General features: G+C 50.2%; 2 protein-coding genes across 12 annotated transcripts in view; both read right to left on the bottom strand.

Annotated features, from left to right (window-relative positions):
• Positions 1 to 30,363: 30,363 nt before the first annotated feature.
• Positions 30,364 to 110,148, bottom strand: LOC105745314 (uncharacterized). Of its 11 annotated transcripts, XM_058286939.2 has the most exons (11): positions 109,942 to 110,148; positions 109,158 to 109,410; positions 104,409 to 104,473; positions 102,892 to 103,093; positions 49,739 to 51,301; positions 35,180 to 35,625; positions 34,744 to 34,854; positions 32,602 to 32,744; positions 31,927 to 31,986; positions 30,999 to 31,120; positions 30,364 to 30,720 (listed from the first exon to the last, which is right to left on the bottom strand). In XM_058286939.2, the coding sequence occupies exons 6-11, from the start codon at positions 35,336 to 35,338 to the stop codon at positions 30,380 to 30,382; spliced, it is 936 nt and encodes a 311-aa protein (XP_058142922.1). In that variant the 5' UTR covers positions 35,339 to 35,625; positions 49,739 to 51,301; positions 102,892 to 103,093; positions 104,409 to 104,473; positions 109,158 to 109,410; positions 109,942 to 110,148; the 3' UTR covers positions 30,364 to 30,379. The 11 variants fall into 11 exon arrangements, 8 of the variants coding, with proteins under 8 accessions (XP_058142922.1, XP_071067751.1, XP_071067752.1 ...); XM_071211650.1 differs by lacking the exon at positions 104,409 to 104,473 and having other exon boundaries at positions 35,180 to 49,221; XM_071211651.1 differs by lacking the exon at positions 104,409 to 104,473 and having other exon boundaries at positions 35,180 to 38,860.
• Positions 110,149 to 133,424: 23,276 nt separating this feature from the next.
• Positions 133,425 to 142,432, bottom strand: part of LOC131275819 (ral guanine nucleotide dissociation stimulator-like) — an 11,464-nt gene continuing 2,456 nt past the window's right edge. Inside the window, exons 5-17 of the mRNA XM_058287356.2 lie at positions 141,740 to 141,933; positions 140,624 to 141,492; positions 140,102 to 140,317; positions 139,757 to 139,860; positions 139,192 to 139,276; positions 137,928 to 138,014; positions 137,494 to 137,526; positions 137,036 to 137,157; positions 136,783 to 136,881; positions 136,269 to 136,464; positions 135,858 to 136,073; positions 134,428 to 134,542; positions 133,425 to 133,946 (exon numbers count right to left, since the gene is read on the bottom strand). Coding sequence (XP_058143339.1) covers positions 133,771 to 133,946; positions 134,428 to 134,542; positions 135,858 to 136,073; positions 136,269 to 136,464; positions 136,783 to 136,881; positions 137,036 to 137,157; positions 137,494 to 137,526; positions 137,928 to 138,014; positions 139,192 to 139,276; positions 139,757 to 139,860; positions 140,102 to 140,317; positions 140,624 to 141,492; positions 141,740 to 141,933 — 2,512 coding nt within the window. The 3' untranslated portion in view covers positions 133,425 to 133,770. The remainder of the gene's footprint in view (positions 133,947 to 134,427; positions 134,543 to 135,857; positions 136,074 to 136,268; positions 136,465 to 136,782; positions 136,882 to 137,035; positions 137,158 to 137,493; positions 137,527 to 137,927; positions 138,015 to 139,191; positions 139,277 to 139,756; positions 139,861 to 140,101; positions 140,318 to 140,623; positions 141,493 to 141,739; positions 141,934 to 142,432) is intronic.

The raw sequence follows: 142,432 nt of genomic DNA, 5'->3' as shown, positions 1-142,432 counted from the left end.
GGGGGAGAAAAGAATTATATTAACGATCTTGCAAGAACAGGCGCTGGACCTGGATAAAATGGCCAAGGCGCCAAACAAGACACTGTGATATTTATACCCTAAACCTAAAACGCGGGTCCCTCCCCTGTTCCCCATAGATTGGGTACTTCAGGGGTCACAGCCTATCTGAGAGAGCTAACTATCTTAAGGGGTTCCTGCTCTGATTCCAGGCTCCCGCGTTCCCTACACTCCGGCGGGCTGGGTAGGCTCAGTGGCACTTTCACCGCTGGCACGCTTTTCAAATTTGGTGCCACTTTCCCTACTGGCCCCACCCCCAGCATTGGCTCTCCCAGCTCTGGCCCCCCCAGCACTCACCATTGGCTCTCCCAGCTCTGGCCCTCGCCCCAGCACTCACCATTGGCTCTCCCCACTCTGGCCCCGCCCCCAGCATTGGCTCTCCCCACTCTGGCCCCACCCCAGCACTCACCATTGGCCCTCCCTCATTTCTGTGCCACTTTTCAAATTCTTGGTGCCCAAAGCTGCTAGAGCCCCTACCCTCTGTCCTCCAACAGCAGAGCCGCCTCCAGTTGCCCCTTTGTGATAATTAAACTTAACCTTTTCCCACAGTGGGGGGGGGCGAGGAATGATGCGTGGCATGTAGTATGTGCTTAATAAACACTAGCCTCTATTATGAATCATGGTACTACGACTAGTTATCCCTCTACTGAAAATACCCACGGCCGATGTGCTCACAGCAGTGCACTTGACTGTGCTGCACTCGTGCTGGAATTTCAGCTTCCCAGCAACCCCGCCGGGACCCTGATCACCTGCCCCGGAAAGTGAGCCTCAGGAGGATGAGGTGCTGGCGCTGGGCCTGCTGGGCTCTGCATCATGTAGGAGCGGATGCAGGGGTGACACAGCCCACTTCCTTAGCGGAGGCTCAAGGACCTTGGGCCCTTCTGCTCTGTCTACCCAGAAATGGCCTCCCCGGGGACTAGCCAGAGCTGGTTCCTGCTCCCCCGTGCCAGGCCCCACTGCTCTTTCTCGCGGCGCGCTCTGCCCTCTCTAGCGCCAGCGTGTCCTCGGAGATGCTCTCGTCTGTGTCTGTGCTTAGCTTCTATCCTCTATCTCCCTCCACCCCCTCACCCATGAGAATAGGGACGGTGAATAAAAACGCTGTCGCTTCAGGACATAGAAGCATCTTTGGCACATAGTAGGTGCTTTCTAAATCGCTTCAGCAGCTGCCTGACTCAGTCGCTGGTAACCTCTGTGAGCTGCAGTGGGAGGAAATGTGGGGGGGGGGAGTGAAGCCAGGAAGGCTTCCTGGAGGAAAGGAGAAGCCCCTTGTCTGTCCTCCAGACCCGCTCTCCCTGCTGCCTCATCCTGCCTTCTGCCCTGGAGGGGGCTGGCCTGTGCAGAACCCCCCAGCAGGCTCTCTTGAGTCCGTTGTACCTCCAGGTGGGTTTGGCTGTTTGGGGTGGGAGTGGGGGTCAGGCAAAAAAAGGAGGGAGGGAGGAGAGGCGGGGCTGTCTCCAGGCTCCACCTGCAGGGTCACGCCTCGGCTCCGCTCCAGGTGACACCCCGCCCCCATGACCCTGTCTCCAGGTTCTGGTAAAGGTTCCCGCCCTCCCCATTCCCCCTGAGGGCTGTGACCACTCCCTGAGGGTTCTCAGGGCCCTTTGTAAATAGCCCCTGCATTAGTGTCCTAGGGACCGCAAATGGGGTGATTTTAAAGAACAGAAACAGCTCTGGAGGCTGCACGTGCCAACTCCAGGTGTCAGCAGGGCAGCTTCCTGCCGGAGGCTCGGGGGGAAATCGTCCAGGCCCCCTCCTAGCTCATCTCGACCCTTAACTAACCACATCTGCCAAGACCCTGTTTCCAAACCAGGGCACATTCAGAGGCTCCAGGAGACATGACTTTTGGGGGACATTATCCAACCCCATAAGTCCCTCTATTGCACTTTCTTCCGATTGTCCCAAGTCGAGGGTGCTGTTTGTTGATGGGACTGAAACGGCGCTGAAACGATGAGTTGGCTGGGAAACACGCCCTCAACAGAGAAGGCACGGGCATGGCGCTGGGGCGGGAAAATCACGCTTCTCCTTTGGGAACCGGCCCTTTGCGCAGGTTCTGCCTCCCCTCTGGGGGTGTAAACTCCACAAGAAAGGCCCCACATCTGTCCCCAGGGCCTGGCACATAGCAGGTGCAACAGATGTTTATAATCAGCACTCCAAATTATGGGACACATGACATTGGGCAGGGACAAGGGGAAATAACTTGTGCTCACAGAACAAGAAAGGTTCCTTGCCAGTCCTCTCGAATCTTTCCAGTGACCCGAGGAGAAAGTCTTGGTTCATCCTGGCATGCAATTCGTATTTGCTTTCCACTTGCTGATCTTCTCCTTTAGCAAAGAACGAGCAGACTTCCGGGGGAAGCGCTTTCTGCAAGTCCCCTTGTTGCTAGGATCCAAGAGCATGTTTGGTTTACATGGCACTTATTGCATTTCTTTTCATATTTACTTCAATTTATTACAAGTGACATTCTTACGGTGCTCATGTCAAGTTTCTTTTAAAAATAAATTCTCTGCCACTTTATTGTAATACCCAAACTGGGGAGAACCCAGAGGTCCTTCAAAGGGTGCGTGGATACCCATGCCATTGGCCACTACTCAGCAACAAAAAAGAACCTGCTATCAAATACCACAGCAGCCTGGAATAATCTCCAGAGTCAGCGTGAGTGAAGAAAGCAGGTCTCAAGAGGTTGCAGGTGTAAGGGAACCTTCTTGGAATAACACAATTATAGATGGAGAACAGACGAGTGGTGCCCGGGAGTTGGAGGGGGGTGGGAGGCGACTGGGAGTTTCTTATTGTGACAGTGGAGGTGGACACAGACCTCCATCTGTGATGAAACTGCAGAGACCTGAATGCACACCCGCCAGTGAGTACCGGTCACACTGGGAACTCTGACTCTGGGCCATAGAATGTAGCAACGCCGGTTTCCTGCGTGAGACTGAACTCTAGTTTTGCAAGGTGGTCCTTGGGGGAACTGGGCGAGGCTGCACAGGAGCTCTCTGTGTTACTCATTTTCAACTGCATGCCGATCCACAATGATCTTAACATGAAAGTTTAATTCAAAATAAATTTATGTAGGTGAAAAAAAGTGAGTCAATTTACATAAAAATATTAAATAGCCATATAGGTCAAAAGCTGGCAGGCATTTTCTGTAAAGGGTCAGATAGCAAATATTTTGGGCTTTTAAAGTCATAACGCCTCTGCTGTGACTACTGTAATGTAAATGTTATGAGATTTATTCTAGAAATCTACTCATGCAATTGCGGGGATGGCCAAGTCTGGATTCTGTAGGGTGGGCCCCGAGCCGGGAACTCCAGCGGTGGTTTCGATGACTTCTCCAGGAGAAGACAGGGGGAAATTCGTTCTCCTGACTGCGGAAACCCTCAGTTCGCCCATTAACGCCTTCAACTGATCGGAGGAGTCTTCCCTCGTTGTTGAAGGCCGTCTCCTTAGTTGCTTGCAGATGTCTTCTGTCCCAGATGCAACCAGCTGATGATTAAACCCACAAAATGGCCTCACCCTCACAATCAGCCTGCGCCTGCCTGGCCACACACTGGACACCATCGCCCGGCCAAGGCGACACGTGAACTAACCACACACTACTGTGAACATTTGCGTTCAGGCTTCCGTGTAAGCGTAGGTCTTCGATTCTTTGGGAAAGTGCCCAGGAGAGCAATTGCTGCATCATATAAAGGTTGCAGGTTTAGGTTTCTTAAGGAAGTGCCAAACTGCTTCCCAGCCCAGCTCTACATTCTCACGAGCAATGTATGAACAACACAGTTTCCCCACATTCTCGGCAGCACTTGGGGTTGTTGCTATTTTTTAGCTGTTCTGATACGTGCGTGATGATATCTTATTGTGGATTTAATGTGCATTTCCCTAACGGCTACTGGTGTTAAACATTGTTTCACGTGCTTCTTTGCCATACGTATTCTTCAGTGAAATGTCTGTTCATCTTTTCCTTGTGTTCCAGTTGGATTTTTTACCGTTGAGTTTTGAGAGTTCTTTATATATTCTAGATGCGAGTTCTTTGTCAGATATGTGGTTTATAAACACCTGCTCCCAGCCCATAGCTTGTCTTTTTTTTCATCCACTTAACATGGTCTTTTGCAGAGCAAAACTTTTAAATTTTGATAAAGTTCCACTTATCAGTTTTTCTTTTAGTGGATCATGCTTTTGGTGTTAGGTCTAAGAACTCTGCTTAGCCCTAGATCCCAAAGTTTATCTCCTATACTTTTTCCAAATATTATATCGTTGCGCATCTCACATTTAAATCTGAGATCTATTTTCAATTAATTTTGCTTCTTAGGTGGTAAGCTTTAGATCAAGGCTCACATTTGCCTATGCATGTCCAATTGTGCACCTTTCATACTTTCCTCTTCTCAATTGCTTTGTTCCTTTGTTAAAAATCAGTTGAGCATGATTTTGTGGGTCTATTTTTGGGTCTGTAATCTGTTGCATTGATCTATGTATCTATCCTTCTGCCAATAACAGCTATGTAATAAATCTTGAAATAGGGTAAACTAATTCTTTCTTCTTTCTTCTACTTTTTTGTTCAAAAATTTTAAGCTCTTCTAGCACATTTTTCTTTCTATATAAATTTTAGAATGATTTTTCTCTATCTACAAACATCTTGCTGGGAGTTTGGTACAAATTAGAGTAAACCTGTATGTCAGTTTGGGGGAGAACTGACATTTTTACAATATCTTCCGACTCACAATCATGGTAAGTCTCTCCATTTGTTTAGATGCTCTTTGATTTCTTCCATCAGTGTTATGTAGTTTTCAGATACAAGTTTCATACATGTTTTGTTAGATTTACGCTTAAGTATATCATTTTTTGGAGAAATTTTAAGTGGCATTGTACTTTTAATGTCAGTGTCCATGTATTCATTGCTAGTCTACTTAAGACAGCTGATTTTTGTATATTTATCTTGTATACTGTGACCTTGAACTCACTGCTCAGTTTTAGGAGTATTTTTTGTAGATTACTTGGAATCTTCTCTATAGATAATTGTGTTATCTGCAAATAGGGAGAGTTTTCTTTCTTTCTTTTTGGGCTGTATGCCTTTTCTTCCCTTTCCTCGCTGTACTGCACTGGCTGAAACATCCACGTTATGTTAGTAAGAGTGGAGGAAACCGACACCCTTGCCTTGTTCTTGATCTAAGGGAAAAGCAGCGAGTCTTTCCTCATTGGGTATAATGTTGGTTTTGAGGTTTTGAAGATGGTTTTTAGCAAGTTGAGGAAGTTTTTCTCTGTTCCTGTCTTTCCTGATAAATATTTTATCATGAATGGGTGTTGAATTTTGACAAAGACTTTTTCTGCCTTAATTGCTATGATCATGTAGTTTTTCTTTAGTCTCTTAATAGTGAATTACATTGATTGATTTTTGAATATTGAACCTGCTTGGCATCCTTGGAATAAACTCCACCATTGACCAATGCAGCAGGCAAGTCTCTTCACTATTGCCATCAGTGAACGCAGTAAACGCACGCTGGGACGGCTCAGTCGGAAAAGATCTTGGGCATGCTGTGTGACCTCAGACTAGGCTCCGGCCCTCTCTGAGCCACCACTCCTCACCTTCCTGAACTTCATTTGTCTCCCGTAAAATGGGAGCCCTAACTGTCCTTTCTGAAGGGCCGCGGAGAACCAAACAGATGCTCTGTAAATGGGCCGGCCTAAGACCCTGTTGTTTTCATGTGTCACCTGGCCCATACTCCGCACCAGTCACAGTGCCATGACCAATTTTTCCCCCGTCCTCACTCAGGTCATTTTCCCACATGGAGCAGAGCTCCCTCTGCCCCTCAAGGTCCACAGGGCAGCGAGAGCACTTCCCGCCAGCAGGTGCCCCTCCCCACCTCCTCCCCGCACCCCCCCTCCCAAGTCTGCCTGATGAATGTTGCAATCAGCCACCGAGGGCGAAGCTGGCGCCAGACCCGCTGCAGGGACTGATCCCGCCTCTGCCTTCGCCGATGCTTCTTCCTTGCTGCTTGTGGGCCTCATGAGTCCCTGAGGGTTGGAAAAATAAATGACACATGCTGCGCTGTCCCCGGCACGCCAGCTCGAGCAAACATTCCCATGCGAATCTGTGGCGAGGCCACCCCTGGGACCGGCGTGTGAGGCGCTCACTCACCCAGGTGCGGGGGCGCAGCTGGGCTGGCGCTGGCGCTCTGGGGGGCACCGCAGCCCCCGCCTTGGCTCTGCGCAGCCCCACCCACGCTGGGAGGGACGGCGGCTTCCTGTGGCCCGCGTGGCCACCCCGGGCTTAAAACACATCCCTCGCCCCGCAGTTTTCTAGAAGAAACACCAAACCCCTTGCTTGTGCCCTCAGGCCCCATGTGGCCCCCGCCGCCTTCCCCAGCATCACCGCACACGCCTCGGGGTCCCCTGGGCTCCCGCAAATCCAGCCCTGCCTGGAGGCCCGAGCCCTGCCTGCGGAGCCCCTGCCACCCCTCCCACCCCTCCGGCTCAGCTGGCCGCTTCCCGCCCGATGTCACCCGGGACCCACTCCTGGCCCCTGGCCAGGCCCCATCTCCCTGGACGCCCCTCAGGGTGCGGGCAGTTTGTCCTGGCGGCAGTGGTCGCGTTTGCGATGTTTAACAGAATCCCTTAATTCCTGCACTGAGGTCCATCTTCCCAGCCAGACCCAGAGGGCTAAAGAGATGCAGAGATAGACTTTGGGGTCCAGCCTGTTCCCGTGATTGACGCCTGTCACAGGAGGAAGTGGGGTGTGGCCCTGGAGAAGAAGTCGGGCTGGAGGGCCCGCCAGGCCTCCGCCAGCGCAGCCGGGAGCCCAGGGCGGCGCTGCCCCGCGTGGAGCCGAAACGGCCAGGCTCTCATGCCCCGGCCCCTGGGGCAGCCTGGGAAGGGGCCGCCTCAGGAAGGAAGCACTGCAGTGGGACGCCCACCCTTCCTTGAAGGGGAGCTGTGGGCTCAGCTCCCCCTGCCACACTCAGGCATCCCCTGGCTCAGCCCGTGCCCCCCGTGCCAGCCTGGAGCCACAGCCTCCAGAGGGCTGCGCTCTGCTCTTGCGCAGGCTCGGCCTTCAGCTCCGGGACCGCGGAGCCCACCACGTCCAGCAGCCCCGGCCTGGCTCGCGCTTGCCGCAGAGGTGACACCAGCAGGTTTGGTGAAAAGCGCGGGCACGCTCTTCTTTTTCAAATCCACGCGCTGCTACGCTTGCTTTGTCTTCAACCCCCACCCAGAATCCATCTGGCAGGCGGAGCCTGGCCCCGTTCCTCCGCCAACAGGAAAGGTTGTGCTGGCCTTTCGAGACCTGGAAACAGAGCTCCCAGGAGGGCCTGTTTCACCACGCAGGCGCTCGCCTCGCAGGAGGACCTGCGTGGTGAGTCAGGGCCCACGCAAGCTGGTCACGCAGCAAGATGATGGCCCAACACAAAGAGACGTGAAGAGGAGAGTCGAAGGGAAGCGCAGTGGAGACCAGGAACTGAGGTGGCGCAATTGACAGGGAACCTCTCTCCACATCAGAGGTCCCCAGGATCGAATCCCAGTGAACCCTAGAGGAGAAAGATGAGAAGAGAAGACAAAACAGAGAAATAGATGCAGAAGATCACACAGCGAATGGACACAGACAGCAGAAACACCAGCGTGGGGAAAAGAAATAAATCTTTAAAAAAAAAAAGTGTCTGTTTCATTCATGACCCCTCGGAGGAGAAGAGCAGAGACACCAAGGAGCCGGGTCCTCACGTTATCCTTTCAATTTTAACTTGCATCATAGCCATTTAAGGACTTTTTTCCTTCTCAGGGACATTTCTTTTAGTGGCATTATCGTGGCCACCCAGGCAGGAAAAGAGATTTTTCTAAGCCAAGACCCAATAACATCTGTGTGCTGTTCCTCGTCCTCTCTGCTGCCCGCCGCAGAGATCCAAACGTGATACATGCCAGGGTTGTTTATTTGCAAAGTGACCTTCGTGCTGGACATACCCCCTAACACTTCACATGGTTAGGTAATAACATTTACAAAAATGTGTAACGGGACAATAAAGAACCCCTGGATGCAATGATGACAAGTCATTGAATGGAGCCGAGGAGAGCAGCATGGGTTGTGAAACTTACCAGGGGGAACACCAAATAATGTGGTTGAGTTTCTAATTAATTAGAGATGACGTTTAAAAATTCATTCATTTAAAAAATATTTTCAGAAGCCATCTGATTCACTTGAAAGCCCAGAGGAACCCGTTGTCGGCATCAGTGAAGCCCCCTTGACAAACTGAGGCACCTCAAACACCCAAGGAGGCCGGGGACAACATCCCCGCCGACAGCCTCGTTTCAGCACTGATTGAGCACTTACTCTGCACTGGGCTCTTCACACAAGGTACAATCCTCCAACGGCTCTGCGGAGCTGGCTCTTCAAGCTCAAGTTTAAAGACAAGTAAACTGAGACAGAGACAGGTTAGTCCCTGCCCAAGGTCAGCACGGTTTCTGTCCACCCACCTCCATCTGCTCACCCATCTGCTACTTGCCGGGCCCTGGAAGAACCTGCCCGGGGCTCATTCCTGATCCGCAGTCCTGGCTCGATCCTGGGTCTGGGTCCTGGTTCTGGATGGATGCTTTGTGGGTACAAAGCAGAGGCCTGGGTGGGCGCCAGACCCCAGTTCAAATCCCAGTTCCGGTACTTGCGTGTTGCGTGACCTTGGACAAGTAACTTCCAGCCTAGAAAACGAGACAAGCCTCTTGTTGGCTGTTGTTAGTAATAGATGAGAGACTATTATGTGAGCAGCCGCGCCTGGCACACAGTTGACACTGAATCATCTTTACTTATATGACTCTTCACTCATTATGAAATGCTTTTGAGTTCTAAGAAAGGCGAGCTAGATCACGACACGGAGCCCAAGCACCTCGCAGGGGCCCAGCAGGCGCTCCACCTCCGGGAGAAGATGCCGCGGGCTCCGCAGCCTGCCGGGCCCATCCACGGCTTCCTGGATCAAACATCAGGGCGAGGCCCGGGAGTCAGCATTCCTAGGAAGCCGCCCGCCTGGGGATTCGCACGCCCACAAGCCTGAGAACCTGCAGCCTCCCCAGGCAGGGGGCGAGGGCAGCACGGGGTCGATGGCTACGCTGGGAAGGGAAAGGTAAGTCAGGAGCCCTGGGCTGCACCATCTCCTTCAGCTCTGCGGCCACTGGGAGGAGAGGCGGCGGGCGGGCAGCCGTGGGATGGGGCTTGGTCCAAAGGAGGGAGCGCGGGGGGCAGGCAGGACCGGCGACAGCTCCCCTCGGGCCCGGGCTTCGGCCGCCGAGCACACCCTGGGATGCGGAGCTGGAGTCCCGCGCCCACCCAGTCACCAGGCCTGGGCGCCCACCCAGTTACAGGGCCTCCCTCCCGAGCCCGCCCCGGCCCTCTGCACCCTCCTCTCTTCACTTCCAAATGGTCACCGCCGCCGTCTTAGAAGGAAAAGAAATCAAGCCGTCGGGGCCCTGTCTTGAGAAGGCTGCGGGGCACTGAGGATGGAGCGAGAGCTCTAGAAGCCTCCATCACTGAATCATCGCCAACATGCTTGGGCCACGGGCTACTGTGCGGGCCCCTTGGGGTGGAGTGATGGGCCTGAAAGACGTGGGTGGCCTGTGCCTTCCCCGTGGCATTTATCTCATGCGTGAGTGAGCCTGAGGGAGTGCAAGATGCTGGCAGGTTCCAAAGCCCTCCCTAGCTGCTCAGGGAAGTGCTGGGATGGGAGGAAGACAGCGCCACAGAAACCAGGGCGAAGGGTCTCCGGGGGTGGGGGGTGGAGAGAACACAGACGGATGAAAACAGGATGCCATTCGGTCCTTTGAGGGAATGTGTCCTTCCCCCAAGAGCACAGGGGAGCCATAGCAGATACTAAGCGAGGCAGGGGCGGGGCCCGATTCGCACTGCAGGAAGCCCGTGGGTGGCAGGTGGATGGGAAGGAGGCGTGGCACGGGCAGCTGCTGGAGGAGGGCGGGCGTTCCCTCTGCCAGCGGGGCCGCCTCGGCTGCAGCCTGCAGACCCCCCAAGCGTCGCGTTGCCCACGGCACAAAGGTCCCCTGTGCAGGGTTTGGGGCGGGGGGCCTGGCCCAGGAGACGGCCCAGCTTGGGCGTCAGAGAGGAGCGACTCCCCGGGGGCTACCTGGGCTCCCTCGGCCCGGCCACCCAGGTGACCTCGCGAGCGGCACGTCCCCGCCCACGCTGGCCACGGAATTGCCAGTTGTTCGGCTCTCTCTAATTTCCCCTGACGTCGGCCTTTCTTGGCAGGGTGGCGGGAGCTGGCCCTGGCTGTTCTCACAGAAATATGTCCTTAATAGCTACTTGTAATCCTGGGCTCAGGACGGCCGTGAACTTGCCGCAGCCCAGGGGCAGAGCCGATGAGACAAAGGGGGCCTTTAGGGGTGGCCTGCTGTCCCCTTCCCAGACCCTCCGTGGGACTCACCTGCTGTTTAGGGTGCAGGACCACGGGCTGCCAAGTCTCTGCCGGGACCTCTGGCTGTGGCTGTCGGGCAGCATCTTAATGCCTCAATGAGCTGAAAAAGATGGAAGTGGGGAGGGCGGCAGGGGGGCAGAGAGCACAATTCACCTCACCCAGCAGCCTCGGGGCAGAGGGCTGGGCTGGAATTCAGGGCCTGGAAAGAGAGGGTTGGAGGAACAGCTAGTGCCGGGCTGCCCCAGGCCTGGAAGAGGGGGACCTCGCTGGGGCGAATCTCGCCAGCCTTCAGGCACCTCCTGGGGACTGGAAAATTCAGATCATGCTGGCCAAGGGGGGAAATCCACCCCTTCAGGAAACAATGTGAATGATAATTTAACTTGCAGAGCCACTTTTCTCCATCCCTCATTCCTTCCCTGACTCATTTCCAAGTGCCCTGCAGGGGTGGGGGTGCGGGCAGGGGTGGGGGTGCGGGCAGGGGTGGGGTTCAGGGCAGGACATTGCTCAGCCAGCCCCGAGGTCCGGTTCCAGTTCTGGCTGTGCACTTCCATGTGAGGGACCCCGGGAAAGTGGCCTGGCTCCCTGGGCCTCCTACTGCCCTGTAGGAGTCCAGCAGCCGGTGGTGAGGATGCAACGAGCTAAGGCAGGAGGCGAGAGCTGGGTGACAACGATGAGAAAATGAAGCGGTAATTAGAGGGTTAGTACAGGTTTCCGGATGGAAACAAATATGTCATGGGCACCAGCCCCTGAGCTGGGAGAGAAGCAGCGATGAGGCACAGAGGTCCTCATGGGGCCGTGTTCCAGTGGGGTAGACGCTGGCATGGCGGGCCAGGAGGTGGCAGTGCTATGAAGAAGCATGAAGTGGGGTGCAGGGGTCGGGGGCTCAGGCAGGTGGTCAGGGACTGCAGCTCAGGCCTGCAGGCAGGGGAAGAGGAGGCCTCTGGGGAGTGCATTCTGGGCAGGAGATACAGCAAGCGCAAAGGCCCTGCGGCAGGATTGGGAGGGGTGCATCTGAGGATGAGTGAGAGGTCAGGAGGGGCATGAGTGTGGTCAGGGTGGGGGTGGGGGTGGAGTCGGGATAAGGTCTTCAGCTCTCAATGAGACGGGAAGCTGAGCCAGGTCCTGGGACCCCAGAATGAGCAGGCAGGCATGGGAGCCCAGGGGGCTGTCCTGGTTTCAATCTTTTGTGGACACCAGGAAATTGTGCTCTAAACAAGCCCGTTGTGCTTGCCAGCTTATTGCACGTGGGATCTTTTGGTTAGATGTGGCTAAGGGACCTTTTGATTAGATCGTTTTTATTAGAGGGTTTCAGTAAAGGGCCTTTCATTAGATCGCAGGACCGAGGTGGGTCCTGATCCTTTCACTGGGGTCTTTTATAAACGGAGGAGAGGGCAGAGAAAGAGAGCTGCCGTCTCTACCCTGCCATGTGGGAGAGGACGCCAGGATCGCCCACAGCTGCAGAAAGACAGAGAAGCCAAGAGGGGCTGAGAGAGAGGTCAGAGGCTGGGGTCACGGCGCAGCCCGGAGCTGAAGAGAAGATGCTGGAGAGAAGCACATATACCTGCTTGCCCACACCTGAGCTCAGGGAGGAAGCCAGCCTGGAGGGGGAGGCAGAGATGCACCGCTTTGCCTGGCCACACAGCAGGATCCAGGATCGCCAGCAGCTGACTTTCAGCGAGACGGCGTCTCTGATGAGGCCTTGATTTGGACATTTTCGTGGCCTCAGAACTGTGAGCTTTTAACCAACGCCCGTTGGGAAAGCCACTCACTTGCGGCATCTTGGGCCGGCAGCGGGCAGCACGCTGAAACGGGTGCTGTGCTGGGAGGAGCGCGGCCTCGTGCGTGAGCACGGCCTCCTCGCGGCCTCCCAGCCGCCTGGCAGCGCTCCTGCAGGTGCGCACACCTGTTTGGCAGGTGGAGAAAGGAAGCTAGTGGCGGGTGGCTACGTTCCGCCCGGGGACTTCACTGCCCAGGTGGCCCTGGCCTGGTGCTGCGGGCCTTGCCGGGTGCCAGCGGCCCCTCTTGGGGGAGGAGCACAGCGTCCCGCGGCTGTGGGGCTGGGCAGGCGCCTCCTCTCCCTGTGGGCCCCGCACCTTTGTGGCCTACATTAACCGCTCCTCATTCACCCCTTCTGACCTCGTCCCACGGCTCGCCAGGGAGCTCATCCCCTCGTCATTCCCATCCGTACTGCACGGAGGAGCTGTGCCGGGAGAGAGCCCCGGCCCCAGGTGGCCACCCCAGCTCTGCCGGCTTTGCCAGGCACCAAGGAGCAGGGAACCTTGTTCGGGACAATGCGATGTGAGGAGAGGATTGCTGGAAGCTTCCAGAACATTCTTCCCATCTTTTAAGAGAGACGCAAGGGGATGGGGAAGCATGGAGCCACTGCTGCTTCCGGAGCAATGCGGTAATCACCAGTTTTCGGATGAACGGCCGCGAGCTGCCAACGCCCTCCCCTCCTCTGGATTTCCTGTGACATGACCCAGCAATGGTCCTCATGCCTAAACCACTTTGAGATGGATCTTCTGTTACGTCCAGCAGGTACGAGCAGTGGGGTGTCGCCCCCACCCCCTGCCTGCCAGCCCCCAGCCTTGGGTTAAGAATACTGGCCCCAGGTTAGTGTGGTCAAATCCCAGCCTGGCCACCTGAGGGCTGTGTGACCTCGGGCAGGTTACTAACCTTTCTGAGCATCAGTGTTCCTTCCTCTCCCCTGGGGATAATAATCGCTCCTCCTCACAGGGTGAAGGTGGCGAGGGTCAATGGATACTTCCCAACGCCTGGCACGAGGTAAACTCTCCAAACAGCTTGTTCAGGGCTGATCTTCCCTCGTTGTCTTGGCCCGCGGAGCACAGTGTGGCTGCATTTCCCTCGCTGACCTGATGCAACGGTGCTCACGACTGTTCTCTGCCTGAACGTACCTGCGCTAGGCACGTGGCCGTCGGGCGTTTTCCTCGAGGGGAGGAGAGCTGGTGACGACTCCGTGGGCTCCGTCTCCCAGTCTAGCGCCACCTGCTGCCGCTGCTGGGACTCGCCGCGCCCGCTGCGGGCCTGGCGGGGGGTGTTTGTAACTGCGAGGCAGGTCCCGGGGGCTCGGCAAGGGGAGCAGGTGCACCTTCCGTGTTTCATCCCAGCCCCGTAGCTGGGCGCACTCGGCGCGGGGCGTGTACCCTGCAGGGTCTCTGCAGCCAGCTGGCTGCCGCCCGAGTTGACCAGCCCTGACGAACCTCAAAGTCAAGGGCAGGAAGGAGACCACAGTGCTGCTGGCTGAGCTCAGTGTTTGCTGAAAGGGCTGCGGTGAGCGGATTTAAACCTTGTGGGCCCATCTGTTCATTTTCTCAGTGAATATGGACCATCTGCCCTGTATATTCCTGCAACCGTTCTAGGGGCTGGGACAGTAATACTGAACAAGACAGAAAATCCCAATACAGACTCTCTGCCCCTCTGGGACATCCAATTAAAAACTTTAAGAGTGAACAACCAGGAAGCAGACTTGGCCCAAAGGATAGGGTGTCCTCCTACCACATGGGAGGTCTGCGGTTCAAACCCCCGGCCTCCTTGACCCGTGTGGAGCTGGCCATGCGCAGTGCTGATGCACGCAAGGAGGGCCGTGCCACGCAGGGGTGTCCCCCACATAGGGGAGCCCCACGTGCAAGGAGTGCTCCCTGGAAGGAGAGCCGCCCAGCGAGAGAGAAAGTGCAGCCTGTCCAAGAATGGTGCCGCACACACAGAGAGCTGACACAAGAAGATGACGCAACAGAAAGGAACAGTTTCCTGTGCCGCCGACAACAACAGAAGTGGACAAAAGAACATGCAGCAAATGGACACAGAGAACAGACAACTCGGGAGGGGAGAGGAGATAAACAAACAAACAAACAAATAATTAAATCTTGAGGAAAAAAAAAAGAGTGAACAAGCAGAAAATAGTCCTGAAATTGTCCCCTATTAAAAAGGCCACAGTGGAAAGTATGGACTAGCACAAGGAAAGCGACTGAAAGCCATCCAGAACCCGGTGCCCAGAGGTGCCCGCAGGTGCTGTCAGCACATTTTCATCTCCTCTTCCAACGCAGGCACTTCAAAGTACAGCCAAGATGATTCTGTTTATGCCGGTTTTTAACCCTTTTACTGTAAAATGGAACAGGTTCAGGAAACCACGTTAAGCAGTTTTAAGGACAGTGGAATGAGTTACTGTAAGCTGAGCACCTGTAGCCCCACCTGGATCAAGAGACGGAGCTTCGCCGTCTATCCCCCCAAAGACTCTCCGTGTACCCCAACCCAACCTCAAACACCCTCCTCCAAAAGAAGCCATTTATCCTGACTTTTAAAAATTAATTTTTTAATTGCCTTTTTTAAAAAAGATACATAGATCATAAAAAAAAGTTACATTAAAAATATAAAAGGTTCCCACATACCCCGCATGCCCCCTCACCCCACGCCTCCCACATCAGCAACCTCTTTCATCGTTGTGGCACATTCACTGCATTTGGTGAGTACACGCTGGAGCACGGCTGCCCCGCATGGGTTATAGTTCACATTGTAGTTCACACTCTCCCCCAGTCCTTTCAGTGGGTTATGGCAGGATATATAATGTCCTGCATCTGTCCCTGCAATATCATTTAGGACAACTCCAAGTCCTGAAAATGCCCCACATCACACCTCTTCTTCTTGACTTTTACAGCAGTCATGGCTGGGATTTGCACGCGTGTTGCCTGGGCAGCCCGGGGCAGGGTGGGGGCTCTGGGCCTGGGCCTCCAGCGCTTGGGGTGGGAGGTTTGGGCCCCAAGGGGCCCTCGGCTGGACAGAGGCAGGTCCTCGGGGTAGGGCCCGGGGCCGGGTCCTCACGCGCAGGCCTTGCCCGGGTGTCCTCTCAGCCACGCAGCTGCCGGGAGGGGCGGGGGGGGGGAGCATCGGGCGCCGTGGGCGGCAGGACGGGTTCTTCAGGCTTCTGAGCCGGCGGCCTCCGCGCCTACCAGAACCTTCCGAAACGGGGCCCGGGGAGGCCGAAGAACCGGCCGGGGCCCCCAGGGGGGCACAGGGAAGCCAAGGCCACAACCGAGGGAGCCCTGACGGGGGAGCAGAAGCTTTGGGGGGCCTTTCGCCCACCCCCCAAAGAGGAGCCTGGAGGAGTGGGGGGCCGGGTCCCCCCTATGTTCCTGTCCTAGGCTACGTGGATATTGTCCTCGATGTCCCCTCCCTCGCCCCCACACCCAAATGCCACAGCGCTGTTGGTTTTATGCCCTAAATATCTCTCAAGGCCAAGCACACGTCCTCACCTCCACAGCCGCCGCCCGGCGCCGGGCCACCGCCCCTTCCCACTCAGGCGGGGGCAGTGGCCTCTTCCTGCTAACTGCCTCCACCCTCCCCCGTGACGGTCTCCTTTCCATCTGCAGCCAGAGGGAGCCTAACAGAACCTAAGGCAGATCATGCGCCTCCTCTGCCTATAACCATCGATGGCTCCCCAGTCACTCAGGAAAAGGACAGACTCCGCACTGCGGCCACGAGCCCCCTGCAAGCTCTCCCATCCCATCACCCACCGTCCACGGCCGACACCTGCTCCCACCAACCTGCTGCTGCAGCCAGATAAAACACCTTGCAGCTTCTCCCAGCTCTGAGCGGTCTCCAGACTCTTGACATGCACCTCCCTCTGCCTGGAAGCCTCTCCCACCCCTTTTGCTGATTGTCCTTTCGAGCCTCAGCTTAGATGTCACCTCCCCTGGGAAACTCCTCTTGACACGCCCCTTCTTTGGGGTTAAATGCCTCTTTGAAATGCTCAAAGCCCCCTGAGTCTCCCCCACTTTAGCACTGACCCCCAAGGGTTGTGGTTTTGCTTGTGTTTTTTTTAAGATTTTTTTTCTCTCCCCTTTCCCCCCACCCATTGTCCGCTCTCTGTGTCCATTCGCTGTGTGTTCTTCTGTGTGCGCTTGCATTCTTGCCCTGGGAAAATGTGTGGCTTTTTGTTGTTGTTGTCACCTTGCTGCATCAGCTCTCCGTGTGTGCGGCACCACTCGTGGGCGGGCTGCACTTTTCTCACGCAGGGCAGCTCTCCTTGAGGGGCGCACTCCTTGTGTGTGGGGCTCCCGTATATGAGGGACACCCCTGGGTGGCAGGACACTCCTTGTGCACATCAGCACTGCACGTGGGCCAGCTCCACATGGATCAGGAGGCCCTGGGTATCGAACCCTGGACCATAGGCGGATGCTCTATCAGTTGAGCCACAACCGCTTCCTGCCGAAGTGTTGTATTTACCTCTTTATGTGACTCTCTCTCTCACCGGGCAGGGACCATGTCTGATTGTTTTCTGTCTCTCTGGCACCTGCACATTATGTGGACTTGGGCAATGTTTGTTGAATGACTGACTGACTGTGAGGGTGAATGAGGACAGAAAGGGAGAGAAGGGGTGAGGGACTGGGAAATGGTGACTGAGCACCTGCTGTATGCCAGGCCCTGGGCTGGGTGACGGGAGCACGGAGGAGGATGAAGCAGACGCGCTGCCCACCTTTGTGAGCTGATGTCCCCCTGGGGGAGCAAATAAGCACCGTGACAGTTACAATAGCAGGGCATTGTGGGAGCAGCAGGGAAACTCCTGCCCCAGCCCGGGCTGGGACGCTCCTCCTCGGTGGCTCTAGAGCAGGGGTTCTTGACCTTTTTTGCTCCACAGACCCCTTTGCCAGGCGGGTGGAAGCCACAGGCCCTTCCTAAGCGCGCACTGTACCCCGTATTGCTTAATAGACGTATCACCCCCGCACCAGCACCTGCCCACAGGAATAACATTCTTTTCAATTTCAAGTCAAGCTCACGGAGCCCTGGTCAATGGGGGACCAGAAGCAGAGAGGGCGTGAGCAGGCGAGGGCTGCCGAGCGCCCCCCAAGAGGGAGCAGCCCAGGAAAGCCTCGCCAGGCGGTTCTCACCTGGGGGAGACTGTGCCCCGCAGGAGACATTTGGCAACGTCTGGAGGTGTCGGTTGTCAAAAAGTGAGGGGGGGAAGCGGCTGTGGCCCAATCAGTTGGGCCCCCGCCTACCACACGGGAGGCCCTGGGTTCGCGTCCCGGGGCCTCCCCGTGAAGGCAGGCTCGCCCGCACGCCACTCAGCCCGCGAGCGCCTCGGAGAGCCGACTCAGCAAGGTGATGCAACAAAAATGGGAGACAAGCAAGAAACCACAGAAGGGCATGCAGCAAATGGACACGAGAGCAGACAGCAAGCAAGCCGCGGGGGGTGGGGTGGGGGAGGAAGAGAAATAAATAAATTAATTAATTAAAAAATAAAAACAAAGCAAGAAAACTGGGGGGGACGGGCAGGGGAGGAGAATGAGGCACAGAGGTAGGTTAGAGCAATGGGCAGCTCTTGAGGGGGTTTCACCGGGGGAGAGGTATAAGCCGACTTAGGTTCTTCAACCTCTGGCTGAGTGTAACAAACGGATCACAACAGAGAGGGCAGAAGCAGAGACGCCTGGGAGGAGGATACTGCAATGGTCCGAGCAAGTGGCCATGGCGACTGGGGCCAGGCAGGGGGATAGAGCAAACGGCTTCTCAGGGGTGTGGTGGCCGGCCTAGCCCAACGGTTTGATGGGGAGGGAATGAGAGGTAGACAAATAGAGAGCCGCCCCGAAGCTTCTAGCTGGTTCCAGCGCCTGGACACAGATTCCTGTGACTGTTTCCTTTCCTGACCCAGCTCCCAAGGGCCGAGGGCCCTGACGTCAGGACCTCCCACCCCTTCCCAGGTTATTCCGCCCTCTCTATGGATGTTCATCAGCACCTGCCAGCAGCCAGCCCAGGACACTGCTGTTGGGATTTTTCCCAACACTCCGTCTCCAGAATACACTGCACCTAAAAGTAGCCTCCAGCTGCTCCCACTGGCCTCTTAATAGAGGTCAGAAGAGGACACTGCGGGGAAAAGTCAGCTCTCAGAAGCAGGACGGCTGCGTCCGGCGGGCCTGGGTTTGAATCCTGGCTCTGCCGCTGCCTGGCTGCCCCCGCAGGGTGGCTCACCTCTCCCTGGCCGTGGGCTCCTCCCCCATGGAGTGGGGAGCACGGAGCCCCCCTCACAAGGTGGGGGTGAATTTTAACCTGAGCTGGTGCCTGGAAAGTACCTGGCACACGGTGGCTGGTAATCAGCTAACATTATCATTACTGTTACGCTGTTAGTATTCAAGCACACGGAAACACGCGCTCCCCTCCCCAGCCGAACTCGCCGGGGCCCGGAGCCAGCCCGGGCCTGCAAGGGGAGCCGGACGCGGAGCCCCCGCGGGGTGAAGCCGGGGTGTTCCCAGCACCGCCTGCAGGACAGGGGCAGCTCAGCATGGAAGGGGGTCTCCAGGGCTGCCAAGCCCGCGTCCCGAGCCCGCTCAGGCGCAGGGGGACGGGGGCCGCAGCCCACCCGGGGGCGCTGACCCTGCCTCCCAGCCGGGCCCTTCCTGGTGCTCCCCGCCAGACCCTCGTGCCCACCCTTAGCTGCCTCCCTCGCGCTGCAGAGTGCCGGGGTTGAGGCCACCCTGAGCAGTCCCTGGACCCCGTCACCCTGCACTGGACAGTGGTGGCAGGTCCAGCGGGCGTCTGTCGGATGATTAAGTGAGGGCGACAAGCGCTGTCTGTGATTGAACAAGCGAGCGGGGACAGCAGCCACCCGGCCCCAGCTGGGACGGCTCTGCCAGGGGAGCTGCCCCTCGAGCAGCCGGGAAGAGTCTGGCTTTGGGGGACCGGGGGCCAAGCCTGCAGACGTCGTGGCCCCTCTGGGCCTTCTCCACGCATTCGTGGCTCCACCACTCTCCGGCTATGTATCCCCTTCTCTCTGTGCCTCGGTTTCCCCGCTGGCGGGGAGAGCAGGGTTTGGCCCAGTTTGGGCTCACCAGTTCCCAGCTCAAGGACTTTGCACCTCAGGTTTGCCCTCCTGGAGGGGGTGTCCCGGCTCTTCACTGGAGGGTCCGCCTCCACCTGAGGTCACAGCCCAGATGCCCCCTCTTCCTCGAGGCCTCCAGGACCCCCGTTTTCTACTTTCTCCCCAGCACATATCACCCCAGATGACCTCACTCATCCACCTGCTGACTCGTCTGTTGCCGGCCGGGGGCACTAGGACCTCAGCTCCCCAGCACCTGACTCAATGCCCAGCACGTAGTAGGTACTCAAGAAGTATCTGTTAAAAAAATGATGCTCCCAGTTTCTTCTTTGACCCTTTTTACCTGTCCCCATCTATGTCCCACAGTTATGATGCAATTTCACAGGTGAGAAAGACCAAGGCAGGTTAAGAGGGGACATACCTTACCTGGGACAGCCTCCACATATAAAGCACCTACTATGTGGGCAGATGCTGAGCCTCATCTCAGAATCCACAGGGCTGGGAACCATACAATCAGACTTCCTGGGTTCAAATCCCAGTTCCATCATTCCCTGGCTGGGTGACCTTAGGTGACTGCCTCTACCTCTCTGTGCTTCAGTTTCCTCATCTGTAAAAACAGGATGGTTATACTTAGCTCCCAGGGCTATTGAGAGGGTCACATGGGCTAATACATATGAAGCATTTAGGCCGGTGGCTCCCAATAAATATCAGATACAATGTTTAATAAGATATTGACTTGATGGGGTGACTCCTGTCTCACAGATGGGGAGACTGAGGCACAGGGAGAAGCTAACTGAGCGTGGGACTGGGCAGCAAGCCCAAGTGTGGTCAACTCCAGAGGCCTCCTCTGAGCGAAGCAGGTGGTGCTGGGGTGGGGGGTGGAGTCTAGGCCTCGGGGCTCCCGCTGAGGGGGGAGCTGGGACCCCCGAGCCTCAGGCCTCTCCCCCAGGCAGCAGGGACGACCCAGCACTAGCCTCAGAGGGGACGGCTGTGCCTGGCCAGGCCAGTCTCCCACTCTCTGATCGGCCCCCGAGGAGCCCCTCTCACCACCCCCGGTCCGTAGAGTTTGAGAGCCGCGGACCCAGCCCCAGCTGCAAGGCTGTTCACGTGACCGAGATCTGGGCACGGGCCACGGAGGCTGGTTCAGAGATGGACTCACGACCCAGCCTAGCCGAGGGGAGACTGTCCGGGACTTGTATGAAGTAGCCGAGAAGGAGCACTTTTTGGGGGGTTGCTGAGCTGATAGGCTGATAATAGTAGCAGGAGTCTTCGTAGCAATAAAAAAAACAGCCAATACTTAGAGAGCACTAGGAGTGTTAGGTGCTGCTTAGTGCCTGACTTATATTAATTAACTCAGTCCTCCAGAGGGCCCTAGGGTGTTGCTAAGTCTAGAGAAGCTACATGAGAAAAACCCGCCTGCGACACGGAAAACTGATGGTATCGTTCAAGCACCTGGATCCAGCTGTGGCTGCAGCTCAAGATCCCTGGATTTTTTTTAAGTGACCCAATAAATTCCCTTTTGCTTAAACCAGTTTGAGTTGGGTTTCTATTCCTCGCAAGTGACAGAGAGCCCTGACTAATCCACCTGCCTTCCTGACATTATCTAAGCTTCTATCTCCCCATTATTGCTGTAGCTGAGGCGGCGCGCTCATTAACTGTTTTACGCCTGTCGCTGACTCACAGGTTTCCACTGTAGCTCTTGGTCCATCCTTCCCAGAGGGAGGCTGTGGGTCTGCCCCTGTTCCCATGGACCCTGAGCAGGAGAGTGGGTGTGCAGGTATCATCACACCCTTGTTCCAGGAAGAGCTCCACGGGGCTGGCTTGACCCAATCCAGACCTCGTTATTAGCGTGGTGACTGGTAATAAACAGTCCCGGCTCCCCGATCCAGCTCCTCGGCCGGGCCAGCCGCTTTGCATACGTGGTGATCTCATTGAGTCCTTCCCACAACTCTGCAGGCAGGTATTGGCACCCCCATCTCAGAGACGAGGAAAATGAGGTTCAGATGCGCAGAGCCGGAGTCGTGCAGCGACCGAGCGGCAGGGCCTGCCCCCCGACTCCAGGGCTCGGCCACTTCCAGGACGGGGACCCCACTGGGAGCAGGGACTCAGGGTCAGCTTGTCTGACAACGTACAAGTCAGACCTACTTATGTATGTAAGGTCTGTCTAGCCATCCGTCCATCCGTCCACCCATCTGTCCATCCATCCATCACCTGCCTATCCATCCATATCTATCTCTCTATCATCTAATATCTATGTATAGAATTTACATCTATGTAGAATATGCATGTGTGTAGAATATATGAGAAGAATCTATATAAACGTAGGATGTGTATATGCATAAAATGTATATGTAGAATATGTATATATAGAATCTAAACGTATGTCAAATCTAATATGCATATATAATACGTATGTGCTATTGGAATCTGTCTCTGTAGAACGTGTACATGGCAGGTAAAGGATTTGTACAACGTCCTGGTCAGCAGGCTCGTTGTGCAACAGAGAGAATACACCGAGCACTTGTCCCCTCCTCTCCCACCACCACCACCAGCCACTGCCACCTCCCACCTGGCCTGCTGCAGTCGCCTCCTCGTGGCTTTTCTGGCTTCCTTTTTCCTTGCCCCACCCCCACCCCCACCCTCCACCTTGGGCCAGGGAGGTCCTGTTAGGACCTTGGTCGATCAGGGCCGCCTCTGCCCAGAGCTCTCCACGGCTCCCACCTCCCTCGGAGGGAAGTCGACGTCCTGCCCGGCCTGGCCCCGGGGCCCCGCCTGACCTCACCGACCTCCACTCACTCCTGCCCTCCCTTGGCCCCAGCCACCTGCCCCTGTCACTCCAGGCCCTTGGCCCTCAGCTGATGATACCTGTGCAGTTCTACTGTCCCAAACGTGTCTCAGGGGAAGCGTCACCCCCCGAGAGGCCAGACCTGAGCCCCCATCTGAATACCATCCTTGACTAGCCACGGCTTCCCAGCTTGCCTTGATTTCCCTGAGAGTGTCCCCTCGTGACGTGGTGCTGACGGGCCCATCGTGGGTCTCTCCACGAGGGCAGGCCGAGCCTGTCTCTCAGCACCGGGCACGGTGCTGGCGCAGAGTAGGCCCTCAGCCGGCGTTTGATGACTGAAGGAGTGGTAACCAGTCACAGCGCGCCAGGATGCAGGGCCAGCGGGAAGGCTGTCTTGCCTTTGTCTTTTTGACTTCTCAGGCCACACAGGATTTTCACGGCCTTGACTGATTTCTCCCAACCCCCTGCCTTCTCTCCACAGACCCCGTCTGACTCTGAGGGCCCCTACCCTGCCCCCAGAAAAGCCCACACTTCCTCTCGGCGCCTTTTCCAGGCCCTCCATCCTGGGCTGCCCATCAAGGGGTTTTTTCCTTCAGGTGCTCCGGGCAGAGGTTCCACAGGACAAGAGGCCCGCCAGGACCACGGCGGTTGTTCTGAGGCTCACAAAGCTTCCATCCCTTTCCTCCCTTCACGCCACAGAGGTGCAGCCCCACTGGCCATGCATACACGAGATTCTGGAAACTTCCACAGCCCGGGCCGCAGGGCCCTGGCGCTGACCTGAACCCAGGCTCCCCTGGTCTATTTCCTTCTCGACTGGGGCTACAAATGACGAAGAGGGCCTTTCTTTGCTTGCGTGTAATTGTTTCTTTTTAAAAGAACCTGCAGCCCAGAGGCATTTCTCCATCGCCACCGGCCCCACGGGGGAATTCTGCTTTCCGGGACAGTCCCTCGTGGTCTGCAGGAACCGGATGTTCCCGGGAGCTCAATGTTCTGGGCGACTGAGAACAACCTCCGGGGACCGAGAAATGTGGCCTGCGGTTGACACTGACCCACGGGAGCGCTCTGTCAGCCGACGCCTTTAGTTTTTGTTTCTAATGGCTTTCCTGAGGTAGAACCCATCACAGACAGTTCATCCTTTGAAAGCACATGTCAATGGTTTTGGGAGAGTTGTGCAAGCGTCACCACAGCCCGTTTTAGAACGTTTTCCTCTCCCCTTCCCCAAAACCCGGACCCAGGAGCAATCACGCCTCACCGTCCAGCCCCCAGGCCCCGGCAGCGACGCTCTGTCTCCCCATTTTTGCTTCTTCTGGGCTTTTCAGACAAATGGAATCATACGCAGCCTTTGCGACTGGCCTCTCTCACGGAGCGTCGTGTGTCTGAGCCTCACCCAGTGGTGGCAGGGCTCAGCCTTTCCCTTCTGTGGCTGAACACTGTTCCCTGCGGGGACAGAGCACTCGTGGCCGTTCCCCGGTGGGCCCCGTTGGCGTGTTTCCACTCTGGGCTGTTGTGAGCGATGCTGCTGGGAACAATCGCAGACAAGGATATTTGTGGTCCCAGGTTTTCCTTTCTCTTGGGGCGCGAGGCGGGAGTGGAGCCGCTGGCTGGGCCGGGAGCTGCTGTTCCAGCTCGGGAGGCGCCGCCAGCCTGTTCCCCACAGCGCGGCGCCTTCCACTCCCCGCAGCGCGAGGATCCCATCCTCCCCGTCCTCGCCGGCTCTTGGGCTCTTGCTGCTGCTTCTCCTTTTGAGCGAAGTCTCCTGGTGGGCGAGTAGCGGTAGGCTGATGCTTGCTTTTTTTTTTTTTTAGTTGGACACATTAACAAATTGGGGGAAAGGGGCTGGGGCGAGGCAGGGACATGCTCCCACGGAGCGGCGCTGCGGCCAGGCCCTCTGCCCCACGGCCCTCGCCCGCCCCTGCCCTCGTGGAAAGGGCCCCTCCTCCTTGCTCCTTGGCCATTTAGGTCTGTGAGACTCGTGAGAGCCGGATGAGCTTTTCAGACAAGGACATTTCACCTTCACGGCCTTCCTGAAATTCCCCCCTCCCACCCCCGTGAGGAGACGAAGCTCTGATAAGATGAACTCCCATCATTCCCTATCGACGCGCATCCTCTCGAGACCCTGGGAAGGATTCCTTGTCCCCATTTTCCAGAAAAGGACACTGAGGCTTCCAGAGGAGAGGGACGCAACCGAGGGTCCACACGGCCGGGGGGCGGGGTGGGAGGGTCTTACCCCCAGTCCCGTGTCGCCCCTGGTGTCCCATTTTCAGTTAAAGTCCCCTCCTCGGGCCCTGCCTCTGCAGGGGGAGCCCCAGGGCCCAGGCCTCTGTCCTGCGGGGGCTGCATCTGACCAGAGGCCACGAGGCGCCCGCCTCTGGCTCAGAGCTCAGACAGTTGTTAATTTTTTGTTGTTGTTCATTTTCTTTTTTGTCATACTGTTCTGATAATTATAGGCCTAAGGCAAGCTCAAGTTCAAATGTGCAAATCCTCGACGAGACGGGCACCTTCACCAGCTCACGCGCTCCGGGAGGGCAGGGATCTTCTGTTTGGGCTTCTGTGTCCCTGGGGAGAGCACCTGCCTGCACACAGTGTCTACCACGGAAGGATTTGTTTGATGAATTAATGAACTGACTACTTCAAACAGGATTTCCCACTTTTCCTTCATAATTTTTTCCCCCACAAAGGTGATTTGTTAAATGTCTAACTAAACATGATTGAAGTTCTAGACCTTGCAACAGCCAGGGCTGTGCTCAGCTAAAAGTGATGAATAAATAATCCAATCCAATCTAGCTTTTGCAGAAATGAAAAAAGAATTTATTGTTTCACGTCAGCTGGGTGGCCCGAGGGTTTCAGGTGTGGTTGGATCCAGGGCTTGCTTTCTCCTTCTCTCCATCTGTCACCTCCCCTTGCCTCTGCCGGACTTTATTCCCAGGCACATTTTCTCCTTGTGGTGACAAGAAGGCCGCCAGGGGCTCTAGGCTCACCAGGACAAATTTCAGGACGGATTCTGATGGGCCTGGCTTGGGTCCTGTGCTATCCCTGAACCGTTAACAATGGCTTGGGGTGCTCTGTGACCGTCGGGCTTTAGCCACAGTGTGGAGCCTGGAAGGGAGCAGGCTGAGTCCCTCAGGCACGTAGCATAGTTTCTACGGGGTTGGGTGGCAGAGCTGCGCAAAGAAAAGGTTTTTGGCAAGCAAACATGCCCACTGCAAAGCAGAGGCTTTTCACGGGAAGAATTCCCAAAGGAGACCAGGAGTCCTGCGTGACCTCACCTATCTCCATAGCTGCACCATCCCAGGATGGCCGGGCTCCTGCACTACAGGCAAGTCCCCAGCCCCCCCGGCCTCGTTTCCCTCCCCTAGGAAACGGGGAGGAGCGGCCCCTGCCTGGAAGCTCTGCGTGCAAAGCAGTCACTGGAAGGCGCTGGAAGCCAGCACCATCGCTCGTGTTTCAGTTTCAGTCTGAGCACCAGGCCCGGCTTCTGGGACAAAGGTGAGGGGGAGGTGAGCCGTGCTGTGCTCTCAGGGTGACTCCGGTTCTGCGCTGCAGCATGACAAGTTCAAAGGCAGGGTCACGGTGTCCGCTGCGAAATGACGAGGCGGCGCGTGCGGGAGGAACGTGAGGGGACGTGGATGAATGGTGCTTGGCAGGCGCTGGAAGATGCTCGCCCGCCCGCTGGCATTGCTCCATCCACCCGGTGGCAGCGGGGACGCGGGGACCCGGGGCTGGGGGAGGAAGGCGTTCAGGGCGCGTCGGCTGGATGAGGCGGGGGGCCAGCCCTGAGCCCCCGGGGAGCTGCTGAGTGGGGAAGGGATCCCTGAGGCTCGAGGTGGAGGACCCCCAGTCTTGGAGACCCCAGGGGCTCCGGACGGAGGAGGAGGGAACGCTGCCTCGGCCACTTCTGGCTGGACGCCTGGGTGACCCTGAGCCTCCTGCCTTCCTGGGACCCCTCTCCATTCCCCTCTAAGGAGAAGGGTGCTCCCCCCAGGATGGGGACCCTGGCGCCTCCCCCCAACTCTCAGGAGGTTCTCAGGGGCTGGCAATTCTCCTCGCCGCTTCTTTACTTGTTTCATCTGGATTCCTTATTTCCACCCTTATCCCGCCTCCTGAGACGGCCAGGCTCGTCCTGCACCCACCACCCACACGGGGCCCGGCCAGTGCCCTCAGACCTCTCCCTGCAGTCACGGCAGCAGCCGCAATAACCACACGCGCTCAGGTGGATTTCGCACTCACCGCGAGCCTGGCGCTGAGCACACGGCTTTACATGGGATCACACAGCTCGTCCTCACGACACCTGCGACACAGGTGCCCCATTACCTCCCCGAGGTAGCAGAGGCCCAGAGAGGCCAAGTCACTTGCCCAGGGTCACATAGCCAGGAAGTTGTCCCAGACGTGTATTATAGCCTGTCAAACTCACACAGCTCGGGCAGAACAGTCCATTCAACAAATGGTGCTAAAAGAACTGGATATCCATAGCCAAAAGAAGGAAGGAGGGCCCCTATGACACACCTTATCTAAAAGCTAACTCAAAATGCATCAAAAACATAAACATCAAAGCAAGAACCATAAAGCTTCTAGAAAGAATTGTTGGAAAATACCTTCAAGTCCCGTGATAGGTGGTGGATTCTTACAGAGATAAGAGGAGGACTGAGATGGACTACTGATGTTTAATGTATAAAGAAGTTTTCACTAGCCTTAATGTAAAAGTGTGGAGATGTATAGACTGGATGGTAACAAATAGTGAGTGACAGCTAGTTTATAAATGGGGATGTGGCTGAAAATGGTAGTCTAGGGATATAAATGCCAATTGACAAAATGCTAGAGAATAATCTAGGAAGTGAATAGCACAGTAAACTCCAAAGCGGATGAGAATTGTGGTTGATGTTACAGATGCAAAAGTGTCCTTTGTGAACTACAGCAAATGTACACCACTACTGCAGGGTGGTGGGAATGGGGCAAAGCATGGGAAAATACAACTGGAGTGACCTCTGGAAGTGTGGTTAGCAGTGTTAATGTAATATGTTTGCATCTATGCCAAAGATGTATTGTGTTGATAATGGGGCAGTGCGGAGAATCTGTGCCACACACTGTGGATGTGGTAACAAACCGATGATATTATTTTATCTGTAATGAATGTTCCACCACAGTGAGGTGTGTTAATAGATGTATGTCGTTTGGGAATTCTGCACACGTGCATGATGGTTGTATAAGTTTACAACTTCTGTCATAAAAAATATTAAAAAATACTAATAGGGTGGGGGGAAAATACACCAAATGTGAGATAAGGACTATAGTTACTAGTAAGATTTTGACAATATTCCTTCATAATCTATAGCAAGTGTCTCAGCACACTGCGAGGTGTCGGTGGGGGCTGATGAAGGGATCTCTGTATAGTATTAGGCATGTTTGCTTTGTGAGTCCATAAGTTTACTCTACACTTACTGTTTATGTATGTTCATGTATAAATGATATAAAGATAATAATAATAGGGTGGGTTGGGGGAACATACTGTTCTTTAGTAGAAATATATTGACATTGTTCTTTACTCATTAGTGAAAAATGTTTAACAACAATGCAAGCTATTGGTGGTAGGTGAGTTATGAGAGACCTGTACGATGCTATGTGTGTTTGTTTTGTAAGTTCACAACTATCACTATACACTTATGGTTTATGTATGTTTATGTGTGAGTGATATACTCCAATAAATTTTTTAATGGAAAAACTATATAAAGGACTCCCTGAATTTTCACTTCTCACAATGATAAGCAGGTTTTATGCCAATTTATTTGCATTATGATTATCACAAGGATCATTTAATAGCTGCATTTTTTCCATTATATTATACCATTGGTTATTTTGCCATTCCCTTATTGAGCAATACTTATTTCAAATTTTTCACTATTACCAATAACACTGAGATGAAGTTATCTGTGCCTTAATTTCTTCCCTTACAATTTGAACTGTTACTTTTATCTTTCACTCTAGTTATTTTACTCAGCTATTGTGACCCTACTCCCTACACATCTCATTAACTTAATCTGAACTCAAAGTTCCATAAGAGACACTTTCTGCTCAGAATCACTGGCCACGTGTTGGAGCAGGAGAGTGGGCAGCACCTACAAGGGCCAGTCTTCCTTCTCCTTAGGCGTTGTGGTCTCAGCTCCTTTCAATCTAAGTTGTCAGCTGCATAAGGCTCGCGTCTCTCCCAAGGGCTCATTTCTCCTCACTGTCAGCTGCAACCACAGGCTATTAGGCTCATCTCTTTCCCCAGGGCCTCTGCGGTGTCTACAGAGCTGTCTGCATTCCCCTGTGCTCTTCTCCTGTGCACTTACTTTCTCAGGCTACAGTTCAACAACTCCAAACTGCCTTCTCCACAGTGCTTTTTTCTGAGTCCTCACCCCCTTGGTGGTTGGGGACACAGCAACCTGCCTATGTGGCCCCATCAAAGCCTAATCATTATTAATTCAAGTGAAAGTGAAACAACGGAGTCCAGTATAATATAATATGCCCAGAGGAAAAGACCAGTTCACAAATATAATGAAATATCTCTTTTTGGAATTCATGAACAATATTAAACTGCTACACACCCCAAACTTTGCATTCCTTGACCCCACAAGGACCACGAAATGCCCGGCTCATCAGCAGGTTTGTGGTTAGAGTCCATTGAAATGGACCAGGCAGACCTAGCACATCCGGATGTATCTAGGAGGGACCAGGATCTGGGATTCATTCCTACCTAGAGCAGTTTGCAGCAGATGGTCCCTGACAAGGTGTTTTCCTGGAGTTGCTGCAGCTTTTCCTGTCCCGCCAACCACCCACCACCTCTGGGTGCCGGCAGGTAGCTTAGGGCCAGAAGGCAAGGAGCAGGGAACCCCTGGCCCCCTCCCACTCACCCCCACCACCCTCCCACATTCCAGCTGGTATAACAGGGGAAGAGACGGCCACGGCAAGAGGCAATCCCCATGGCTTGTGTGGAGTGCAGAGGCAATTCTTGTTGTCAGAGAGCCCTGCCTGGTCCACTGCTTTTCCCCGTTCTGTAGATGAGCAGTAATCTCAGCCCTCAAGTCCCCCAGCTTTGGGCAATAGAATCCAGCTCAAGGGTGGGACTCAGAATCACTGCTCGGAGCCAAGTGCTCCATCTTCATCCCTTACTATAGAGTTTAAGCCCCTAAAACTTTAAACACCTCTAGAAACGAATGGTCAAGTAAAATAAAATATAGGTTGGGAATTCTTAAAAGAAATGAAGATAAAATAAATATTCCAAGAAATGTAGGGAGGAACTTTTTAGCAAGAACAGAGAAAATGTATCTTTGAGCTTCCTTTCAGTCTAGGCCAAAGTGAAAGTGTGCAGGACACGTAACTTCTCCAATTAAATGAAGAATAAAAATCATTTGTAGAGAAAAATATATTTTGATGAAACTGAATATGAGGAGGAAGATGTCTTAAAGTGTCAAGAGGAGGTGAGGATATACTCAATTAGAATTGTAGAAGCTCTCATAAGGCCATGGTTTGACCTTGCCCAGGCATGGGAATCCCAGTTTCCTTTTGAGTCCTGAGCAATTCCCTATATCCTTCCACACTCCTCTTACAGCCTCCCTCCAGCATCCTTTTCTGTGATGTTCATGCCCAGGGAATGCCTTGAAATACAGGGTATTCTCCTCTGTCATTCTCAGAATTTCCAAGACCTCTCCCTACCTGTCCCTCCATTTTCATGGATGACAAGTGCCCCACACGGTGGGGTGGATCATGTGGACAATTTCCAGTAGGCCACAAGGCTGCGCTTCTCCATGCGTTCAATTCTAACCATATCCTGTAGAACAAGCCAAAAGCATCTCCTGGATAGAAGTGGCCAGAACTCGAAAAGGTATGTGGGGCTGAGACACTGGCAGGGGCAGAAGAACAGAGGGTCGAGGCACAAAATGGGTGACTCAGACTTCAGACCCCTGCTCTGCTGTGAGTCCTGTTCTGGGTTCTGTCCTTGCTGCCTGATGTTTCAGGGGGGGCAATTTGGGCAAGTCCCTTAACATGCCTGAGCTGCGCCGCACCCGTATGTCAAAAGTGGGTAACGTTCCCCTGGTCAAGCCTGACTCTGGGCCAGGAGCTGAGATTGTCCACCTGCTCATGCCAGAGCCCAGGAAACAGTGACACAGCAGCAGTGTATCCGTGGCTCCCGTGGTCTGAAGGATGTAAGAAAGGAGTGTGGCTGCCAGGTAGGGAGGGGTTCATGTTTGGCGTAAAGAGAATTTCTCAAAGACAGTGACGGATGTTGGAGCAGCAGTAAATCTGCCTAAGACACTGATGAACACACTACAAAGGAGTAATGATAACAAATATTTAATATTTATAACAAACTAGGAAATAAAAATATCCATAAAATAAATACACAATCAAAAAAGTTAAGAGAAAAACCCCGGAGGCAGTCTCGAGGGAAGGAAGAGAAGCCTCCTGTCCTCCCTCGGGCCCACACTGCGGAAGTGGAGCTTCAGCCTCCTGTGCTGCCTGGGCAGGCGCGACCTCCTCAGGTGACCGTTCTGTGCCGGGTGACGATGGAGCCGGTGCGGGCACTGAGCCCAGCCTCACATGTGGCCCTGCGGTTTTTCCTTCAAACATCTCAAGAGTGGAATGAGCAGGAGGGAGAGCTGGCCAGGCTGTGGCCGCTGGACCTGACCTTGGAGCTGGAAGAGAAGCAGTGTTCAGCATCATGACTGCCATGCCGGGTGCCGAATGGCACAAACTGTCCCCAAGCCTTTCAGAGGGAAAGGCCCCCACCCCCAGAGGAAACTCTCCCTTACAGAGGACGACTAGGTGACTCTTCTGAGGTTCTTCTTTCCCCTCAGCAGCCCTGAAGCCTCCCGCCCAGGTGCCCCCCAGGTCCTCAATCACCCTCACAAGCAATGACCCTGATACACAGTCTCAAGCTGCACGTGTGAAATTTGGGCCTGGCACTGCCCACCTGACCCCACGATGTTCACGTCTATTCTGCAAACCACAGCGCTGAGGATGGTAGAGACCGCGATGGGAAAGGTGTCTGCTGTGCAGCGTTCCAGCCAGGCGCCCCGGAAGCAGGAGATTTCACTGCAGAGATAATGGTGGGCAGCAGATCAGAAGTCGGGCCTTTTTCAACACTGTCCCTTTCAAAAGCACTCCTGTATGTGTGGGTGGACAGCTCCTGTGACAGTCCCTGCCTGCCCTCTTGTCCCCACCCCACAGCCCATTCCTCCCTCATTGTCCTTTCAGTGCATGAATGTTAAGAGAGAGGGGACTTGAGAAAAGATTAAACCACTGGGTGTTCGTGCCCCATCATCTTCACAAGTCTCTCCTTCTTCAGGGGTCCTTTACACCTATCTGCCTCTCTCCCTACATGAACCACAGGAATCTCGGTTCCAGCTGGGTAGCGATGGCCTGCGTCTCCTCTGCTGAGTGGGCTGAGCATTCACGAGTAGGCGCTCCCTAAAGACCTGGTGGCTTGTGGACCTTCTACGGAGACTTCCCAGGGCCCTCACTGCCCCTCAAGCTGAGGCTCATGCAAGTGCGGGTGCGTCGTTCCCTGTGTGCGTGTGAGGCTCTCACCCCTACACTGTCCTCCTGGAGGCACGGGCACAGCCGAGCCACCCCTGCCTGTAGGGGAGTATCCTTGACTGATGACGCAGCCCAATGGGGAACAGGCTGCTCCCCACGTCTCCTGTCCTGGACCAGGTATCCTGGGTTAATTCAGGAATGGGGCAAGTTGAACCATGACGGGGTGAGGCAGGGAAGGTGGGAAGCATTAGATATGGGGGCCTAGTGACCTGAAGTGCCACTCCCACCACTACCCACACCCCACCGTTTTCATTCCAATGAAGCTTGAGGAACCTTTTCTTTGTAACCTAGTGTCCACTCACATTTTTACTTGTGTCAGGCCTCTTCTATTCCCATCCACGACACGGATGTTTCTTTCACACCTACGGGGTGACATGAGGATGTCATTTCCCTCTGAACCCTTCCTGCTCATGAGGTCTAGAGTCACTGTCTGATTTTCTGAGTGGAATGGAAGCCCGATAGCCAGAGATTTTTCTTCTTTATTCCTGCAACTAGGCTAAATACAGAAATAGACCTGCACACAAAGACACCTGGGTATATTTTGTTGAGTCCCACCAGCACCTTCCTAGAAGTCAGAGTGGGCATGGAGCACTCCTGCCAGCCCGCTGCAAAATCTGCTCTGACTAGACTTCAGATCTTGACAGTGGATGACATCTCCAACATCTGGACAGAAAGAACATACGACAGTTCACGGACAAAGCGTCTGTGAGGGCCGAGTCCTGTGCTTCCCCATGAGGGAGGAAAAGTGAGAAGATGTCTCCAGATCTCCAGTCCCCCAGCAGCACATTGCACTGGTTAGCACCGTGTCCGCACTTCTCATGGCATATCTCGTTTATTCCACACAATAACCCTGTTAGCTGGGTCCTCTCAAGCCCTAGTCTCCCAGTGAGCCACTTGAGGTTCAGGGCGTTGAAGTGACACCCCAAGAAACATGCTAAAGTCTGGTGGAGTAGGGCCTGGTGGGGCAGGGTGCTCACCTGGTGACAGACAAGGCCTGCGGCCTGCAGGGGAAACATCCAAATTTCCCCAGAAGCTGGCCACGCTCCTCCTGCCTTCTCTCCCTGGGCAACATCAGTTCTGGGCTGGTCTCCTCCATGGTCTCTGGAGGCTCATTTTCCCACTGGTATGTAGACGTCAGGGACAAAATAGGAACACGCAGTCAGAGTTTCTCTGTCTACCAGGAGGGTTGGGGATGGAGGTCAGATAAGGAAACCTCAAGATCTCAGGGAGTCCCACCCTGGGTGCGTGCATTCGATTACAAAGCAGGAAACCTTCTCTTCTTCCTTTTGCTTTTAGAGAGTTTTTTTCTAGGATGTTTATTTTTTAAAAATGTTACATTAAAAAAAATATAAGAGGTTCTCCTATAACCCCTACCCCCCTTAACCCACTCTTCCCACGTCAACAACCTCTTTCATCACTGTGGCACAGCCATTGCATTTGATGGATACATTTTTTTTCTTTTATTTTTAAAAAAAATATTACATTAAAAAAATATGAGGTCCCATTCAACCCCACCACCCCCACCCCCCCACTCCCCCCACAGCAACACTCTCTCCCATCATCATGACACATCCATTGCACCTGGTAAGTACATCTCTGAGCATCCCTACACCCCATAGTCAATGGTCCACATCATAGCCCACACTCTCCCACGTTCCATCCAGTGGGCCCTGGGGGGATCTACAATGCCCCATAGTTGTCCGTGAAGCACCACCCAGGACAACTCCATGTCCCAAAAATGCCTCCCCATGTCATCTCTTCCTCCCATTCCCCGCACCCAGCAGCCACCATGGTCACCCTTCCCAAACCAATGCCACATTTTCTCTGTGGACATTGGATTGGTTGTGTCCATTGCACATCTATGTCAAGTGGGGGCTTAGATTCCACATGGATACTGGATGCACTCCTCCTGCTTTCAGTTGGATACATTTTTGAGCACTGCTGCACCACGTGGATCAGTTTACATTGTAGTTCACACTTTCTGCCAGTCTGTTCAATGGGTTATGGCAGGATATATAATGTCCAGCATCTGTCCCTGCAGTATCACATGTGACTACTCCAAGTCCCAAATATGCTCCCACATCACATCTCTTCTTCCCTCTCCCTGCCCTTAGCAACTACCAGCTCATTCTATGGTGATCCCTCATTCTGCATATGGGTAAACACCTGAAAATTTCTGAATGGGAAAAAAGACCCTGGCTTGACCAAGGATAAGAGCTGATGCCGCAGTGAAGAGAAATTGTAAATGGCCTTGAAATGTTCATGGTAGATCCCCTTTTCACTGGAGAAATTGCACATACGACTTCATATCCCAGACAAGAGTTTCAAACCTTGTCACACACAAGGTTGTCAGATGGCAGGGAAGCAGCCTGGTTTTTGGTCTTTAACTCCTTCAAGTATTCTGGCCCCAGCCATTTAAACTTTATACATGCGTAACCTTTGCCCAGGCTGTCCCATTCCCAGGAGTCTATTCTGGGTGAGCTGGAAACATTAGGATATTCAGGGATGTTCCCTTCAATCCTGTTGAAATGGAAAGAGGAAGGATTCCCACCAAGGCCCGAGGGAGTAAGAGGCTGAACCCCTGTCCCTGTCCTATCCTATGAAGTGACGCAGCCCTGTCACCTGACCTGGAGGGTACTAGTGATGAGCTCTGTGAGATGGCAGGATGCTGAGAAACATGCATCACAGTCTCATCCCCTCACCCTTTCTATGTAAAAACAACCCAGGAAACCTGATGATGAGTAAGGACAGAGATGGTGCGGAGGCACAATCTAGCTGACCTCAGGTGGGACTCCTGGCATTGGGAAGCACCTGATGGCAGGTAGAGTAAACAAACACACACATAACAAAAGCAAAGACCACCATGAAAGAACGTGAAGGGGAATCATGACAAAGTCTCTTTTCTGCTATTCTGTCAAACACTGCGCCTGGTCAGGGCTGGGGCTGGGTGGTGGGCGTCGTGGCTGGGGCTGGGGCCTGGACACCTCTGCTGGGACTGAGCACCAACAGCACGAGTTCCCAGGAGGGCACCTGGTGTGCAGCTCAGGCAGCTTCTGTGTCCTGGAGCCCCCATGACTGCCTAGAGCCTTGGGTGTGGGGACTGTCTGCTCCCATCTCACCTCCAGCCTGCTCTGGTCAATGTTGGTGGCATGATGCCCAGACTCCCAGGTCTGGGGCGAGAGGTCGATGACCTCCATGTCCTTTTCTGTTCTGGTCTCGTGGGTAGAAACCTGCAAAGACAGGTCTGTCAACCAGGCCTGGAGGCAGCAGGGCCCAGCCTTACAGTCAATGGCAAGGGACAGCTCCATGGGTCAGGATCAACATTTGGGCAGAGGGATGCCAACCTACGTCCCCCATCATGCCCTGGTTGCCGTGGCCTGGAAGTGAACATGACAAGCCACCTGGCCTCCTCCCCCAACCCCCTGCTCCTGCCCAGGGACGTCCTCACTCATGATCCTCCCCTGCACACACCAGGCCAGAGTGGACGATCTGAGGCTGCCCAGGCAGGCCACAGGCTAGGCCTGGCCTCATCTCCTGTCCAGCCCCACGGCTTACCTCATGGCTCCTCCTAGGAAACGGCCATAGCCGGCGAGGCTGCGGGGTGAGCCGTCGATACTGTGGGGTGAGCCAATGCCGACAGCATCTGAGAAGCCTCTCACGACAGGGACTCCTGGCGCGGGAGTCTCGGGAAGCTCGGAGGCAGCAGGAGAACATGTTGCTCCCTCGAGTTTCTCTGCCCGAGTGAGCAGCTAGCGGCTGTCTCTAGAATGTGGGTGCCTGGTTACCAGGTTCCAAGTTCTGCTGGGCTCCAGCTTCAAGGAGGTGAGGTCACTTCCTGTGTCCCCTTCCCTGGGCCTCTTTCCTGGATAACAGCTCCTCAAGGGCCTCTGTGGGCTGCTGACTGCTCGCCATCCTCTCCCATGTCCTTTCCCAAGTGTGCTCAATGTCACCAGCACAGCATCCAGGCTGCACTGCGGAGGCCTGGGGGCATCAGGAACCATCTGGGGGGAAGGAGCTGGGCTCACACCCACTCCTCCTGCCAGTTCTGTGACCCTGGATAAGTCAGCGTGACCCTCAGGGTCCCCTGGTCTCCCCTCCTCCACAAGAAGCCCAAGCTAGCTCCTCTTTCCCAGGGAAGGCCGCAGGTGAAGGGGAGCTGATGCCAAGAACCCCGAGGGCTGGTGTCACGTGCAGCCACTTCCAGAAGGGAGACAAGGGAGATGCACAAGAAGAGGGGAAGCAGCCTGGGTCATAACTCAGATCAGGGCAGAGTTCAGGGTTTATGATCATGGAAAGTCAGTTATTACTTTGTCCTCGTTTCTAAGTCCACAGCAGGAGAGTTTTGAAATTCAGTGAATATCAGAATTTGTCATCACTTGGGTATAAAATCCTCCAAAGTTTCTTATTCTATATTGTATACTATCGATTGCTCCCACAAAATTTGTCTTTCCCAAGATCCCGGACTTGTGGTCTGGTGCCGTTTCCTGCTTTGTGCACCCCAGGTCCACACAGCCCGGACCCTTCAAGCCTGTATCTGCTTAGAAGGACCCCAGCGTGTGGAAAGTATTTCCCAGGGTCTCAGGGAACTGCACTTCATTGATGGAGAACCACAGCCAAGCATAGTTCTTGGGGTCCCCTACTCTAAGTATTCCAATTTATAGAGGAGGAAACTGAGGCTTCCTCTCCAACAGCCCCTGTAACAGGCAGGTTTCTCTAGGGAAACAGAATCAACAGGAGCTGTCTGTCGATAGTAAGAGATTTTATAAGAGTCTTTTAACTGACTGTGCGGATACACATGTCGAGGTTCCACAGGCAGGTTGCAGACCAGGGGCTCTCATGAAAGTCCAATGAAGGTCCTTGAGGAATTTCCTGGGGACACTGGCTGTCCACAGATGAGCTGGGAAATTCTCTCTGAATGCTGAAATCACTTCCCCTTTTAAGGCATTCAACCGAGTGGTAAAAGCTTCACTCACTGCTGACAGCAATCCCCCTGATTGATGTTGACGTAATCAGCTATCTGTGCAGTAAAGTCACTCACGACTAAAGGCCATAGATGTCCCTGTAGTACAATTAACGCAGTGCTCATTTGACCAAACAACTGGGCACAATCACCTGGCTGCGTGCATACATTAGCCTAACCATCACAGCCTCCATCCACACAGAGGCTCATCCTAGGTACAGGTGCCCATGGTGGGGCAGGCAGGACACCAGCTGTCCTCTTCTGGTTGTCCTGGAGCTGACCAGGCCCAGCAGATCCCTGGGAATATCAGGCATCTCCCTACCCATCAACCTGGCATCTCTGCCGCCCTGTGCTGTGGGCAGTGGGCATGTTGTCAGGAGAATGATGGTACTGCCCCATGCAGAGCTGTCTCAACCTCCTACCGCTGTCCCCTTCTCACCTCTCTGATGCCAGCTCCTGCCCTGCCTCCCCCTTCATCGTCCCCACTGGTTACTTCCTGTGTGTGCACGTATGTATTTGTACTTGTGAATGAAATTTAGGATTTTCAGAAGAAAATCGCTTCAGTGGGCAGGAGCAGGTAGGGGTTCCACAGGATTAGGGACTCTCACTTCCAAAGCAAACCCCACGGAAATGGCTGAGCCCGGCTGAGGCGGTCAGTTGATTCCAAGTCTTCTAGACTATGCCTAATTTTTCTAACTGCGCACAGGCATTTGGGCCTGGACTGTTTTAGGGGTGCTCGAGGAGGACAGTCAGGCTCCCCTGCCTGGGTATGGATGGGGATGCTGTGCTAGGGGTACACTGGCACGGGGCTAACCTAACAGGCAAATGCGGAAGGCACTGCACGGGACACATGGGTCATGCTGAAAGCTGGGCACCCACACGGGCCCCACAAGGGACAGAGGACAGTCCATGGAGTGGGCCCCCTTTGCCAGGCATAGTCAGTGCCCAGTGGCTCTGCCCCAACACTTGCCTTGCTAACCTGCACTGTAGGCGCCTGTTCTTTTTCTTCCACTCAGGACTGAACCCATGCCAGTCTATACTCATCTTAATTCATTTACTTTCATCTGCAATGACTCTATTTCCAAATACTTCCACATTCTGGTAAACCAGCGTTAGGACTTCAACATATCTTTGTGGGGACAGATTTCAACCCATAACAGCTGATGATATGCAGGAGGAGGGAAGTTTAAATCTTGCCATGTGCTGCCCTTTGAAAATGGGTCCTGAATTAATGCTGATATTTCCAGTTTGGCTATGTTTTAACCTTCCTCTAATATTGGAGTGCTGAGGTCTCTGGCTGTGACGTGCCACATGATGTGTGATCACACGCCATCATGTTTAGAGGAAAGACCTAAGGCATTAGAGTTGTGATGAACTCCGCCCTGTCACCTCTGCCATCTCCTTCTCCCTCCTGCTGTTGCAGCCCAGGGGCCTCCCTCTCCTTCCTTGCAAACAGCAGGCATTCTCCTATTGAAAGTTGTGACTCATGCTGACGGGAATGCTCTCCCTTCAAATAGGTACTTGGCTCCCTCCTTCCCCACTTTGGAACAAATGCTACCTTCTGAAAATAACTGGAGTGAGAGATAAAAGCAACAATTCAAAATGAAATGGAAGAAACTAAGGCACAAAGCAGGCCCCTGCTCTTAGTAGCCATTCACGAGAGGTGGGTATCCAGAAAGGATGCACCCAGGGCCAAGGGGACATGACCCCCCCACTGTCCCGATACTCATGTACCTGTCATCTTTGTCAACTACGCAAATGTAGTGCAGATCACAGCAGGACCCACATGAAACAAAGGCACTTAAGGAGTCAGTGGAGAGATACTACTAGGACATTCAGGAAGGCAACTTCAGAAAGTGAAGGTCAGCTCTTAAGGCCAGTGTGCGCCCTGACTGGCAACCACTTCCACAGAAAACATTCCCTCTGAGAATGTCCCGCCTCTGACTTGTGGCAGATAGGCTTCTGGGTATGTCAGCCATAACCATCCAAAATGGGTGATCTGACGTCAGCTGGTGAACAGATGCCCAGCGGGGAGAAGCCATTGCTGGTTTCTGAGTGATTTGTGCCCCCCGCGTAGGGGAGCCCCACGCGCAAGGAGTGCGCCTGTAAGGAGAGTCGCCCAGCGCGAAAGAAAGCGCAGCCTGCCCAGGAATGGCGCCGCTCGCACGGAGAGCTGACACAGCAAGATGTAGCAACAAAACGAGACACAGATTCCGGGTGCTGCTGACACAAGCGGGCACTGAAGAACACAGCGAGTGGAGGGAGAGAGCAGACAACTGGTGGGGGGGGCGGGGAAGGGGAGAAAAATAAATAAAAATAAATCTTAAAAAAAAATACACCCGTGGGTTATCTTAGAGCTCTAGAGATCAGAAGTGCAAAATGGGCTGGCAGGGCTGCCTTCCCTTTGGAAGTCCTGAAAGAGAATCCACGTGCTGCCCTTTCCATCTTCCAGAGGCCGCCCATCTGCCTGGACTCGTGGCCCCTTCCTCATCTTCCAGCGCCGCAGCCCCCCTCGGCGTCCCACCTCCCAGCTCCTCCCCTCACTCTCCTCCTGCTTCCCTCTCACGACTCCTGTGGCGAGGACCCACCCGGGTAATTCAGGAGAAGCTCCTTGACTCACCATCTTTAATGTAACCTGCAGACTCCCTTTTGCCAGGCAGGGTGACGGTCCCAGGTCCCAGGGACTAGGAAGTGGACACCTTCGCAGGGCCATGATTCTGTCCACCACACCCCCTCTCCCACCACGCCAGCACCCCAGCTCCACAGCTCTACCTTCCCCACTGCGCTTTGGCCAGGGATCGTCCAGTTTCCATGGCTGTGGCGGGTGTGCCCAGCAGCCCACTAACCTAAGCCTATACAGAAGAACCCGTTTTATTTAAAGCAACATCCGATGCACGTTGGCAAATGAAAGACTCTAAGTCCTGCAACAAAGGATTTTCCTGGGGTGTGGAGGTACCACTCCTGTGAACGTTCTCTAAAGTGGCGTCCTGCAAAATTCTTTGTAAGAATAATTTACTCCAAAATGCCCACAGCAGCTATCTACAAGTAGTGACATATTACAGACTTCTAATAGCTTTCATTTGCTTATCAGTATTTTCTAATTCTTTGACAATAATAAACTTTTTTAAAAACCATAGTTGTGAAGTGTCATCTTCTCTCTTTTTTTTATTTCTCTCCCCTCCCCCCCGCCACCCCAGTTGTCTGTTCTCTTTGTCCATTCACTGTGTGTTCTTCCGTGTCCACTTCTATTGTCAGTGGCACCGGGAAACTATGTCTCTTATTGCTGCATCATCTGGCTGTGCCAGCTCTCCGTGTGTGCAGCCCCATTCCTGGCCAGGCTGCACTTTCTTTCACACTGGGTGGTCTCCTTATGGAGCACACTCCTTGCACGTGGGGCTCCCCTACAGGGGACACCCCTGCGTGGCACGGCACTCCTAGTGTGCATCAGCACTGCGCAAGGGCCAGCTCATCACGCGGGTCAGGAGGCCCGGGGTTTGAACCCTGGACCTCCCACGTGGTAGGCAGAAGCTCTATCCATTGAGCTAAGTCTGCTTCCCCATAATAACCTTTTAAACTTTTTAAAAATTAAGCAAAGAACCGCCTTTCTAATAGCTGTTGTTAACATGTTAAATCAAGCCCTAGGTGAGGGGGATGAAATGCTTACTTAAGTAGTAAGAAATAATATCTGGGGAAGTTCAAAAAAGAAGTAGCACCAGCTAATTGGAGAAACATTGGATATGCAGAAAGAAAGGGAAATCAGGAGGATGCCAATCACCAGGGAAGGACAATTCGATCTTGAGACATGAACTTGCACAGGAGCCTCGTTCAGAGGGAGAGTGGCTGAACGTCACTGAGCTTGGCACAGGAAGCGGCTGGCAGGAGGCCTCCGGGCTGCTCTCCTGCGTGAGCCCCACGTACACCTTCAGGCAGCAGGGCGCCTCTACTGAGCAGATGAGGACCGGGGAGGCCGGACCTCACGGGCATGGAGGTGAGCGTGAGCCCCTCTGCGTTACTCGGAGGGCAGGGAGGGCTGCGAGGACAGTTTCAGAATATCAGAGCCGCCAACGGGCCACGGGGAATGTCAAGCATTTTGAAAGCAACGATTTACCCATGGGATTTGGCCTTTCAGTACATTGTTCTCAGCTGCAAGGAATAGAAACCCAACTTACAGAAGCTTTAAAACTAAGGGAACTTATTTTCTCACAGACAGAAGTTTGGAGGCTAGGGGAAATCAGCTTCAGAACACCAGCAAGGATGCAGGTCCTGGGACGTGGGCTTTGCCCTCCAGTTGGCGCGCCTCATTGACTCAAGATGGCTACTGCTGCTCCGAGCATCAAGACTGTCCTCAACAAAACCAGAAAGAAAAGAGCTTCTTTCTCTTTCAAAGAGCAGGGAAATCATTCCCGGAAGTTCCCGGTAGACTTCCTACCATGGCTCATTGACCGCAATTGCCTGCCATGCAAACCTAAGCAAGGATGGGTGAGGGCCCAGGTCACTGTGACGGGCTTAAGGCCATTGGCACCCATCCTTTGGGGCTGGGCTGAGGCTCGTTTCCCCTGAGCCCGTGTGAACGAGGGAGATTTCTGAGGAAAATGGAATTTTAGGAAGGAGGAAATGGGAGGAAGGGCTGAAACGGGGAGGAGCTCGTTACCCCATCACTGCAGTCACATACCAAATTCTTACCCCCAGGACCCTCTGAACTGCCTCCATTTCTGCGCTTTTCCTCATCTGTTCTGTGAGTTTGCATGTGTCCTTTCAATAAATTCTCTCCCCGCTCTGGTTAGCCAGACCTGGCTCTCACTGAGACGCTCGAAGCTCGTCTTTATTGAGCACTTGTGAGGGGCCCGGCCCTGTGCAAAGCACTTCACTAACGCCTGAGCTTCTCAGCAGGGGACATCGGGCAATGTCTGGAGATACTTTTGGTTGTCACGGCTGGGGAAGATGGAGCTATGGCGTCTAGCGGGTGGCCTTACCCAGCCTGGAATGCTCCTACGGGCAGGGTGAGAAGTCCCGTCTACCGCTGTTGAAGGGAGCATGGCCGAGGAGCGTGCGCAGTGCTCCCAGGACCGTGCTGAGCAGCTGAGCCCTGCGGGGGCTGGAGCACACTTCCCATCCTGAGGCCATTGTGTTTGACCCCTGCCTTGTTCCAGAAGGATCTCAAGGCAGCTAGAACTAGTGATCGTTCCTTGTATCCTCCACGAATCAGAAAAGAATAAACACCCCAGTTCTGTGGAGCAAGTAACGCTTTCCCCAGCGCTGGATATTCAATGCAGGTCTTTACACGGAGATTTCACATGGGGCCACGGGGGCCTGAAATGGGCAATAGATGGCAAGAAGTTGTACAGTCAGGAGAAAGCTTACGTATTTGTTAGGACTTCTTGTGGCTGCAAGCAATGGGACCCCAATGCGAACTAGCTTTTAAAAAGACAGAGCAAGAGAGAAAGCTTGTTGCCTTGTATAACTGAGAAGTTCAAGGCTGTTGGTTTCAGGCACGGCTGAATCCAGGGGCCCCAGTCGTGTTTTTAGGCCTTGGGCTATCTCCGTCTCTGGGCTCTGCTTTGCCCCGTGTTGGCTGCATCCTCGGGCCGCCTCTCTTCTCACAGGGACAAAGCGGCCGTGGCTGCTCCTGGCCGACATGCGAGCTCAGCCACCCCAGGGCTACAACATCTCCCTCTTCCCGCCAAAACTCAGAATTGAATTCCACTGGCTCTGATCAGACTCGTCAATGTAGCCAGGGCCTGGAATGTTCTGAGTGGCCAGCCCCAGGTCAGAGGTCCAGCCTGGGGGTGGAGTCAGGCCCCCTGACCCACATGGACCAAGGGGCTAGCTGCCTCCCAGGGGTAAAACTGGAGTGTGGTCTCCAGGAGAAGGGGGACTGGGGCCCGGGGACCCAGGCGACTGCCAGTGCAGCCGCTTCAGCAGCTCACCCACCAAACCCGACAGGGAACCACGGCGAGCCTGGCGCCAGGCCCAGACACGACCTGGCGCCTTTCCCCCTCTGGGAGGAGGGGAAGGGAGAAGTAAGTGGAAGTGGAATTCAAAGCGCCGCGCAAGGTGCCCTGGGAGAAGGAAACAAACAGGAGGCCACAGGCTGTAGAGACCAGGCTCCGGGGCCGAGGGGCCTTTAGCCGCATCCCTGAAGTGCGGGGAGGAAGGACAGTCCCGCTGGCGGGAAGGGCGTGAGCGAGGGCAGGGAGGCGGGCAGGGGCTGGGCGCTCGAGAGCCAGGGCCGCCCGCTTGGTTTGCCCGCCTGGGCCCGAGGCTTCACTGGGAGCGCAGGCAGATGGGGTGACCCGGGGGAGGCGTTTGCACTTTACTCAGGTGGCAGTGGGGAGCCACCGATGGGTTTAGAGTAAGGCAAAGACAGGGCCTAGAGAGTTGTACTTTCTGAAGATGACCGCGGCAGGGGAGAAGAAGGACAGGAGAGGAACTGCAGAGGCGGGGAGGACCATGGGGTGGCTGTCGCAACTGTCCAGTAACGGGTACCGGCGTTGGGACCAGGTAGAGGCAGTGAGGAGGCGGCAGGGGGCGGCTGTCCTGTTCCCCTGCCTCCCAGGTGCCTCAGAGCAGCGGGTCCAGAGCTGAACTCAGGATGTGCCCCAGCCCCGCTCCGCCCTCCACACCCCCATTTCAGAACGGGGCCCCACCGGCCTCCCGGGTGCTGGGAGCAGGAGCCTGGAGTCGTCCTGAGCCCTCCCCACCCCCGACGCCTCATCCGTCATCAGGTCATCCTGTTGGCTGCACCTTCAAAACAAGCCAGGACCCCACCACTTCCCAGCCCCCCCGCGGCCACCACTCTGACCAGGTCGCCCCCTGCCATCTGGCTCCTGGACGGGCACAGGGGCCTCCCCCCTGATTTCGTGTCCACCCTCGCTCGCCACCCCCCACACCTGTCCTCCCCAGAGCAGTCAGAGGGATCCTATAAGAAGGCAACGCTTCTTTTGGGGTATGGATTTAAAAGATAGTTCAGGGGGGCAGACGTGGCTCCAGGGATTGAGTACCCCGGTTTGGTCCCCGGTGCCTCTAAAAAAAGAAAGGAAAACAAATGAGAAAACCAGGGGGTGGGCTTGGCCCAGTGGTTAGGGCGTCCGTCTACCACATGGGAGGTCCGCAGTTCAAACCCCGGGCCTCCTTGACCCGTGTGGAGTGGCCCATGCGCAGTGCTGATGCACACAAGGAGTGCCCTGCCACACAGGGGTGTCCCCTGTGTAGGGGAGCCCCACGCGCAAGGAGTGCACCCGTAAGGAGAGCCGCCCAGCGTGAAAGAAAGTGCAGCCTGCCCAGGAATGGCGCTGCACACGGAGAGCTGATGCAGCAAGATGACGCAACAAAAAGAAACACAGATTCCAGTGCCGCTGACAACAACAGAGGCAGACGAGGAAAACGCAGCAAATAGACACAGAGAACAGACAACTGGCGCGGTGGGGAAGGGGAGAGAAATAAGTAAATCTAAAAAAAAAAAAAAAACCAACTCAGGGGAGCTAAAAATGTGGCTGTCACAAAGTACCCGGGCCTGGGTTCAAATCCCACTCTGCTGGGGCCTGGCCCCTCCCCTTGATACTCAGGATCTCCATTTCTTTGTCTGTACAACGGGCACGAGAACCTTACTTCTAGCCCACCTGTGCGGACATGGGGCCATCTGACCAGCTCCTCTTCAAGCCACCTCAGAGTGACATGTCAGGCCACTGCCACCCACACCGTCTGCCAGCCCAGCCTCTGTGTCCCACAGGAACCAGTGGAGGACTTGTGCAGAAATGCATACATGGTTTAAGACCGCGTGTGGGGGTGTCGATCAGGCCTCCTGTTACCCCTCTCCTTTGGACCCCAGAAGCAGTCTCCACCTCTCCTGGCCCAGGCCCCCTGGCAGCCCACCCCTCCCTATTTCCCTCTCTCATGGCCTCTGGACCTTGACCTTCTCACCCCCCCCCACAGCTGCCCCACGTCCAAGCTCATGAGCCAGCTGTGGACATGCACCTGGTCCCCAGGGCCCCCTGAATCGTTAACCTCTCCCAGCGGTCAGCCTAAGAGTGGGGTGACTGCTGCAGCCAGAGCCCCGTCCTCCTCCCGTCACCCACACACAGGTAAGAGCCCTGGGGTTCTGGGAAGCCAATGCCGACACCCCGAGCTGTGGAGAACAGAAGGCGGGGGTCCCAGGGAGGGCCCCCCCAGCTCCGCCTGGCCCAGCCCGCACCCCCATCACCGGCCCCACCAGCTCCCCCCTAACACCCCCACCCCTGCTTTACCTCCTTGGAGCCCTGACCCCTCCCTGACGTCATCTCGGATTTCCGCCCCCCCAAGAACGAGGCTCCACCAGGGCAGAGCTGTTTTCTGTTGTGTTCACTGTCGTGTCCCCGGCACTCCACGGAGCGCCCAGAGTCCCTGGCGCCCAATAAAAGCTTGTTGAATGAAGACATTTTTAAAAGACAATAGCTTGAACCATGAGGGTGGAGGTTCAATGTCTGGGTGGCTCCCCGGGGTCTGTGGGCGCCAGGAGCCTCCCCCAGCTGTGTGCCGCTGGCTGGGCCCCGCCCCGTGCACACGTGTCCTCGTGCCACCCCTGCAGTGGCCCCGCAAGGTCGGGCCTGCCATGAGCCCCATTTCCAGAGAGGTGGAGCGACTTGAACCTCAGGCCACACCAGCCCCCAAACCCTCCCCGACACCAGCCCTTCAGCGACGATCCTGCTCCCCGATTCCGGGCACAGGTCCCCAGCGGCACGTGCTGCAGGCCGGCCCCGGCCCCGCACCCTGGCGGCCACCCGGGCGTCGGGCGGGAGGGCAGGCGGCGCTGCCTCGTCCCGGGTGGCAGGGAGTTTCTCCCCCTGGACTTACTGCACATGATTCAGCGCCAGCCCCGCTCGTGAAATCTGGGAATCTTGTGGGCAAGGCCGGGCCCGGGGGCTGGCTGTCTGGGAAAGGAAGCCAGGGAAGGGTTAAGGGGGTGGCAGGAGGCGCCGGGCCAGCTGCCTGGGGCTTGCTCCTGACACCACAGCTGCCTCAGCCCAGCCTGCCCAGGCCCCCACTTCCTTCCCTCTCTGGGCCCCGCACCCCCAGCCAGCTCCCCAGCCTCACAGTCCTCTCCTGAGAAACACGCAGCACCGCCCCCCCTCCCAGCAGGGAGGAGAGCGGCCAGATGTGTACATGTTTCTTTCCTTCCCGGAGGCACTTAATAAAAGGGAGCCTCGATGGGTTGAAGCCAAACCATGATCCTCTGAGCTAAACAGCGAGGGAGAAAATTATTACATCCACCTTAGAGAAGAAGAGACCGAGGGTCTGAGAAGAGAAGAGACTTGACCAAAGTCACCCAGCCGCAAAATCCTAATTACTTGAAGGGTTAATAATGATCACATAGATCATTAGCAGGAAATACAGTTTTCATTGCCCTGTAGAGGTGCAGGGATTGCCCTGAGGTCAGCAATTTTCTTCCTCACCTTGTCTTTGTTAAGTTGCATGAAGTCACATGGGCTACCTGGGCATTTGTTTGACAAGAGGGACACATGATTTCATAGGGACTGTTTATAAATCAGTCTTCGATTAAATAAATTCTGCCTCTTGAAATCTTGAAAACAAATCTGTGTGTATGCTCTGTACCAGTCACTGCTTACCCGTGTCAGACTCACTCAATCCTCGCAGCAACTCTGTGAGCGTGGCAAAACAATCACTCCATCTCCCAGACAGAAAGTAGCAGAACTGGTAAGAGCGGCTGCTCTGATAAGCCAGGTATTCCAGGCACTGAGGGTATTATTTACCCAAGAGGTGAATACTGCTCTTCTCCCCATGTCACTGATGGGGAAAGTGAGGCCCCACGGGGGTAAGTAATTTGCAGGCTCCAGGGATGAGCGAATGGCGGCACTGGAATTTGAACCCAGGCCGCCTGGCTCTGAAGCCCACACTCAGCCCTGCACTCACCGCCTCTGTCCCCGGCCAGGCGCAGAGCCGGGGCTGGACACCCCGCAGGTTCTGGGGTAACTCCAGAAGGTCTGAGAGGAGAGGCGGGGGCTGCTGCGGGCACCCCAGCCACGAGCCGCCCCCGGCTTCAGCTCACGCCCGGAGAGCATCACCTCTGCAGGCACGAGAGCCTTCGGGTTGCAGCTGCCACTGCCCGAACCACCTGAGAGGAGGTTCACGGTCCTCCCCATTCTGCAGCGCAGAAAAGCCAGGGCCCAGAGAGGGCCTGGGACCTGCCCAAGGTCACACAGCAGGCACGTGTAGGCTACAGCCTCCTGGGTCAGGCTTTTCTGTCTCCCTTTCACTCTCCCAACTCCAAGATCCAGGCCAAGTGACACGTGAGCTGGGTCACAAAAAAAGGAAGGACAGGAAGGTGGAAGGAGGGGCAGCACAGGGAGCAGTGGGGGGAGCAGACACAGTCAGGCTGGGGGAGGGGGAGGGGCTGAGGCTGGGGGGACAGGTGAGCGCCAGTGATCAGGACCTTGAAGTCACGCTGAGGACTTGTCCCAGGGAGGCTTTAAAGGGGGAAGGAATGTGGTCCCTCAACAGAGGGTCAACTACTGCGGCCGCCGCCCCTCCGTGCCCTCCACTGCCATCCTGGCATCTACAGCGCAGTTTCCGCTGGCAGCCAGAGGGACCCCAGGGAAGCGCAAGTCAGATCCTACCCATCCTCGGCACATAACCCTCTATGGCTCCCACCTCCCGCAGAACTAGAGCCCTCACCTGCCCCCTCCGTCCCCCTCGCTCACCCCCTCCGGCCACCCGGGCCTGTGCTCTTCCTCCAACACACCAGCCGCCCCTCCACCTCAGGGCCTTTGCACCTGCTGTTCCTGCTGCCTGGAGCGCTCTCGGCAGCCCATGGCTGCCTCCTCCTCCTGAGCTCTGCTCAGCTGTCACCTGCGCAGGGAGGCTGCCCCCAGCTCCCGCTTGAATCCGCGCCCCTCCCCGGCTCTCCCGCTCCCGCCTGCAGGCGCAGATCCCTTCAGCTGTAACATGCTCCTTCTCTTCTTCGTTTCTTGCCTCCTTGCCCACAAAAGTGCAAACTTCGTGGGGACAGAGATCTTAGGCTGCCCCGAGTCCCGCCATGTACCCCGCGCCTGACATGGGAAGTGCTTGATAAATACTTGAGTGAATAAATTCTTTTCTCAGAAAAACTTGGTGAGGTAGTTGCCCCCCTCCCCCCCCCACCTTAGAATGACCTTTGTTCCAGGGCCAGATGGAGAAGTGACCCGCCCGGGACCTCACCGGCACAAGTAGCAGGTGAGCCTGGCCCCAATGGCTGTGGCTTTTCCTCTGTCTCTCAGCCTCTGGGGTCTGGTCTCCACATCAGCTGCGTTCCCAGATTCTGCCCAGGAGACTGTGCACTGGGGTGCCCACCTGGCTCCATCTGAAGCTGGAGGAAACTCAGGCTCAGAGGGGTGAGGTGACTTGCCCAAGGCCACACAGCAACAAAGGGTGTGAATGCGGGTCTTTTTGCCTTTCTGGGGTACTTCCTGCCAGAGCATCTGTTTCTCTCTCTCTCCTCCTTTCTTCTCTGCAGTCAGTGTGTTTGCAGCCCACGAAAGCCATTTGTGTGATTTCTAGACTAGCGGGCCTCTCCGCCCAGCTGCCCCATCTGGGAGCAGATGCCGGGCTGTCTCCCTCGGGCCATCCCCCACCCCCGGGGCATGGTGCTGGGCCTGCGGGGTGGGGGGAGGCCAGCAGTGACCCTGAGGAGCCCACACTGAGCAGAGGTGGCAGGGAAGGGGTAGGCCCAGGGCAGGAATCAGCCTCCAGGTCTTGGTAGTCCGGGAGGAAAGAGACAGGCTGGGGCTCGGGGTGGAACAGGCAGCCCCACCCCCACCCCGGGAGCCAGGCAGGAATTTTAAAAGAGTGAAGTTGGCCGGGCAAGAAGATACATAGTTCTTATTCCTCGGGCTCAGGTTCAGAGAAACAAGAGGGAGTGGTGGGGACTGGGGCACCTGCCCTGCCTGAACAGCAGCTGCTCCTCAGCTCTAGCTGAGTGAGGCCCCTGGGGAATGGGGGCCCAGCACAGCAAGATCTTCTGGGGTTTCAAGGGGAACGGGGAACACAGATGTCTATGTAATGTCTTCAGATTTTTAAATATTGGCTCCATTCGTTTCAAAACTTGTTGCGGGCTGAACAAAACCCGCCAGAGCGCCAGGTTCAGCCAATTCCCAGCCTCTGTTGAGGACAGCCCAGCCAGGTCCCAAGTCAGGATCTGCTGGACGGGACGGGGGCAGGACCCAGCAGCGGGGCCTGTGGGGAAGGTTCTAGCGGGTGGGTGCCCCTCCCCCGCCCGGGGCTGAGCCCTTCCCGGCCCTCCCCCGCCCTCCCACTGCCTCTGGGGATCTTCCCTCCTGCAAGGACACAGCAGAGCGTGCATTTCTAGGCAGGTCCAAATTCTCCTCTCCCCTCCCAGGTTCCTGCAGCGTCACAAGTGGGTGACCCCTCGGCGCCCCGGGTCACCCCCAAAGCCCCGCCCTCAGCAGCCCGTTCTCACCCTTTCCCATCACCCCAGGCCCCAGGCCACGGGCTTCCATAAACGCCACTTTGAATCTTCACCCGGTCGCCTCCGGACCCTGCTTGAGATGAGCAAACCTGCGCTCAGTGCGGGAAATGCTCCGGCCCCACAAGCCCCCAGGGCAGCTGGACCTCGGGCCTCGGCCCCTCTCTCGCTGGGGACTCAGACCTAAAGAGGTAAGAGCCATCTCAGGCGCGACTGCAGTGTTTGTTGAATGAATATTCCACTCACTCCCTGGGCATCTCCACCTTCCCAGGGTCCCCCTGGCCCACCCACTTTGTTAGCTCAGCCCTGGCACTTCATCTTCTCAACCTCAGGTCCACGAGCTTCCCAGACACCTCCCCCTGGATGGCCCCCAGGATCCCACTCCGCCGCTTACCCCAGCCCCCCACAAACTGCTCCTCTGCCCCAATTTCCCCATAAACCTCATGACCAAAGCCAGAAGCCTGAGTTTCATCCTTAACAGCCCCCGTGCAGCCCACCTGGCCACCCGGGCCTGGCAGCCATCCTCCTCAACGTCCCTGCCCCCCCTTGCCTCTGCCTCTTATCCACCCCCCCCCACTGCACGGCATCCTTCCCATCACGTCTCGCCCAGTGCCCACCGCCGCCGCCTCCCTGGCCTCTCTGCAGTGATACTCCCTCGCCCTGACCTCCAGCTTCCCACAGCAGCCTGAGTGACACTTACTGTCCCTGCCGCTCTCAGAATGAAGCTTCCTGGGCCCTGGCTATGTGGCCAGCCCGAACCACTCTCGCCTCTCCAGCGAGATGCTCTCCTCATCCCTGGGCCTGGCACCGGGTGCCGCCGCGCCGGAACTGCGTCCCCCTCGCCCACCCCCACCTCTTTGGCTCTTCCACGTGTGCCCTTCGGGCTCGGCTTGGATGTCACGGGCTTCAAAAGCCTGCCCTGAATCCTTAGTCCATTTGGGTCCTCCCTGAGATTCCGGATGGGAGTCAGGTGACAGTGGCAGGGATCAGAAATCCAGAGAGCTTCAGCAATTTGTCCAAGGTCACACAGCAAGTCCGCGCAGACCCAGAGCAACGGCCCAGGGGAGGGCCCTGAGCACATCCCCCCAGAAGCTCCACTGGCCCCACCGCACACCTCCAGGAGCCGCGGAGCCTGGCCCGAGGCCCCGAGCCCAGGGCGGCGCCTGGGAGGCCCGGCAGTGGGCCACTTGGAAGGCCCCGTCCTGTTTCGGTTTTGTGGTCTCGTGAGTAATGATGAAATTAAATCAGATCAGGCCCATGACTCACTTATGGAGCGGTCAAAACAGAAAACAAAAACAAGCTGGTTCTGGAGAAGTGAGGCCAGGATGAGGAGCGGAGCAGGGAAAAGGCAAGCAGCCGCTGCTGCCGCCCGGGACCGACTGTGGAAACTGCTCTTGGGGACGAGGCAGCGGTGCCAATCTGGGAGCGCTGAGACCCCGGGGTTTCGGGAGCCCGAAGACCCGGGCCCCAGAGGGAGGCCCTGAGACCCTCCATGCTGCTAGATGGCTGCTCTTGTCCTCATGAAAACCCCCAAAAGGCGGGTGCCGTTGGAATGCCATTCTACAGAAGAGGAGGAAACTGAGGGTCAGAGCAGCCCAAGGGACAGGTCTCAGGTCACAAGGCCAGGAAGTGGGAGGCCTGGGATTGCCCCCTGGCCCCAAAACCTGTAACAGGACTCAGTCTTGCCATCCGGGAATCGGCCCCAGGGCCCAGCCCTGATCCTGGGACAACACAGGAGCCAGAGGTCTAGAGAGCCAGGAGGCCCAGGGGTTGGACTTCAGACACGGCGGCCCCTCTCTGAGTCACTCTCTCCATTTATGCAGCGTTGGAGTCATGCCAGGCAACGACTAAGGCAGGCCCTGGAGCTCAGGGGGTCTAACCCAACAGAGCTTCGAAGCCCTGCTCTGTCCACTTTGCAGAAGCCTCTGCCCCCAGGAGAGGAGCTGGAGGTAAAGCCCGTGGTAGGGACCCTGTAGGCCTGCGTCTCCCCAAGAGGTCGCCCTGAGCCAGCGTGAGACGGTGCAGGGAGCTGGGCTGGGCAGGAAAAGTAGGGACATCCAGCCGGAGAGGGTCAGATTTAAGGCGGTGCTAGAAATACCACCATCCCGCCGCGCTGGGCCTCCAGGGCTTGCTGTGGGTGGAGCACGGTGCTGGACACTTCTTTCGTTCATTCTCCAAATCTTAATTGAGGTCCTTCTTGTGCCAGGCATTGTGTTGGGCAGTGGGGACAAAGTGGTGACCAAGACATCCAGGAGATCCCAGCCTGGAGAGAGGTGGACAGATAAGCAAAAGTCATGATGTGTCAGGCAGTGGTAAGAGCTGCGGAGACCAAGCAAGGAAGGGCGCGCCAGGGTCCGAGGAGGCCCCACTGAGCTGTGCCGCTGAGCAGCGGCCTGAAGCAAAGCATCTCCAGCAAAGGGGCTCCTGGCAGAGGGAACAGAGAGTGCAAAGGCCCTGGGGCGGGAGCGGCTGGGCGGCCAGTGGGGCTGGGGCAGAGCCAGCCTCCCAACAAGCTGCTGCAGAAGAGGAGCTGCAGGCTCAGCGAGGGGAAGCCACCTGCCCGAAGACCCCCCGACAGGGAACGGCAGCGCAGGGAGCACGTCAGGCCGCGTGAAGCTTGTCCAGGCTGCCGGGAGCCCCGTGTGCGACCAGGCCGCAGGACGCTGGGTGGCTCCCGGAGAGCCTGTGTCACCCGCCCTGTCACACCATGGATGTGGTATTGCACAACGAGAGCCCGGCAGGGAGCCAGCGCCGGCCTCAGCCCTGCCCTCACCCTGGCCTCCCGGGTCCTCCTGGGTCTGGGGGTCACTGGGGGCGGGGGCAGGAATCCGGAGCCTTCCTTGGCCTAGGCGTGAGTGACCGCACGCGGCCGCGTCTGACCCCTGTCCCCGGGCGACCTTTTGAACCTAGGCCTAGAAGCAGTTGTGCAACCTCAGTTTCCCCACTTCGGTGGGCTCCAGCAAGCAGGTAAGGATTCTTGGGTCCTGAGAGCAGGGAGGGCTGCTGACTCCTAGCCCAGGGCTCTTCCTCCTTGGCTGCTTTTCACCCACCCCCTGCTCCACCCGTCCCCACAGCCACCTCCCGCACCTCCCCCAGCCACGGGGTTTCTGGCCCTTCCCGCCCCCAGGCCTTGGCCCAGTTTCCTGCTCTGGGCAACGCCCTCCCTGCACCATCTCTTCCAACCCTTGAAGGAAAACTGAGGCAGGATGCGGGGCATAGAGGGGGGCACTCCAGGGGGAGGGGAAGTCAGAGAAGGCCGCTCCGAGGGGACCACCTGGCGACAGATGGTAGATGGTCCAGGCAGAGCTGCTGGCACCTGCAGAGGCCCTGAGGGTGACACACCTGTGCCTCGAGGGAGGGTGCTGTGAGGGGGACAGCGGGAGGAGCCGAGGGCCAGGGAGCTGGGGGGCGGGCTGGGGGAGAGGGGGGAGGAGCCACCAGGTCCCTGTGGGTTAGGGGAGGGCCCCCCTGCAGGGACAATGTCAACCTGGGGACCCTGCTCTGGTGGCGGTCCAGCTGGCAGGGCCAGGCCATCGGGGTGAAGGTGCCTCTGCTCTCAGCAGCCCTGGGGCTGCCCTGACCACTAGGCCAGAGGCCTGGAACCAGAGCCAGAGGTTCTGGAGCCCCCGGATGCCTCCTCCTCCAGGGAGCCAGAAGGATTGTCTCTTGGCGATTCTGGGACCCCTGAGAAAGAACTGGGGGCACGCCCGCAGCTCCCCAAGGCCAGCGGGAAAGGAGACTGGGAGGAGAGCTGGGAGGGAAATTTGGGTGTCAAAACCAGGAAGAGGCCTCAAGCAGCCGGGCTCCTCCAGACTTCAGGCATGGCCAGGAGAGACGGAGACTTGGGGGCAGGCTCGGAGCCACCCCCCACCCACTCCAGCCCACCCCAGCCTGCTCACATGGACTTTAGGAAGCCACCCCGAGCCCAGAGGCCTCTCCCGCTGCTGCCTCCTGCTCAGCCCCGTCCACGCCCCCCTCCACGCTGGAAGGCCGGAGGGCAGCCCTTGGTGAAACATCTTCCTCACAACTTAGACAGAGTCGGAAAGAAAGGCCCACAGCAGGGGTGTGGCCTTTCACTGTTTGTTCAGCAGCTACTTAGTGAGCACCTATTAAGTGCTGGACCCCACTTCCAATGTCACCAGCAAGGGAGGGGTGGAATTCAAATTCAGTACCTCCCTGGCCCTCCCATAGGAGTCTTCCCACCCTGGGGTTCAATTGCTCACTCGGCTCTCTGTGCAGGAGGAGGGCGGAGTGTACATGAGGGGGTGGGGGGGGATGGGGGGGTGGGGGGTGGGGGGGGTGCGCCTATATGGAGCCCCACCTTGTGACAGTCCCCGGGCTAAGACCTCACATCCTAATCCATAAAAACCGGGGCTGACGCCTCCTTCCTCCCAGGGAGGAAACCATTTCAGTCCCAGCAACTCACCTCTGCCCCTGCAGCACGGAAGCAGCCCTAGACGGTGCCTAAACCAAGGCGCATGCAAGATGCCAATGAAACATTATTTGCTGGGGAATCGGACTTGGCACAATGGATAGAGCGTCCGCCTACCACATGGGAGGTCCACAGTTCAAACCCCGGACCACTTGACCAGTGTGGAGCTGGCCCATGCGCAGTGCTGATGCGCGCAAGGAGTGCCCTGCCATGCACGGGTGTCCCCACATAGGGGAGCCCCACGCGCAAGGAGTGCGCCCCCTAAGGAGAGACGCCCAGCGAGAAAGAAAGTGCAGCCTGCCCAGGAATGGCACCGCCCACACCGAGAGCTGACACAAGATGATGCAACAAAAAGAGACACAGATTCCCGGTGCTGCTGATAAGAATAGAAGTGGTCACAGAAGAACACACAGCGAATGCACACAGAGAGCAGACATCTGGGGGGAAGGGGGGTGGAGAAGGGGCAAGAAATAAATGAAAAATAAATAAAGCTTAAACAAAACCAAACAACTTTTGCAAAAGCAGAAAAGCAAGCGGCGGGCTAGATTTGGCCCATGGGCTGTGGTTTGCTGATCCCCAGATTAGTGAATGCAAAGCAGCATACCTGGCAAACAGCAGGTGCTCAATAATGGTTGATGAATGAGCAAATGAAATGATTCCAATGGCGGGATTCTGAGTCCCAGTCTCACTTCCTCCCCCTGCTACAATTAGTTCCTTATGGGGCACTTCCTGTGGCCGTCAGGGCTTCGCGCAGGCACTGGCCTCGTGCCATTCCCCTCTCAAATCCTACTCATAAAACGGTCTCATTTTACAGGACCTGAGGCCAAGGGCCCAAAGCCACGGGGCTGGGGGGCGGCAAAGCTCGGATTCGAACCCGGGGCTTCCGAGAGCAGGCCTGGGGTTCTCCCAACTGCCCGGGGGCCCTGACCCACACTGGGCCAGCTGCAGGTCCCACTCCAGACCTCAGCTCAAGCCCAGAGGTCCCACACCCCAGCCCGGACCCCAAGTCAGGGAAATGGTCAGACAGACAAGAAGATGAGAAAGAGAGACAGAGGGACACAGGGGGACAGACGAGGCAGAGAGCAGCAGAGCGAGATGGGAGCAGAGGCGGTGGCCTCTCCAGTCCCTCCCTCGCTCCCTCCAGCCCCGGGCTGGTCACCACCACTTCTCCGGGGGTCAGGATTGGCCCAGTTAGAATCCTGGCTCGGGGACACCAGCTGTGTGACGTCAGACTCTCCCTCTCTGGGACTCAGTGTCCCCATCTGGGACCGGGGGTGCTGGGGAGACCAGCTGAGACGAGGCAGGGCCTGGCCCAAGGAGCCCTGGAGAACCTTGAGAGCCTCCTCCCTGGGCGAGGGGAAACTGAGGCCCGTGAAAGCCAGGACCCAATCCAGACTCCAGGGTGGTTCCGTGGGCGGGGTATAAGCTCAGGCCTATGCTATTCCGTCTTTTTTTTTTTAGGTACCGGGGGTGGGGTTGAACCCAGGACCCTGTATGTGGGAAGCCAGTGCTCAACCACTGAGCCACCTCAGTTCCCCTGAGGTGACTTTTTCGTTTGCTTGTCTGTTATTTTGTTTTTAGGAGGCGCCGGGAACCAAACCCAGATCTCAGGTAGGGGACAGTCAGGCACAGAGCGGGGCTGGGCCAGGGGCCTCGGCACCAGCAGGGGAAGGCGCCGGGAATCTGGCCCTCGGGTTCCCTGGCTGCCCCAGCTCCAGCTCCCGCCACCACAAAGCCTCAGACAGAGTGACAGCCACGCCCAGCTCAGCCCCTGCCCCTCGCCGCCTGCCAGGAACATGCAGTCCTCAGGACTAGGAGGCTGAAAATAGAAGGTGGGGCCTGAGTGGGAGCCGGAATGCCCCAGCAGGCGGGCAGCCCGTGAGGCCAGAGAACTGCCCGGCCAGGGGGCTGCCAGCCCGGGAGAGGCGCCGGGATCCCGTGGTCAGGGCCTGGCTCCCATCCTTGTCATCCTCTCCGTTTTCAGGGTGCCAGCTCCAGGAGCCGATGGCCCTACACGCCTCTTCTGACTCCATCTCAGGCCCGCTGTAGGGCCTTGGGCTGTCATACACCCCATGGGGCCTCAGTGTCCTTATCTGCCAACAACTCAGAACTGTTCATGTGGTCACTCAACAGACATTCCTGGAGAGCCTACTATGTGCCAGGTGCTGTGCTGGGCATGGGACACACAACAGAACAAAACAGACCAAAAACCCCTGTCCCTGTGGACAAAGAAGCAAAACTATGAAGCATCAGACAGCAAAGAACACTATAGGGGGAAGTAAAGCAGGGCAGGGGGTGTGGAATATGGGGGCATGTCATTTCAAACAGGTGGGGTCAGGAAAGGCTTCACACTGGGGTGACCCTTGAGAAGACATCTGAAGGACGTGCGGGAAGGGGCTTTGCAGACATCTGCGGGGAGGTGGGGGTGGGAGGGGGAATATTCCAGGCAGAGGGAACGGCTAGTGCAAAGGCCCCGAGGCAGCATGGGCTCGTGCTGTTTCAGGAACACGGAAGAGACCAGTGCGGCTGGAAGAGTGAGTGAGGAGGAAGGGGCGAAAGAGGTCAGGGGCCAGACAGTAAGGGCCTTGAGGGTCAAGGGAGGTCTTTAGGGTTTATTCTCAGAGCGATGGGGGTCCTTGAGAACAGGGGCTCTTAACCTTTTTTGTTTCACGGTCCCCTTCGCCAGCACGTGAAAACCACAGACCCCCTTCTAAGTCCACACTATACTGTGCATTATTTTAAAAATATATCACAGGGAAGCGGACTTGGCCCAGTGGTTAGGGTGTCCGCCTACCACATGGGAGGTCAGCGGTTCAAACCCCAGGCCTCCTCGACCCATGTGGAGCTGGCCCATGCGCAGTGCTGATGCGCGCAAGGAGTGCCCTGCCACGCAGGGGTGCCCCTGTGTAGGGGAGCCCCACGCGCAAGGAGTGCGCCCCGTAAGGAGAGCCGCCCAGCAGAAAAGAAAGTGCAGCCTGCCCAGGAATGGCACCGCACACACGGAGAGCTGACGCAGCAAGATGACGCAACAAAAAGAAACACACATTCCCGTGCAGCTGACAACAACAGAAGAGGACAAAGAGGAAGACACAGCAAACAGACACAGAGAACAGACAACTGGGGTGGGGGGAGAAGGGGAGAGAAATAATAAATAAATTTTTAAAAAAACAAAACAAAACACAGATTCCCAGGCCTACTGATAAGGATAGAAGCAGTCACAGAAGAACACGCAGCAAATGGACACAGAGAGCAGACAACTGGGTGGGGGCGCTGGGGAGAGAAATAAATAAAAAATAAATCTTAAAAAAAACACAATATTTATCACACCGCACTAGCATGTCCCCACAAGAATAACGTGCTTTTTTTGAAATTTCAGCTCAAGCTCAGGGACCCCCTGAAATCCTTCCGTGAACCCCGGGTTAGGAACCCCTGGTTTGGAAGGTCCCGCAGGGGAGTGGCATGGGCTGACCCAGAGCTTTAAAGGGTCCCTCTGGCTGAATGAAGAGAGGGGGTCTCCGGAGGACGGGAGTGCAGGCAGGGAGACCAGGGAGGGGGCTTCTGGAATATTCCGCAGCGCCACAGGTGGTGGCCGCCAAGGCGGGGCAGGCTCGGCCTCAGGTCCACCTGGGGCAGTGGCCGGCAGGGCCCCGACGGGCCCGCGGGGAGGAGCGGAGGGTTGGGGGGGAGAGGGCCCCTCCCGCCGTCCAGCCTCAGCGGACCAAGCAGGAAGCTGGTGGTGAGGCGCCCGGCCTGGGAGTGAGCAGCGTCCAGCCCGAGGCCGCGGACCCCCGCCCCCACGCCGCCCTGCGCAGGCCTGCGGCAGCCCCGGGGCTAAAGAAACACGCCTGGAATGTCAGCCACCAGACCCGGGCCAACATGATTTGTATGTTGTTATAATTAATAGACAAACACACACATGGGGAAAAGAAGGAAAGACAGAGGCAACAGAATTTTAAGAATTGGAAATAAGACTGATTACTAGCAGGCAAATCTGAGAAAGCTCAATTACAAGCCAGCAGTGGGGAAAGCTGAGAACCAACCCAACTTTCACCACAACATCCTTCCAAAGTTTAGGAACTGACAGCGCCAGGTACCTCTGGAAGGGCACCTGAGGGCACTGGGGTGGAGCTGCGTGAGACGAGCTGAATCTCTAGGCTCCTCCACCCCCAATCCGTGGTGCTGAGAGACTGCACCTCACACTTCTGCAGAAACCTAGAGGTTTATTCCCCGGAATACAGCAGCAGAAGCAGAGAGAGATGAAGAGTTTTCTTGTTATTATTTTTGAAATAATGAAAACGCTCTAATAATGACTGGAGTGATGAATATACAGCCAAGTGATTATACCAAATACCACTGATTGTATACTTTGGATGAATTGTATGCTTTATTAAAATGTATCAATAAAATGGAAAAAAAGGTGTCTGGAATGGAGGTACATGGCCCAATGGAAAATGTGATTGCTAGATGACAAACAGGGGGTTTCAGTGATCGTGGACAAGCTAAACGCTAAGATGCCGAGCCTTTTTTCTCCATTAGATACTGGCAGCCAGACCTCCCCACTCCAGGCAGGAGGCAGAGTGCTCTCTAAGCAATTTGACCAGGACAAGAGGAAAGATCAAGAGATACTAGCACCAGGGTGTACAACTCACAGCCCACCTAGAGCCCCTTTACAGTGCTGACAAGCCCCTGACACCTATTCAGAGCTCCCAATCTGCTGTCAGTCCCTATTTTTCATCATGCACAGACAACGAATGATTTAAAGATCTCATAGGAAAGCTTCTATTAATAACATAAAGATGAAAACGTTCATACCCATTAGAATAGTTGCAAAAACCAAAACAAAACAAAAAATAAGCGCTGGAGAGAAACACTCATTCATTGCTGGTGGCAAGATAAAATGGTGCAGCCGCAGTGGAAGACAGCTTGGTTGTTCCTCAGAAAGCTAAGCAGAGAACTACCATATGACCCAGCAATCCCACTACTAGGGATATACCCAAAAGAACTGAAAGCAGGGACTGAAATAGATATCCGCACACCAATGTTCACAGTGGCATTACTCACAATTGACAAAAGATGGAAGTAACCCAAGAGTCCATCAACCAATGAATGGATAAATAAAATGTGGTATATATGTACAACGGAATATTATTCAGCTATAAAAAGGAATGAAGTCCTGATAAATGCGACACGAACTTTGAAGACTTCCTGTTAAGTGAATTAAGCCAGACATAAAAGGACAAGTATTGTATAATCTCACTAATTTGAAACAATTAGGAAAAGCAAACTCAAAGAGTCAGAACCTAGAATACAGGTTACCAGGGGAAGGGGTGGGGATAGGGAAAGGGAAATTAAAGCTTCAAATGTACAGGCTCCTATTTGGAATGATGGAAATGTTTTCTGGTAATGAAAGGTGGGTGACGGCAGCACAACAGTGTTAATGCAATTGAGAGTATTGAAATATGTATCTGAATATGATTAAAAGGGGAAGTGTTGAATTATATATATGGTAACAATAAATTTTTTTTTAAAGTCCAAGGAACTATTCTACACAGTGAACCCGAAGTTAAACTATGGATTTTAATTAATAGTACAATTACAGAAATGTGTCATCATCAATTATAACAAATATTCAAAGCATATTTCCTGAGTTGTAATTAAGGAAGTGCCATCTTGTAAACAATCCCTATCCTTAATGCCTTTTGTTTGTACAAGAAACAGAAGCCAGCAGTGAAGCTATAGTAGCCCAAGGAGAGCACAGCTTTGGAAGCAACTGCCATCATCCCTATCACCTCTATTTTTTTTCTTTCTTTAAATTAGAGAAGTTGGGGAAGCAGATGTAGCTCAGATGACTGCGCTCCTGCCTACCACACGGGAGGTCTGGGTTTGGTTCCCGATGCCTCCTAAAGAAGACAGGCTGGTGCAGCAGGCTGGCGCAGCAAGATGACGCAGTGAAGTGACACAACCAAGAGATACAGGGAGGAAGCACACTGAGAGAGGCAGCGAAGCAGGGAGTGAAGATGACACAGGTGACTGGGTACCTCCCCACCACATGGGAGGTCGTGAGTTTGGTTCCTGTTGCTTCCTAAAAAAAGACCAGCACACAACAAACAGACACAGCACATGTAAACAGTGAGAGGGTGGGGAGAAATAAATAAAATATTTTTTAAAAATTAGAGAAGTTGTAGGTTTACAGAAATGTCATGCATGAAATACCCTGTATACCACTCTATTAACACCTTGCATTAGTGTGGTATATCTGTTATAATTCATGAAAGAAAATTTTTGTAATTGTACTATTAACTACACTCCATCTAAACAATATACCCTTAAAAAGTCAATGGGCCAAAGAAGAAATCACAAGGGAAATTAGGAAATATCTTGAGATGAATGAAAAAGAAAACATACAAAGAGTAGGGTGAGCAACTGCTTCAGATGTACAAGGTCCCAGGTTCAATCCATGGTACCTCCGAGAGAAAGAAAGAAAAGAAAGAAAAAAAGGGAGAGAGGGAGGGAGGAGGGAGGGAGGAGGTAGGGAGGGAAGGAGGAGGTAGGGAGGGAGGGAGGAAGAAGGGAGGGAGGGAGGAAGGAGGGAGGGAAGAAGGGAGGGAGGAAGGAGGGAGGGAGGAAGGGAAAACACACATACCACAAGTTTTGGGATGCAGCAAAGGCAGTGCTTAGAGGGAGATTTATAGCTCTAAATGCTTACAAAAGAAGAAAGATCTCAAATCAGGACCTAAACTCACACCTGGAAAAATTAGAAAAAGGAGAGTTAACTAAACCTAAAGTGAGCAGAAGGAAGGAAATAACAAAGATTACAGCAGCAATAAATGAAATAGAGAATAAAAAACAAGAGAAAATCAATGAAACCAAAAATTGGTTCTTTGAACAGATCAATAAAAGTAACAAACCTTTAGGCAGAATGACAAAAGTATGAAAGAGAGAGAATGCAATCACTAAAATCAGAAATATAATGGGGCACATTACTACACATTACATTATATCACAGAAATAAAAAGAATTTTAAGAGAATATTATAGGGAAGTAGATGTGATTCAAGTGATAGAGCTTCCACCTACCATACGGGAGGACCTGGGTTCAATTCCTGGGGCCTCCTGGCAAAAAAGAAGAGAAAGCATGCCCATGGGCCAAGCCAGTACCCACACGAGTGCCACGTGGTGAGTCAGTGCCGCATGAGTAGCCGTGTGGTGAGCCAGTGCCATGCGCAAGTGAGTCACGCACCAAGATGAAGACGCATCAAAAGAGAGACAAGGGGAGAGTCAAGGTGGAGCACAGCAGATACCAGGACCTGAGGTGGAACAGCGGACAGGGAACCTCTCTCCATATCAGAAATCTCCAGGATCAAATCCTGGTGAATCCTAGAGGACAGAAAATGAGAAGAGAAGACAACACAGATAGCAAAAACAGCAGGGTGGGAGGAGGGGAATAGGGAAAATAAATCATTAAATACATCTTTAAAAAAAAAAAAAGTATATTATAAACAACTGTACCCAAACAAATTACATGACATAGATGAAATGGACACATTCCTAAAAACATGTAGACTACCTATGCTAAGTCAAGAAGAAACAGAAGAGCTCAACAGACCAATAACGAAAAAAGAGATTGATACAGTAATCAAAAACCTTTTCAACAAAGAAAAGTCCAGGACCAGAGAGCTTTACTGGTGAATTTTACCAAATAGTTCAAGGAATTAACACCAATCCTGCTCAATCGCTTCCAAAAAACTGAAGAAGAGGGAACACTAACTCATTCCATGAGGCCAACACCACCCTCATACCAAAGAGCCAGAAAGAGGTACCACAAGAAAAGAAAATCACAGACAATATCCCTAATGAATATGGATGCAAAAATCTTCAACAAATACTAGCAAGCCGAATCCAACTGCACATTAAAGGATTATATACCATGAGCAAATGGGATTTATCCTGGAATATAAGGGTGGTTCAATGTAGGAAAATCAATTAATGTAATAGACATTAACAGGATGAAGGGACAAAAAACATGATCATCTCAACTGATGCAGAAAAAAACATGGAACAAAATCCACCATCTCTTCTTGATAAAAACACTTGAAAGGTCATATATGAAAATCCCACAGCTAACATCATACTAACTGGTGAAAGACTGAACACTTTCCCTCAAGATCAGGAACAAGACCCAGAGTACCCACCGTAACATTCAACATTGTACTGGAAATTCTTGCCAGACCAATTAGGCAAGAAAAAGAAATAAAAGGCATCCAAATTGGAAGGGAAGAACTGAACTTTCCCTATCTGTAGATGGCATGGTTTGATATATAGAAAACCCTCCAAAATTCACAACAAAATTACCAGAGCTAATAAATGAATTTGGCAAAGTGATGGGGTACAAGATGCAACATACAACAATATGCAAATATCAGTAGTGTTTCTATACACTAGTAATGAAGAATCTGAAGAGGAAATCAAGAAAAAAATTTCAATTTACAATAGCAACTAAAAGAATGAAATATTTATGAATAAATCTAACTAAGGATGTAAAGGACCTGTACACAGAAAATGATAAAACATTGCTATAAGAAACCAAAGAAGACCTAAGTAAATGAAAGGAGATTCTGTGTTCATGGGTTGGAAGACAAAATATTAAAATGTCATTTCTATCCAAAGTGATTTACAGATTCAAAAGAACCCCAACAAAAATTCCAACAGCCTTTTTTTTTTTTTTTTGCAGAAATGGAAAAGCTACTCATCAAATTTATAGGAAGGGTAAGGGACCCTAAATAACCAAAAGAAGAACAAAGTTGGAGGACTCATGCTCTCAATTTCAAAACTTATTACAAAGCTACAGTAATCCAAAGGGCACAAGTATAGACCAATGGAATCAAATTGAGACTTCAAAAATAAACCCTTACATCTATGGCCAATTGATTTATTATTTTTATTTTTATTTTGACAAGGGTGCCAACTCCACTCAATGTAGGGGAAAACACTCTCTTCAGCAAATGATGCTGTGAAGACTGGATGTCCATATGCAAAAGAATGAAGGCAGACCCCTACACCTCACAGCACATACCAAAATTAACTCAAAATGGATCAAACATCTAAATATAAGAAAAAGAAAACTATAAAACTTGTAGAAGTTGAGAATGGGGAAGCATCTTCAGGACTTTGTGGCAATGGCTTGCTAGACTTTATACCAAAAGCACAAGCAACAGAAGAAAAAATAGATAAAAGGGACTTCAAAATCAAAGTACAAAGACAACATACAGAATAGGAGAAAATAATGTAAATTACATATCTAATAAGGGAGTAATATCCAGAATATATAAAGAAACCCTACAGCTCAAAAATGCACCAAAACAACCCAGTTAAAAAATGGGCAAAATACCTAAATAGAAATTTCTCTGAAGAAGACATATGAATGGCCAATAAGCACATGAAAAGATGGTCATCATTATTAGCCATTAGGGAAATGCAAATCAAAACCTCGAGATATCATTTCACACATACTAGAATAGGTGATATTTTAAAAAAAGAAGAAAATAGCAAGCATTGGAGAGGCTCCGGAGAAATAGAAATACTTGCTCACTGTTGGGAATACTGTATAATGATGCCACTGCTGTGGAAAATAGACGGCCGATTCCTGTGAAAGTTAAAAATAGAATACCACGTGGCTGGTGCTGGGGGCTGAATCATGTCCTCTACAAAAGGAATGCTCAGGTTCCAACATCTGGCTCTGTGGGCATGAACCCTTTTGTAAACAGGATCTTTGGAGATGTTATTATTTAAGGTATGTCCAAACTGAATGAGAGTGGGCCTTACTCCAATATAGCTGAAGTTCTTTTAAGCAAAAGGAAATTGGACACACAGAGAAAGCCACAGAACCTAGCAGAGAAAAGAAAAGACATTGCCATGTGACCAAAAAGCCAGAAACCAGGCTAGGCAGAAGATACTGAAACAGGAAGGAAGCAAGCCTTCTAGCCTCTGAAACCATGAGCCAATAATTAAAAAAAAAAAAAAAAAAGGATTTTAAAAATTTATTCCTCCCCCTCCCCATTGTTTGTACTTGCTGTCTGGTCTCTGTGTGTTTTTTTGTTGTTGCGTGCTCATCTTCTTTTTTAGGCAGCACCAGGAACTGAACCTGGGACCTCCCATGCGCGAGGAAGGCACCTCCACTCCGTTTGCTTGAACCACCTCCACTCCGTTTGCTGTGTCTCTCATTGTATTTCCTTGTTGTGTCTCTTCATTGTATCATCTCATTGTATCATCTTTCCCCCATACAGATATCACATTATTTCAGCATCACTTATTGAAAAGACTCCATTATTCATTGAATTACCTCGACATCCTATAAAATATTAACTGACTATATGTGTATGGGGAAAGGTGGGTTCCTGGGCATTATATTCCATTTTACTAATCTTTATGCCTATCCTAATGCCAATACCATACTGTCTTGATTTCTGTAGCTTTTATACTAAGTTTTGAAAACAGGGAACATACTCTACCAACTCTTTTTTTTTCCTCCCAAATAGTATTAGCTATTCTAGGGTTCTTTGCATATCTATATACATTTCAGAATCAGCATGTTAGCTGCTACCCAAAAAGAAAAAAAAAAAAGCCTGCTGAGATTGTGACTGGGATTGCACTACAGACCATTTTGAGATGAAATGATAATGGTGACTTTCAATCCATGAACACAGTATATATACCCATTTATTTAGGTTTCCTTTAATTTCTTCCAGTAATGCTTTATAGTTTGCAGAGTCTAGGTCTTGAACATGTTTTATTAAATTTATCCCTAAGTAGTTCATACTTTTAGAGCTATTGTAAATTGTATTTTGAATTTGAATTTCTAATAGTTTATTAGTATATCAAAATATAATTCATTTTTTATACTAACCTTGTATCCTATAACCTTAACTTAGTTTTAGTAGTTTTTAGTAGACTCCTTAAGATTTTCTACATTCACAGTCATGGCAACTGCAAAAAATGAAAGTTTTATTTCTTCCTTCCAATCTGTATGCTGTTGAATTTTCTTGCCTCAATGCATTCAGACCTTTACTACAATACTGAATTGAAGAGGTGAGAAAAGACAATCCCTGCCTTATTCGTGATCTTAGGAAGCATTTACCTGCTCCCCCACAATTAAGCATGATGTTAGTTTTAGATTTTATATAGATACAATTTATCAGGTTGAGGAGTTCCCTTCTATTCCTAGTTGGCTGAAAGATTTTAATCATGAATGAATGTTGAATTTCTCAAACGCTTCTTCTGCATCTACTGAAATGATCACATGGTTTTTCCTTTTTGTCAGTGAATATGGAGAATACTATAACTTTTTAAGGTGAAACCAACCTTGCATTCCTCGGATAAACCCCATTTGGTAATGGTGTATTTTACTCTTCATATACTGCTGGATTCCATTTGCTAGTACTTTGTAAAGGACTTCTGTGTCTGCTGCATGAGAGACATTTAGGTCTACAGCTTTCTTGTATGTCCTTATCTGGTTTTGGCTTAGATAATTCTGATCTAGGAAGGATTCTTCCCAAGTTTCTAAAGAGTTTGTATGGGATTGGTGTTATTTCTTCCTGAAGTATTTGAGAGATCTCACCAGTGATGCCATCTGAGCGTGGAGTTTTCTTACGGGAAGGTTTTTAACAACAAATTCAGTTTCTTTAATTAGATAAAGGACTGTTCAGATTTCCTATTTTTATGTCAATCTTGGTCATCTATATCCTTCAAAAATTTTTTCCATATCATCTAAATTGTTGATTTTGGCATAAAGTCAGACACAATATCCCCTTATTAATACCTATAGACCTATAAGAGGAATTCCCTTCTTTCCTTCCTGATATTGTTAGCATGTCTTCTTTTTTCTTAATCAGTCTGGCTACAAGTTTATAAATTTTATTGATCTTTACAAAGAACCAGCTTTTCATTGAACTGATATTATCCACTATTCATTATTTTAATGATTCCCACTCTTACCTTTATCATTTCCTATCTTCTTACTTAGGATTTAATCTGTACTTTTTCTAGTTTCTTAACATAAAAGCTTAGGTCATGGATTTCAGACCTTGGTTCTTTTCTAATATAAAAATTTAATGATGGGAAGTGGATGTGACTCTAGCAGTTGGGCACCTGCCTACCACATGGGAGGTCCTGGGTTTGCTTCCTGGTGCCTCCTAAAAAGGATGAGCAAGACAGTGAGCTAACGCAACATGCTTTCATGGCAAGCTGACGCAACAAGATGGCTCAACGAGATGATGCAATGAAGAGACACAACAAGAAAATACAAGACACACAACAAGCAGGAAGCGGAGGTGGCTCAAGCCATTTGGATGCCTCCTTCCCATACAGGATGTCCCAGCTTCAGTTTCCAGTGCATCTTAAAAAAAGATGAGCACACAACCAAAGAAACAAACACACAGAGCAACAAGTGCAAACAACGGGGGGGGGGGGGGCGGGGAGTAAAACAATCTTTAAAAATTTTTCAATGGTATACGGAGCTGATACCAGTTGAGCGCCCACCTCCCACATGGAAGGTCCCAGGTTCAGTTCAGTCCCAGCGCCTCAAAAAAAAGCGCCATATATCTACCTCTAAATATTGCTTTAGCTGCAGCCCACACATTTTAATATGTTGTGTTTTCATTTCCATTCAAGTTCCAAATATTTTCTAATTTTCCTTGTGATTTCTTTTTTGACTCAAGGGTTATTTAGAGGTATATTGCTTAATTTCTAAATATTTGGGAATTTTCTAGATAATGTTATGAATTTTAAATTTAGTTCTGCTGTGGCCATAATTCCTCCTTCAAATTTTACTGAGACTTATTTCATGATCCAGAATACAGTCTTAGTAAATATTAAATGTCCACTTGAAAAGAATGTATATTATCATGTTGTTTGGAGTGTTCTGTAAATAGATTAGGTCAAGTAGGTTTTTTAAGTCTTTTATACTCTTATTGATTTTCTATTTGTTTTATCAATTATCAAGAGAACGGTGTTGAAATCTCCAAATTAGTTATGGATTTATCTCTCTTTGCAGTTCTATCAGTGCATGCTCATAATGACAGCAATTCCACCATTATAAAATGTCTACTTTATCTTTGGTAATATTCCTTTTCTACTTTGTATGATTCAATATAGCCACTTTAGCTCTCTTCTGAGTGTACATGGTATATCTTTCTTTGACTTTTAACTTATCTATGTCTTTATTTTAAAAGTGGAATTCTTATAGTCAGCATATAGTTGGGTCTTGTTTTATCTGATAATCTCTTTCCTTTCATTCAAGTGTTTAGATCATTTATATATATTTCATAATTACTGATATGGCTGGATTTAAATCCACCATCTTGCTAGTTGTTTTCTACTTCTGTATTCTGATCTTTGTTTCTTTTCCCCTCCTTTCCTTTTGTTTCCCCTCCTTTCTTTTTGTTTAATTGCTTTTTTGTTTTGTTTTATATTCTGCCTTCTATCCACTGTTGGTAGATAAGCTACACCTCTTTCATTTTTTACTGTTTGCTATGGGATTTACAATATGCACATTTAACTCATAACGGTCAACCTTGACTATAGCACATTACCAATAATGTAAAAACAGTGTACTTCAATTTTTCCACTTGTCCTTTGTGTTATTGTTGGCATACATTTTTCTACATGTTACGAATTTCACAATGTGTTACTCTGTTATGTAATTATCTCTAAAATAAATTTGAAGCTGAGAAAAAGGTACTTCATATTTATCTACATATTTGCCACTTCCAGCACTCTTCATTCTTTTGTGTAGATCCAATTTTCCAACTTTTATCATTCCCCTTCTGTTTGAAAGACTTCCTTTAACATCTTAAGGTAAGTCTGCTGGTGACAAATTCTCTCAGCTTTTGTCTGTCTACACAATTCTTTATTTTGCCTTCTTTTCTGAAGTTTTAATTTTGAAATACCCTCACACATACAGGACAACTTCAAAAAGAATACAACCTCCACAAAGAGAACTCAAATATACCCCTATCCTGCTAGGCACCTGGACCCACCAACTATAACAACCTGCCTCATTGGCCATACCACTTCATCCAGCCATTCATCAGTCTATCAGTCTGCCTGTCCATCTAGCCATCAATCCATTTTTTGAATCCTACAATTTTACCAACTTTGGATGTGATATGTTCATATCATGCTCCTTGAACATTTAATACTGCCATGTATATTTCCTATGAACAAGGACGATCACTTACATATCCACCTTAAGTGTAGTTATCAAGTTCAAGAAATTTAACATCGATGTAATGTTTACAGTCTCTATTCCAATTTTATCACATATTCCATATATTTTCTCTCCTCCTTTTGTTAACTCCTGCCCAGGATCATCTATTAACTTTAATTGTCATTGTTTTTTTAGTTGCTCTTTTTTTGTTTTTGTTTCTGTTTTTATTGAGGGAACATATATACAAAATAATCTTCCCCATCTCAACCACTCCCAAGTATACCAATCACTGGGATTAATCCCATTCACAATATTGTGGTATCCTCACCACCTTCCATTACTAAAACTTTCTCATTTCCCCAAATATCCATTTTGCATTAACTCCCCATTTTTCCTGGCCTCATGTGAGGTAACCTTTTACTTTCTGTCTCTATGAGCTTGCCCAGTCTCTATTTCTTTGCAGTTACCAGAGAGCTTAAATGTAACATATTAAATCTGTAACAATCTCATTTGCTTTCATATCAACTTAAACTTCACAAACTAACCAACCCCCCACTTTTATGGAGTTTTTGTACAAATTACGTGTTTATATAGCATGAGTCCAAAATCACTGATTTTTCAATGAATTTTTTACATGTTTTTTAGATTCTACAGGAAGTAAAAAGTAGACTTACAAACTAAAAATACAACAGTACTGATACTTATTTTAGCTATCATTACCCTTATGGGAGATCTTTATTTCTTCATACAGCTTCAATCTATTGTCCACTGGATGGTCCACTGTCCTTCCCTTTCAACCTGCAGAACTCTCTTTCGCATCTCTTGTAGGGTTGCTCTATGAGTGATGAATTCCATCAGCTTTTGTTTATCTGGGAATGTCTTAATCTCTCATTTTTTGAAATTTTCAACAATTTTTTTTTTTTACCTGACAGACTATATTCAGTACAATGTTTATTTTCATAACATCCTACATATCTTATATCCACCTTAACCTCTTCTAGACAGTGATTGTGGTAGGAAGATCCATTTTATTTGGCTCCCATCAATGTAATTCAGGTAGTTCTCAAGCAAAGCAGTGATAAAATGTCTTTCTCCTACAGTTACTCCTGCATGCTCAATTTCTTCTGCACATCATCCAAAGAAAATTTACATGGTGTGATTACACTTTTTTTTTTAATATCAAGATTACTAAAAGAAGAAAAATACCAACATTTAAAATGTCAGTATTTCTAGTCAGGGAGAGTTCAATAAAATTTCGTCAGTACATTATACTATGGTTTAACTCATGCTGAAATTTGTTAAAACCCAAGGTCTTCTTAGTCACATAAAACCAAGATTTCAATTAATGAGTAAATTATTTGGGTTCCACATGATGATATTAAGTGATAAAAAACAGAAAAGGCCAAGCTTTCAAGAGCTCCCCAAAATTATGGAAGCAACTTAATGAATATAACAACATAAAATATTCACTAACCAAATGCAAACTAAACTAGTTAAAAAATAACTTAAAAAAAATTGTATAACTCACTGACACTCTCAAAAAAGGCAGCAAACTGAAGATATTAAAACAATAGTCAAAACAATAGTCATTATTTTAGTTTCTGTGCATCAAGTATAAAAGATCCAGATGAAATATTTTGTTTTCATTCAATTTGAAAACTTTAAAATGATAAATATTCAATAACTGATAGTATAATTAAGCTTTAAAGATGAACAGGTTTATATTTAGTAATTTGCATGCTTCTTACACTGGCACTTTTATTACTAACTCAGGAGAATGAGATGCATTTCCCTCCACATATACTTTTTTTTTTGAAGATTTATCCCCCCCACCCGCACCCTCCCTTATCTGCTCTCTGTGTCCATTCACTGTGTGTTCTTCTGTATCTGCTTGTATTCTCATTAGGTGACTACAGGAACCAATCCTGGAACCTTCTGGAGTGAAAGAGAGGCGATCATTCTCTTGTGCCACCTCAGCTCCCTGATCTGCTGCGTCTCTTATCTCTGTGTCTTTTTTTTGTTGTGTCATCTTGCTGTGCCAACTCACCACGTGCGCCAGCACTCCTGCATGGGACAGTCTCTGCACAGGCCAGCACTCCATGTGGGCCAGCTTATTCTCAACAGGAGGCCCTGGGCATCAAACTCTGGACCTTCTATATGGTGGACAGTTGCTTGCGCCATCACATCCACTTCCTTCCCTCCAAATATTATGCCCTAAGATTTCAAATTTATAAATATGGCAGTGTTTTAAATATTAAATTTTAAATGAATATTGAGTTTATCCTTGATTTCCTTTCTTTCCTAGATATTAACTGTTGTACAAGGAAAAAACTTTTGTATCACAATCAAAACTTGTCTACGTCGTTAGATGCCGTAATTGGGTTACAGTGACTTAGGTTCATTATTTGGAATTACACTTATTAAAGCAGACCTAAATGAAACGTTTTTTCCTAGCAGAATTTCACACTTGCATTTACCTGCAGTGCAGAACATGTTCAAGCAGTACTTTGGCTGTTAGGAAATATTTTACTTAAACAAACTTGTTATCTTTGACTACTCAGAACTCCTAATCAACTTTACCTTTGAGTTCACTTTAACTATATCTGACTCATTACAAATAGAAAAATTTTACATAGAAGTTAGGCCTCATTTTGGTACTAACTTTAAATCTGAAGGAAAATGAATGTGGGGAAATTTTCAAGATTCACAAATTTATGAAAATGTTTTAGCATCTCTTGATACATTACTTATCTTTTACTCTTCTTTCTGCACTTCCTTAATGTTTGCTTGTTTCATCTCTGGTTCACTGAATTATTATTTATGCTTTCAGGGACTTCCGCTTCACAGCTTACTGTATCTTGTAAAACCTTTTTCGCATCTGCTTGGCCAACTACACAGGCTGTTTTTGGCTAAGTCATCTGCAGTACGTGTTTTCTGAGTAGTCACACACCTCTCTTTAACTGCTGAAGCAAGGGCAAAAACCTCTATGTCACCTTGGTATCTAGGAACTCCTTGCCTTTGCCCATTTGAAGCACTTACACTGTACAATGTGAATGGACTCCAAGAGTCTATCAAGTAGAAGAAATATTGGCACGAAGGGAGAACTTCAAAGCATTCCATTTGGCCTACGGAAGTCACAGCTCTGGCTTGTTCTCAAAATTCACTCACAATTGAGCAATCAACTCTAGATGGGTTAGAGGTCAGTCTTGGAATCAGTATATTGTTAGTACTGAATACTTTGTTCCCTGGGTAATTCTTTGCAAAGACCAATTCAGTCTTCTTTCTCTCTTTTTCTAATGGTCTCCACTGTGCATAGCATTCCTCTAGATAAATATGAAGTTCACCGGCTGGTTCATTATGTGTTTTAATTGGTCTTTGAAATCCAAAAGTTTGCACACAACCAGAAAAGGAACGACCACCAAACATCACATCATTCAAAGAAGGGTATAGATGATTTAAGTCATCATAAGAAAATAAATCATATGAATCCAAGAGCAGAACAACAGAAGAGCTAATGGGTGGGTGTATCTTAGGGAAACCCAAATTTGAATCACATTGTTGAAAACTCTGATTATGTCTTAAGTCTCCTATCAGGTAATTATTAGAAAAACATGATGCCTGTGTACAATTCACATGGTTAGTACTGTTGTCTCCACTTTCCAGTCTGAGGCTATGAAAATGATCCTGTGACTCCAACAGATCCTGGTATGTATTTTGAGATAAGCCATCTAAATGCTTTGGTCCTTCCTCAAGATCATAATGTCCGCTCTGGGGCTTGGCTTGGAAATTATGTGTGCTCACATTTTCAATGATACCATACTGCTGAGCTGAGCAGTAATCACAAAATCCTTTTAACTGCTTTATTTATTTATTTTCATCAGTAACTGATATAAAGGATTTTTTTCTCCAGTCTGTCAATCCTTCTATGTGACTGACAGATTAAATTCTTTCTGTAACATTGCAACTGACATCAAAACTGGAAAATGTTGAAGGGTTTTCTTGGCAAAACTTCCAAAATAAATTGCTATTTGAAGTTAAATTTATGGATAGTTGAGAGAAATCTGAAGAATGGTTAGAACCTTTTGAAGCTACACTTAAATGACCACTTAGCTTCATCAAGTTACCTTGACTTCAATAAGGAATAGGAATTCTTATTTTCTCTTTGAACATTCATCGAAGTTGGTCTCTGTATGTTAATACTTACTGAAGATATTGCTGAGCTGAAGAACAAATTCACTGATTTAAAATACTCAGAATTTGGAGGATCAGGTTTAGCAAACTTCTGCTTTTCTGTGACATTAGCAAAATGGTTATTAGCAGTACAATCTGTACGACATTTTGGTTGGTACTCTGATTTTCAGACAAAATAAGCAGTGAACGCTTCTTGGGCAAACTGCTTTTCTGTAAGATGTGGTATAGTTTTTGGAAATGTAAAATTCTACCAGTTAGGTACTGTCTCCTCCGTTTTCTTTCAATTTGCTGGTTTTAACCCAAACTAACTTTGTATAGGTGTCTCCTTCTATAGGTAGTGTTTCAGGTGGGCCACTGGCTAATTTTTTACTGCCTTGGACACTAAAACGTGAACATTTATTAAGATTAGGATGACATATTCTGGGTATCTGCAATAGTCTGCATTTTCATTGTATCTATTAAACTGGGAAAGGACTACCATCTCTGCCCCTTTTCCATTTCTCTTTTCCATAAGGGTAAGTATCAACTCCTGATTCTTTCAAGATGTCAGACAGACCAGTTTGAGGTATAAAACAGTTTTTGAGGGAAGCAGAAGTGGCTCAAGTGATAGGGCCTCCACCTACCATATGAGACAACCCAGGTTTGATCCCTGGGGCCTCCTGATAAAAAAGAAGAGAAAATGTGCCCGCGCGGTGAGCCAAGTGCCAGCGTGATGAGCCAAGTACCCGCACAGCAAGCTGAGGTTCCATGCGGTGAGCCAGTGCCTATGCAAGTGAGTCACGCAGCAAGATGATGACACAACAAAAGAGAGATGAAGGGGAGAGTCAAGGTGAAGCGCAGCAGAGACCAGGAACTGAGGAGGTACAACTGATTGGGAACCTCACTCTACATCAGAGATCTCCAGGATCAAATCCCGGTGAATCCTAGAGGAGAAAGGTGAGAAGACAAAAAGAGAAACATACAGAAGATCACACTACAAAAGGACACAGCAGAAAGCGAGGGGGGGGGAGGAAAAACACAAAGTAGGTTTTGATAAATGGATGTTCTTGGAATGTTGTCTTAGCTGCTTCATTTTTCTATACATTGTAACAGAATGATCACTTTGTGAGGGTACCTTCATTGTTTTTAATGAATTAATTTAACCAAATTAACATCCATTTCAAGTGTAAAATCTCTCTAGAAGATCTTTTATTATGCTGACCAAAGATAAAATAAATACCTCTAACCTACCAAGTATGTAAAATTTCCACATAGAGAAAACGAAATAAAATGACTAGTTATAAAGGCCTTAAAGCTGACGACGAAAAGATGAATGCTGGGTAAGTTTAGGAGTCAAGCCAAAAAGGAAATAATAAACTTCTCATGAAACAAGTTCTGAGAAATTTTTCCTAAACAAAAACATTGAATATTTTTATATTCAGGAATCATTCAATGTGTACCTCAGCATTTCAGGGATTGGAATCACAGTAATTAGAAATTTTACAAGTGGGAGATGAATTGTAACATGAACGTGCAACAGGTTCTTTCTTTACCTATCTGTTCTTCACCTAGCCAGTTTCTTCACGAGCATATTTCCTATTCTTACTGCAGATTTCAGAAATGGGATGGAATAAAACATCATGTGTCATAGGTGTCAAGCATACATGCCTTCCTAGAGAATAAACCAAAGAATGTGCATCTGCAATACGGTTAACCTCAGGTTTACAGGTAAATGGCATTTGTTTTTCTTTTTTTCTTTTTTTTAGTAAGTTTTTTTTTTAAATTTCTCTCCCCTTCCCCCTCCCCCCAGTTGTCTGTTCTCTGTGACTATCTGCTGCATGTTCTTCTTTGTCCTCTTCTGTTGTTGTCAGCAGCACAGGAATCTGTGTTTCTTTTTGTTGCGTTGTCTTGCTGCATCAGCTCTCCGTGTGTGCGGTGCCATTCCTGGGCAGGCTGAACTTTCTTTTGAGCTGGGTGGCTCTCCTTATGGGGCACACTCCTTGCGCATGGGGCTCCCCTATGTGGGGGACACCCCTGTGTGGCACGGCACTCCTTGCACACATCAGCACTGATGTGTGGGCCAGCTCCACATGGGTCAAGGAGGCCCAGGGTTTGAACCGCAGACCTCCCATGTGGCAGATGGACGCCCTAACCACTGGGCCAAGTCCACTTCCCAGTAATGGCATTTAAAAACTGATATTGTATCATCTTATACAGGCACTGGGCATCCAAAATGATCTGAATCATCTCCTATGGTAAGCTATTTTCTTGAGTAAAAAATAAACAAGTTCTTCCAAACTTATGATTTTTGGCTAGAAAATTTATAAAACGCTTGAAAAAGTTTAAGCAAAACCACTGCTGAGCTGATCCTAAAAAGGGCAAAAAAAAAATGAGCATGGCAGAAACCAACATTATTGGAATAATTTCTAAAGCTACACTTTTTGATTTCCCATTCTCCCCATTCATCTAATACAGTAATAAATAAACTTACAGTAAATACAAGAAGTAACATTCTTTCAAAATCTTCAGTATCACAGTATGAATTGGAGCCTGACTGAATTAATTTCTCAAATACCTCCCAAGTCCAATTAGACAAAAAGTCAAACTTGGGGGAAACGGTGGTAATATTCAATTTGACGTCTGTTTTTCTTGAAAAATACAGAGACATAAAAACCATTCCAGGCTTGCAAAAATATTTTCATGTTTATATTAAGCACATTAAGATAAACATAGCAATTTTCATTTTAACACTTCTCTTCAGTCCCACAAGAAGTGACTATTACTGGCTCCGTGGTAAAATGCAGTCCTCATTTAAAAACTGTTAAACAAATGAGGAGGTAAGAGGAGCATCCTGTTAGCACAGGCATCTGGTAATGAATAAGGACCCAGGCTCTCACCTCTCCACCCACTCGTAGCATAGGCCCAGGCCTGAGTAGGTACTTTCTGGAAGCTCTTGGCTCTCAGAATGGACAGAGCTTGCTTGAAAGGAAATGCAGAAGTACAATAAAGACAATATTTAAAATGCAGTAAGTGAACATACTGGGTGAACATTTCCTGCAACTCTTGTAGCAATCACTGAACAGGGAGATACAGATAGAAACTGGGGGGGAGGAGGAGTGGTTAGCCTAAAAATTCAGAAACCGTATCTTCAAAGTCATGTGTGATGAAAAATTTTGTTAATTGTAAATCTCATTATAAATGGGAACATAAAATTTCTCTATAACAAGGTATACCCTGAGAAATACACACATCATCAAAGAAAGAGGCTAAAAGCCTTTTCAAGTCAAAAGTAATGCCCTATCCTTTGGAAGTTAATGAACAATATAATTTACTACAGAAACCTTTGGAAACTATTTTTATTATAGTTATTTATAAGTTCATATACTCAATATGCTAATGATCAATATTGCCCAATTTTAAAATAAACTACAATGCTTAGATATTAAAAACAAAACAGAACAAAAAACACTTAAATTTTAGCTCACCAGTATTGAGCTTGTTTGGGTTTAAATTGGAAGATGTTTGGAGCACGTGCAGCTCAGTGGTTGAGAGCACACTTCACAAGTACTAGGTCCCAGATTCAATCCCCAGTACCTCCTAAAAAAATTTTTTACTGAATAAAAAAAGATGCTAAAATGTAAACCAAGCACCTACGAATCTTATGTGATAGATGTAAGAGAAACAGAGAGAGTGGGAGGAAGGATTCAATTGGTCAGCATTTAAAAGGCAGCAGGATAGACAATCCGCGCCCTGTGCCAGAGCTTGAGAAAGTGTTGGGTCACCTTGTACCCTGGTTTGGGGCAAAGTTAAAAGAGAATGGGGTTATATAGCACAGACAGAACAATTATGTGCATTTGAAAAACTACCTGGAAAAAGCCTTACAAGCGCCCCACAACTCAGGGGATGAAGGCAGGAAGGCACAGAGAAATACCCTTCCCTAAGTTGGCAAGGGGTTATTCCGGTGGAGACTAAGAGTGAGTTCATGTTTTGATGTCCACCCTTACTCTAAACACAAAGCAACAGGAAACTGAATACAGAATTTGAAGAGAATGACAGTAATCTGAGATCATGATAGTAAGCTACTAGAACCTTTATTTGTATTATTTATTCACAGAATTAGACAGAATTATTAACATAAAAGGGTACAAAAATTGCTTTGTCAAGTGTCACTGACTGTAAACCTTATTTTTATAGTCCTTAACAGTATCTGCTTTTTAAAAAAATCACTTATATGTTCTAGTAAATGTCATGAATTTCACCTTGGGCAGAAATCAATAGGCAGAAAATGAATCAGATTTATAGTAACGGATGTCAATAAAACATCCTGGAACCAGAATCTTTTTAAATGCTGAGAATCACAAAACTGTTCTTGCAAGAGAACTACTTGCACTTCTGTTTTGTTTACCTTCTGCTTTCCATAAGGTCAGTTTAATAATTTCAGACCCTGAGATTCTGGCCGTTTGCCGGGAGGCAGTGGTACAGTTGACTAAGGACCCAAGTGGCTGGCAGACATCTGAAAGTGGAATGCTTAGATGTTCGTGTACACGGAACCAGGCCATCAAGCAGCAGCTTTCTCCCTCCAAGGTTACTTCCCTGCACTTAGCAGTCAGGGAAGGGGGGCATCACAGGAACCCACATGATACTTCTACTGTGAAATAACAAGAACCATACTTGTAAAACTGCTATTGCTTAGGATATTTTTATGTACAATTTAGGAGTGTGAATGGAAGGACAACAGAAATTCTTAAACAAAATGAACCAGTTTTGTTTAAGAATTTTTTTAATAGTCTAAGAGCAGTAGGAGTTCCTGGTATCAGAACTAAGGAAAAAGTGTATGCATTACTATTATCAACCAAATGAGTTTACTAAGTATTTTGGAGGATCAGGGATGAAGGAACATCTTAGTCTAATGTGACCAATGCCCAAAGGCATTTGAAGTGAGAGTTCTTCAATGAGGCCACAAAAATAAAATGACAACCCAGAGAGAAAGGAAGCAAGTAACCAAGCTCTTTCCTGTAGCTTTCCAAAAAACCCTGTGGATCAATGAAATAAGGGCTAGGTTCAATTGATGAGTCCCTTCAATTCATCTAGAATTTACTGAGCACCTACTAGGTGGCAGGCACAAAGGACAAGAAGATGAACAAGAGACAAAATTCCTGCCATCGTGAAGCTTGTGCTCTAGTGGGCATGACAGAAATACACTAGGCTCTGAGCTAGGCACTTTCACATGTAATCCTCACAAATACATCTGTGACTACTCATCGAGATTACAGAAGGTTAACAGGAAAACAAGAGATTAACCCCCAACTCCTCCACACCTGCAAATGGGCATGCTACCCTCCTCCAACCGCATTCAAGACCAGGGAGCTGATCAAGTTCATCAAGGAAAAATGAGTGGTTTGAAGGTTTCCACCTCTGTCTTCATCTGCATTTTTCTTTTGCTCCCTCCTGCAATTAAACTTCGGGTTCTAGAACTGAAATGTTTCTCACAGTACAGGGCTGTACACATAAAACCATATGTATTGTCCCTTATGGGCAATTTAGGAATAACTTGGTTTACCACACAGATTTTTCATTGTTTTAGACCCTAATCCATAAGTAAGATGTCACTCCATTGAACAGAGCTAATTTAGGATGTTGCTAAATAAAAAGCAAAGAGCTTAAAAACTAGGTTTTGGGGGGAAAAAATCTCTTTATGTCATTTCTTATGCTGAAAATAAACACAGTTCAAAGTTTACCTCCTCTATCCAGGGATAACTTGCTACAATACGTTTTAGAAATTTTAACAAAGTTGTAGTGTGCATTATACCAGACAAGATGAAATAAGCAAATGCAAAAATGAAAACTTATTAATATTATTGTATTTGTGATGGAGAAATATTCATGTCTTCTTGAAGAGCAGAATATCACAAAAATAAAAGTTAAAAGCCAATAATATATATATTTTAAACCACTTATACTTAACATTAATTAGAATGGCTACTATTATTGTTAACTTAGAAACACCACACTCAAAAGGGTTTAAATACCGTAACATAACAGTTTCCTGACGTTAGATCTTTCTTTTAAAAAAATAAACTTAATTTTTGAGGTTAACATCTACAGAAAAATATACATTTAAAAGTACAGAAAAGGACATACATCATCAGCCTGACGAATTTCTGCAAATAACAGATATAACTACCACCACCCAAACCAAGAAATAGAATACTCTGGCATCCTGTAGCTCCACTTAGCCTGCTCTAGTCACTACCCACTCCTTACCAAAGGTAACCACCATCCTAACCTCTAATGATAGCTTTATCTATGTTTGAACTTTATGAAAATGGATTCCTAAACATGTCCTCTTTTGTGTCTTAGCTTCATTTGCTTAACATGATGATCAAGAAATTCATTCCTGTTGTTGTATGTAGGAAGAATCATATAATTTTCATTGCTACAATGTAGTATTACAACGTATCTATCCTGACAACTGTTGATGGCCATCTGGGTAGTTTACAGTGTCTGTTGATTATGAACTATGCTGAGAAGAATATTCTAGAACACGTCTTTTGGCTTACATCATCCACATTTCTACTGACTATATACTAGGAGGGAGCTGAACAACAAAACTGAACAATACAAAGGAGATGTGTATGGTCTGGCTATAGCAGATATAGCCAAGCAGTTTTCTACCGTGGTTATGACAATTTATACCCTCAGTAGCAGGGTATAAGAGTTCCAACTGCTCTACATCTTTGTCAACATTTGGTATTTTAATAAGTAGATATAAAGAGTTATTTCACTGTGACTGTAGTTTGCATTTCCCTGATGATTAATGTTGACTGAGCACCTTTCCATATACTTACTATATGGTTTGGGTATCCTTATTTGTGAAGTGTTTGCTCGAGTTGTTTGTCTACTTTTTTTCTATTATGTTGATTGTTTTTTTCTTATTGATATGCAAGTGTTCCCTTTATATTCTGGGCACAAGTACTCTGGCAGTCACACGTATTGCAAATATCTTTTCCTAGTCTGTGACTTGCTTTTCACTATGAGTTAGTGTTTGCTGTGATTCAAACCACCCCAAACTCAGTGGCTTACAACAACTACTTGTTTGCTCATGATTCTGTGAAGGACTGGGCTTAGCTGGGATGGCTCCACTCTGTTCCATGTGATGTTGGTTGGACTCACACATGCATTTGTTGTTAGCTGGTGGTCCACTGGCCTCACTCACTTATGTGATGCTTGGCTAGCTTGCAGCAAGGGTGATGGAGGTAACTGGACCATCTGTTGCTCACCATCCAACAGGCTAGCCTGGGCTTGCTCATATGGTGGCTTCTGCAGAATTCCCATAGGCAACAAGGGAGGGGACGTCCTCTGTCCTTTGCCTACTTCTCCTTTGGAATACTGTTTTTCTTATTCATATAAGTTCTTTACATATATTTCGGCCATTTACTTTTTTTTTCTGATGGAAACCCCTTTTCCAATTTATTTGTCTGAACCTTTAAAAAATGTTACGTATGAGAAGTTAAATTTAAGACTGAGTAGACAATCATAAACTGTCAACATAGAAAGCAACAGAAAAACTACCATTGCTTGACAGGATTATGAGTGATTTTAATTTTTTGCTTTTAAATTTTTTCTAGAGTGAATATGAATTACTTCTATAATAAAAAATTTTAAATGGCTTTTAATTTTTATGTATTCAAAATTCTGTGATTTCCTTTATTGCTTCTAAAGTTAGAAGGTCTTTTTCCTCTCTCTTTTTTTGTAACATTTAACCTTCTACAGTGTTTATTTGCCTTCTACAGTGTTTATCCCCATTATATTGCCTTTAAGTCACATACTATGCTAAGAATAGAAGTTTCTCCTGGTTCAGTCAGTTTACCAGCTCCGTAACTATGCTCAGTGTGATCTTTGTGTTAGCATAGTGCAGCAGTTTAAAAGGCTTTATCCTCCTCCCTCTTCCTAAACTCAAAAAGTAATATACTGCAGCTGCTTTTGGTAATTCAGATTTCTGAATGAACAAATCACTATTTTTTATAGGTAGAGAAGCCATTACAATTAGAGTTGTTTTTTAAGATAAAAAGGGTAATAGTCTCACAAAGATGATGTTGGTTGAAGTCATTCTTTGCAAATATTTAGAAAATTAAAAAGAAAGAGGAACGAAGATTAAAAATAGGGAATTTTAAAAAGTCTACAGAGAATCTCTATAGTTAAAATGAATCCTCTAGTTCAAATTTATTTTTTTGTATTTGTCTAGTATGTATTACTTGGGAAAAAACTTGTAGTGAAATACAAGAAAATATTAAAAACATTAAATTGTTTCTGTTCACATGTTCATAATCAAGTGTGTTAAAAAAGAAAGAGAAAGCAGTTCTCTATGTCTGTTACCTGATCTCTAACATCAGATGAAGCAAATTTTAAGTATATTTAGTTGAAAAGCAATGTTCACTATAGCTATTTCAAATAATATCCAGCATAAAAGGGCAATATCTCAAAAAACTAGTACATCTTACCAACTCTTCAATATATTTAGTAAAATGAGATTTTGTTCAAGGGCTCTGTCCCTTCCCCCTCTCCAGTCAAACACTGGACAACAGTTTTGTGATCTTTAGGTCAGCTGAAAACATAAAAAACAAATTTTCTATACAATGGAAGCAGAAAGTAAGCTTTTGCTAATGACATATGATCAATTTTCATAAGCTTTCAAAGGCTGACAGATGCCAAATCTTCTTAAAAGAGTTTGCTCAATATCTCAATGCCAAAACAATAACTATATAGGAACCAAAATCCATATATATGTTGTTACTAGGTACAGTCCTGAAGTCACTATTATTGCATAAATAACTTAATCCTTTCAGACAGCTATTGTAGAACTAATATCCTTTAAAGATATACAATTAGCTACACACTCTGCCTCCTGATGGCTCACAAAATGATGACATCTAAAAGTCAGGCTATGGGAAATGGACTTTGGCCCAGTGGTTAGGGCGTCCGTCTACCACACGGGAAGTCCGTGGTTCAAGCCCTGGGCCTCCTTGACCCGTGTGGAGCTGGCCCATGCGCAGTGCTGATGCGCGCAAGGAGTGCCGTGCCACACAGGGGTGTCCCCTGCATAGGGGAGCCCCACGCGCAAGGAGTGCACCTGTAAGGAGAGCCGCCCAGCACGAAGGAGGGAGCAGCCTGCCGAGGAATGGCGCCGCCCACACTTCCTGTGCCGCTGACGACAACAGAAGCAGACAAAGAAACAAGACGCAGCAAAAAGACACAGAAAACAGACAACTGGGGGAGGGGAGGGGAATTAAATAAATAAAAATAAAATCTTAAAAAAAAATAAAATAAAATAAAAAAATAAAAGTCAGGCTAGCAAGAAAATAAACCACTAGGAAAAACACTTTGCAAGAATCAGGATAAATTAAGAACTTGAGAACCACTAAAGCCTGTCATATTTTCATACAATAGGAATATATATACTTATGAAATCACTATTAGAATATTTGTTTTCCTTCTGTGCTAAAAAAATCAATCTTTACAAGATAGTATAAAATCTCACTAAGATATGTTCATTAAAGGACAGATAGTTTTAACAGCCAGAATTACAAAGCACTTGTAAAGGTTACTGGTTTGGGAAGTGGATTTTGGCCCAGCGGATAGGGCATCTGCCTACCACATGGGAGGTCCAAGGTTCAAACCCAGGGCCTCCTGACCCATGTGATGAGCTGGCCCCCATGCAGTGCTGATGTGCACAAGGAGTGCCGTGCCACACAAGGCTGACCCACACGCAGGGGAGCCCCACGCGCAAGGAATGCGCCCCGTAAGGAGAGCCACCCAGTGCGAAAAAAGTACAGCCTGCCCAGAGTGGCACCGCACACATGGAGAGCTGACACAGCAAGATGACGCAACAAAAACAAGACACGGATTCCGGGTGCCGCTGACAAGAATACAAGTGGACACAGAAGAACACACAGCAAATGGACAGAGAGAGCAGACAACTGGAAATAAATAAAAAATAAAATCTTTAAAGGAAAAAAAAAGGTTATTGGTTTTACCACATAAGTATATGCTTACTTATGTGAATATACATACGTATATTCTTTAAGGCTAACTTTTACTAAGATGCCAAAGTCAAGTTCTGGGCCCACCTCCACAACCAAAACCATAATCTATTATTTTACTTCCAATCAATTCTTTCCTGTCCTTGCACCTCGAATTATGCCAAGTATTCATGGGGCCTCTGTGAATTCTCCCTTAGTGGGAGAAGACCAACTGTGGCCAAGAGCAAATACTGTTGAGGAGAACATTCTGCTCAGAGGAGAAATCTAACCTACAGGAAGAAGGGAAAGGCACTAACGTTAGCTGGTAAAAATGAGAGCAGTGTATCCAGGACAGACTCTGGAGGAGCCAACATCTGGTAAAGAAACAAAGTGAGCAAGTTTTCAGGAACTGCTGACCTGCTGCTTCTCCTTGCAGCTTTGGTTGGCGTCTAAGTGAGGAAATAAAGCATAGAGCTATGTCCAAGCTCTTTCTCCACCCCATTCCGGCACTGTTGCTTGAAAGGAAACTTCAGCAAAGAGGGCCCACAGTCAGGGTGGAGAAGAGATGGCCATTCTCCATTGGAGCAGCATCAGAAGTTTGTGTCACTCTCTAAGTCCCTGCATCAATCACACCAAAGGTCAGAAAGAAGAGAGCAGGCCCGCAACCACACTACAACCGCCTGCGATGCAAGTCCATGGGCCCAGACTCCTAGGAGTGCACAGGGCACATGGACAATTTCTAAACATCCTGTATCCACTCAACAGGGCTGAAGGAGCTTTCCAGATAATCCTGTCCATCTCAAAGGAACCAGGTCTGTGTTGTTCACCACTGCAGCAGAATTCCGGCAGACAGCAGGCACTCAATAAGAATTTACTGAATGACTATGCTAAATAGGTCACACAGAACCAAGGTGAAAGTTATAGATTTGTATATGAAAACATATATAGAAGGAGGAGGACAGTGGAAACAAAAGAATGACTGTAAGAAAGTGCCAATAATCAAATCAACTTTGAGAACTCTGCTATCTTGGAACCCTCCCTCCCTCCCAAACAGAAGGCTCTCTGCTGCAAACAATATTCAGGCAGGGATGAGCAAGCACGGCCTTGCTAGCCCCTTATGACTAGCAGAGTCTGCCACGAGATCAACTCCTTAGAGGCTACAATCCGATTGCGCTCCCAGGCTGATGGCACCTCTGCCCGGACTGGATGACATCATCTCCTTTTCTTGATATTTCTCCTCCCTGAGTCTAAAGGAGCTCTGGCTCCTCTGGTCCCTGAGATTTCAATTTTTCCCTTTAAAAAAACATTTGTTATGATGCTGGAATCTGCTTCAAAACAATTGAGAGCAGGTAATAGGAGGAGGTTACAGATAAAGAATATGAGCCGTGAGTTTATAATTGTTGAAACTGGCTGAAGGACCCACAGGAGTTCACCATGCTATTCTCTCTACATCATTATGTTTAAGGTTTTCCATAACTGAGAGACTTAAAAAAAAATCTACTTTAAAAAGTAGAGAGGAACGATATAATCAGATACATGTTTTTAACAGATTACTCTGCCTTTAGATTCTAGGAAGATGCTGGCCCCAGCAGCATAGTTCTTCTCTCTGAATCCCTCCATAAAAATAAACAGAAACAAGGATAGCAAACTAACACAGCCAACCCCCCAGACAAAAATTAAAATAATCTAGGGACAAAGTATCCTTATGATTCTGAAAGAACGAGGAAGTGGGGACAACCAACCAAAAGCTTATTCAATCCCCATGTGGAATCAGCATTTGTGTGGGAGGTAGAACACAGACAGCAGGTGACAACAGCTCTGAGAGCAGAAGAACCCCCAAATCACCCCCAGGCCCTCACTGAAAGTGTGACAGGCCAATGTGTGTTAGCAGCTAACCTGGGAGCAGATGCTGCACATTCCAATTCACAGGTGAGTATAACCTGCAACCTTCCCCACACCCCAGCCCCCAAACAAAAATGCTGAGGAACCAAGTGAAGAATGAGCTTCAGGTAAGCAAAATGATTAGAGAGATTTAGAAAAGAATTTTATACTGAGCAAGAATATTTACTAGTACAGCCCAGACAAAGAATGGTTGTAAAGGAGGCAATATACTATGTAATGGCTATAAACCCTAACAGCATAGAGCACAACTATCAAAAAACGGGGATCAGGACATGCAGTGTTTTTTAGAAGTAGAATAATCTTGATGAATGGTTTTACAGATAGCAACTGGGAATACTTCAAATCAGATGCCAGGAAAGAGGGAAGGGAGGGAGAGGAAGAGATTATTAGCTAACTGCAATACCCCTCACAGCTGGGACTCAACAGCAAGAGTCAAACACTGAGGGAACTGAGGATATATTATAAACATAATAGTACAGAAGTAGCCACTAGAAAATACAAACACCCCTAAATAACAAAAGATTTAAACATCTGTGAAATTATTCCTCAAAAATTAAAACATGTCCAATGTACACATTACAAATAATGAAAAGAATTAACTAATGTTAACAGTCCAGTACTGTCTATTCTTCCATATCCTTCTCCAAACATGCAAACAAAATGAATTCTTATTGCTTGTTTTCACGCAGATAGGATCACACCATACATATTATTCTATAATTTATTTTGTTATCCAGCCATCAATCTAACCTACCTTCATTTACTTATATAGTTTAACTGGGTGTCTAGGTGAACTGATCACATTAGCAACTAGAATAAAAGTGTCTCCCCAATATTTTAGCAATAATTTACTTTTCTTTCCTTATTACTTTATCCAGAACCCCAAAATAATGTTCCGTAAAAGGTGGGTTAAATTAACAAAAATAACTTCAGCATTTTAACAGTTAGGCTTGATAAGAGCTGCTACAATACAACGGTTATCTTTCAGTATGGCGAGTCCAACCTCCGCTGAGAGTCTCTTCTGGACAGAAAGAGCTCCCTTCTCTCACCACCCAAGCTCTAATCTGATAATCATCTACCTAGTTTTTCTTCCCAGGTCCCTTCTATTTGCTTAGACAGTCTCCTAGAACTTATCTCCTGCTTTTAAATCTTTTCCAGCTGTCTTGCTTCTTTCTGGCCGATGAGCTTTAAGCTACCTCTGCCACTCGATGACCTGCACCAATCATGCCGTCTTCCTGCAGTCTTCAGACTTTCCGAACTGAGTTACTCTAAAACAAATTCCTTTTTACTTCCCGTGGTTTTTTTTTAAACCCTGAAATTGAAAACTGGGGTGTTTTCTGATTATAAAGGTAATATATTCTCATTTAGAAAATTCAAGCAACACTGAAAACTATAAAGTATAAATCAACTGACCACTTATGTAGCAACCAGGTGAATATCTTTTCAGTTATCTGTCCCACAGAGGAGGGAGTCAGTGGAGCTAGTGAGATGGCCCATTGCCACCTGAGACCACTATGTACTCAAGATTAAAAGCAAAGACCGCAAAGCCTACTCTCATACTTTACCCATATGTGTATTCTTCTACTTATTCTGTTCTACTTAAATTACAGGTAACTTGACACTTATATCACTACCAGGCCTTTTTCAGAAATTTTTGATACTTCAGTCAGCTCTGAATGGCATTGAGTGCGTCTCTGTTGGGTAGAAACTAGAGTATCTGTCAAAAGCCAGGTCAGAAACTCTAAACTGGGTAAATTGTCTATAAACAATCAATAAGTTAGTAAAGTACACTGCAGTTGACGATTCTGTTTTCAATCTGTTTCCTTTATAGGTGGCTGCTTTCTTAAAGAGGCTTTGAGAAAACAAACAAGGATATAAGGGAGATATGATTGGGGGGGAGACTTTGAGGGCAGAATGAAGAAAACTAGAACTAAATCACATTTAAAATAGCATTACTAGTACATGAGTCCGTTCAAAAGAAATAGGCACACACAAATGAATACAAGTAAAACTGGAAATCTAAGTAACATTGGAGGATTGTATCAATGTCAATATCCTGCTTGTGACACTGAACAGTTCTACAAAATGTTACCATTGGGGGACACTGGGCAAAGTATACAAAAGCTCGCTCTCTGTAATTTCTTTCAATTGCACAGTGCAAATACAATTATCTCAAAAAAAATTTCAAAAAAAAAAGACTGGCAGAATACAGACTAAAATGTTTAGTGTTAATACTGTAGTGCCAGGAATAAAGGAAAACTTTTTTTAAAACATATCACCTTACCATGAAATACAGTATATGTTTATTATGTTTAGAAAAATAAGACTCTCAACAGGTTGAAAGAACATAGCAGTACTGAACATTTTTTAAAAACATTTTATAAAATTGTAATGACTACTGGTAAAGCAAATACAGGGCTGTTTGACAAATCACAGAATTCTAGAAAAGGGAAAATCCTCAAAATTTTAAAAATCTGGATAAACAAAGGGGAAGTACTACTTTGTACAAGTGAATGATGAACTCATGGGACTCATTATCTCAGGAGGTAATATAATCTGAAGACAAATGCTCTGGCCATACACTTCACCTCTATTTTCTTTAAAATTGCCACGTCACCTTCAACTGAAAGGCTCATCCGCCCTCCCAACCCTCTCTCAGCCTCGGGGCCTTGGCTGAAGTGTTCAGTGGTTCCCTCAAACAAGCTCAAAACCCCTTGTTAAACACTTTTACCACACTTTCTCCCCTTTTCATTCACTGCACTTTCTCCACAATTAAAGTGAATTATTTGTGTGGTGGTTTGCCGGTCTCCCCTTGAGAAGAAACTCCAAGAGGACAGAGAACACACAGATGTGTTCCTGACCGACCCTTTACTGCCAGTGTCTAGCACTGCTGGCACCTGCAGGCAGCCAATATATTTTTGATGAATTAAGTGCCAACATAAGTTCAGTGACTGCCATATTGGGTGGTGGTTGGTTGGTTTTGTTTTGTTTTGTTTGAGGTACTGGGGCTGGGGACGGAACCCAGGACCTTATATGCGAGAAGCTGGAGCTCAACGACTGAGCAACATCGGTTCCCCTGAGTGGTTATTTTTTTCATTTGTTTGCTTGTTATTTGTTTTGTTTTATTTTGTTTTGAGGAGGCACTGGAGACTGAACCCAGGACCTCCCATGTGGGAAGCAAGGTGCTTAACTGCTTAAGCTACATCCGCTCCCCTGCCATATTGGTTTTCTTAGGGAAACTGAAGACTCTTGTACAAAAGCAATTATTAGGTAGATTACTCTGAAGAACTGAGACCTAGATATGTTTTATTTAATTCCACAAACATTTATGAAGGATTTACATCACCTTATATGATGATGAAATTCTATAAGTAGCTCTACGGCAAAAATTGTAAGCAATTAAAATTACCTTGGAAAAAAATACCTTAAACTGGCCTTAGACATTTTAAACTCAGATCTTAACATCTTTTCTCTTCCGGCTATAACCCTCCCTTTCCCCAAAGCAGTGGATGTCAAGATGTGACGTGAACTCAGATATGGCAATGTTGTATTGAAAAGAATTTCTCTCCCTCAATCTGGACCCAGTATGTATCATTCAGCTAAGGAAGACTAAATGTATGATACAAGTCCACAGAGCGACCCTAGGCCAGGCATTATGGTATGTTAGCTGCCGAGGATACAAAGATGTGAAAGACAAGCAAATATTCCTATAGAGTCACATTCTACCTAAGGAGGAAAGTTAACATATGAGGGCAATATAACAAAAATAATTCATATACTAAAATGTTAAGTGTTAAAAAGGAAAAGCATGCTGCAAAATTTTATTTTCCAGGTCAGAAGCTTCTTATGCTCTTTCTAGTTATTTTCTTTCTGTAACCAAATCCTCATTTTCCTCCAGGCATATGGATTCCTCAGGTGGATTAGGGCAGTCAATGTGCTCACAGAAGCAAGAGAGAAAACATACTAGTAATAAAATCTTTCCTCCAGTAAAAGAAAAAAATAAAATGCAAAAGGGAATAGCATGCAATGTGCTGTGGGAATTCAATAGGAGAGACAGCTCAGTTGAGGGTGGGATAGGCATGTGCTCCACTGAGGCAGGCATAAAGTTTGGAGTATATGGTGAAAGCAGAAAATGGGGGTTGGGGGTTGGCTGGTTAGGAGAACTGGGGCCTGGAAAACTGGGTGATTCTTTTATCCAAACATGCCTTAAGCACCTGTGTTAGGCCAGGCCAAGAAACGTGGAGATTCCACTCTTAGTAATGGAGAGTTACTGGAAGTTTTCAGATGGAACAGTGAGGCATGCCATCTCATCCTGTCAAAGACAGGACAGAAATGAAGAGCCTGAGCCAGCTGACAGCAACTATGAAAGGTCAGAGATGAGGAGACCCTCAACCTTGCACAGGGAGTAGGTAAGGAAGGATGGAAAGAGCTTCAGAAGCACATGTCAGGTATAAAAATTTGAGAACTTGGCAGTCAAGTAGATGTAAGGGTAAATGGAAGAGTTAAAGATTACTTTAGGTTTTGAGTTAGCATAACTAAAGATAACTACAAACATTAACTTGTAAACATGAGCATCCATTGATTTTATAACTACTCAATGGATTTCTCAATACAGGAAAAAAAAAATGCTTTGTGGTAAGAAAAATCAAGCTTTCAAGACAGATAAAGCAGTGCTTTATTTTTCAAAGTACATCCTCCAAACAAAAGGATCAGGGAGCCTGCAGAAACCTATTTAATATAAAAAGAATGCATTAGAAAATAGAGAAAACCTTATGGGTAACCTATTTCTGATATATTTTTAAAGGATGTAGCACATGCGCATAGGTAAAAAATAGTTTAAGATCTTGAAAGAATTTCTGGCAAAAGTTTTTACTTTTTTCTCCCCCCAGAAGAACCGCTAGTAAATTAGAGAGAAAAAACCAAAAGTCTCATTTGAAAAAAATTTGCTAAAAGCAGAAAATGATATTTAATATGACAGTCGCTATGGCTAGAAGACAACCTCCCCCGCCCCTCCCTTCCTTTTCTGTGCTCATAATTATTAAGGGAGCAGGAACATACACAAATAAAAACAGAAAACAAGTCACTTTCATCACACTCTGCCAGAGGTACCTGTGGAACGATCTGGAGATCTGGTGCAATTTCCACCCCAGCCTTCCCTAAGCCTTCTTCTTAGTTATTGTACTGATGCCAGATTCTGAACCTTTCAGAAGTAGTACCTCAAACCTTCCTTTCTACGTGGAGATGGGTGTACATGTCCCTTTCTACTGAGAAGCCAAAGAGCACTGCCAAGTTAGGGACAAAAAGTTTATGTGAAGAAGCACTCCCACCTCTCCAGCACCCCACAAACTGGCTTAAACGAGGAAGGAAGCTTCTAACTGTAAATATTTCACGCTGTTATCTTTATCGGCTAACAATTTCATGCTCGCCCTTAAAAGACGGACCTCCTTTTTTAACACGTAAAAGATGGACAAAGTCACAAGGGACCACGGAGATTGCCTAGCCAAAGGTTCTGGGCAAAAGACACCTTAGACTCTGACATACTGCAGTGGACAGAGTTAGAAGGTTCAAGAAGGAAGAACACTGTACAGATTAATGCACCGTCATGAAAAGGTCTTGCCTGAAAACTAATCTTAAATAAATATAATCAAGAGAGGCAATGTTCTTAACTATAAAGCTATTATTTTAAGCAATATGATATACAATGAGTAAACATGAGACTGAAATATACGTATTATGAAGATGAGTCATCTGGAATTCTATAATTTCTTTTTTTTTTTTTTTTAAAGATTTATTTTTATTTACTTAATTCCCCTCCCCTCCCCCGGTTGTCTGTTTTCTGTGTCTTTTTGCTGCGTCTTGTTTCTCTGTCCGCTTCTGTTGTCGTCAGCGGTACGGGAAGTGTGGGCGGTGCCATTCCTCGGCAGGCTGCTCCCTCCTTCGAGCTGGGCTGCTCTCCTTATGGGTGCACTCCTTGCGCGTGGGCTCCCCTACGCGGGGGACACCCCTGTGTGGCAGGGCACTCCTTGCGCGCATCAGCACTGCGCGTGGGCCAGCTCCACACGGGTCAAGGAGGCCCGGGGCTTGAACCGTGGACCTCCCATGTGGTAGACGGACGCCCTAACCACTGGGCCAAAGTCCGTTTCCCTTCTATAATTTCTTACAGCAAAATTAACATGGAGTAACGCTGCCACAATATTTAGATTTAGAAATCTGCTAAATTCGTAAAAAAGACTATATATTTATTTACAAAACAGGAAACTCTGATAGGATATTCTGTTGTAGACCAGAGGCAAAAACCCTGCTCAGAAGCAAAAGATGGTAACCAAGGACCAAAACAGGCCAATGCTTGGGAACTCCAGAAGAAAAGGAAAGTGGGTCGTAAGGAGCTACCTGGCCCAAGAAGTATCCCTGGGAGCTGTCTTTCCTCCTGAGTCCCAGAAATCCAGCTGAATCATATTCCTCAGGGCTCTCATCTACTCCCTACACCCCTGAATCCGACCCACACTCCACGCCATGGGAACCCAAACTTACTTGGAGGTGAGGAAATAAACTATTTCCTTGTGCCAGGGTTGCATGGGAAGGGGATATATAAACGCACATGCTGACATACACACTACAGCCCACCCACCCCCGATGGAACCCCAGAATGTTTTATATTCATAGACTCATGATTACAAGTACTATTAAATTATATACAGTTATATCACTATTGCATACAATAATTCTATGGACATATTATATGCTTCAGGTACACTGTAGATTAAATAGGTTCCATGGGCTGGCTTGGACCTTAATCACAATTCATAACATGGATTCTACAGAAAAAGAGGTTCAGAGTCTCAGACAACCAACTTTAAAACTCTTCAAGCATGACACATTTGTGATTTTAGGGGACAGTCTGTACTTTCATGGTTGGTTACCACTTTGATTCCATGCCAGCCTATGAACATTGTTCTTGTGAGCTGACCAAAATACGATTCTAGGGGACACTCTGTATAGTAATAAACTTGGAGCCTCATAAGCTAATTATTCCATGATACATAAGACTGGCTGGCCATGGCTTTTGTCCAAAGTCTCTCAATTTAAAATAGACTATACAAGGATATTAAAAAAAAAAAATCACAAATGCAAAGTTTTGCACAATCTGCCCCTTTTCAAATTTACAGTCTATTGGTAGTTAGTTTTTATTCACATCTCTCCCAACATGCTTAAGCACGTGCTTGATTCTATCATGCATCCTCTTCAACTGACATGGAAAGATTATAGATACACCCTTAAATACAGTGGCAGAAAGTTAACTACAGTCAGATTAGATAACAGCACTTTAGGGCTAGTTTGCAGTCAGTCAATTGTCACGAGGCTCAAAGGGAGAGAATCCACAGACTTTGGTTACCAAGTCTATAGCCAATACCACATGGCCTGTATCCTTACAGGGAAGTACCCAACATGTCAGTAATTGCTGGTGCTAGTTGTGGTAGACATGGGAGAGAGGATGATGAAGAGAGAAGGAAGGGGGTAAGCAAGACAAAGGGTAGGACTGTGAGTGGGGACTCAGTAACACAGAGTACATCACGGAGACCAAACAAGTCTGCCTGAACCCAGCACTCGGGACTACTGATGCTGCTTCTCTCCACGCAATCCTTACCATGTTTTACAAGACCCCTGCCAACAACCCTGTCTTGAAAGCTTTATTTCTGCTTTGTTCTCAACCTTTCTACCTCTGGCCTTCAGTCTTACTAAAGGTTAGAAGGCTTTTTCATGCTTAGGAAACCACAGTAAATAACACTAAGGATTCTGAACTACTGCTGTATCCAGGCGCTACAGAATGAAAGCAGAGAAGTGCTGCAGTCAGGAGAAGAAACCTCTCTTCCATTTAAAGTCATTCTCCCTGATGAAAAAGCAATCCTAACGGTCTAAGAAACAGCAAGGCCTGAAGGAAAGCAGGTGCCATCAGGAAGAAGATTCCCTTTTGGTCACAGCTCTGCTGTATGACAACATACCATGCTGAATCTATAGTCTTTGAAAAAAATGAGGATAACAATCCTTGCCCCCAGTCATTTGCCACAAGGGGTTCTACCATTTAAAATAGGTAACAAAGAAGTGCTCTGCAAATTATAAAACTAAGCCCTTTTATTCTAAATGATTACATTCACAGAAAAGTTCCAATTAAAAGACAAATTTAAAAAAAAAAAATCACATACAACAAAAAGCCAAACAACCCTAAATAGCCTTTCTTCATAAGAACCGACATGTCAGGGAAGCGGACTTGGCCCAGTGGTTAGGGCATCCGCCTACAACATGCGAGGTCCGTGGTTCAAACCCTGGACCTCCTTGACCCGTGTGGAGCTGGCCCATGTGCAGTGCTGATGCGTACAAGGAGTGCTATGCCACGCAGAGGTGTCCCCCGTGTAGGAGAGCCCCACGCCCAAGGAGTGCGCCCCATAAGGAGAGGCGCCCGGCGTGAAAGAAAGTGCAGCCTGCCCAGGAGTAGGGCCACAAACACGGAGAGCTGACACAACGAAAAAAGAAACACAGATTCCCGGTGCCGCTGATAAGGATAGAAGCGGTCACAGAAGAACACACAGCAAACGGAAACAGAGAGCAGACAACTGGGGGAGGGGGAGGAAGGGGAGAGAAACAACTAAATAAATAAATAAAAATTAAAAAATTAAAGGGAATCATGTTTTTAAAAAATGGTCAGCTACAAGCCGTAAAGCCAAGCTGACCAAAGGCAAGAAGGCTTTTAAAAATGTTTTATTCCTCCTCTCCTCTTCTCCATTCAAATAAACATATGCTATGGGCAAATACTGATGTGTTCATAAGATGCACAACATAGGGGACAAGCTGAGATCCACAAATAAGAGAATCATCATCTTCAGGGCTGAACCAAGGATAATATGTTAAGAAAAAAGTTAAAAGCAGAAACAATGATTTTGTTTCAGAGGCAAATGCTTCACCTGCCCTGATTCTTTTTTTGCAGTGAACAGTCTAGCAAGAACAAAGTTTCAGGAAATACCAAACAAATGAAAATCTACAGACAAACACACTTAAGAAAAATGATCTAGAGACCTAGGACGTTGCTTCCATTCTCTTCCAGGGCTAAGATACAAATGACTGAAGCAAAAGCAGTCCCAGACCTTTTGGGTAGTTGAGGCTTGATGAAGACTTGACAAACTACTTGGCAAGAGTAAGTAAACAGGAGGTAATAAAACAATGGCTATGATTACAGATAACCACACAGTGCTATGCCAGGGGACATACAGGGGCCAGGGGAGGACCCCAAAGAAGCCTCTAACTTAGACCATGGGAAAGGGAAAATCAGGGAAAGAAACCTAAAAGAGGATGATTAAGATGGGACTGGAATGTAGAACAAGAGCTAGGCAGAGTGTAACTGGGCAGAATGTAGACTATTCCAGGCAAAGGGAACAGCATATGCAAAGGATCAGCGAGAGACAGAGACAAAGAGAGCACCAGCATTTCAGGAACTGAAAGTGGTTTTGAGAGCTGTACCAGAGCCCAAGAGTCTAAAGTGCCTGCTCTGAATTCCGGGGCCATTATTACTGCTGGGGTGGAAAAAATGAGACTGCCCAGGAAGAACAAAGATGAAAAGAGTGGCTGGGGTAGAGGAGGAACTCCCGCAGCTGAAGAACAAACAAGCTCACAAAGGACACCTAAAAGGACGTGTAGAGTGAATGGGAGCTATAAAAGGAAAGGAAAAAGAAAAAAACAAGTTACTGAAACCAGGAGAAAAGAATATTCAAAAGGCAAATAGGAGTCAACCATGTTAAATGGTGCTAAATTAAGGATATAAAGTTTCCATGGAATTAGTAACAAGGAAGCAAATAGTGACCTTGTCAAGACTCATTTCAGTGGCTTGCTGGGGATGAAGGGATGGAGACTAACTTCTTAGAATCAAGGAATGACTGAGAGGTGAACCATGGATACAGTGTCCATTTCAAAAACTTCATCTGGAGAAGAAAATCACAGCACAGTGGCTGGAGGGAAAGTCTCAGTTGGAGGAAGCCTGAGAATGTTTAAGATGGTAATAGCAGGGAAGAGGATGTGGCTCAACTGACAGAGCATCCGCCTATCATATAGGAGGTCCAGAGTTCAAATCAAGGGCCTGCTGGCCCGTGTGGTGAGATGGCCCACAAGCAGTGCTACTGTGTGCAAGGAGTGCCAAGGCACTCAGGGGTGTCCCCTGCGTAGGGGAGCCCCATGCGCAAGGCGTACGCCCTGCAAGGAAAGCCGCTGCATGCGTAAAAAGCGCAGCCCGCCCAGCCAGGAGAAGCACCGCACACTGATGCAGCAAGACGCATCAGATTCCCGGTGCTGCCTAGCAGGCAGACACAGAAGAACACACAGCGAATGGACACAAGAGAGCGGGGCGGAGGGGGGGGGGGGGTAAAAATAAAGTAAATCTTAAAAAAAAAAGATGGTAATAGCAAGGGAAGGCTGCAGATACACACCTAAAAGAGAGCAGTATTTCTCAAACAAGAGAAAAATGGAAAAGTATCCAGACCACAGATTCAAGGGTCTCCTTAATCAGGAAAAAAGGCTCTTTATGCCTTGTAAGAGACAAGAGGTAGACAGGATGGTAGGTAAGTTCTAGATCTGATGTCCAGAAGCTGAGGAAGACACTTGTTTATAAGGAACAGGAGACAGCTCTGAGGTTAAAGACCAGATTTCTAGTGGCTCAATCTGTAAAACTTTAAGGTTTTCTCTGGCAGCACTTAGCAATCTGGGCCCAAGGAGAGAAAAGCAGACAGATGGCCTGGTCCAGAGCTAGAGTTGCTTAGGGATGGGCAGAGCAAGGAGTACTGGAGATAAGAGCATTTAAAGTGATAGGCCGTGGGGTCTCAGCTTCACAGGGAGGCAGGTGAGGACTCTGGCGGTAAGGACCAACTCGAAATCTGGATAATAGGGAAAGACAGTGGAGGGGAAGTAATTAAGCGAGGGCGTTAGATGCACAGGAGGCGGTGTTTGGAGAATGGTAGATCTGAGTTTCATTCTACGTTAAAGGTAGAGAAACACTTAAAGGCCAGGACATGCCTAGAGGAGGTAACTACTAGTGACACTTAAATTACTCCAAAATGAAACTAGAAGGAGACAAAACCACACTTAATCTCTCTCTCTGTGTCTCTCTCTCACACACATACATGCACTATTAAAAGGAAAACAGTCAAGGCATCTTTTATTCTACTTTGTCATCCATTTGTCAGGTAAAATCTTTCTTGTCAAATCTTTAGTATAGACAATTAAATAATTTTCAAATCAACAATCAATTTTCAGAAAATCAAATCCAGAACTTATACTATATATAATCTTCTAAAGCTAGAATTAGAAGAAGGAAAGAAGGGTAGCTGTTTTCACAACTTCAATGGTTTGCAGAGATCTACTTCTGACTGCCTCTATTTGGCAAGGAAAGATTTTAATAAATATATGAACAGAAAACAGGCAGTGATCAGTGAATCAATCATTCAGAATTACTCAAGATGATAATTTTTGTGTTTAAATTTAAGTAACCATGAATTCTCTCAATTTGTAATCATATCTGAAGTATTAGAATGCCTAAAAATAAAGACCTCTCACTTAGCTCATTTAAAAGGAGGATCATTATCTTAATAAACTTATTTACAAAGTACTTGACTTGAAAGAATAACTCAAAAGTCATTTGTGTGCAGAGAAGTACTAATAACAGACCACAAAATGGGAAAAGCCTGCCATGATCTTTAAAAATACCCTTTAAAATTCTCTACGAAAAAATGAGACCTTTATTCTCACAGTGCTAGAAGCAGATCAAGGGCTTAGCCACGAATTTTCAATTTATTCTTTTTCTTTTTTTTTTTTTGAAGATTATTTATTATTTCTCCCCCCTCCCTCCGTTGTCTGCTCTCTGTGTCCGTTTGCTGTGTGTTCTTCTGTGTCTGCTTGTGTTCTCATTAGGCAGCTCCAGGAACCGATCCTGGGACTTTCCAGAGTGGGAGAGAGGCAATCATGCTCTTGTGCCACCTCAGCTCCCTTGTCTGCTGCATCTCTTATTATTTCTCCTCTGTGTCTCTTTGTTGCATCATCTTGCTGCGCCAGCTCTCCGCATGGGACAGCTTACCACACGGGGCAGCTTGCCTTCACCAGGAGGCCATGGGTATCAAACCTTGCACCTCCTATATGGTGGACGAGAGCCCAATTGCTTGAGCCACATCTGCTTCCCTCAATTTATTCTTAATGAGGCAAGCTTTACGTTAAAGATTCTTTTTATATATTAAAATATATTATAAATCTACTTTTATGTACTGTATACATACTTGGATAAGAAAAATAACTCTTTACACACGTTATCAATTCATTTCATTATGTACTATACTGCGTGTCTGCTGAATGCAATGCCCTGTGGTTGGTGCTATAGAAGCTAGAAGATTGGTGGAGAAACAAACAAACCTCCTAGAGAAGACACTGACACAGATGACTCACAGTGGAGTGAGGTCTACGTCATGATGTAACCTCTACCATCCCACTCTATTGGAAGGTTCAGAGGAACAGGTGAGAAGATCAGGAAAAGTTCCTGGAAGTCAGTGGCATGTGCAATGTGCCTCAAAGGGCAGAGGCTGTCACCTAACAGAAACAAGGAAGGGGTTGTTACCACCAGAAAGAACACCAGAGTTTAAGGCACAAAGCAGGCCAAGTGAGGGCAGGCTAAAAAGAAAAGAAAACAGACCGTTCAGCCAAAATGCAGGGAACATGTGAGTGATAAGGTGGAAAAAGCAGGGGTTGGGGACATCGCACTCAGGGTGCAGAATCTGTGATCCATTGGACTGAGAAGATCTGCATTATAATTTAAAAGGAAGACCTGTCTAGCAATATGTAGCACACAAAACCTGGGGTGAGGCAAGATGATCTGGGAGGGCAGCCAAGGTGAAAATGGCAAAGAAAATTGGAAAGAAGTGACAGAGAGGAAATATATATATAGAGAGAGAGAAAGCGTGTGTGTGAATTGCATATATGTGTGGGGGAAGGGGAATAGGAGCAGAGAAGAAATTAAAAAATATCACACGCTTTCAAGCCTAGGTAATCAGGAGATGTGACACAACATCAACAGAAATGGGAGTATAAGTGAACCCCAGATTAGGGGTCCAGAGAACACTCAAGGCTCACTTCTCCTTGTCCTTTCAGACCTCCACTTAGATACACCTCTTCCTTAGTGGCCCCAGACTGCTTGGGGTCTAAACCTCTAACAGCCCTTACTGCTCTGAACTGGGATGACGACTATACAGCCACTTTGCCTGTTGCACTACTGAGTTCTTAATGGCAGGGACCAAGTTTGTCTTGCTCACCACTTAACCCCACCAGTACAGAGACTGGCACATGGTAGTTACCCATGTATTTGTTGGGTGATTGAATAAACAGATGAGCAAAGGAAGGACGGACAGAAAGCTTCATGGGAGAAACTGGTCTTCAGTCATCGATTCCAGTTTCAAATATACAAAAAAGTATAAAGTGAATATGCCATCATCCCAAATGACTCAGCATTATTAAAATACTGAAAGTGTTTTTGTCCTTTTGGGATTCAGCTACTGGGGGGGCCCTACAAAACTTACGAGAAAGACCTTGGTTATTTTATATTGGTAAAATCTTCTTTATCTATTGCTTGTTCTGTTTGTCATAGACAGCATACCTCTATGGAAAAACAGATGTTGAGAAAATATCAAAGAAAAACAATGTCCTACAACATAAAATCCACTTCTACCACTAAACAGGGATAGAGACCTTTAACAGACACACATTCCTTGCAATCTATATATTTATTTTATTTTTATTATGACTATCATTTATTTCTTCCCTTAGTTGAGAGGCTAAGGTGGAGAAACCATCTAGTCATGAGCTTAGGCACATGACGAACGGTATCATCCCTAACCAAGTCATAAAGCAAGTCATTAAAAACACTACTCCTGGGAAGTGGATGTGGCTCAAGTCATAAGGCCTCCGCCTACCATACAGGAGGACCCCAGTTCTATCCCTGGGGCCTCCTGGTGAAAAAGAAGAAAAGCATGCCTGTGAGGCAAGCCAGTGCCCACGTGATGAGCTGAGCACCCTGCATGGTGAGCCAAGCGCCCATGTGAGAGCCGAGTGCCCATGTGGTGAGCCGAGTGCCCACACGAGTGCCCGTGTGGCAAGCCAGTGCCCATGCGAGTGCCCATGTGGTGAGCCAGTGCCTGCGTGATAAGCCGAATGCCCACGCAGGAAGCCGAGTGCTCATGCAGTGAGCCAGTGCCCGCGCAAGTGAGTCACGCAGCAAGATGATGACGCAACAGAAAAGAGACGAAGGGGAGAGTCAAGATGAAGAGGAGCAGAAACCAGGAACTAAGGAGGTACAACTCACAGGGAACCTCTCTCCACATCAGAGGTCCCCAGGATCGAATCCTGGTGAATACCAGAGGAGAAAGATGAGAAGAGAAAACAAAAAGAGAAATAGATACAGAAGATCAAACAGTGGATGTACAGAGACAGCAAAAACAGTAGGGCAGGGGAGGGGGAATGGAGGGAAAAAAATGAAGTACAAAAAAAACACGCAAAAAAACAAAAACAAACATAAAAAGCACTACTTCCTAGATTTCTTGATGCAAGCATATTAGGCAAGCCACTCTTTTTTATCAATTCCCATAAGCCCACCAAATTTAATTTCCAAGTTGGTAATCAAAAGTAGTTCTTGGTATATATGGGTACCTTATATGATCATACGCATATTTTGTAAGTTTACAATGTTTACTATACACTTATTGTTTATCTCTGTTAAAAGATATCCTTAAAAAGATATACTTAAATTTAATAAGTGAAAAAAATTGAATTTGAGTTAAAAAAAATAGTTCTTGGAAATAACTGAACTTGGAACAAAAATATAGTCACACTCATTTGCCTGAGGTGGGAAAAATGGTGTCAACTTCCTACTTTCTCAAAACAGCAGAAGAGGGCTGAGGATGAAGTGGTTAGGGCAAAGGGCAGGAAGAAAAGAAGCATCTGGCTAATTATTTTAACCTGGATTTTACCTCAGGCATTTCCACACTAATCGCCAACCTTCTCCCTCTACCTAGTCTTTCCCTGATTGGATTTTAAAATGATGGTACACCAACTACTTCAAGGTTAGACATCTTCTTAAAATCACTCTAGCTCTCGTATTAATATTAAACTTGAAGAGGAAGCCCATTTGGAGGAGACCCCTTCACAGGCCATGTAGTGTACTTAAACAGGGGCAGCGTGCCCTGCCAGGAGGCTGTATAATAGAAACCGTAGCATAAGTTTGTGACCTTCCACAAGCCAACTGTGCTCCTCCTCTCCAGCAGGCCACTGCCGCGCAGGAATTTGTACTCAGGATGCCTGACCTTCAGATATTTCAAAAGAAGCCAAAAATTCAAAATTTTATGCGACTTCTCCCGACATAAGCAATGGCAAAAAAAAATTTTAAGACACTGTGTGGACCAAGCAAAATATAACTGGGGGTGACCAACTTGTGACATCTAGGGAAGAGGTTAGGAAGCTGGGCAATGGTCAGAAACTACAAACTATATCTTCATGTGTCCTGATAAATTGGGGAGGCTGAGGACAATGCCTTGTCTCTTTCTGCAGTCATATACTAGGAAAATGAAGCAAGGATCACATCACCACAGTGTTAGTGCAGAGTGGATCCAGGACACGGGATACCTCAGGAAGAAAAGAACGCTGATGACTTGATACTTACTTGTCCTCTTAAAACATTTCCTGCTTTATAAACCAATTTATAGTGTCTAAAAGAACTCAATAAATGTCAGCTATTACTGGGTTTTATTATGAACAAGGATAAAACATGAATCAGACTGTGCATTTTTCCATTGAAGGGGAGATTCTGGTCCAATCACAAAACCCAATAATCCTCTTTACACGAGAAGAAAAAGTTGTGTTACCTTTTAGATAAAGGGGATCATGGAACAGCCATACAATGTTACCAAATCCAGCACAACTGGAACACACCCCCCCCCTCCTTTTTTCCCCCCAGAAATGCTGTCCCACCCTCCTGGCACCTTGTGTGAACAATGCAGTTGTAGAATGTCAGAGCCTGATCATGCAATAAGGCTATCTGCTCTAATCGCCTCATTTTACAGATCCTATAACTCCTTCAAGGCTCTACGACAGTCAAAGGCAGAATCAGAACCCAAATCCAGGTTTCCTAATCCCTCTTTTTCCATCACCTCATCGTCCCTATGGGCGTGTACATTCAGGACCGTTGCTTAAGAGGAGAAGGGCAGTTTGGGAATAAATCTTTAAAGAGCAACTGTTCTATATGATACTAGAAACCAGATATACATGCCCCTGCCTTTAGAAGCAAGGCACTATCAACTAAGAGGAAGATTTCCTATACACGGCCAATCAAAGTCTAGCTTTAATCTATCTCAGAGTTGCTCAAAATCTTACAAATCCTCTTTTAATCTTTTAATGTCAACTATGCCTTTTTTAGCCAGGGGCTTGGAGCAAGAGTTCCAAACCTCTATGAAAGAATCTAATTTATCTGCTGATAAAGGAAAGAGGTCACAGGAATCAATGATCTTCAAAGAACATTACTATGCCTCAAACTGTCCACCATCCAAAATACTGAGACAATGTTATTTTAAATGTAGCCAAGTACAGAATACAGATTGTGTCCTACATGTAAAATCTGTCTTTCTAGAAAGCATGTTTTAATGTCAAAGGCTATAAAGCAAGCTGTGAACAGGAGACTAAACTTAGCTCAAACCACAAATAACCTAACATACTTATCACTTCCCTATGATCAACCTACAAAAAAAGCAAACATTAAAGGCTTTTACAAAACTAAAGGGGTAATGCCCATTTAATCCTTTAATTTCAGTTGTATCCTTTCTTCTTTCTGTAATGGATCTGGCATTTAAACAGTACCAAAGAATGGCATTTTATTGATTTGAAGTCAAGTACAAGGGAAACCATCAGAGCTGAGTTTTGCCCAGCAGGTAAAACAGCATGTGCCGTGCAGTTCTTAAGAGTTAGAATGGCAACCACCTCCTCAAAGCAAAGATGGGAAATTCTAGGTGATGGACCACACCCATCTCCAGCTGCACCTCACACTGACAGCGAGGGACATAACAGACTACTACTTCAAACCAAAGTATGAGTCCATCTTCCAAAGCCATTTCTTTCCTACTTTCAAAAGCAACATCTTCCAACCAACAAAAGGCAGTTGAGAACACAAAAGTCTGTTACCATCATGTAATAACACAAGTTGCAAAAGGAGGTTTAGTTGACAAATACATATTCACAAAAAAAGGGGGGGGGAGTACTAGGTTTGTTAAAGTTCAACTACTTTTACAGCAAATTCTCTGTGTAGGACAACTATGTTTTTGTAAGTTTCCTGGGTAAAATTTAAGCTCAGAGGATGAAAACTAGTTAAGTAAGGATGAGTACAGGACCTAGGACTGCTGCTGTGCACTCTTCAAATATTGTTACTCAAACTTGAAAAGGCATTCTTAGCTGGTAGAAAAATAAGGGAAAGCAGCACACCTGGATAGTTATCTGTGATATGGACAGATTAAGTAAAACACTGCTAATGACACTAATATCCTTAGGAATTACACAAAAAAAACTGTCAGCAGGACATGAAGGAATATTTAAACATACTCACAAATGGTATCATGACTGTCACACAAAGGACCCGTGAAACCCAGCACCCATGAGATGTGGATTCTTGAGAAATTTTCAAGAGATATGGACTAGCTAATCCTCAGGTGTTACAAAACCACATGGTACATGGTGGGGATGCTCCAGAAATTTGGGTTTCTGCCAGTAAACCTGGTGTGGCTTTAACAACTTCCTGATCGTGCCCCCATTCTGCTTTACCCCACTCGGAGAATGATCCTGAAAACCCTGACAATAGGGAGGTGTCCAGGTAGTGGAGAACAATAATGGCAATGCTCTTAATGCAAAGATGCTGTTAAAAATACAGTTCAAATCAGGGTAGAAGAAAAAAGAAAAAAAGCCAAGCATTAATAACAAAGGAGCAAAAACCAGAATATCGTCTTCCGAAAAACGACCACTAGATATTTATGACCCGTGAAGGCATATTTTGCAGGCATCCTTGCAGAAGCAGACCTATCTGAAGAGTGAAGCAGAACAAAATCTAAAAGGGATAAATAGAACAGGGACAAATGTTTAACTATCAAGGGAATTTAAAGCTAATTTACTGTATTATACTCAATGCAGTTTGCCTATTTGTTCTCTTGAGTGACACTATATTCAGAAGTGATTTCATCCCCAGACATTTTTAAGTAACCCTGTGTTCTCAAGGAACTCCAACTATTTTAAGTAATTACCGGATATTCACTTTTCTTGTAAGTAATTTGCAGTAGTGTATAATCCTCCGAGTAACCAGTATCCATCAGAACAAAAACTAAGTCGTTTGCTGGAACTTTATGTTGGAATTTTTAATGTGATTCTTCAAAAGGAAGAAATGCATCAATAAGGGAAGCTCGAAAAAGGAAAAGATGAGGTCAGGGGGAAAAATGTTTCAAAACAGTAATTATCTAAAAATAAGAAAAAGAATTTTCATTTCCTAATCACTAATTAATATTTTAAAATGTAATTTTGGAAACCTAGTTTTGCTATGTTCGTCTTATCTTAGCAAGCAGTGTTGCTCACCCACAAAACCCACAAACACAGCTGAGCTTTTCCTTCTTGATCTGGAAAAGCATGCCTCTGTCTATGGGAAGAAACCTCTGCCACAAAAGAGGAGCCCAGAATAAAACACTTACTTGGCCCAATGATTTACTTCAACAAGTGGTTAACCCTCATTCAAGGAGTTAGAATTTCCTGGCACAGTAAGTACTAGGTTAAGAGCAGTAAGAAATACGAGTAGAGTGGACTCTAAATTGTATATTTCCCAAAGAAAATATAGACCCTAAATTCTGCTTTGCCACTAAGCCATGTTTAGTTTGAGTCCATATTACAGACCTGACTTCTTGAAGCACTAATTCTTATCCACTGACCAGAGGGGATCGATAAACTCCCCTGCCTTGGCAGAATGCTAAATATTCAGAAGGGCAAATGAACCACTTTAGGAATTAAAAAAAAAAAAAAAAAGACAAAATCACTTACCAGGAGTTATTATTTTGTCTGCAGTGTGCCTTGTAGCAAGTCTTGAAGATCAATAGAATTGAGGACTAGACTTTCTTTGGCTGTTTTTTTCCCCCCTTTGGGGCAGGAGGTGGATCTTCCAGGGAAATGGTCTTGTGTCTAGTTTGCAGACATTAAAAATTTACAAACTATCAGCAAGATACTCATGATATGTCAAGTTGCCCTGAAAAAAGGACAGGGAAAGCAGCTTAATTAACGATAAAGACTATTTCTATGTGAAATAAAACAAACTGCTGGAGACTTAGGTACTTTCTTCTCAAGGATGGCAGATGAGTAAGCTATCATGCTATTCAAACAGAGCTTACACCAGATGTTTTAGGTTTCTTTCTAAAATTACAACATAAAGGGTAGCTAATCTTCATATACCTAGCTGGGGCTGAATCGTCTGTAAATTCTCAGGAATCAGTTCCTCTATCTTTTACAGGAAAAACCACCCAATTGCTACTTAGAGAAAAGGTGCATGCATAACTTCTGTGTCAGCTACTCATTTTCCCACATTACTCAATCAAATGAACTGTATTTATTAAAAGTGTTTAATACTCTTGGGGGAAAAAAAGACTGAAAATTGTTATTTGAGTCTTTAAATATACTAACAAACCTTCTCGAAGTTTTTGAGCCTAACTGAACCCATCCACACCCACATACTTTACAAAACTGAGTAACCACTGCAGTTTTTACAAGGATTATTTTAGGATTCTCTTTGTGAATACATGAGGGCCTTACATTACTTGATGTGCCCTTAGTGACAAATTAGTCAAGATCATTTTTACAAAGGAGGAGAATGAAACCCAAAGAAAGTAAGGGACCATTCAGTGTTGTTTGTGTTAGAGCTTAGACTAGAACACAAACCTAGACATTAAGGCCACTAAAAAAGCAAAAGATTAAATTATACTCTTGGCTTTAAAGGGTGGTTTGATCAAATGCCAAAAATGTTTGTCTTTATCATTCATAATAGTTTATAAAAATCATAGACCTCTGTAAAGGTTGCTACTTTCTAAGAGCCTTACATATCTGATATCTCAAACTCAAAAAATTTTATGAATCAACTACATGCAAAGTCCTAGATGGCATGCATGAAAAGTGCAAGGGACAGAGTAATTCAACAATTTTTGACAGATATATATCACCTCCAAGGTGCCTATTAAGTTCCTCTAAGGCCAAATATGAATTTGCTGTTGAATTGAAAGCTTCTGTGAAACAAGCTGGCAGTGCCTCCTTCTACTGCGTAAGAATTCAAGCCTGTCTTCTAAGGCAGCCGCAGTAGGCAAAACTAGACTCTCATCAGCCAGGACACAAAATGGGAGATTTTCTTCCAGAGTGACCTCTGCTATTGGTACAAATGCTGGCTAATCTATTTGCTTCTATCATTTCCGCCACTAAGATGAGAATTAGGAACCATGTCTTCTATAGATTTTTACTGTTAGGGCTTAGGCAAGGTCCTGACACCAATTCACTCCCAGCATTCATTAGGCACTTACTTTGTGCCTAGTGCAGAGGACACTGTTGAGAAGGATGGGCTTGCTGACCTCAGGAAACGTGGACTCTAGAGAAGACAGACACCAAATGTAACGAAACAGCTACAATGAGAGAAGGGCTTTAGCAGAGAGATACATGAAACTGTATGGAAACAGGTAAGAGAGCAAAACACTAGTGCAAGGAGGCGCATGGTTGAGCTGGGAGGTGCAAGCTACAGAGGGAGAGAAAGGCATTTTAGACCAAGTGCTGTGCAAAGGTATAAAGGAATGAAAGGTAAGGATGAATTTGGAGAACACTGCATTGGCTGGTGTGGCTAGAATAGAAGGCCTGTGGGGGAGGGGGATGCTGGAACCTGGATTTTACAGATATCATGAAGTACCAGACATAGTTCAATGAGGAAGGACAGGCTAACATCTTAGTTTTTTTAAAATTTCCTTTTTAAAATGTTTATTTTAGTAACAAATATACAACCTATTCAGACATATAATTCAGCAGTGTTAATTACATTCACAATGTTGTACACCATGATGCACCCGCAATAGAAACTATGTACCAATTAAGCTTTAATTCCCCATTCCCTATCCCCTGCCCAGCCTCTGGTTACCTGTATTCTTGTTTCTGATTCTCTGAATCCCCGAGTAAGATTATATAATATTTGTCATTTTGTGTCTGGAGATCTGTTTTTTAAACAGTTATTCTATAGATAATATGAAGAATGTACATATTGGAAGGATGTGGCGAGACTTAAGAGGAACACCATATTAATACAAAACTGGTTTCACTGATTTCTGCAATGGGAAACTAGAAACAGCTGCAGATTTTAGGCAAAATATGAGAACCACTGGAGTGGGGAGAAGGAACGCATGGTAATCAACCAACAAAATGTGGCAGAGGGGGTCAAAAACTGCAGCTAAGTCCCCAGCACTCCTGGATCCTCAAAACATGCAATCAAGAGACTGATGCCAAAACTACAGCATCTCAGAAACAATAACCTGGCTAGAATTCCAATTTTCCTGAACACACACAGTAAAAAGAAACATGTCCAGCCTACTTGTCAGCATAAATTAGTTAACAGGAAATAATTAACATAAATGCTATATGGAGAAGTACCAGATTGTGCAAAATATATATGGGCTGAAGAAGGACTAAGAGAAAGTATCTGCAATTAAAAGTACCGCCTAGAACAAAAATTGTCCAAAGAATTCTGTAACTTAAAAGATCAGCCAAAGAAAACAAGTAATCACAGAAAAGAAAGAAAGAAGGAAGGAAGGAAGGAAGAAAGGGCAGTTATTTCAGCAGTTTCTAGTCTGAAACCTCCTACAGGAAATTTCTTACTCATTTTTCTATCATGAAGTTCTTATACATTTGACCACATTATTCAAGACCAGGAATTTTTACAGGTTTTGAGGAGCTAAAATGGAAAATGCAGTGGGGAGGCCAATGAGCCCAACTGTGGATATCTGGTTGAAAACATCTGTATTACCATTATGCCCCAGAGGACTTTTCAGAACCATCTGGCATGGTTTACTTCCAAAGGTACCAAAGTATTCCTATAAATATGCCAGTGATGTCAAACAAATAATGATAGCAAAAAATTCTTCCCTCTGCTGTTTCTACTTGTGTGCCCAGTTAATTTAATACTAGTCCAGACAATTACAAAGGTCTTTACACCATTTCCAAAGTGGTGATCAGACACCTAAATTTAGTCCACTCAAACCAGGGCTAAACAAGACCATTTAGACCTAATGGGTCGCTCAAGATGACTAGAACTTCCCAATCTCTCCACGTCATTTCCGTCCGCCTTTTCTTTTTTTTAAAGTGAAGTGAGTCATAGTATATAGATCTTTCTCCTCTGCACTAAAATAGCTTTTCTCCCCCTCTAAAGAGTGGCATTAAGAAGTTATGATATTCTTTTTCCTGGAATATAAGAACACAATCTGTATTGAACAGTAAGGAACTGTTATTAGTGAACTACTGTTATAGCATAGGTTTTAATCTAGTCAGGTATTAGGTCATATTTCTTAATAAAAGCAGCTATAAAGACAAATGTAAATCAAGGCATGGCTCCTTTTAGAAAGCCTACCTTTCACATGGAATAAATCTTGCCTTCAAGCCATGGACTATTGTTGCAATCGCCTTAATCTGAAACAATCAAATCATTCACACTGAAGAGTGAACTGTGTTAGAGAAGCAAGGAATTTAGAGGCAAAAGAATTAGCAAACACCTGACCCAAACCCTCTTTAAACTACAGATCAATGGCAGCATATCGCTCTCCTTTGCATTCATTTAAGCCTCTCTTCCCCATTCTAGCTTCTAAAACCAGTTTCTATTTTATATCTATGCTCTCACCTCTTTCAGTCAACCAGACAGACTCAAACCCAAGGCTCACCAAACCAGATAGTTGCTTAAATGTTAGAAAACACTGTATAAAGTCATCTAAAAATGCTATCAAAGCTGACTTTTTAATAGAGCAAAATACTTAGCGTCTGTGCTAGTTATTAACATTAATGATCAAAAACATGGTTTATGCTCACTTTATCAAACTGAGCTAGCACAGCATTTTTGCCTGAAACCTTTTTGTCTTCTAAGCTGCCACATACCTCAGCACTCAAAAGTCCACTTCACCCTCTGTTCTTTTCCTAATTGTTTCCAATTTCTTGCATCTTCTTGTTCTAGTTAGAAGCCAGGATAGTGAGAAATGACCACACTACCTTCTTTTCAAAGTTTTTTTAAAAATTACATATTTTTCTAATCGTAATAGACAAGGCAAGCTCAAAGCATTACTTTGTATAAGGCTGCCCTCATTTTGAAAGGCTGTAAAATATTGCTTTCTTTAAACTTTCATTTTCTACCAACCACAAGCACATTTCTTTGAATTCTTGAAAAATAATAGGTTTGGTAAATTGACACACAACTTGGAAAATTTGCCACTTTAGACTCAAGGTCATCTGAACTGTTTTTGAAATGCCACAGTTGTAAAATAACAGCTTATGAGCTTAAAAAGAAGAGTTTCTGACTTCAGTTTTAGGAAAGACAATATCCCCTGCTGGGGGGGGGGGAGGAAAAAAAAAATGCTCACAGGAGACAATTCTCTAAAGTCAAAAGAAACCACCTTCAGGAATGTGATAATCCATTAAGAAGCTGGGGAAATCTCAACATAAAGCAATCCTAACTAACTCTTCCAATGTGGTAGAGAAACTTAAGAACAATGAAGAAACTAATTGAGGACCAATACGCTCTATCCTAGCAACTTGCTTAACAATTTTAACAATGCTTAGGTGACAGGTCTGGCCATGCTGGCCCAACACACAGTGAAAAATAAATTCAACTAATATTTACAGTATAAATTTGTTGCTGCCAGCTCATTTTCAGTACAAAAGATTCCGTCCCAATGCCTCCACTTATCATGGAGTAGATCACAGCCAATTCCAATACTTCCGACCAAAAATTTTCACTTTAAAAGTCATTTTAGACCCTACTGCATAGGAATGGATGCAGAAAACTTGCCTACACATTTTCAAAGACACTAGTGGACTTCAATTAGTCTACAGAAACTGGACATGGAATACCTATTTTATATATTAATCGATCATATACAGATTACAGTGGTCCAGCAACACTGTAAGAGTCCATCAGTAAAACACAGACTGGGAAACGGACTTTGGCCCAGTGGTTAGGACGTCCGTCTACCATATGGGAGGTCCGCGGTTCAAACCCCGGGCCTCCTTGACCCGTGTGGAGCTGGCCATGAGCAGCGCTGATGCGCGCAAGGAGTGCCGTGCCACGCAAGGCTGTCCCCCGCGTGCGGGAGCCCCATGCGCAAGGAGTGCGCCCGTGAGGAAAGCCGCCCAGCGTGAAAAGAAAGAGCAGCCTGCCCAGGAATGGTGCCGCCCACACTTCCCATGCCGCTGAGGACAACAGAAGCGGACAAAGAAACAAGACGCAGCAAATAGACACCGAGAACAGACAACCAGGGGAGGGGGGGAAATTAAATAAATAAATAAATCTTTTAAAAAAAAAAAAAACACAGACTATCAGACTATACTACAGTCCAAATAAAAAGGATCCGGTCAAACAAGTTTGATGGAAATCCAGATGAAACCAAGACTTGATCAAGCATACAAAGAACTGCTTAAAGATTCTTCCTTTTTTTAAGAGGAGCTCACAATAGATCTTAATACCAGCTGATAGACCTCACAATTTGCCTTCTGGGCCTATAAACTGAAAACAGAACAAACTGCTTTCTCTCTTTACACAAGTAACAAAATCTCTCTATTCTGTTCTTTACTTAAGATAGAGAGTGTGGTTTTGGTTAATCCTCACAACCCCCGCATGACATTTAATCGGGAGCACGTATTTTCTTCAGAGGATTTAGCTTCCTGAAAACAGACCTACTGGGGTATTTTAATCTGATGCTTTGGAGATATGCGAGAAACCCTACCTTGGTAATTTTTAATTTATGACCCACCACAATCCAAAGTAGATGAGGACTCAAAGATAGATCTCAGCCAAGACCAAAGAGCAAAGCTGGGGAAAGACGCGATTTACTGAGGATAAAACGTTAAGGTTCCATAGTCCCTGACTGAAAGGGCAATATTTTAGCCACGAAGGAGGGAGGTATTGCAGGCCTCCTCGTGGGAAAACTCTGGCCTGACAGTCTTATGGTTTGCTGCTCCTCCTCACTCTGCTCAGAGCAAACGTCTCCTCCTCTGACAAACCGTGGGCGATGCCCCTCACACAGGTAACCCACCTTCCATCCAGCGGCTCTCTACCCCGCTGCAACGTTTTCTTTTCTTCACAAGGCCTGTCACCATCTGAAATTACTTGTGTTTGCCGGACCGCTTATTCGACTCCAATTCCGTGAAGGATAATAGGATTCAACACTCTCCAGCGCCCAGGGCAGTACCAAGCTCCGCAGCGACACGCCAATTCCCATCATCAAATGAATGAACAGGAAGGGGGACGGAGACTCTGCCGTTCTTGGGACTCGACACGCACTGAGACTGGAGAAAAGGAAATGTGAAGGGGTGAGGGAGAGGTAACCTTTTCCCCCAAGGAGACAAAGGAAGGGACTCTGAGGTGTTCCCGTCCAGAAGTGGAAGTAGTGGGGGTGTCAAATCAACCCCAGGGGACACAGCGGGGCTAAGCAGGGGCAGCGGAGCGAGGCGCGAAGGACTCGTGCTGAGAGGACAGCCCGGCGGCCTTCAGACTCGAGGTCAGGGGGGCTGCAGGACAGGAGGTAGACGGGGGATTTCGGGGGGTTGCGAGGCCCACTCGGGGACGAAGAGAGAAGGGGGCGGCCTCTGCCGCGGTCGGATCGAAGGATCAAGCAGCAGAGGCGAGACGGAGCGCGGAGCCCGGAGGCAGAACGGGACCCGGAGGGAGAACGGGACCCGGAGGGAGGACGGGACCCGGAGGGAGGACGGGACCCGGAGGGAGAACGGGACCCGGAGGGAGGACGGGACCCGGGGGTCTGCGGGAAAGGCTCACACGGCCCAAGCGAAGGGCCTACCGCGCTCCCGGGCGCTCCCCACCTGGTAAACGGCCGCCCAGTGCCCGGCCTTGTCGATCTGCTGAACTCCCTTTCCATCTCCATGAGGAACGCGGGCTGCTGCCGCGCCTCCTCCGCGGCTCACTGCGCCGTCTGCCATCCCGGGCCGCGTCCAGCGTTCAGCCGCAGGTCCCGCTGCAAAGGCAGACCTCAGCCGCTTCCGCCGCCCGGGCTGCTGCTTCCTCAGGTCAACCCGGCAGCCGGAAGTACGCGCCGTGCCTGCCGCGAGCTCCGCCCCCTGAGCCGAAGGGCCAATCAGCGCTCTAGAACGTGGGCAAACACTTCCGTGGGGCGGAGCCGGGGGAGGTGCCGGGCGAAGTGGTCTCAGCCTGACAGAGGCCCCGCCGCTGCGAGTGTTTTTGTGTTTTTTTAATTGATTTTGTAAAAATATTACATTAAAAAAAAAATTATATGAGGTCCCATTCAACCCCACCACCCCCACCCCACCACTCCCCCCAGCAACACTCACTCCCTTCATCATGACACATCCATTGCATTTGGTAAGTACATCTCTGGGCATCTCTGCACGTCATGGTCAGTGGTCCACATCATGGCCCATACTCTCCCACATTCCATCCAGTGGGCCCTGGGAGGATTTACAATGTCCGGTGATTGCCCCTGAAGCACCATCCACGGAAACTCCAAGTCCCAAAGGCGCCTCCACATCTCATCTCTTCCTGCCATTCCCCATATCCATCAGCCACCATGTCCACTTTTCCCATTCCAATGCCACCTTTTCTCTGTGGGCCTTGGATTGGTTGTGTCTGTTGCACCTCTATGTCAGGAGGAGGCTCAGATTCCACATGGATACTGGATGCAATCCTCCTGCTTTCAGTAGTAGGCACTCTAGGCTCCATGGTGTGGTGGTTGTCCTTCTTCAACTCCATCTTAGCTGAGTGAGGTGAGTCCAATAAATCAGATTGTAGGAGCTGGAGTCTGTTGACGCTCAGGGCCTGGCTATCCTATTGTCAGTCCAGAGATTCAAATCCCCTAAATATATCTTAAACCCCAAAACCAACTACAATTCCAGTAGAGTAGGATGAAAGTCTTATGAAAAGAGATCCCATCTGAGTCCAGTTCCATCACACAGAAACACCAGCTCCAAAGAAGGGCCATCTGACATGGCAGTGAACCCCGTCTGCCATGACCATAGAACCCGTGGGTCTCTTTAGCCCTCAAAGGAACCAACACCTGGCGATTGCATCCACTCCATCTGTCTCCCAGACTCTGCTCAGCTGTGCACAGGGGCAATTCTTCTGACAGCCTCCAGACTCTTTTGTAGAGACTCGTAGCCATTTCTGCTTTCCATTTCCCCCTTACATTAGGTCAAACAGCATTTTAAAGTCATGTTATTATATGTAGACAGGGATAGTCTGCTGATCCGCATTGAACCTTTAACTCAAGGTCATTTTCTAGTTCCATCTTCAGCTGGTATTTGGTAGTGATCCCTCGGTGCCAGGGAGGCTCATCCCCGGGTGTCATGTCCCACACTGGGGGGAATGCACTGCATCTACATGCTGAGTTTGGCTTTGAGACTCCGGCCACAAGTTGTCTGCCTTCCGCTCCCGACCTGGGTCTCAGCCACGGTGTGCTCGCGTTGCCTGGGTGATCCCGGGGAGCCCTGCCCACGGCGCATGGGTTTGCGAGGCCGCGGTGGGACTTGAGTTCAAGCCTCTGCCTGGTCCCTTGAGTCACGGTGTGACCTTGAAATAGTCATGCATCGCAGCTGCAACGCCCGGGCCCTGGCCTTAGTGCTCCAAGCTGGAGTCTAGGCAGAGAGCTGCGGGCCCTACTTTCTGCTTCCCGGTTTGGGCCAGAGGAGGCTCGCCCTGAAACAGGAGTTCCGTGATCCCGCAGGCTGCTGGGGAATACGCCCTAGACGGTAGAAGTCCTGTCGTTGTCTGAAACGCAAGATTTCCGTCCGGGATCTCCGGCGCCGGGTGCTGCAGAAAGGAAGGGGGCTGGAGGGACAGGTCCTGAAATATTTTCAGTACATCTCAAATTATCACGGAAATTCTACACTGACCGTGCTCAAACTGGACTCGGTGGCTCTCAACTTCCATGGTGCTTTAGAATCAACTGGAGAGTGTGTCGAATAATGCAGATTCCTGAGCCCATCATCAAAGGACTCTGATAGTTCTGGCCTGAGAGGAAGGCCCAGGAATCCATATTTTTCTCCAGCAATTCCGAGTCCCTGATGCACACATGGAGAAGGGCAGGTCCGGTTGCCTTCCTGTGGGCTCCAATTCAAACCATCCAGCTCTGGGCCTGGCACATTGTATGCAGATTGTGAACTCCAGCGGGTCAGAGTCATCTCTCTTCCCTGCCCAGCCTCTCCCTGGTATTATCAGTGGATTTCCAGCTCATTCCTTGAGTGCTTGCAGCAGGCACTGTGCCTAGCATTCCAAGTACACATTCTCATTAATTCCCACAACAGCCCTGCCAGATAGACACTACTGGAATTCCCATTGTGCAAACAAGGAAATTGAGTCTCAGAGGGGCAAAATCACTTTTTCGGAATAGCTCAGTGCATTGGCGTGGAAACGAGAATGCTAACACAGTCCCTGGGCTAGTACAGGCTTTCGAGCCACGCTACCTGGGTCCCAATCCCAGCTGTGCAGTTACCTAATTTCTCTGTGCCTCAGTTTCCTCCTTTGTAAAATGGGGATAATGAAAGTAGCCACCTCATAATGGTGGCATGAGGACTGGGTGGCTCAATAAATATTAGCTAACAATATCGTATGTCTTCAAGTAATAACAAATGGGGAGATAAACAAATTCTTGAATAAATATAGTTTGAGGGAAGCAGATAGGGCGTCCTCCTACCACATGGGAGGTCTGCGGTTCAAACCCCAGCCTCCTTGACCCATGTGGAGCTGACCCATGTGCAGTGCTGATGCTCGCAAGGAGTGCCGTGCCACGCAGGGGTGTCCCCCGCATAGGGGAGCCCCACATGCAAGGAGTGCACCCCAGAAGGAGCGCCGCCCAGCGAGAGAGAAAGTGCACCCTGTCCAAGAATGGTGCCCCACACACAGAGAGCTGACACAAGAAGATGATGCAACAAAAAGAAACAGTTTCCCGTGCTGCCGGCAACAACAGAAGCGGACAAAAGAACATGCAGCAAATGGACACAGAGAACAGACAACTCAGGAGGGGAGAGGAGATAAATAAACAAACAAATAATTAAACCTTTAAAAAAAAAGAGAGTGAACAAGCAGAAAATAGTCCTGAAATTGTTCCCTATTAAAACAGTGGAAAGTATGGACTAGCACAAGGAAAGCGAGTGAAGCCGTCCAGAACCCGGCGCCCAGAGGTGCCTGCAGGTGCTGTCAGCACATTTTCATCTCCTCTTCCAACGCAGGCACTTCAAAGTACAGTCAAGATGATTCTGTTTATGCCGGTTTTTAACCCTTTTACTGTAAAGTGGAACAGGTTCAGGAAACCACGTTAAGCAATTTTAAGGACAGTGGAATGAGTTACTGTAAGCTGAGCACCTGTAGCCCCACCTGGATCAAGAGACGGAGCTTCGCCGTCTATCCCCCCAAAGACTCTCCGTGTACCCCAACCCGACCTCAAACACCCTCCTCCAAAAGAAGCCATTTATCCTGACTTTTTAAAAATTAATTTTTTGTCTTTAAAAAAAAGATACCTAGATCACAAAAAATATTACATTAAAAATAGAAAAGTTTCCCATATATCCCACCCCCATGCCCACCTCCACTCCTCCCACTTCAACAACCTCTTTCATTATTGTGGCACATTCATTGCACTTGATGAGTACATGCTGGAGCAAGGCTGCCCCGCATGGGTTATAGTTTACATTGTAGTTCACACTCTCCCCCAGTCCTTTCAGTGGGTTATGGCAGGATATATAATGTCCTGCATCTGTCCCTGCAATATCATTTAGGACAACTCCAAGTCCTGAAAATGCTCCCACATCACACCTCTTCTTGACTTTTACAGCAGTCATGGCCTGGGTTTCTTTATAAATCTATCACCTGCCGTGTGTCCCTAGTTTGGTCTTTCCCATCTGAAAAAAAAAAAAACTTGTATCTTTTAAGTCTCTTTTAACTTCCTTTCCTCCTCCACGCCTCCTCCTCCCCCGGTCCCCCTGTGAGTTATCTTGGTGCACTTTACCATGTTTCTTTGACTTCTGTTGCTTGCAAATTGGCAGCTGGTCCAGCGGCCTCACCGGACTCAGGTCTCCTCCCCTTGGTGAGCCCACACCTTGACGAGCCTGCACCTTGACGAGCCATCACTTGGGAGCCCATAGCTTGGCGAGCCCCCAGGGCTGCTGGACTCTTTCCCCAGGAGGCGCGCAGTGCTGAGGGCTCTCGGGTGTGATGTTGGCAGCTACTGTTGCTCGATGAGAGCCATCAATTCCCTGGGGCTGCAAACAGCGTGTTCCAATTCCATCGCTCCCTTTACATTTACTTGCTGGGATAGTTTTGGAAAGAGGCCCTTCCCCTCACCTGCTCTTGACTACAGAGGTAGAGTTCACCAGAAAAGATGCCTGTAAATGCTCGATTCTCTATCTTCATGCATTTATCTGCAAAGTAAAGAGTTGATCCCCATCATCATCCAAAGCTGACCAATGATCACTTCTAAATATTATGGCTCAGGGATCTAAACAAATTAATGGATTTCTATTAACTGCAATTATTACCTCTGTGAGGCCTATGTTATCCTATCTTCGGCTACTGGAAGCTTCTTCTGGTGGCTCCTTTATGGTTTTGACAAGACTCTAGTACATGCAGACTGTTTTCTCCGTCTCTGGCAGGTCAAGGTGTCCCAGGCCCATTGTGCAGATTTCCTGCTCTTGACCTAGAATCAGCCATTTCTCCAAGAAGACGTGTGTGTGTGTGAGTGTGTGTTGTGGGACATGGTATTCCAGCACCATATTTTGGGTGCCTTAGGTCATCATTGTTCTTGGGTTGGGTTGTTGTTTTTAGGATATTTTAGTGCTCAGATTTAGGAGATTACACATTCAAAATCAAATTTAGAACTATAGATTTTAACTTATCCTGGTTTTTAAGGACATAGGTAATATCAGAATTAGAATACCTGTCTTAGTTTGCCAAAGCGCTGCTAATGCAGAGCATCAGAAGCGGCGAGGCTTTTATGATGGGGATTTTATTTAGGGTAAAAGCTCACAATTCCTAGGCCGTGACATGTCCAAATCGAGGCACCTTCAGAGATGCTTTCTCACCAGAGTCAGCCGCTGTTGACTCTGCGCTCTTGCCACGTGGTGAAATGGCCGCTGATCTCCGCCTTCCCCTCTAGAAGCGACCGTCTCCCGGAGCTCAGCTGCGGGTAAGCAGGCCTAGGGCTGGTCTCTCTCCAGGCTCCTCCATCGGGCTAGGCTGCTCCGCTTCCCTCCTGAGTTCAGCTGTGAGCCATCAGGCCCGAGCCTCACCTCTCCCCGGGCCTCCGCTCCTTGAGCTCTTCTTCTGCTTTCCTGCAGTCCTCTCTCCCACATGGCAGGGCCAGTGAACATGGTGCTCCCTTTTCCTCCATGTCTCCGTTTATGTCAGACCCAGCAAGAGGGCCGAGATCCCAGCTGGCTCACGCCTCACTGACGTAGCCACTCCCAGCCCCACAGGAAAGGGCTGCTTCAAAACCATGATCTTTCTCATTTGGGGATTCATGAAAGAACTTCAAACTGCCACATTTATCTCACAGCACAAGACGTGTAGCATCAGAATGATAGTTCTAGTACTACCACCATCAATGTAATTACTGAGAAGAGTTTAAAATAGCTTTGTGCATGTTCTCTCTGTTTTCTCCCCACTTTTGTTTAATTGTACTATATATCCCCCTTGACTGAGCATAAAACCGTTGCATACCGTATTCTCTTTACTATTAGTTTTATGAGTTATCAAATATTTAATACACACTACCAGTCCTTAAGTCAATGTTCTCTAGTCATTTTGTTTGTCTGAATCACGTTTTCCAGTGACTTCCTTAGGAAGCGCTCATGGGAACAATATTCCCTGAATTTCTTGCATATTGATAACGATTCATACATTTTAGACATAAAAATTAGCTTGTGAAATTTTAAATCCTTACCTCACGTTTTCTTTCTCTGAATACTTTAAATATAACGCTCCAATGTTCTCTGGCATAAAACATCACTGTCAATAGGTGTAATGGTAATTTGATTTTCTTTTCCTTATAAATCACTTTCTATTTATGCCTGCATGCCCAATGGATTGATTATTTATTTCTTTATTTCTCCCTTTCTTTCTAAATCTGGTACTTTTACTAGAATATGACTCAGTGGTGGTCCTTCTGGGTTGATATTCTCAGATATCTACACTGTGTCTTCTTTCCATATTTAATTTGAACTCCTTTTTAAAAAATATGGGTATGATTTACACACAGTGAAAATCACCCTTTTGAGTATTCGGTACTATGATTTTTGACTAATGACAGTTAAGATATAAAACAATTCATGACTCTTTTGATAGGTAGATTTAAATCTTACATTTCAGGGAAGTTTTCTGGAATGGTTGTTTTTCTGTATTGGTTGTTTCCCTGCTTTAGGGGTCTTCAGGGGCTCCTATTTTCTGTTTCTTAGACCTTCCTTGCCAATCTTTAATATTTGTCACTTTTCCTTGTATCTTTTTCTTCTCTTCTTTTTTTTTTTTCCTCTCTAAATATTTCATTTTGGATATTTTCAATTACTTCTTATCCAAGTCACTAAACTTTTCTTCTCTAATGTCTTCTGCTGTTAATTCAGCTAGCATATTTTTCATGTCAGACATTATTTTAATCTCTAGAAGTTTTATTTGGACACTTTTTATATTTTCCATGTATCTCCTTAATATGTTCATGTTTTTCTCTATCTTCTTGAACATGTAGAATATAGTCATGATACTTTTTCTAACCTACTTGCCTTCTAATTCTATCGTCCGTGTCTATTGGTTCGTTTTTCTCATTATTTTCCTGCATTTTAAATTGGAATTATGCATTTTACCTTGTTGGGTGCTGAGTAGTTTGGTATTCCTTTAATTCATGTGCTTTGTCCTGAAATGCTGTAAAGCTTTCTGGAAATATTTTGTGCCTCTGAAGTTTATCTTTGTCTTTGTTTGATGGGCTAGCCTTTTCGTGTGTGGGCTCCAGGGACTGTTCCATCTGTTCCTTTTTGGTGGCTCTTTGCCTACTTTGGGGTGGTTTCTGCACTCTCATGCACTGATGAGTGCTTATCAGAGGAACCCCTGGTAGACTTGTGGAATTCTATCACTGTGCTCTCTCCTCTCTGCAAAGGCACACAGAGCTCTCCTCTCTGCTGCGACTTCCAGCTACTGTGGCCCCCCTGAATTTCCAACTCTGCCTCCTCAACTCAATGAGACCACCAGGCTCTTTGGTTCCCCCTCCCAGCACTGTGTCCTGTCCTCTCTCTTTCGTCAGCAAGGGGGGCCGTCAAAGGCTTAGCTTGCCTCTTCTCCTTCTCTTAGGGGTCTGCCCCTGCTTTCCAATGCACAAAATCTATTGTTTCAAACATGTCTGGCTTTTTAGTTGTCTGAGACAAGAGTGTAAATATGTTCCCTTTGCTCGTGGCTGGAAGCCCTTCATTTCTGAGTCTTAAATTTTTTATCCTTTTGCTCTCCTATTCCTTTTAAGTTATCATCTGATCTTATACATTCTGATATTTCTTAGAGTTTAGACTTTATTTATGTAATGACTTTTCCTTTTATTTCTACTTCTTTCATGAGTTCTGTTACCTCATTTCTGAGTTTTTCTAATTTGATTTGCACTGACCTTTTATGTCCTGCATCATTTTCTTTGTATCTTTTAGTCCATTTTGAGATAGAAGGCTGCAGTTGGCCAGCTCTTATTTTCTGTGGGGATTGTTGTTCTACTCCATTTCAAGGTCTTATCACTCTGCACGGGACTTGACCCCAGGACCTTTTCTGTCACTCACATCCCCTGTGAATATTGGTTTCCCTGGACTTTCAGGAGGCGATGTGGCCCCAGATTCTCCCTTCCTGTGCTTTGCTGCCTTGCTCTCTGGGCGCTCAAGCTTCTGTTCGCCATCCCCCTTTGCCTCCACTGCCCTCGTACTGGTAGGTTCTCACTCTGCTCCCAGCAGTTTCCCCTCAGTGTGGGTCCTGTCTTGGAAGGGAGCCCTGGCAAGATCATTCCAAGGGCTCCCAGGGCAAGACAGCTCCAGCCCCGTCTGATGTTACCATAGGCCCAGCACCTCACTCACTACTGAGTGTGCAAAACCACCTTCCATCACTCCTGTTCCAAGCGGCCTGCTGGCTTCCTGCAGGCGATTTTGCTGCGCTTCTCTTCTCATACCTCCGGGCAGCCTCTCCTTCCTCGCAGGTGCACAGAGCACCTGGATCTTGAGATGATGGCTGGCTTGTTCCCACCTGCTTGTACCTTGAGTTTTGTGGGAATACCTTGTCCAAACTCAGACAGCTGCAACAAGTTCATGGTCAGTGTTGTTCAGGACAGCCTCTGGTTTTGTCATAGTTGCTCTGTCTGAGGGGTTTGGAGAGAGTGAAAATCTGTGCTGCTCCAAGTCCCGAAAATGGCCCCACATCACATCTCGTCTTCTTTCTCCCTGCCCTTAGCAACTCCGTGGCCCTTTTTCCACATCAATGCTACAATTTCTTCTATTCCGTAGTAGAATAACAGTAAGTCCACTCTAATCCATATTTTATTCCTCCATCCTGTGGACCCTGGGATGGTGATGTCCACTCCACCTCTATATTGAGAGGGGGCTTAGATTTCACATGGACTATGGATGCAATTCTCCTGCTTGCAGTTGTAGGCACTCTTGGCTCCCTGGTGTGGTGGTTGACCTTCTTCATCTCCCTGTTAGCCAACCTGGGTAAGTCCAGTGAACCAGAGGGTAGGAGTTGCAACTCTGCTGAGGCTCAGAGCCCGGCTGGCATTTGGGCAGTCCAGAGATTCAAGTCTCCTGAGCATCCACCAACCCCAGCACCAACCACAGGTTCAGTAAAAGAGACAGAAGAGGCATGTGTAGGAGGGTCTCATCTGAGTCCAGCTCCATCACATTCAGGAACACAAACTCCAAAGCAGGGTCCACTGACATGGCACTGAACTCCAGAGCTGTCTGCCATGACCATAGAACCGGTGGGTCTCTGTAGCCCTTAGGAGAACCAGCACCTGGGGTTGTATCTACTTTGGCTGTCTCTGGGTTCCTGCTGAGGCATGTGTAAGCGTGACCCCTCTGATGACCTCCTGACTCTTTTTTGAAGACTCTTAGTCATATAAACTCATTTGTTGTTACCATTTCTCCCTTACATTCAAGGTCAAAAAGCAGTTTTTAACACAGGATCCTGCATGTAGGCTGAGATATTCTGCTGGTCTGAGTTGACCATTTCTTCAAGGTCTCTTTCTAGTTGCATTACCAAATGCAATGAATGTGCCACAATGATGAAAGAGGTTGTTGATGTGGGAGGAGTGGGGTGAAGGGGGTTGGGGGCATATGGAAACCTCTTATATTTTTTGAATGTAACATTTTTTTGTGATCTATGTATCTTCAAAAAAAATACAATAAAACAATTGATGGAGTGGGGGTGGGGAGTGGGTTATATGGGAACATCATGTCTTTTAATGTAACGTTTTGTGTGCTCTACTAACTTTGAAAAAAGGTAATTTTTAAAAAAGGCATTAAATTGAAAAAAAAATCCATGCTGCTGCCACCTTTGCCATCCTCCCGCAGCCCCCATGCAGGCCCTGGGAGTTGTGCTTTTCCATTTGCTGCGATACCACGAGCAGGGACCTGCCGGGCGGGGTGAGATGGGGGTTGGTGGACGCCGTCCAACCTGCCGTGATGCTGAGAATTGCTGACTCATGGGATAAGAAGCAGTTTGAGCCTTGTTGGCTTTATTGTGATTTTAAAAACATTCTCCACAGAAAATGTACCCCTTATTGCCTGCGCTGGGGCTGGGAGATTATAAAACAAGGTCTATATTACCTCCCCATTTCCTCCTCTCAGCCAGGTTGAAATGTCACATTTGTGGTCGAGCTCTTTGAAGGCAGGGGCCATGCCTTGAACATTTCTGTTTTCCTGGCCTCAGCCTTCGGTAGATGCGCCTCGTGGGTTCCAAGGATGGGTGGATGGGCGACTGCAGAGATGGATGGATAAATCACGCATGGATGAGGTGCTGGATGGATGCATGGATGGACAGATGGCTGGAGGCCTGCAAGGGTTGATGGACGGATGGATGGGTGGATGAAAACTTCAACAACCTTTGTGCAAAAGTCATTTCCTGGAATTGGCTGGTTCTCTCTAAAACTTTCCCAGTGTGGTGGTGGCAGTCACAGATGGAGGGAGTTTGGTTTGCAGATTCCAGGCAACATGGGACTGAGAAGAGGATGCAAACCAGAGGCCTGGGACAGCAAGCAGTCTTCAGGTGGCCAGCACATTCATCAAACTAATTGCCAACTATAAAAGTGAGGTTATTTCCCACACGCAAAAGTCCAGTTTTCCTGCCTTTGTGGAAAAGTTGACGCTGTGGCCTCCTGCGGCTCCCATTACCGCCTGGGAATGGGTGCCTGGTGGTGAATGGCTGACGTCTCCTCCAGCGGGTCCCCAACACGCCCACACACTCGCCTGCCTCATATCCTATTCCCATCTGAGTTTGCCACCCCTGCTGTACTGCTTTGGGGCCAGAGGGGTCTGGGTGCGAGTCGAATTCCAGCACACTCTGTGTGTGTCCTTGGACAAGCTACTTCCCCTCCTCGTCCTGCTTAGGAGCCAGAGCTCAGGCAGCCCTAGAACCAGCTCTTGCCAAAGCTCATCCCCCTTGCTGGACACTCATCGTTGCTCCGCTGGTTTTCTCTCCTGCACTAAGGGGACGATGACAAGAGCACGCTTGGAAAGTGGACTTGGCCTCGTGGTTAGGGCGTCCGTCTACCATGTGGGAGGTTCGTGGTTCAAACCCGGGGCCTCCTTGGCCTGTGTGGAGCTGGCCCATGCGCAGTGCTGATGCGCGCAAGGAGTGCTCTGCCACGCAGGGTTGTCCCCCGAATAGGGGAGCCCCAAGCACAAGGAGTGCGCCCCATAAGAAGAGCCGCCCAGCGTGAAAGAAAGTGCAGCCTGCCTAAGAATGGCGCCACCCACACGGAGAGCTGACACAACATGACTCAAGAAAAAGAACCAGAGACTCCCATGCCACTGACAACAGAAGCGGACAAAGAAGATGATGCAGTAAATAGACACAGAGAACAGACAACCGGGGTGGGGGGAGAAGGGGAGAAAAATAAATAAATAAATCTTTTTTTTTAAAAAGAGCACACATGACTATGAGTCCTTTCAGGTGTGTAGATTAACTTGTTCATCCTCCATTCAGGTCATCAGCCTTGTTTTCCCCTCTTCAAGAGGAAAGTAAAACTCCCCAAGGCACCGCACTAGGAAAAGCCCAGCGGGGATTCGAGCAGCTGGGGAGCCCCGCTTCCCACAGCGACGCGAGGGAGGCGCCGCGCAGGGCGCAGCCTCTGAGCACCCCACTTCCCCGCACCGGGGAGTCACCAGCAAACCTCGGGACAGGCTGCCTTGGCCCCGGAGCCTGACTCTGTGGAGCGCATGGGGTCCAACCTCTGGAAAGGGGCTCTTCCTGGCTGGCCCACGTGCCCACTGCCCAGCTGATGGGCAGCCCCCTCCCACCCGGAGGGCCTGGTGGGCGATGGCCCCGCACGCCAGAGGGGAGGCCCGCGTTGTCCCAGCGACTGGCCACTCCGGAGCACTTCCCCACCACAGGGGTCGAGCTGACCGCGTCGCCACTTGCCTCCAAGGCCTTCCCCGGGGGGTCGCCCCCTCCTTGGGGGCAGTGGGGTGTGCGACTGGAGCCTGGCCTCTGGATTCAGGGGGTCTGGGCTGGACTTCGGGCAAACGCCTTCCCTCCTCTGAGCCTCCTGTTCGTCTCTGGAGTTGACATTCAGCCTCGGCTCGCGGGTCCTCCAGGAAAGCTCCCTAGGCTGACACCCCCTCCCGGGCCTGGTCGCCACGCGCGGGGAGCCGTGACGCTGTGGGGCTGGCACCGGCTCTTCATGCTCCACGTGACCCTCGGGGCCACAGAGGAAGGAGGCAGCGCCGCTCTCCTGAGGCACTTCGTGCTGCTGAAGGAAAGGTGGCTCAGCCCCGAGAGAGCTGGAGGACCAGGACTATCCCTCCAGCACAGAGAGGGACAAGAGTGGAAACCCACCCGCTCTCCTGCTACGCGCGTGATCGGGATTCAAAGGAAACAAAGCAAAAAACGCCCAGAGCTTTCCTGGCATTAGGTAAAAAGTTAGTACACAGTAGAGAGGTCCAAAAATTAAAAAAGAAAAGACCCACTAACAACTAGAGAAATCTATCAAATTTAGGCTCACTTTAAGACTTGGAAACGGAGGTCTCCAAATTGCGAAGAAGAAGGGAGTGTCACCCACGGAGGCAGATCTTTGCTCTTATTGTCCTAAGCTTGAAGTATTTAAGGCACCCCCCAACCAAAGTCTTAAATCTAAGGGCCCCCCCAACAGCTGTGTTTATTTTACATAAATGATTTGAATAAAAACATACTCATCAAAGGATATCTTGTCCATCTGTTGCAAATCAGTAGATTAGAATAGCCAGGCGTGGCGTTTCCCGGAAGCCCTTCCCTTTGCAGGCCTAAAGCCCCTCCACCCTCAGGGTAAACTAAGCTTTTCCTCCATAGGAGGCTGGGTGTGGGATTCTGTTATCTATTGTCCTTCAGAAAGTCCCACTGATGGTTGTGAGCATCCATTCCAGAAAGATCACACACAAACCTTCCCGTAAATTCCACGTGGCGCTCTTGCTGGCGTTCCCAGCGCTGCTTCTGTAGGGAAGGCTGCCCGCTGCATTCGTCCTGAGAGGAGTCGCAGGTGGCGGTCCACTGTGCCACCTTTAATCGTCCCTCACATGCCGCCCCCTCCGAAGGGGGCACCCTTGTGGGCCCAGCATGCTGGACTACCTTGAAAGGGGGATCCCCCGCTGCTCGGCCTTTTTTTCCCCCTTAGGAACAAATCCCCCCAGAAGAAAGTTGAAACCATGTGGGTAATTTCTGAATGGTGCTTACTGTTGCTTCAGGTGGGAAATTGTGACAGTCGTTTGCTGGGTGGCCTTCGCCAGGCACCAGGCGTTCAAGTAAGCCCTCGTCTCTCGGAGCTTGAAGGTGCTTTGTGGGTGGGATTGAGGTGGGCGAGGTGCTGACTCTAAGTGTGGGAGATTGTCGTAGATGACCTGGGTGAGCCTGTCTGGCTTTGGGAGCTGAGCTGAGGGTTCCTGGAGGAGGAAGTCTTGCCCGTGGCCACCCCGGCCTCTGGCCTGCCCTGCAGATCTTGGCTTGCCCAGCCAGGTCCCCCAATTGCAGAAGCCAGTTCTTTGCAATAAATTCCTTCATATGTATCTCCTGCAGGTTCTGCTTCTCTGCCTGAACCCTGACCGATGTGGTAATCAAGGGCGATTGAAAAAAATTTCTTTCCATCTGATCTTTTGAGCATGTGCTGAAATTCCCATCTCATCATGAATTTTAAAAGGCCTTTTCCCCCCCAAACCTCTCCGATGACAGCCTCTGTGCCTTGCTGGGCCCGCTCCTGGACAGCGCCCCCCGCTGGGCCTTCTGGGCACGGCCAGCACGCTCTCCTGACCCCAGCAGGTGAGGGTAGACCCGCCTAGCACCCTGGGGGCATTTCCTTCCTGGCCTTTGCTTGCTTTACCTGATATGGCCTTGTGACCCACGCTTCCTTGCTCACTGCCCCTTTCTCCTCTTAGAACTTAAATCCCCACATGACCTCATTCGACCTGTCTCTGCTTTAGCCAGTTTGTGTGTCCTGGGTGGTGCTTGAGAGATGGTTGTGGAAGAACTGGACACGTGGATAAGTGAAAGCGCTGGAGGGGACGGGTCGCGGCTGGGCCAGGGCCTGTCCCAGCTCATCCCGCATCCTGCTCCGACCACCGCTGTCTGGGTGAGAGTCGCACCCAGAGCGACCTGCCCTCTGGTTGCAGAGGCTGTGGTGGGGACTTCAGATTCGGAAGCGCTGTAGAGGGAGCTGGCGGGTCCCCGAGCCAGTTTCCCCAGACAGGACACCGCCCCCATGGCTGCAGGGCCCCTGGGTCCCAAGGGACATTTCAGTCCACAGCAAGGCAAGTGCCAGGGGCTGCCGATGGCTCTGCAGGCACGAAGGGGCCCGGCCAGCTGGTGCTCAGGTGGGCACCGTTTCAGGTGGCAAAGCAGACTGGACACATGGGGGGCAAGGGCCCGGCCCTGCCCAGGAAACCGTCACCCCTGGCCAGGACTCGGGGTTCACGCTTGGCACGAGATGAGAGTCTGGGGAGAGTTTGGGGCCGGGGGCCACCGCCCGGCTTAAACCCGCGGGGCACTAGGGCGTTTCCTCAAGCCTGGAATTCTTGGCCATTTTTTCCACTTGCATCCACCCAAGACCACCGCCCCCCTAATCATAAAAATGCTGCCTCAGAGCCTCATGTGCTGTCACACACACGATGGCAATAACCCCAAGAGCCCAGGAAGGAGAGGGGTCCATTCCTACGGGACGGATGAGGAAACTGAGACAGAGAGAGGGCCGGGGGCCGGGAGCTCTGATTCCGTGGGGATCCGGAAAGGAGCCTGGGGCCTGGCAGGGAGGAGGTGCCGCGCTCCAAGGAGGGAGAAGGTGGAGAGCGTTTGCCCCTCACTTGGAGCCTGCTGGGGGCTTCCCAGACCACTCCGAGAGCTCGACGTGCAACCCTGACGTTGGAGGGCCCGAGCCTCATCCCAACGGGCAAGAGCAGGCGGGGCTGCGGGAATCCTGGGGAGCCCAGAGGGAAGCTGGCCGGGGACCCTTCAAAAGGGCTCTGCCCAGGGCAGTGGTCCATGGCAGGAGGGGAACAGAAGGCGGCTATGGGACACCCCACCTTCAGCTTCAGTCCACAGGGGGCCTCTGCTGCCCCCCACCCCCAGCGAGCGAGAGGCCCAGAGAGGGCATGACCTCTGTGCTACCCTGTCCCTGGCCTATTTCACCCCCGATGCCAGGTGAGGGGCTGTGGTGGCAGGAGAGAGGCCAGGGGAGAGGGCGGAGCCACCCTCCCACGCAGATACCTGGAGGGGAGCTTCATGCCGAATCAACGAGCACCTTGGTGGCTGTTTGGGGTTGAGCCTCTGCAGTTACTGAGCAGGGGCCGTGTGGGCGACTGAGCTGACCACAGGGCTACCTACTGCCCAAGGTGACCAGCAAAGTCACGGCCGCTGCCTGGGCTCACCCGGGTCAGAGGAAGGCCAAGTGCCAGGGCTGGGGACAGCACCGAGGAGGTGGGCTGAACCCCGAGTCTGGTATCCTCCGTCTGCCTGGACCGACAGGGGTTACTGGCAGGTGGCGTCTGGTGCACTTGAGCCACCAGCGTCCACCAGCACACAGTGCTTGGCGCACCGCGGGCCTGCGAGGCGGGAGGGACGCGCTGTGGACCGTCCTGCTTTCCTTGGAAGGCGGCGGGGGTCTCCCCCGGGAGCCGGTGGGGAGAAGCCAAGGAGAGGCTGCCGTGAGCTGGGGTGGGGTGAGGTCACCCCCTCCCCCCAAGCCTCGCTCAGTCTGGGGGAGGACGGGCTGCACCTGCCTTGGGGGGTGCAGGGGCACGAGGCAGCCGCCGCCCACAGGGAGCCCGGACTCACGGTGTGGGGGGCGTGTGCCGGGGGCGCCCCTTCTCTCAGGCTCACCTCCCTGTCTCGGGAGTGAAATCACGCTCACGTCTCTCCCGTCGCGTCCTCCCTTCCCTTTCTCTCCCTTCCGCTTTGCCGGAGCGGCCAGTGCATGTCAGGGCGGGACTCAGCGATGTCCCCCCAGCTCCTCCGCCTGCAGGCGGGGTCCCAGGTGTTAGGGAAAGGGCGCAGCACACCCACCCAGGAAAGAGCGACATCGGGGGTGGGGCTGGGGAGAACTTTCCAGGCAAAGGGAAGGGCCCTGAGATAGAAAGGACCTGTTGTGTTTTGAGGTCAGCAAATGTCCACAGATCCCCGGGAGCAAAGGGGCGAGGGGACGTGTGGAGGGCAGCCGGGGGCGGGGGTCAAGGGCAGAGCTGGTGACATGGGCCCGCCCGAGAACGGTTTCCACGAGGAGGCCGTGGAAGCTGCCCCTCCCATCTGATCCTCTGGGGTACCCCCCCAGGAAAGAGAATGTTGTCATCGCTTCCCTGGGGGGGGCGGTCTCTGGAGGGGGCCACCCGGCACGACTTCCCATTGCCCCGTCTCCTGCCCGAGTCCCCAGCTGGGGGGTCCCGAATGGCTGAGAGATGAACTCATCGGCCGCCCCCTGCGGTGCCGCTGGCCTCGTGTCCACCGCCTGATGGAGGGACAAGGACGCTGTATTCCCGGCCAGGTGCCCCAATCTCCTCGGCGGGTAACTGGAGCAGCCAAGGGGCCTGGTAAGTGGCCTCAATGCCACGATTGTTCCCCCGGCGTGAGAGTCCCTGGGAGCCGGACCTGCAGGCGCGCTGGGAGGGCAGCAGCTGCGGGCAGATCCCGTGCTCAGCCCGCCAGGCCCCTCGGCGCCAGGCCCCGGGAGGAAGGCCAGCCGCTCTGGGGACCACTGCCTCGGTCGTGCCACTGGCAGCCACGCAGCCAACGGCTCCTGCTGTCTACAAGCAGCGGCTTCTTCTGCCCAAGAACTGGGCATCGTGACCCGTTGAGGGCATTCCTTTCATCTGTTCATTCATTCGTTTATTCCTTAGTCATTAAGGATGAAAACGAGCAGTAAATGCTTAACGGCTCGGGCATTTTTTTAAAGGCGATGCTGGATTTCGAACCCAGGACCTCAGATGTGGGAAGCAGGCACTCAACCACTTGAGCTACATCCGCTCCCCATCAGGCATTTTTTCCTTCCTTGACTGAGTAGGCAGACTTCACTACGTTTAATCCTCACCACAGCCTTATGGGCTCCCTCAGCTTGGCTGACTTGGAGCCGGGGGGCTGGTGGACCACTCCCCAGCTTTCCCACCAGCAGGACTTGGGGCTGCTTCCTTCACTTCCTGACTCACAAAACAACGGGGCTGTTAGAACACCTCTTCCAGTTTCCTCACAGCGCTAGAGACCAAATATGGAAACTTCCTGAGGCTCTGTGTAATTGACAATAAAGTTGACCCTTTAGGTGGGCGAAGAAAAGGAAAGATGGATAGAGAATGTATCTTCTCTTTCACACCCACGAAACAGTTACAAAGAGAGCCCCACAACCAGCCATCATTCAGTTTCCAAAGGAAGAAATGATCCTGACATAGGCTGAGCTCACTATTGAAAACCAGACGTAATTAATGAAAAATACACAAAACAGCTTGTCATGCTTCCCCTCTTTGGGAAGCCATCAGGCTAGGTCTGGTAGCTTTGTAACTGAACATGTGCCTGCCCCTGCCCCCGCGATTTTACTCCTGGATATTCACACCCAAGAGAATGGCCTGCGCTCTTCACCCAGTGCCGTGGGCATGGAGCTGGCCTCCACTGGCTCGTGGGGGCCAGGAGGGCCCCTCTCTTCCCAGCTCAGCACTTGGTGGCCTCATGCTGATCGACTGAAATCAGCCATGGTGGGAGTAGCTACACCACGGAAATTGGCAGCCACCACGAAGCAGGCTTCTTTCTCTTGAAGGGCCGTTGTTCAAGTTTAGCGGCCATGGGTAGGATGCGAGAGTGGCCCTGTTCGTACCAGCCCCAAACCGGATGCCGCCTAGGTTTCCATCGACAGCAGATGATGGCGTGAATTCACGCACCAGAAGACCAAGCAGCAACCAAGTTAGACCCGCACGACGCTCACAGCAGCCTGCGTGAATCCCACGGACTTGATGCTGAGTGTCACGGACACCGAAGGGCTCCACTTACATAAAGTTAAGAAACAGGCAAAAGGCCCCTGCGGTAGGAAGCAGCTGCGGCTCAAGCAATTGAGCTCTTGTTTTCCATATGGAGGACGCGGGTTCAATCCCCACGACTTCCTGGTAAAAAAAGAAAAAAGGGGTCCTAGACCTGTGCGGAGAAGCACAAGCCCCCCCCCCCCCCCCCCCCCGCGGCAAAGCAATGCACCAAAGATATGATGAGGCACCGGGTAGAAAAAAAATAGTAAGCTATGGTGTTGGAAGCCATGACAGCGCTTAAGGCCGCGTGTAGGGGAGGGCGGGGGGGGGGCACCGGCGGGGTTTCGGAGGTGCTGGTGACGTCGCGTCCCTGCATCTTAGGGCTGGGACACGGGTATGTTCACTTCATGAGACTCCATCAGCCTGACATGCATAATGTGTGGATGTTTTTGTAAGTATGTTGGTCTTCAACAAAATGAATAGTAAAGAAGTATAAATAAAAGAAAGCACGAGACACCAAACTAAAAATTGATCTCCTAAATAACTCTGGGGTCAAAGAGAAAAACCAGGGAAGCAGATGTGGCTCAAACAACTTAGCTTCCGTCTACCATAGGGAAGGTCCAGGGCTCGATACCCAGGGCAAGCTGGCCCATGTGGGGTGCTGCCCCGCGCAGGAGTGCCAGCCAATGTGGAGAGCTGATGCAGCAAGGTGACGCAACAAAAAGAGACAGAGGAGAGACAATAAGAGGCTTAGCAAACCAGGGAGCTGAGGTGGTGCAAGAGAATGATCACCTCTCTCCCACTCCGGAAAGTCCCAGGATCAGTTCCCAGAGCCGCCTAATGAGAACACAAGCAGACACAGAAGAGCACACAGTGAATGGACACAGAGAGCAAACAGTGGAGGGACAGGGAGAAATAAATAAATGTTAAAAAAAAGAGAGAAAGAAAAACTGTAACTGAACTGAAAAGCACTATTCCCCCAGGAATTTGTCCTAGGTCATTACCCATGGACATGCAGAACCACTAATTCTGAGAATTTTTATTGCAGTGATTCAGAATAGTAAAATATTGATTATTATCCAAGCGTTTAACAAAGGAGATTGGGCACATGTATCATAACACAGCCATACAATGGAATATTATACAGTCATTAAAATTTTATGGTAGAGGAAAATGTTTTATGACATGAAAAGATTGTTCACAAGGTATTATTAGATGGTTATAATTGTTTTTAAAGCACACATTTTGTACAAGGAAAAATAACTAGATAACAATACACCAACATGCTAACAGTTATCGCTGGATAATGGAATTGCAGGTGAAAAAATTATTTGTTGTTCTTTTTTACATTTTGCAAACACTCTGCTGTGAACATGTCTTAAACTGTAACCCCAAGAGAGTTTATTTAAAACCACATAGCTCCTAGCTGATGCCTCACAGAGAATAAATTTTCAAAAGCTCTTTCTTGAATGAATGAATGAGAGCGAGTGAATGAGTTCTGGGGAAACACCTCAGCACACTTCCCTGTGGGAGAAGGAGAGCCTGGAACAATTCCCTTACCTGACTGGGATGGTGAGGATATGGGGAGACACAGGAGCTGTGCGATGAGCATGTGGGGAAAGAATGGGGGGGGAGGGCTTTCAGCTTCCACAGCTCTGGGAACAGCAGAGCCAAGAGGCTGTCGGGAGATGGAGAGAAAACGCACCTCTTCCTCCACCTTTTGAAGCTCCTGGTAGATTAAAACTACGATTTCTTAGCAGGAGAGATGTCATCTGTTACACTGAATAAGTAACAACTGAGACCATGCCAGCTTGGCGGGCTGGCAAGAGCCGGTTTGATCGGGGCTTCAGACGCTCAAGTCCACACCTGGGCCTTTGGGCCCGCATGCCTGAGTCAAATGGACGTTTTGCGGCTCTGTCTCCCACCCACCCCATTCTCCCCAGTGGGAGACCCCACTGCACAAGCCCCCGCCACCCAGAGGTCTTCTGGCCTTTCTGTGCATGCCCGAGCCCCGGCCACCCGCAGTTACTCTGCCCGAGCTGGGGTTGTTGGCAGGGAGGTGGGGGGATGGGGGGAGGGCAGGGGGCGCAGACCGGGCCTCGCACCACTGACCTGGGCCGCCCAACTTCTGCGCCCCTGAACTTCAGGGCAAAGGGAGCTCCTGGGCAGCGAAGGGCTGCGTTAGGCAGGCGCTTGGGAAAGGCGAGCTGCGGGAGGATTTGTCAGTCACTCCCCGAGCTGTGCAGAGCGGGAAGGAACTTTCTGAGGGAAGGAGCCCCCCTTCCCCCTCCACCCTCCCTCTTGCTCTCTTCTTTTTCCCTGGGACTCCCTCCCTCCATTGCTTCTCCTCTCTCCCTCTTCCCTCACCCTCTCTCCCCCCTTCCCTGACCCCTCTGTTCCCCCTTCTTTCCTCTCTTCCTCTCTTTCCTCCCCTGCTTTTCCTGCCATCCAGCAAAATGCCTGTCCTGAGCGGGTGGCAGGACCTGCAGGGGTCCAGGGCCTGCAGGCACATGCGCTCCCCTATCCTGAGGCGGGAGCTGAGTGAGCTCTGGAGCCCGCGCTCACACCTGTGGGTCCCTGGGTGGAGCTTGGTCTTGCCAGAGACTCTCCCCGCCCACTCCTACCCGAGCACCAGAACAGAAGTGGAACCGGGCAGCAAGGAGGGAACATTCAGCAGAATGGCGCTGCCCTGCCGACGGGAGCCGCGTCGGCCGGGGAGGCTGCCAGGCAGCGGCTGGTGCGAGGAGCCCCCACCCCGGGGCGGCTGGGGGAGGACGTCCCTGCCTGGAGCCCAGGAGCAGGCCAGCAGTCGGGAGCCGCTGGAGAGCCGCGGGCAGGAGAGGAGTGGCCAAGCCCGAGGCTGAGGGCAGTTTCCCAGATGAGAGCCCTGTCCTGTCCTCTCCCAGGGTGTGGGCGGTAGGTGTGCCAGCCATGCACCCACACCCCATGCACGGGAGGCGAGCTGGCCCGTGCTCTCTGAGCGCACGCTCCCACACTTTATGTCCAGCTCTTCCATATAAAACTGGGAAACTGACACCAAGAGACAGGGAGCGAATGGCCCGGGGCACAGCGCCGGGAAGTCCTGAGTGTAAGGAGAGGTTGTGGCTCCAAGCCAGGGCCCCACCCCCCACCCCCACAGGGTTTCCTACCCAGCAGAAACCTCCAGGGCTTGTCCTAGGGCCAGGAGCCAAGGGCAGCCTCGGACCACTTCCCCGGTGGAGCGCAGTCTGGGAAGATTCCTGGGCCGGGGCTTCTCCTAGAAGCAGGAGCTTCTGTTCCTCCCCTTCCTGCTCCAGGTCCCAAGGGACCTTCAGGCACTTCTCTATTTGAAAAGAGAAGGATGAACTCCCAGGCTACAGTCTCCTTGGATCACGGCTTTGGGCCAATCGGTGCTCTCTCCCACTCGACAGGAGGCGAGTGCATCAGGCTGCCCACAACCACACCAGCATTTCCAGTGAGGAGCCCAGAATGAATGAGTGGACAGTCAAATGACGGTGCCACAAGATCCCTTGACCCCAAGGCAACAGGACACTCTCCCCGGGCTCCAAGTCCCCCACTGAGACCTCAAGACTCTTTTGGCAAAATGGACTGAAGAAGGACAATTCCAGCTGAGCGCTGGTCTTTGCCAAAGCAGGCCCAAAGAGACGTTATTCAAAGGTCAGTCTTTGACCATCAGTGGTCACGGAGCAGGCCACTCAGGGTGCCCCTGCCCCATGTGTAAGGAGATGCAATCCAAGAGCAGCCCCTTTCCTAGCTGCAGCGTCTTCAACTTGGGCTCTTCCTGTCTCAGCCAGAGAGCGATGGTGACAACTGGCTCTGCCTGCTGGGCAGTGGCCTGGCTTGTGGATGCACAGAACCAGGGCATCCTTCCTTCAAGGAATGCCCCCTCCACCCAGGGCTGGGAGGACGGCATCACGCATCACGTCACAGTCAGGGCCAGACCCAGTTGCTCCCAGCGTTGAGATCCCAGCTCTGGGAGAGGGCCCTGCCAGGGCTTTTCTGGCTACTGCGCTGACAGCAGGGGGCAGGGTTTGTCCTGAGCTCTTCATTTGACCTTGGCACAAGCGTCTGCTGCTGGTGGCAGCTCCAGCCTTCAGTCCACGGAGTCAAGCCTCTCCACCTCAATCTCATTCCTGTCCAACGGCCTGAGCGCCTCTCCCTCCTCTTCATGACTGGTATCACAGCAACCCTCTGGCAATCAGCGACTCTTTCCCTCTTAGAGGTGAGCATCCAGCACCAGCAGCTCACAGTGCCCGCTGGAGCTAGAGACTCTCTTATTGGCAGAGAAAGTGCATTCGAGACCAATATTTCCTCATGAACGTGGCGATGAGAGTGTTGGACTTCCCTGATCACCCAGACGGAAGGAGCCTCCCGGCCCTCACCTGGGGCAGGCAGGAGGCTGCTGCAGGCTCCTGGGCTCTGTGTTGAGCCAGGGCTTCCACCTTTAGCTCCTGGTCACGGGGAAGCCAGGCTAGAGCCCACGGGGAGCTCAGGACAGGGCCTGCCACCCCCTGTACAGGGAGCCGCTCAGCGACCGAACGTGCCATGAGGGAAATCGGGGCAAGACTGTGCTTGTTGGTCCCAGCAGGCCGTGACTTGCACCCCCCCACACACCCCCGTGACATCAGCAAAGCCCGAGTTGTAGACTGATGGATGCAGCCCTCCCAGGGTCCGGCCAGCTGAAGCGCTCAGAGCCAAACTCCTCCCGAGGCCAGGCAGCAGCCACACGCAGGGGAGTGTGGACCTCAGAGCGCACGGCCCAACTTCCCCTCGAACTGCAGAAAAGGGCGCGCGGGGTCTCTGGCCGCCAGGAAGGAGCGCTCTTGTCTTGGCATCGAGAGCTCCCGCGTGCTCCCACAGGCCCCGGCCAGCAAGGAGAGCCCACGGGGAGCCCGCGCAGAGGCGGGGCCTGCGAGGATTTTCTGGGGGAAGGACACGCACAGGGAATGGCCCGGCAGTGGGAAGCACTCGCTCACAGGGAGCGCTGGTGTGGACACAAAGGAGGCCCAGCTGGGGCCCGGAGCGCTGCAGCTCCGACCCCTGTCCCCACCTGAGGAAAAGGAATTCTGGTGCCAGGGATGAGGATCGCAAAGCAGGAACTCCAAGGTCAAGCATGGACCGGGAGGCCTGAGGGGCACTGAGGAGGCCGGGTCTGCCTGCCCTTGCACTGGAGCCAAGAATCCTCCTCGTTTGCTCCTCTGTCCCTTTCCATTCCACATTCTCAGCTGTGTTCTCATTCTTGCCCTACCTACTGCTGCTGTCACCCTATCGTTTGCCCTTGAAAACGACAAGTTCCTATTTGGTGTGCAAGCAAAGCCTCAGGCAAGAAGCGGGAAAGGTTCCTTCTTCCTCCAAAGTGGTGGAAAGGCGGCGCTGCCTGCCCGGGCTCAGGAAACAGTCTTTGTGAATGGTCTAAAGCCCCACAGTCCTCCTGGGTGCTCTCGGCTCCCCCGGGTGGAACCCCGAAACGCACCGAAATGCTCTCTGCTGTGGATGCCCGTGTTGGCTTCAGGAACCCGGGGAGGGGCAGCTGGCTCTTGTCGCTTCTCCCTTCTAAAATCAACGGATGACTGCAGGATTTCTCCTTGGATTGAGCACTGCGGGAGCCTGTATCTCATTTCGATTAACACAGGAAATGCAAGAACCAAACTCAACTCCCAGGGTATGGTGGAAACAAGAATTTAATAACAAAACCTTAACATAGAACATCTCCTAAGGACAAAGGTAGGTATTGCCCCTCCCCTTTAGATCGATAGTCTTTGTTGCTGTTGATTCTCAATAAAGTTCTTTGACAATCTCTGACAGATCCTCCCTCCGACTAGCCATGTTTCGGGGGGCAGGACAGGCCCAGGGGTGTGAGTGGAGTCTGGGGGTGGCCCAGACTGGCTGCTGGGGAGGGAAGCGCCTGCCTGGCCCGGCCCACGGTGGTTGGGGTCAGCAGAACGACTTGGCCAGGTGGACCCGGAAGGGAAGGGGGCCCTGAGGTTGGGGGGGGGCAGCTGGGGCCAGTTACAGTTTCCCCTTTCGGAACCTGGGTCCCTTCTGCCGACTCCCCCGAAGGGCTGAGAGAGCTCTCTCCTTGACCTCGGCATCCAGGGGCGTGGTCTTCCTCAGGAGAAGAAACCGATACTTGGGCGAGGGCGCCATAGCGTAAAACACGTTGGCGTCGTCTGGGATCTGCAGCGCTGGGGGGGTGGGCAGAGGGGGGTCAGCCGTGCTCGGGGGCATGGACGAACCCCACCCTCTGTGTCCCCACGAGAGCTGGCCTCGGCCGGGCACCCAACTTCCCCAGTCCAACTCCTGGACCACAGAGGAGCCGCCTGACCGACACCCAGAATGACCAGGGAAGACTGCAGAGACACAGCTGAAAGCTGGGAAAAGTGACTCTGACTCCCACCTGCCAGCCTCAGAGTGGAGCTGCCACGAGGTTTTCTCCTCCCCCAAGCAGCCCTGCCGCCTTCCCTGCTCAGGATGGAGGTGCTGAAACTGGCCTTCTCCAGCCCAGCGCACGCCCCTGAGCCCAGCGCTCCCCGGGCCAGACTGCCGAGCCCGCCCAGGGCAGCCCCGCACCAGGCCTCCTGAGTGGGGCCTCGCACCTTCGGCCCGGGGCCGTGCTGCCCCCACCCACCCCTGCACCCCCGCCCTCTCCACTCGCCCCCGACTCACTGCCATCTCCTGAGATGACCTGCACCAGCTGATAGTCTGCGGGCTGCTCCCCAGCCAGCTCGTGCTCTTCCAGGGCCTTGCGGATCACGGCTGCAGCCCTGTCTTGGTCGGTCACCTGCGGTGGGTCAACGACAGGCCTCAGGGCATGGGTCCTGGAGCCGGCTCCCCACGGCGCAGCTGCCAGACACCCCAAGGAGGCCCCTCTGCTCGGGGCTGGGTCTACAGGGGCCTCTCTGTTTTCTCTTGCTCCCCCGGGGACACTCCACACACTGAGGGCTCTTTTCCCATCATTCCTCACCCTATCTCCTACAAGAACCTGCACCTCTGTCTTGAGGGTGTTTCCAAGGGAGGATCCAAATCCCCTGCCCTGCAGGCTGAACCCCGACCCCTGGCTCCTCGGCCTGCACAACTGCTAGGGGCTCCCAGAGCCCTGGGACAAAGGGTGGCCTCACAGCAGAGGATGGGGACTGGAGTGACCTCGGGGCCTCTCTCTGTCCCTCCTCCCTCCCCATCACAGGAGAGGGTTCGCCCTCGGGGAGGGACCCTGCCCTGCCCCTGCCCCTGCCCCTCCAGGAGGCCTCCATGGAGCACTGAACCCCAGGCAAAACACACACATCCAGTCCAAGCTCAGATGTTTGTCCGAGAGGAGGCTGGAAGACACCCTACGGCCCCACAGGACACCCTGGGCTCCAGGAGGCAGCTGTGCTCAGCAAGGTCTAGAGCGCAGCTGCCTTGAGCACGAGGGCCCGGATGCACGCAGGGCTCAGGCCAAGGGCCACTCAGAGACAGCTTAGAACGAGCACGCCAGCTCCTGGCCACAAGAGAAGCGCAGCCCGTTCGGCTGGAAACCACCGCAGTGCTGCAGCCTCTGGGCCGAGGAGCAGGGGTGGCTCCATGTGCATGTGCATCTGGGATCTGGGCCCTGATCACACCTTCACGGCCACCGCCCTGGGGCAGACCCCGTCCTCCCTTCTGGGTCACAGCAGCACCCCTCATTGGCCTGTGTCTCCACCCACCACCTCACAGTGCACTCTGGGGCCAAAGCTCTCCTGCTGTCCCTGCTCTGCTCTGACCCTTCAGGGGCTCCTGAGAAAGTCACGCTCTGTCCGGCAGCTCCAGGGCCTGATGGGACCTGGATCCCAACGCCTCTCTGACCCCAGCCCTTCCCCCGACCCCTGCTCCTTCAGCCCTGGCCTCGCGGCTGCTCCTCGGCCCACCAAGCACACGCCTCCCCGGGCCTGCCTGTGCTCACAGTCCTGAGCCCTGACTGCCCTCACACACATGCTCTTCCTGCCCCTGGACGTGGACGTCTTTCCTTCCGCAGCCACTGGCAAGTCTGCTCCAGGGCGGCAGGCAGGGACCACGGCACCGCTCAGGTGCCTGCAGCCTGAGCCACCGTGGCCCGGGAGGCGGCTGCTCGCCCGGCTCACCAGGATCCTCTGGACCTTGTGGCCGCTGTCCTCGGCCAGGGCGACATGGACGAAGCAGCGGTCACCCAGGCGCCGTTTGTAGCGCATCTGTGAGTCACGGCACTTTCGGCTGGTCCGGGTGGCCCTGGCTTGGATGGAGGAGGTAGAGGACGTTCCACCCGATGCTGACGGGATGGTGGAGCCATTCGGAGAAGATGCGCAGGTCGGCGGCCCCGGCTGTGGGGGACGGGAGGTCAGCAGAAGGCAGGGAGCCTCGGGGCAGCCCAGGCTGCTCCAGAAGCTCCGGGAGGCTCTAGAAGGTCTGGACGAGTCAATGAGGCTCTACCACTGGTGGACACGGGGAGGGCCCAGCAGGCACAGGAGGGGCGGCGGGAGGGCGAGGGCCCCCAGGGAGCAGGGCTGGGCAGTCACCTTCGCTTCCTGGCTGTCCTGGGCCTCCAGGACGTGGTCCAGGTGCATTTCCACCACAGAGCCGAAGGAGCCGGCCACGTGCGGGTGAGGAGAATCCGCGGCACCCCCGCCGCTGAGGTCAGGGCCGCCCTGGAGCTGGACGCTGGAGCGGGCGGCGCTGCTGCTGCCACTGGACTCAGCGTCGGGGCCCTGGCGGCTGGATGGAGGCTCGGCTTACCTTGGGGGCCTCCCTTGGCATGCCTGCCCACCTCTGCCCTGCTAAATCTGCACACGGCTAAGACCTAGGTCCATCAAGAGGAGCCCGTGGCCCCCGACTGCCCCAGAGCTCACGCCGCGCCACCCCGTTACCCAGAGGGGGAAACAGGCCCAGGGAGGGGCCGACTCTCCCAGCCCCAGGGCTGGTCGGGAGTGGAGCTGGGATCCTGGCGCTCAGTGGCAGGCAGGCCCCCCCAGCCCACGCTCAGCCTGGAGCTCCCCTGAGCCCACCCTCGCCTGCCCTGCAGGGGGAACTCACTCTCCGCTGCAAGGCTCGCTGTCTTCCGGGGGCTGTTGGGCCTGGAGGCTCTCACTGGCCGCCTCGAGGGGCGGCTCCCACTCACGAGACAGGAGGAGGCTACAGGACAGGGGGTGGCCATCAGGCTCCCGGGGTCCGCACAGCAGGTGGCGTCCCCGTGTCCCGGCCTTCTCGGGCAGCAGGGCCTACGCGGGCCCAGGAGCCACCAGGGTGCTCCCGCCCGCACCGGGGCCTGGTGCCCCCCTGGCCTCACCTGTCCTTCTGACCGAGCTGCTCCACGGCCTCAAACCAGGCCCTGAAGTGCCCGTCGGGCACAAGGCAGTCGTAGCAGCAGCGTGCCTGCAGCTTCTGCAGCTCGGCCACCAGCTGGTGTTCCTGGGGTCAGACGGAGGAGGAGGCACTGCTGAGGCCCGGGTGGGCTGGCCCGGTGGACCAGGGCCCGGGGCCCCTGGGTTCCCCAGCCCTCCCCTGCCTTCCGGGCTCTCCCTGCCCTCAGGGCTGAGTTCACACAGCGCCTCCTCCAGGAAGTCGGCCTTCCACCAGGCGAACCCCCACCCTCCCGAAGGAGGGGTCGGCCCGGTGTTTTCTCCTCCAACTCCCAGCACTCTTCCAGGAAGCTGCCTGCAACCTGGGGGTGCCCTGCCAGGAGGCTCTCTCTTGTCCAGCCCCCACCCCAGCCCCACCCCCGCACTGCTGGCCCCGCCTGCTCACCTTCCTCCTCTTCTTCAAATTCACCGTGGTCCCCTGGAAGGCAGAGAGGTCACATCCGTCACCAGGGGGCCCCCAGCCATTGCCGTGCCCATCGCCCCTGAGCCCCTGTCGTGCAGCACAACTGCGGGTTCCACGGGCACAGGGCAGCCCAGACCAGGCAAGGACCCAGGCAGGCTTGTGGGCGCAGGAGTGGGGCCCACAGGGGAGCCCCAGGGCCCGCCCGGCCCAGCCTCTGACCACAGTGGAGAGATGCCCCCGGACCAGCCTACGCTCACTCTGCTGCCACAAGTCCACGGCACCCAGCTCCAGGGCGCCCGGGAGGCTCTCGGGAGATGCAGTGTGCCCACTGCTCAGTGCTCGGGGCTCGGGCCGGCCTCTCCTCCCAAGCCTCAGGGACCCTTTCCCATGTGGCCTCGGCCCCCCAGCTCACTCACATCCAGAAACTCCTGCTTGACAGAGTCCACCAGCGAAAACCGAGTGAGGAATGTCCCCAGCCATGGGACAGTGCCCTGGATGGCACCCTGTGGCGTGGAGTGGGTGGGGATGAGCGCAGGTGCTTGGGGGCCCCCGACACCCTGCCCTACAACCCCACAGGCTCAGACTTCTAGGACCACCCAGCATCACCCCGGCACACGCTCGGGCACCCAGCTGTCACCCTGAAGTTCCCCGCCCGGCCTCCAAGGACCCCAAACTCCCCTGCAGTCACCTCCCAGCACCGGCGTTTCTTCCATCCCAAGCCCACACCCCGCCCCACCCAGTCCACCAGCCTCGGCTCTTCCAGGCTCTTGCTCTGACTTGCTGCCACTAGGCCCCGAGGATTCCCTCGGCTCCCGGCCCTCAAGCTTCCAAGGGAACAGACATGGAAGGGAGGCTGCCCGGGCTCAGAGCCCAGGAGGGATGGCTGGGAGGAGGGCCCCACCTTGACTTGGAGGCCACCCACCCTGGCCCCTTGGCAGGAGCCACCCCCAACCCCTCCTGCTGCTGCTGCTGCTGCTGCTTCTGGGCTCTGTTGGGGTTCGCATCCAGGGTTGCAAACTCGGGGTTCCTGTCCTGTCAGGATTGAGCGGCTCAGGGTCAGTGTCCCCGGGGCCATGGACCCCTGGACCAAGTGGGCAGGTGGAAATCTGCTGCCACCACGTGCTGGAGGTGCCTGGGGGCCTAGTGCAAGCAGCCTGGCCTCCCTGAGCCTGTGTGGACATCTAGGATGTGACCACAAAGACCTGACCCCTTCTCAGGAGTCCAGAGGCCTTGGGGGTGCACGCCAGCGACAAAGACGCTCTGGCCGTCCCGCTCTCCAGCTCGGAGTACCGGGAAAGCTCAGCCACGTTCCTTTTCTCCTGTCAACCCCGCCACCTGACCGTGAGGGCGGCGCCGCTGGATGCTCGTGCTTCCCTTCCGCCGGAGGCCCAAGGAAGGATGCGTTCGGGGCGCCGAGGATGGGTGTCTCCCTCCACGTGAATGGAGACTTCTCTTCCTGCCGGTTCATCATCTCTTCCTGGAACATCCCAGCCCCCCCGACCGCATCCGAGCACTAACCCCAGCCTATGGCCCGGCAGCTGCCCCCCACCTGCCCACGAACCAGGCAGAGCCCTCTTCATCTTCCTCCAGAAGAGGCCAGACAGGATGTTTGCAAAGAAACACCCAGGGAAACACTCACAAGCCCCCCTCCTGAGCCCTGGCCCCCCGCCTGCTCTTCACCTGGGAGATCAGCTCGCTGCGCTGGGAGGCGTTGATCTCAGTGAAGACAATCCCAGACAGTGTCTGAAAGAGGCGGAAGCTGTCCCTGGGGAAGGGCAAGAAGGAAGGAGAAAGGTGGGAGTGGGTGGGAGCGTCCAGGGGACAGCCCACTTGGTCGTAGCCGGGTCCTGGGACCCGGACTGCCTGGGTGGGTGGTGCTGAAACTGGGCAGCTCCGAGCATGCAGGAGAGCGTGCGCTTGGGAGGTGAGCTCTCAGGCGGGCACCGCGGGGACCCCCACTCCTAGTTGACGAGTGGCTGGTGTTGACAGGGGAGCTGTCCCCTCGACAGAGTGGGCTGCTGACCAGCGCACCCTGGACGTGCTCTCATCTGGCTCGACTCCGAGCCTGACCGCGGCCGGCACCAGTTGTGACGCCCAACAGCTGGCCTCAACCTGGCGAGACCTGGCGCCCCAGCCCACCCCCCCTGCCCGGGTCCCGCTGACTCCAGGCTCCCTGCAGGGCAATGCCCAGCCTCCCGCGGGGCCCCTGGTCCCCCCGGCGTCCCCTGGAGAGAAGCCTGCCCACCTGGAAACTTCCCCCCATGTCTTCCTCTGACAGCCAATCATGTGCCTTTCGAGAGTGGAGAGGATGGCGTGGGCTGAGGAGAAGTTGCGGAGGGTTCGGCACTCCTGGGGAGGGAGAAAGAATGGGCCGTGAGGGGTGGTCTGAGCGTGCCCTGCTCCTGCGCCAGCCCTCTCGGCTGACCTCCCCCTCTGGATGAGAGCGGGACCCCCAAGCTCCACCTGAGGAAGAGCCTGGGGGGACGTGAGGAAGAAGGAGGGCTGTGCTCCAGGCAGGGCAGGGCCTGGAGGCCGAGAGCCCACCAGAGCGCAGGGGCTCCAGGAGTCCAGAGAGGGCCCCGGCACGCACCCTGGCCACCTCGATCCAGTGCTCCACCACCCTGGCCTCGTCTGCGGCCTTCATGCTGGGGTCCCCGAGGCAGGTGGCCATGACGCAGTTGGCCACGCGGTTGAACTGGCTGAGGACAGCGCGCACGGTGGGCGCCACGTGCTCCTTGCCCTTCTGGTGGCGCTTGGACCAGATGGAGCCCAGGCAGTGGTAGGGCACCACCTTCTTGAACAGCTCCTGGGGAGGAGGGCAAGTCAGCCGGCCACGCCCGCCCCCAGCTCAGATCCCACGGGCCCGCAGGACCCTGGCCGGGGTCATCGTCACAGCAGTGTGTGTGGCAGGGACGGCTAGTGTCCTAGGTCCCCTCTCCAGAGGCCCAAGTGCGGGCTTTGACTCAAGAAACTCGCCCAGGGAACAAGGCTGGCAGTGGACCAGGGTTTGGACCCAGATCCCAGGATTCGGGATCAGGGTGGGGAAGGCTGGGGCAGCAGGTCCTGGGAGGAAGGTCCCCCCAGCTCCCCCCTGCCGAGCCCAGCTGCTCACCGCATCCATGAGCGACAGCTGCTCTGCCACCAGCTCGGGAGGGAAAGCCAGGAGCTCAGGCTTCTGCTCACGCAGACTGTCCCCGCAGGGCCTGGGCCAGGGGCAGGAAGGCTGTGGGGGGGCAGCCTGCCCTGCTGCTGAGCTGAGCTCTGGCCGTGGCTCAGGTGCTGCCGCCAGACCTTCCTCCCCCTCGAGAGCCGCTGCTCCTGAAGGGGCCTGAACCGGCTGGAGCTGCAGAGTGGGCACTGGAGCGACCTGTGCAGGCGGCACTGGAGGTGGCGGTGGGACCGCCTTCCCCTCGCCAACTGCTGGTGCGGATGGGGCTGCCCCTGCAGATGGGGCCGGCTCTGCCTCCGTAGGGGACACTGGCGCTCCCTCCACAGGTGGCAGTGCAGGTGGCCCCGAGGCCTCTTCCAGCTCACAATCCGGCGCTTCTGCTGCTGGAGGAGCAGGCTCTCCCTCGAGAGCGGGCAGTGCCGATCCGTGGAGCGGCGGCGAGGCAGGTGGAGCTGGACTTGCCCCCGGCTCTGCAGCTCCTGCTCCTGATGCTGCTGCAGCTGCCCGCGGCTCCTCAGCAGGTGCTCCGGTTGAGCAGGTCGGATGGTCGCGCTCCAGGGAGGGCACGGGCCCCATCTCTGCGGGGGGCAGCTGTGGTGGTGCTGGAGCCACCTGCAGCTCAGGAGCTGGCGCCACGGCGTGGAAGGCGTCAGGCTCTATTTGCACGGCAGGCGCTGGCGCCACCTCGCCAGCTGGCAGTCCGGGTGGTGATGCAGCCGACTCTGGCTCTGCACCTGTGTCGGCCGCAGGGGGTGGAACTGGCACTGGCGGTCGCGCTGGAGGCATCGGTGGCTCTGGAGCTGACAAAGGAGCTGGACAAGAGGCAGTTTCCCCACCATGAATGGCTCCGAGTGTCATTCCAAAACAGAGAAGATCCCACTACCTCGAGGGGAAGATCCTGCCCAGGAAAGTGCTCCCGCCTGAAGGCTCCCAGGGGACATGTCTGGGGCTCTGCCTTGCTCGCAGCCCGAGGGCAGCCTCTGCCGGCTCCTGCCTCTGCGGTGCAATCCCGGCCCCCGGCCCACAAGCTCACGTGCCCCCACCCCGAGGCCCCCTCACCCTCCGGCTCTGCCTCCGTGGGCTCCGGGTGTCTCATCCGGGCAAGCAGAAGCGCGACACGGCACTGCGGGCCAGAGCCCGGCAGGTGCTCCTGGGCATGGGCCGCCAGCAGCCGGAGGCAGGGAGAGTCCGGAGGCTGCAGGAAGTCCTCCCAGTACTCGTCCATCCAGGTGCCCAGCAGGGCGCAGAGGGTGCTGAGGGCAGGGGGGGCAGCATGGTCAGACGCCGGCCTTGCCCTCCACGCTGCCCCCAGGCACCCTCCCACTGCACAGAACGTCCACGAGGACAGCAAGTGCTCTGACTGGCCTGGCCACAGCCCAGTGTTGACACACAGTAGGAGCTTCAGCACCAGGTGAGTACGGAGGGGGCAGGGCCTGTCCTCCCGCCCCAGGCCCTCGTGGCCCCCCCAGGAGCGTCTGCCCGAGGAGCTGCCTCATCTTCCGCCTGGTGTCGTGTGTGTCTCCCCTTCCCACGGACACTGCCCCCCTCCCACCCCGACAGGGACTCAGCAGTCCCCACCACCCCTGCAGGAGGCAGACAGGACTGAGGTCCCAGGCAGATTGGCAGCAGGCCACACACCACCCCCATCGGGGGTCTGTGTGAGGTGGTGTTTGGGGGCCTGGGGGCTGGGAGGGGATGGGGCATGGGTGGGTTTCTCTCGGGAATGAGCCCCCGGGCCTCCTGTGCAGACAG

This window comes from Dasypus novemcinctus, chromosome 24, assembly GCF_030445035.2.
Source record: "Dasypus novemcinctus isolate mDasNov1 chromosome 24, mDasNov1.1.hap2, whole genome shotgun sequence".
Taxonomy (NCBI): Eukaryota; Metazoa; Chordata; class Mammalia; order Cingulata; family Dasypodidae; genus Dasypus; species Dasypus novemcinctus.
The sequence above is the reverse complement of the archived record's forward strand: the minus strand, read 5'-3'. Positions and strand labels throughout refer to the sequence as shown.

Excerpts from the sequence above, each read along its gene's own strand:
- LOC105745314 (XM_058286939.2), bottom strand. The coding sequence starts at position 35,338 with ATGTTCTCCTGCTGCCTCCGAGCTTCCCGAGACTCCCGCGCCAGGAGT. Across the intron at positions 34,855-35,179 it reads TTCCTAGGAGGAGCCATGAG|GTTTCTACCCACGAGACCAG; the intron begins GTAAGCCGTGGG and ends CTGTCTTTGCAG. Across the intron at positions 30,721-30,998 it reads CGTGAACATCGTGGGGTCAG|CTCCAAGGTCAGGTCCAGCG; the intron begins GTGGGCAGTGCC and ends CTTCTCTTCCAG.